Here is a 144179-nt window from a genome sequence, read left to right as displayed (position 1 = left end):
GGTCCCTCACCAAAGGCTCTTACGTAAATTAAGCTGTCATGGGATAAAGGGAAGGTCCTTTCATGGATTGAGAACTGGTTAAAGGACAGGGAACAAAGGGTAGGAATTAATGGTAAATTCTCAGAATGGAGAGGGGTAACTAGTGGTGTTCCCCAAGGGTCAGTCCTAGGACCTATCCTATTCAATTTATTCATAAATGATCTGGAGAAAGGGGTAAACAGTGAGGTGGCAAAGTTTGCAGATGATACTAAACTACTCAAGATAGTTAAGACCAAAGCAGATTGTGAAGAACTTCAAAAAGATCTCACAAAACTAAGTGATTGGGCAACAAAATGGCAAATGAAATTTAATGTGGATAAATGTAAAGTAATGCACATTGGAAAAAATAACCCCAACTATACATACAACATGATGGGGGCTAATTTAGCTACAACGAGTCAGGAAAAAGATCTTGGCGTCATCGTGGATAGTTCTCTAAAGATGTCCACGCAGTGTGCAGAGGCGGTCAAAAAAGCAAACAGGATGTTAGGAATCATTAAAAAGGGGATAGAGAATAAGACTGAGAATATATTATTGCCCTTATATAAATCCATGGTTCGCCCACATCTCGAATACTGTGTACAGATGTGGTCTCCTCACCTCAAAAAAGATATTCTAGCACTAGAAAAGGTTCAGAAAAGAGCAACTAAAATGATTAAGGGTTTAGAGAGGGTCCCATATGAGGAAAGATTAAAGAGGCTAGGACTCTTCAGTTTGGAAAAGAGAAGACTAAGGGGGGACATGATAGAGGTATATAAAATCATGAGTGATGTTGAGAAAGTGGATAAGGAAAAGTTATTTACTTATTCCCATAATACAAGAACTAGGGGTCACCAAAAGAAATTAATAGGCAGCAGGTTTAAAACAAATAAAAGGAAGTTCTTCTTCACGCAGCGCACAGTCAACTTGTGGAACTCCTTACCTGAGGAGGTTGTGAAGGCTAGGACTATAACAATGTTTAAAAGGGGACTGGATAAATTCATGGTGGCTAAGTCCATAAATGGCTATTAGCCAGGATGGGTAAGAATGGTGTCCCTAGCCTCTGTTCGTCAGAGGATGGAGATGGATGGCAGGAGAGAGATCACTTGATCATTGCCTGTTAGGTTCACTCCCTCTGGGGCACCTGGCATTGGCCACTGTCGGTAGACAGATACTGGGCTAGATGGACCTTTGGTCTGACCCAGTACGGCCTTTCTTATGTTCTTATGTTCTTATGTTCTTATGGTGTCTTGACTTGGCCTGAACAGGGCTTGATGATATGGTGGTAAAGATGTCAGCAGGCTCTGTGCTTTGCCTGTTATACTAGTGTTGCCATCATTGGAGCGGTAATGGTGTTAGTGATGGTGAGACATTTTAGGGGGAAAACAGCTGATGTAGACACAGCCCAAGGGGCTGCTTCTTGAAAGTGTCTGCATGATGGAGATTTCAGCTTTGAGTCATTCCAAACCTGCCTCCTTCCCAGGACCAGAGTTACATAGCAAGCAATCGGCTCATGGGAATGACATCTGCAGGCTATGTACTTCCCTGTACGTTGTAATACTGTCCAGGGGACTGATTGATTCTTCCATGGCTAAAAATGTCATGGCCAGGAAATCAACTTGAAAAGAGTCGTAGGGGGCTGAGCTCCATTACTGAGGTGAATCTGGGTGAAGAGGGGGAATTATTGGGTCACAAATCACACATAAGCCCTACCATCCTCCAAACTACACATAATAGGAGAGTGGTAAATGAGCTCCCCATTCTGACAGGGGAATCAGCATCCACAGTGGTGATTAGGGTTATGAGGGTCTCCTATTTCTCTCTCTCTCTCTCTCTCTCTCTAGCAATCAGAGGTAGGAAACCACCACTCTTACTAAGATTAAGGCTAGGAAAACTGCTCTTCTCTGCCCCCCTCTCCTCTACACGACCCCGTTACCCAGCACTTCAGATGATTATTTTTAGTCTTTTATTTTTTGCTGACTGAGCTGTCTGTGCCTCACCTGGCGCTGTGAAAGGAGGCTCCAGCCCTGGGGTTCTGCTAACTCCTGTAGGCTGCACAGTCCAACTATGGGGAAAGCACAAGACCAAGAACAGATATATATGGTACATGGCCAGTAGGAGGGTTCACTCACATGAGCGTCTCAACCCTTGATCGGCTCCACAGCTCCCAAGCATGGAGACTTGACTTCTTTTCTCTTCTTTTTTAGCCTTGCCCGCAGGGCAGACCTTTCCTCTGGACCACTCCAGTAATGTGGAGGCTGATCGCCATGTATCTTGCTTTGCAACCAGTATACTGTATATGACCTTCCTGGGTCCTGCAGAACAAACACCACCTGTATGCTTTCAGCAGGATAGAGCTGAAACATGGTCACTGGTACTCTTTTTGAAAACTGCAGAATAATATGTTAGCTATCTGAGCACAAGGAGAAAAATATGTGCAGATACATATCCTGTTTGTCATTATCTTTAGAAACCACAACGGGATTATTAGTGCACTACGTATAAGGTCCTGGCAAAGTGAATTGTCCCAACATTTTAAAAAATGTACTGTAGCTTTTGAGATGATATGTGGGCTGTTGGGTCTCTGTGGACTTTACAGCAGTTCTATTGAGCACTAACTATTTAAAAGGTGTATAGGGCACAGGTTCATTTTCATCTTAGTATAATACCTCAAGCTGCATTGATTGCATCTCCATTTACAGTGGGCCAAATACTGATCTCATTTATACTAGTGTGGACCTAAAATAACTCCACTGACTTTACTCCATTGACTAGTGTACATGACCAGTATTGGAATCTGGCGTATCCTCACCACACAGGAAGTTGTTTGGTTTTTGTTTGGTGAGGAGGAAATGGACTGTTCTATGGATAGTTACATATTACATCTCACTATAGCCAAATAAGCCACCCAAAAACCTGAACAAGCACGGTGCTTCTTCATCCACATTAAAGCAATATTATGGGGTCCGGTCTCAGGGAGGTGGATTACCTACACCAACAGGAGAACTCCTCCCATCGGCATAGATAGTGTCAACACTGAAGTGCTGCAGCAGTGTAGCAGCTCTGGTGTAGTGCTCTAGACATATTGAGTCCTAAACAGGCTTAAAAAAAGAGGACATCATTGTGAAGGTATCTGTTACCTTCATTTCGTTTCTTTTCTGTGTACCCCTATTGTATTCTTGTGCCCCTAATGTCACCTGTGGGAGCAGAGACCACCACCATTTTACTTTTGACCAGTACCCAGGCTCTCACTGATGTTAGTGGCTACTGACAATAAGAAAATGATAGTGTTCTTCTGGAAAGTAAAAAGAACACTCTATAATTTTCTTTATGCAAAACATCATTTTTTTTCTACAAAACTAACTTGATTTGAAGGGACAGTTTAAAAAAAAATTGGGCAACTTTTTTTTTGGGGGGGGCAATAATCTTTGATAGAAACTTTTTACCACTTTATCCCAGCATCATGATCACATTAACTGCCGTCCTTGTGGATTAATTACTGGCATGATGGAAAGCATATGTGCATAAATGCAGTGTTAGAGCAAACAGTAAATGTGTTTTGGAGCTAAGCTTTACTGTTTTGTACCTTTTTCTTGAACAGGTGCCATCAGAAAGTTTTTGACCTCTTTCTTATCTCCATGCATTAAATAGGAGAAGTAAATACCATTCTCCTTTACAGGATGGCAGAATAAACTATCCATCTCTAAAACCAACACAAGAAACTTATGTGTAGACCCTTGTGTGCTCCTGATTTTTTTTATTACATTCCTGGCATTTCCAAATGAGACCAGAACGTGAACCACGATGACATGAAAATGTCTGGGTTTTAGAGAGAGATCATGGTGCAGGAGGGTATGTTCTCCAGAGAGGAACCGTTTGGCCTGAACTAGAAAATGTATTATTAAACTGTCTGTGCTACTAGGTTGTTTTTCTATGAGGAAAAACATGGCTGTGGTGCATAAGGAAATGATATGAGGGGGAAAAAAACTACAAATCAGAAAACCTATTCTTATGCCATCAGGGTTCAAAATGATAATTGAAAATGACCAGAAAATAACTCACAGAATTGATGAGGGGTTACTTGTTTGGTATAACTGATAAGTGGTGCGCATTGTAATGTATAGATGTGTGTTAGACTGTGCTAAATAACATACAAAAATGCAACTAAAACAGCAGTGCAAAGGATGTGTTCCTCTCTTACAAAATATGATGCGGGGGAGGATTAGGAGGAAAGAGTATAAGGCAGGAGTATGGAAGTGTTCCCTTACACAGGACATAACCCTAGATTGTATGCATATGCCTGGAGGGTATAAAAAATCAAAATCACATGGAATGACCTGCTACAATCATAAGAAATCCTGACATCAGTCCTCTGGGATATCATTAAATTGACTCAGGAAAAGATCAAAGTGGTCTGTATAGTCATTTCAAGGTTCTTGCTGATATCTAGCCAACCCTCCTCTCCCCCCCCCAAAAAAGTCACCACCACCCCAAATTAGGGGGAAGCTGTCAAAAATGACCTTCTGCATCTTGACAGTTAATCCATATTAAAGTTCTTATCTTCATGAAACCTGAAATTTTAGTTACATTATTTATTTTTCTGATAAATGATTATATGGGGTACACAGATTGAGGAGTGTAAACATCTTGGGCCTCATGCAACCCCACTGATTTCAATAGCGTTGGATAGGGTGGATAAGAGGGAAGAATTGAACTCATTGGAATTATTCTGGTGTAAAACTGGTGTAAGCAAGAGGAAAATTATGCCCACAGCATGTGTCTTGTTTGGTATATTTGAAAGTGTAATATGGGCAGAAGTGAAAAGGGAATACTTTTTTCGGTATTCATGCTGACGTTATATTGTCTGACCTCTAGTGGCAGTATAAGGAGGTAAATTATTGAATGATTCTGTTGGATCTGATGTTAGTTTAACTAGTTATCTTTGACTTTCAAGTATATAGAAGAATGTCTAATGTGTATCACATTGAAAAAATGAAGTTAATAAACTAATTAAAAATGGTTTGATTTTTAATCTCATGAGGACGGTTTTAGTTTATGGCCTTATGGATCTAAAGATAAGAGCAGTTGTGCACTAGTGGCCCAGTTCTGTTTTCATTTTCCCCAGTGAAAACAGAGTAATCCTTCTCATTACAATGAAATACCCTGATTCACACTGGCAGAACCGAGGACCAAATTCTATCTTATCTGTACTTCTGTGGCTACCTCACTTTGCAAGAACTGTATTTCAAATACTCAAAACTGTTTTTTTCCCCATAGCCAAGATTCAGTTTGCCAAACTGGATGATATGCATTGATCAGAAAAGAAGAGTTGGTAGCTAAATCAATCTAGGATCTAAAGATCCAAGTTAAAAATGTTGTCAATACTTCACTGGGTATAAAAGTGACCATAACAAAAGAAAAGAGAAGCTATATAACTCTTGCCATTATATCTGAACTGGAGAACAAGAATAATTGGGCAAAATTTTGGCCTTGGTTACCCAGTGAAGTAAAGAGGACATCGCGGTGTAATTGAAGTCAGAATTTGGCCTAAAATGCAATCCTTGTGTTTAGTTGGTGTACATTTTTCAGAAAGAGGAAGGGCGAATTGACTTTAGTGGAAGTTGAGAGCAATCTGCACTTTAGAAGACTGGACCCTTTGAATGTTGTATTTTTAATAGTCACTTCTTGTGGTATATAAAGCTATGTAATTTCAAAGCTGTTGTCTAGGTACTCTCTCTTTATCTAAACAGCAGGGCCCATGCCCATTTTCAGGGCACTCCATGAGAATTAGTTCAAGATGGATGATGATACAGAGTGACTCATACACACTGTGCTCCCTCATGGAGGCTTTATATTTCTTTCTTTCTTTCCTAAGTGTTTTATTCCAAAATGAGCCATTTAGACTGAAAGCTATTTGCTATGGAAAAATAGAACATTCAGTTTCTAGTTCTCACGGAGTAACATAATGGCATGGTATTGGGATTTATTTCCAATACTGCCCGGGAAGTTTAAATATGCCAATAAATTGTTTTCAATAAAATTTTAAAATAAACCATGAAAAACATTCTATGTGAAGAACAAACTAGGAACAAACAAACATTTAGGTTTTGGAAAACGCTGTTTTGACACAACCTGCATTTGGAATTTGAACTACCATACCAGCATTCCTCTGAAAGATTTGTGATTTTGATGTCAGGCTTGCTTTGATTTTGCAGGGTGCTGAAATGGATGAGTAATACATTTGTCTGCTAGTTAGTGCCAGGGAGCTGTCTGCTTCTTTTTGAGCTTGCTGGAAAAGCCCCGGGCCAAATTCTGCCCTTGATAGCTGGAGCAACGCCAGTATTTTCAAAGAAGAAAATTCAGATTAATTTTAATCTTGTAACTTTTAACATTCTGCCCTTTATTGTTCTCCTCAGAAGGCCGCCTGCTTAATTAGGTTTTAAAAGTTCTTAATGACTGTTTTTCCTCTGCAGTACCATGAATGTGGTAGTTCTAGTCTAACAGTTACAGCCAGTCAGCGTGTGCTGCACTAGCAGTAAGCTTACCCAGCCTCACTACTGGCAGCCAGACACTCAAATATGTTCAGAAGTAAACCAAAGCTACAGAAGCAGTATCAGCCCATCTCAATAACACAATCATATTTACCGCTTATATGGCACCCTTTGTCTTAAAAATGCTTTATGAACATTAACAATTAACCTAACGGCGCTAAAAACAATCACATTGGGAAAGCCCAGACTTAGTGTTCAAGACATTCCTTAGCTTTCAGAAGAGGAGACCTGCAAGTCATGATGTGATTTGTTACATTTTATACCAATGTCTAGTTTATTAGGCATTTTATTATCACCGAGGATCCACGTAAGCCCACATGCAGTGCCACACAAAGTATCCCAACAGCCCATTCTGTGGGGGTGGGAGCTAATGTGTGACCTCTTTGCTGGGGTGAATTTTACCTTTGAGTGGTATGCAGTGATACCGATGTGGGTTGAGAGATTGTACGTTGGAGGCAGGGAAGAGGCTGCCTAAATGCTATTGACTGCTAATGTTTTTAAAGCACAGCGGAACTGAAAAGCTATGCTCTTCTGTATTGCACTCAAGAGAGAGGCTGCAACTTGACTCCTAGCTTCAGATATCAGACTAAACAGGAAAGTTGACATTAATTACTGGGCAATGTATGGCTTCTGGGCATGCCTGGTGGGGGTTGGTTTTTTCCAAGGCAGGGTTTCTGTCCTTAGGAGAGGAGGAAATTAAGTTGTGCTGCATCATTGTGCTGCAATATGCACTGGCACAAATATCTGTTGTGTGAGAACCTTCCGCAGCAGCCCAATATTGCTCTAGCACAAGTGTTAAGACTGAATACTGAGAGCTAAAGGAAGATAAGATGGAAAATTCAAGAACTTGGGTGAAAATACTGTTCTATAAACTACTTTGGCTCCCAAAAATACAACTGTAATGAGCAAATATCAATATATATTTTTATAAGCTACATGATAAGAAAATAGCAAATGAGTTTACTTTGTCATGCATAAGAGAAATGTGATGGAGAAAGATCGCATTTCTGAGTGTTGCTGGTGCAGATAAAATGTATGGATGGTGATAAAGAAGCACAGAAAATCTCAAGAAGTGCTGTTGTCTGAGACAAGAAACCTTTCTCGCTTGCATTTCTGAGATTACTTTTCATGTAGCCTAGCTGATTGTAAGCTTTGCTTTATCATCACTGCTGAGCCTCCAGCTGGATGGAATCCTAGAGTTAAAAGCCTGAAACTTCCAGAGAGAGAGTGAGTTTTTGGCTGCAGTTGCTAATGTATAGATCCTTACAGGACAGCTTGCTTCTGGGTAATCTAACTGGAAACTTCTTCAGAGTCTAGTGTTACAGACAGTATTTATCTCTTCCGAACACCTGCAGGGCTCAGATTTTACTTTAGCTATTATGTGCATCATGCTACAAAAGAGAGAGTAGCACAATGGAAAAATCTTTTTCCTTTTCTTCACCTCCCCCAACTGTTTTTTTACTGGAAACTTCAATGAGCAGCACTTTTTTAATTATTATTATTACGAAGGGCTTCTTTGAGATGGAGTTATAAATGAGAAGTAAATGTATATTCACACACACCCTTCATTTTAATATTTACATAGTAAATTTTCAGATAGCTGTTATGATAAAATCAGAATCAGCTCTGCCTGAATGTTTATTTCACAAGTTTGATTTAAATGACAGGTTAACATATTATGTATGTTTGCAGTTCTCTCTGTACAATACTTATCTATTTTTACCCAATTATTGATCACGGATATAATGCTTTTTTTGCTTACACTCTAGAAGTATTTTAATAAAGGTTAGGGCAGTAAGTACTTGATCCAAAAATACAATAAAAACAAACTTTCAGATCAGATGTTCACAGGTTAGAACTCAAAGGGCTGCTTCTACCTCAGATTTGCCTATAAGGCTATCTATATTCCCTCTTACAAGATCATGTGAGAAAACCTCTTATATTAGCATTCAGCAAAAGCCTGGCCACAGTGAGTTTCCTCACCAAGCCAGCCTATCAAAAATACAGTTACATGTTGGGCATTTCCTTTTGTTTTACAGTGACTTACTGATTCTCAGAAATCTGGTTTTTTTTCTTCAGATGATTATTTTTACAGATACCGTCCCTATAATCATCTATCAAGGGATACCCAGTGGGTTGACCATGGCAACATTATTTCTGAGTCACTAATGCCTTTGGTCCTCTGCCACTTGTGAGGTTTTCATCAATAAAGCACAAAAATAATGTATCCATAACCAATTCTTGGGATACTTTGCTCATGCAAAAGAGTTATTAAAAATGCATTTAACCTTTAAGATACTGTTGTTTTATGCATGTAATTAGCTGAGTGTTTAAACCAAAATGTGCAACTTGTGTTCAGTCAACCATTATATGCTCATTAGTCAAGATTTTATAGCATCCTTTACAGAATATTAAAATAAAAGTCTAGTCACTGGTGTTTAGGGGGCAAAACCTACCCTCTTCTCCCCTGCCGTGAAGGGGCTCACACCCAGCAGAGTGGCACAGTTCAGCTGCACAGGAGGGAGGTGGGAAGGAGTTGATGGCCCCTGAGGGTCTCATGCAAGAGTTCCATGCCCCTTGCATGCCACAGGTGTTCCCCACACATTCTCTCTGCATTCCAATATGCTAGGAGAGCCATGTGAGCAGAAGAGTAGTGGGAATGGGGCCAGTGGATCCACAAGTACATGGATCCATCAGGTACTCTCGAACAACATGCAAGTGATGCAATCAACAGAGTAACCCTCAAGCTGCAGTAGCAGCTGTGGAGCATGACTTGGAGGCAGGATTTCCTCCCAAACATCACAGGACTAGAACTCATTGTTTGCCAAAAATCACTTTTTTAAATCAAAAGTTTCATTTAAAAATCCCTAACTAACTTTCCATTAAAAAACTAATTAAGAAACCTGACAGTTTTGCAAACTTTTTTTTACTAGCTATATGCAGGACCTGCTACCAACAGGGAAGGAAAGGAGATTACGTATAATCTCAAGCAATTTATTTTGCTGGTTAGGATAGCATGGTTGTAACAACACTATACAAAAAATGAAGTTTTTTGGCAAGAATATGCAATTGAATAGCTTAAATATTAATGTTGCCCAGTGGCTATTCATGCATATTCTTTCTGTGCATAACATCTACCCATACAGTCATAGCCACAATGTATGTAAGGTAGATACAGAGTTGCCAATTTTGACTATTTGATTATGAGTCTCATCATATTTGGGTTTTTTCTTAAAGCCCCAGCTGCTGGAGTCATGTTAATATGTGAGCATCTCAACTTTCATTTAAAAATAAAAGTAAGTTTCTAACACTTGTGGTTGTAGAAAAAAGCTTGAGAACATGACCCAAATGTACCCTAAAGGTTCAAAGACCAGAAAACAAATAAAAAGAACCCAATATACATGTACAAATTTCATGATTTTGGGGGGCCTGACTCATACTGTAAATAAAATTTGTGTTATCTATATTAGGTAAGAAGCTTTCATCACCTGCTGTGCTACTCAATATTGTCAATGTTTCTGTGACAGGCAACAGCTATAGAACTGCTCTTTTAACCATCTAGGGCCAAATTCTTCTGTCTTACCTCTGTGAGTAGAATCATTGGTCTCACAGGGACTAATCACATATGGTGAGATGGCTTTGGTCCATGATGTATTTAAAGTAACTAGTCAGCCCATTAGTTTCAGCCAGTCTGGTTGCTCTACACACAGTGCAATCAGTGCATTTTCTTCAGCAACTCTGTATTGAATGAGTTGGAACAAAAGCAGGTCAATAAAATGTTTGGTGGAGTATTTATGGTTACCAAGTACTGTAAATGGATGTGTTTAGAAATCTAAAGGATAAGCACTTTTTCTTAAGATAGAAACTGCATTTTACTTGCATTCAGGGTGCTTCTAACTGTCATGTTTTAAAAATCTATCTAGATGTTAGACCTCACTCCCCACCATATTATCTAAACATCAGAAAGGACTGAATAAGGGGTGTCTTATTTATATATTTTATTTGACCTTATAGATTTAAAAAAAAATCAGATAAAAAGCAGACCAGACATATGTTTAGCAGTAGAGAAAACTACTTTTTCACATTTAAACAGGTATTTTTTGCAGTAGTGGTGTTGCTGGATTTTGGCACCTTTTCTTTTTTAAACTTTAAGAATTAATGTGTGTAAACTAGATTTTAAACAAAACATAAAATTAAGCTCTATGATTGCAAGGAAAGCATTATTGGCAGGCAGTAGCCAGGATGGTATTTGCTATCTCTGTGGTCTATAAAGTTTAAAGTTATTAAATTTAAATTTTATAAAGTTTTTAATAACATGTTGAGGAAAGTTTGAGCCAAATTTTCAAAACAGTGCAGGTGGAAGCCTGTGCACAAAAATGTGAACACAACCCTATTCCCACAATTGTGCACATTTCCCACAACTTTGAAGCCATATGCTCAGTGCTTATCTTTAGTGCTTTGTGATTATCCCCATTAGTTTCAGTGGGACTACTCACAGTATGCACATGTGTAAGTTTTTGAAGAATAGGAGCCTAAATCAGCAAATTACTAATAATTTACATTCAGTAGTTGGATTCAGTGGATATCAGTTCACATGTGCATTTACCTAATTGGCAAGCTCATTAAATGCATGCACAGCTGCAGGTGCATATTTGCAAGGTCACTGTTTGACCATTTGACCCAGAAAGTATAGGAATTAAATAAATAAATTAAAATTAAAAAATCCAAACTTGGTTTGCATTACAGTCAGATTGTTGACTACAGGCCCAATCCTATAGATGAGCTGCACAAGATACTACTATTAAAATCAATGGCAGTTTTCTCTGCAGAATCACTGAAGAATCAATCCCTGTGTTAGTGGTTATGTAGAGGTTACATTTTATCTAGGAATTATATTGATTCACATTGCTAATTTGAAGCTATACCTGTATCTATAGAATATATCTGTCACTACTCAAAACTCTGCATTTAGACATGAATAACAGATTCATAAAATTCAGCAGGGCACAAAGCACTAGAGAATATATTGTAGGGATGCACTTCCATTGGCACTGGTATACAGTAGCTAATATGGTCCTTTCAGTTTTAAACTTCTATAATTGAAATGGACTGTGAAGGACATAGAGCTGCTCTGTAACTTATGGATATTGCATTGTGTCTTAGTTATTGGCAGTTCACTGTATGACTATACTGGAGAAACAAAGAGGAAGGCAGACCAATGACTTGGGATAAGACATCCCTCAAAAAACACTTGCAGGATTCTTACAATACAAAGGAAGAACAACTGGTTTGGAAGGGGCTGGCTCAATCGCCCATGGAGTTTATCAAATTGGTTTTGGGCACCAGAGTCCAAGCCCAGGAAACTGAGAAGATAAAAAGCAACTCACTCTGTGGGCCGGAGTTGTTGGGAAGCTGTTCAAGGGAACAGACTGACATATGAAACCCTGGTGGTGGGTCTGAAGAAGCTAAGCCCTCCTAGGTCCCCTTCACAAGCTGGGCCATAGAGACCAGAAGTCACCCCTGTTAAAACCCTGTAAATTTTTGACATGCCCTTTCCTGATTGTCCATCTTGGTGGGCGCACCTGCAACTCTCCATTTTTGTGTGCAACTGCCCAGCTGACCATGTTGATGTCACACTCAGGTCTGGAGTAGACAGATGACATTGGATCTCCTGGGCCTTTAGGGAGAGGAGGTTGTGTAGGCACAGCTACAGACCAACTCTAGAAATGTGGACATTTGTGAGCAGATTGCATGAGGGATGCAGGAGCAGGGGTACGACAGGGACCAGCAGCTGTGCTGCATGAAAGCAAAGGAACTGCCATGGTACTACAAAGAGGTAGATTTATCTGCTTTTCATTCCCTGTAGAGTTAGGCGGGGGGGGGGGAGAGGGGAGAGCAGTTTCTTTATGTACACAGAGCTGTCCCTTGAATCCTCCTGAGAGATCTCAATGAAACTTTCATGGAGGTATTCTGCAAGGGAAGAGAATTCTGAATCTTAACTTTAGCTTTCCAGCGTGACTGTATGGACAATGATATCTCTGTGTTTTTATCTGTAGCTGCTGCCATTGTGGCCTTGACAGGTTCCCGCTCCATACCCGCAGAATGCTTGAGCCAAATGAGGAGAAAGAAGCAGACTCAGGATGACATGGTCAGCAAGTTCCTGCAAACAAGTGCTTTATCAGACCATAAGCAAAGGGCCTGGAGAATGAATAGTGCAAACTATGGAGAAAGGCCCAGAAGCAGGAGCGGGAGATGCACCAGGACATAATGGGGCTTCTCTGGCAGCAAAGACAGATGCTGCAGACTCTTGTGGACCTCCAGATTCAACAGTCTCGGGCTCACCTCTCTTCTCAGTCCGTGAAGAACTAACTCTAGGATATCACCTCCCTAGACCCTCCCTCAAAGCTCCATATGGCATCAGGGGCTGCATCCCTGTCTCTACCACTCCACGCCAGGGGGACATTAAGAACAACCACAGTTTCACATACACTGACATGTGAGAGCCATGGTTGATGCATGTGTAGCTAACATAGACATGAATGTTCCTTCCCCTTCTTTAAGCTCTCTTCCATAAATTGGTTAAGGCTTTAATGTATTAGCTTTTAACTTGCACATTTTTAGGTATTTTTGTTATTCAATAAAACTCTGTTGTTTGGAAAACAATTAATCTTTATTAGTTCCCAACATATGCTGCAGAATGCCTGGCGGTGGTAGTTATTGTATACTGTGATATAGCTCAGAGGATCAGGGACAAACACAGTGTTATAATCATAAATGTACACCAAGCAAGCACCAAACAATTCCTAACAGGCCCCCAAACTGCAGGGCTGGGTAGAGCACGGCACACCACAATGCATTACTGTGGCTCACTGTTAAAGTGCTCTTTCAAAGCCTCCCTGAGGCATACAGCTCTGCATTGAATTCTTTGCTGCTCCACCTCCACCCCGGCAGCAACTTTCCCCCTTTGCTTCACAGATATTATGCAGGACACAGTAGGCAGGGATATTTTTCTCACCGAGATCCAATCTTGTGAGGAAACTACACCAGTGCCCCTTCAATCTACCAAAAGCTCATTCAACTGTTATTCTGCATCTGCATTCTGCATTTGTAGCTGAATCTTTCCTTGGTGCTGTTGAGCTGGCTGATGTATGGCTTCGTGAGCCAGAGGATTAAGGGGCAGGCTGGGTCCCCCCAGGGATCACTATTGACATTTCAACATCGTGAATAGTAATCTGCCAGTCAGGAAAGACGGTCCCTGCTTCTAGCTTTCTGAACAATCCTGTGTTCTTAAAGATGTGAGTGTCATGCACCTTCCTGGACCAGCCAATGCTGATGCTGGTGAAGCATCCCCAGTTATTCATCAGCACTTTGCATAATCATAGAAAAGTAGCCCTTCCTGTTGATGTACTCTGTGGCAAGGTGGTCTGGAGCCGAAATAGGGATAAGCATGCTGTCTATTGCTCCACTGCAGTTCAGGAACCCCATTGCTCAAAATCCATCCATTATGTCCTGCACATTGTTGAGAGTCGAAGACCTGCACAGCAGGAGATGACTAAAGGCTTTGGACACTTGCACGAGAGTGGTTCCCACAATGGATTTTCCACTAATTGGTAGCAATCCAGTGTTGCAAGCTTCCATGATGAGATCACCATTCACTTCTCCACTGTCAGTGCAGCTCTCGTTCTGGTGTCCCTGTGCTGGAGGGCTGGGGAGAGCTCGGAAAACAGCTCCAGGGATGTAGCCTGGCACATCTGAAAGTTCTGTAGCCACCACTCATCATCCCAAGCCTGCATTACAATGGGATCCCACCAGTCAGTGCTCATTTCTTGGGCCCAGAAGCAGTATTTGCAGCTACTCAGTGAAGGCTAACAACAACCTTGTATCGGTTCTTGCTACATCTCACAGCAATTTGTCCTCCAGTAAATCATGATGTTCCCCATGGCTCTTGTGATTCTGTGTGTCCTGTGCTTGCAATGGACATGACACTAGTCCAGAGCTGTGAAGGCTCCATGCTTCTGCCAGAGATGGCGGACAGAGACTATTCCTGTGCGGGTTTGTGGGATTTTCAAAATAGGCATGAAAATTATGGGATAAAGATGGTATTATGGGATGGAGAAAGTAGCATTATGGAACTTTACCCCTGCAATCCCAGTCACCTCTACACAACTCATTTCTGCCCCACTACGCTTTGCCAAAACTTCCCAAAAGATAGTGTGCTGGAAGGTGGCGAATTGCACAGTGGGATACCTTCCCAGGGTGCACCGCATTGTACATCAAAACAAGCACTGTTGGAGAGTATGCGTAGCGCTGATGCAAGGAGTCAAGTACACACATGCACAAGCAATATACTAACTGGGGTGGCTATATGCTAACATAACTTGTGTTAGCAAAAGTTTGTAGTGTAGACATGCTCCTAAGTCCTGGTCTACAGCTAAAACTTAGGTCGATCTAGCTGTGTTCCTTAGCAGTGTCGAAAACTGACACCCCCAAGAGATGTAATTCACTATCGTAAGCGGTAGGTCAATGGAGGAATTCTTCCATAAACCTAACTACCGCCTCTCAAAGGGTAGATTAATTACAGTGACAGAACCCCCCACCTGCATTGCTGGAGCAAATGTCTGTAATATGGTGCTATAGAGGAACAGGTGCAGCGCTGTACTGTCTGTAGTGTAGACATACCCTAAGTTATGGCAGCCTCCTGGGACAGCCAGGAATCTCTCCGCAGTGCTGCTTGCTGTGGCCCTGCCAGCCAGGCCTGCTCCCTTCTGCCCTTATGCCAGGGCTTGTGATGGGGTCCTTGAAAGGCAGTCATCCACAGTGCCTGTGACAGAGAAATCTTACCTGGACCACAAATGGGGCTTTTAGAGCCCCTTGATACCATTCTGAACCTTTTATGCAGCGTAAAGGTCTCAGAGCATGGTGAGAATCTGACCTCAGAAGTATCAGCGTTTATACATCAATCATTTATACTTCTTACAGAAAGAATCTTTATCAAACTGATCTGTTATTTTAAATTAATATAGTCTTTAGTCCCTATTTTCATCATCCTATTACCTTGCATTTTTATTGTGAAATACCAGCATTGGTAAGAGTGGTACTTTTGTGATAGAGAACAAACCAGCTAGAGAATGACTTCCATTAAAAAACAGCTTTAACCCTCTATGTGCTGCTCCGAGAACTATTGGTTGGTGAGAGGTAACCCGCATCCCTAATATCTGATAAAGGTGTGGGGTCACCATCTGCCTGCATTATGTAGATGCAGAGGAAAAAGAGACAAAATAACTTTTCCAATTAATGTGCATGTTTAATGTCTTCTCCCCCTCTTGGACATTCTGGACATCAATGGATGTTTCAGGAACCAAAACCAGCAGGTTGGCTTCCTCTGTGCTCTTAACCCTGTAGTTTTATTTGGATTATAAAGGTTCAGATAAATACTGGGGATGAAATCCTGACTCCATTGAAGTCGATGACAAAATTCCCATTCATTTCAATGAGCCCAATATTTTACTCTCAAACTTCAATCAAACCTGGAGAATCATGCCATTTTCATAAAGAAATCAGTGAGTTTCTGCCACCATCCTACCTCCCCCAAATCCTCAGGACCTCTTATTTACCATTCATTGATTGTCTGTTCAGAAGGTGGGTGCCCATTGTGACATTCTAAACCTTGGGGGAGCATGCTGTAACCCCCATATTTCTCATTTTCATATAATTGTGATCTTACATATAAAGCATGCCTTGTAAGGTATCAGGGGAAAGGTTATGATCTGCTGAAAGTCATTTCTCTATCCATATATGTATATCATTAATGCATATGAAGTTATGAGAATTGTGTAGTATGGTTGTCACTAAAATATGCTGCAAGTTGGGGAAATCAGCCAGATATTAGCTCCCCAGAAGCAACAGCAAGGCAAGTAACCAACGCCCAGGCAGGGTGTCAAACAACCCATCAACAGCCATTGTCCAGCAAGGGAGCTACAATGCAATGACTCACCTGCATGAGGCCACACCAGGGGAATTGCTCAACCTTGCTTGGAAAGACTCAGTAATGCTCCCCTGACTCTGAAGGAGGGCGGGGAGGGCAAAGCCAAGAGAGAGGAAAGGACATGATAAAAGGAAGAGACGTTTGCCATGCTCTTCCTCTCTTTTCCATCTACAGACACCATACCAAGCAACTGAAGCGCTGATCAGAGGGGAGAGCCTGGCTGAAGAGCAACCAGCCAGCCTGTGGTGAGAAGCATCTAAGTTTGTAAGGGCATTGAAAGTGTTAAGATCAGCTTAGAATGCATTTTGCTTTTATTTCATTTGACAAAATCTGACTTATCATCTTTGTAGTTAATAAATTTGTTTATTCTACCTGAAGCAGTGTGTTTGGTTTGAAGTGTGTCTGAGGCTCCCCTTGGGATAACAAGCCTGGTACATATCAATTTCTTTGTTAAACTGACGAACTCATATAAGCTTGCAGCATCCAGCAGGAATAACTGGACACTGCAAGACAGAGGTTCCTAGGGTTGTGTCTGGGGCCGGAGATATTGGCTAGTGTCATTTGCTTGCAAGTAGCTGGGAGCAGCTTACATGCCAGAGGCTGTGCGTGAACAGCCCAGGAGTGGGGGTTCTCACAGCAGAGCAGGGTAAGGTTGGCTCCCAGAGTCAAGGATTGGAGTGGCCTAGCAGATCACCGGTCTAGATAACACCAGAGGGGAATGTCACACCCGTATTTTCTAAAGTTTGGCACCCAAAAATTGAAGCACTCCAAATCACTAGTCACTTTTGAACATCTAAGCCTTTCGCTTTAATGAAAAAAATTAGTAACTGATGATAATGATTTGTCTCCTGATAAGATTTAAACATTTTAGACCCTAGCTACTATATATTAATTTACCTATTGTTTATATACTTTGCATCATATTCTTCAAACCTATTTGTTGTTATTATCTTTGGGAATATTTGTCATTGCTATTTTAATATAATATTTTAGATAAAAATATACTTTGTTCTTCTTTTAAATCAATCATATAATCATTGTCATAGAACGCAGAGTGTGTGCAGCATAAGCAATAACACACAGGGCCAGATCCTTGAGCCCATTAAGGCTGCTTGGCACCTTTCTGGAAGCCAAGAAGAGCAGTTATTGTGGCTTGGACTAAAGAAATGTGTTTTATGCAAGAAATTACATAAATAAGTTTTCTATGGATTCCTAAACCTGTAGAGCCACTGGGGCTCAATTCTACCCCACATTAAAGCCAATGAGATTTTCTCATTGATTTCAATAGGATCAGGATTGGGCTCAGTCAGGAACTATGTTTTGAAAAAATTCATTTAGCCATGTAAATGTGTATGCAGTTGACTGTTAACCAATAGCAAATGAAAGGATTCATTTTATACCTGTATCTGTGTATTTTGAACACCCAGCTTTTTGGAAATGGAACCTTTAATATGTAACTCAACTGAATAAAAATGAATGCAACTATCTTAAACATTTCTGATAGACACCATTAGAAAGTACTTGAGATTGCTTCTTTGTGATTATTACTTGAATGGAATGGTGAGATTGGATTCAAACAACTGGCTTCTGCAATAGTCATGAATTCCCTAGAAATGGCTAGTACGTACCACTTGATGCTTCATCGCCCAGGCCCACTCTCCAAAAGCCTGTATGCCTCTGGTTTGTTTTTCATCTTTTATATTAACAATAATAAATTCAGTACAGGACATTATCTAGGGATGGATGACCAGACAGGATTAATGGTCTTTGGCTCTGCCCTGGGCCATCAACTCTTCCCAGTCAGTCATTAATCCAAAAGAAATGCCCCAGAGCTTGATCATTACTACTTAAATCAATACCAATCTGGTCACAGAGCTGATGAGTTCTAAGCAAGGTGGTTAGAATGTGATAACTGCATAGCTATGGGCAAATCAGATCATTCCATTTTCCAATCCATTTTATGTGTAAAAAGAATCCTTCCAGGTGGTGAAAAGCAATTGGCTTTGTGCCTAACAACTCACCTAGGTGTTTTGGCATTGCATAATAAAACACTACTTGTCATGTCTTGTTGCTTAATTATTGTTATCGGCTTTCAGAATTGCAGGAAACTCGACATACTGCATAATGAGGTTATTATATCTGAAGGCATTATACCACATGTATAGAATACTGTATTGCTTTAAAAAACAAATATATTATTTCACCCGCCTTTTACATTTTTTCTGGAAAAGTCTGTTTACAATAGGGGTTTATTCATTTTGGATTTTAAATTTAAGACATGATAAACTTCACTTACCAAGGAGGAAGTGTGGTCTAGGGGATAGAGAACTGGACTGGGACTCAGGACACCTGTGTGTGTGGGGGGGTGTCTATTCTGGTTCAGACACTGACCTGCTGGGTGACTTTGGGCAAGTCACTTCACCTCCTTGTACCTCTGTTTTCCCCATCCATAAAAAGGGGATAATTATACTTGTCGACTTTGTAAAGCACTCTGAGATTTACTGATGAAATCATACATACCACCTAAAAGCTAGGCAGTATTATTAATGTTGTAGTTCAGCATGCCCAAGAGTTGTGTAGAGAAGAGACTAGAAGATCCTTTAGGGGAGTAAACAGGAGTCCAAAAGGAAACTCATCATCCTTTTTTCTCTTTTATGTTGGGAGAACACAACTTTCAGTTATTTGCTTACTGACATCATTTCCCCTGCTTTCTAAAAATAAGCCACATTAGGAGAATTATATGGATGCTAAGGAAAGAAACTGAACTGAGTGAGATTAGGAGAGAATTGCTTAAGAGGAAAATATACATGTAGGAAACAGAGGTGAAGAAGAAAATAAATGTAGAGATATATGTAGCTCACATGTACCTCTGAATTGATTTTTCTGAACAAGGGTTGCAGAATCAGGACAATAATAATAAACATAAAAATGAATAAGAAGTTACTCCCCTTCTGCAGAAACACTGGTTCTTCAAGATGTGTGTCCCTATGGGTGCTCCACTGCAGGTGTGTTTGTATCCCTGTGCTGCCGATTGGCGAAGTTTGGTAGCCCATGCATGCACTTCCGGCTTCCTCTTACTCTCCCGCCCCCCCGTGCTCTGCCACGAGGCTAATCAGTGTTGCATAGGCAAACCCTCTTCAGTTCATTCTCTGCTGCAGAGTGTATGAGAACCCCAAAGTCGAGGAGAGGAGGGTGAGTCATGGAGCACTGATAGGGAGACACATCTCGAAGAACCATCATTACTGCACTAGGTGAATAATTTCTTCTTCAAATAGTGTCACTATGCATGCTCCACTGTAGGTGACTCCTGAGCAGTATCCCCCACTGGAGGCTGCGGCTTCAGAGTCGAGTCTGTTATAGATGATAGCACTGTGGCACCGAATCTGGCATCTGCAGCAGAGTCCCCCAAGGTGGCATTTTGTTCTGTAATGGTATGTGCAGATGCCCATGTATCTGCTCTGTAGATTTCAGATATAGGGATACCCTTGGAGAAGGCAATGGATAAGGAAACCAATCTCGTAGAATGTGTGTAGATTGTAGATGGGGTGCTAAATTGCAAATCTGATAACAGAGTGTGATGCAGTTCACGACCCATTTAGAGAATCTTTAGGCTGAAATCGCTGTGCCTCTAGACCTGTCCGCAATGGAGAGGAAGTGTCTCAGAGATTTTCTAAAAATTCTTGTCATGTCCAAATAAAAGGTTAAGGCTCTCCTTACGTCGAGCAGATTGTGGATGGCTTCCCTATTATCCTGGTGAGGCTTGGGATAAAAGGTTGGAAGATGAATGAGTTGGTTCACGTGAAATGCGGAAGTCACTTTGGGGGTGAACTTTAGATGTGATCTAAGCATGACTTTGTCAAGGAAGAACACTTAGAAGGGGGATGCGCCATCAGGGCCACTAGCTCCTCGAGCCTTCTTGCCGAGGTAATGGCGATCAGGAATTCCATCTTCATGGAAAGGTGAGTTAAAGAACAAGTAGCTATGGGTTCAAAGGGTGTCTAATCAGCCCTTTTAATACTAGATTGAGATCCTATTATGGGGTAGGAAGCCTGGGTTGGGGAGAGGTTCTCTATGCCTTTGAGAAATGACTTTAGTCAGGTGGGAAAAAATTTTGTATCCTTTTATCTGCTGGAGGAAGGTCGATATTGCTGCTAAGTGTATTTTCTAAGGCTGAAATAATCATCACCAAAGTGACCATCTTGAATTTCTTAGCCTTGACAAATTTGTTGAGCACTTTGAGGTTTAGTATGGGTCTCCAACCTCCCTTTTTCTTGGATATCAAGAAGTAGCGAGAGTAAAAGCCTTTGCCTCTTAGATGTAGGGCCGATTCTATGGCTCCTATGCTGAGGGAGGAGATGGTCTATCTCTGGTCGTAACAGGCTCTTGTGAGAAGGGTCCCTGAAGATGGACAGGGAATGGCATTTTGGGGGAGGTATGGAGGTGAAACGGAGGGAGTAACCATCTTGAATAATCTCCAGTACCCATTTGTCAGAGGTTATCCATTCCCAGGTGCTGCGGAATGGGGTGAGATGGCATCCATAGGGATGAGAGAGGTTTTCCAGCATTGGATGGTATTGAAGAGTGTGATCTGATGGTATCTTGACCAACTCATCAAAACTGTCATTATGAGGTGGATGGCTGCGAGGAAATAGGTTGAGGGCCCAAAGGTTCCGTTTGAAGAACCTGGACTTCTTTCTTTGGGATTCATACAAGCATTGGGATGAATATTGTGACAAGTGGGGCCTGAACAAAGGCTGAGGACTATATTTTCTCTTCTGCCCAGGTATATCAATTCCAAGCTATCGAAGAGTGACCGTGGAGTCTTTCAAAGTGTGGAGGAAAGAAGCTGTCTTTTCTGTGAACAGCTTTGTGCCTTCAAAAGGTAGGTCCTCCACAGTTGTTTGCCTCTCTTTGGGGAAACCACATAAGTGCAACCAAGGGGCTCATCTCATCATGATGGCAGTGGAGATGGAATGTGCCGCTGTATCAGTTCCATTGAGTGCAGACTGGAGTGATGTCTTTGTCACTAGTTGACCTTCATTAATGATGGCTTTGAATTGATCCTTGTGAGAATCTGGGAGCTGCTCAATAAAGGAATTGAGTTTTGAGTAGTTGATGTAATCATATTTTGCCGTTAAGGCTTGATAGTTGGCAATATGGAACTGTAGAATGGCTGAGTATATTTTTCTCCCAAAAAGATTGAGGCGCTTCCAGTCTCGGTCATAGGGGGTGTATTTCAGGTGATGCTGATGGCTTCAAGTTTACTGTGTCCACAATCATTCAATTTGGGGGCGGATAAGAGAAGAGAAATTCCATGTCTTTCGCTGGCATGTAATTTTTTTTATCAGCCCACTTGCATGTTGGCAGCACCGATGCAGGGGTCTGCCATATGAGTTTGGCAGGGTCCAAGAGAGCCTCGTTAATAGGGAGAGGTACTCTGGACAAGGAAGAGGAGTGTAAAATGTCCAATAGTTTAGGTTGTGACTCAGTTACCTCTTGTAATAGTAATTGTAATGCATCTGCCACCCTCTGAGCTAGCTCCTAGAAAAGCTTGAAGTTGTCTGCCAACGACGGTGGAGGGGGCATCACTGTCTCATCTGATGATGAATATGAGAAGTTATTCTAGGAGGTAGCCTCTTGTTCCTCTCTTAACTGTTCAGGGCACTTGGATACCCTTGATGCAGTGGCCAAAGGAGGGTGCCTCATTGGCTCCTGGTAGGCCAAGCTAGAGCTACGGGAGGCACAGTGTCTATGTTCCTGCCAAGTGTCCCAGTAAGGCCATTGAGAGGGTGGGAAGGGTCCCGGAGGTTGGTACCAGGAAGGCTGGGGGTCAGAGGACAGTACGGCTGAGGTCTATACTGGAAATGGATACCATAAGGTGGATGAGAGGAGTGAGGGCACGTTTGATGCCCCTTTAGTTTCCTTCTTTCTCCCACTCCCATACCCAGGCCTCTTTTTCAGGATTGCCCATACAATATGCATGGAATTATCTTCCATACCTGGTTTGCAAAGCTGCCCCACCTTTTTATTCATATCCTTGCTAAACTGTTGCTTCTTCCATGATACCCACCAGTTGAGTCCATAACAACGATCACCACCAACATAAAAAAGGGACTCAGTCATGCCATTTTAGCACAGCCTCATGTAGAGAACAGAACTAGTCAAGTTGCAAAAACTTAGGAGTTTGGTGAGGGCTGTATCCACCACAGCACTCGGCAGTATTCAGTCCACCCTGGCAACAGTAGTCCAACAATGTATTTGACTAACCACCAGCTCTGATATTTTTGTACAAGGATAGCATTCTCCCCCTAAGGTGACATTCAGAAAGGGTATTGCATAAAAGCCATTTAATCCTAAAGTTCTAAGCATCATCATCAGAAGAGAACCCACTCTGTCTGTCACTAGATCATATACAATACATAATCACGTTTCCAAATTTGGAAAAAAAAACTCCTCTCTGTTAGTCATTATCTTTCTGCATATAAAACTGCCTACACAAATGCCTCTTCTAAACTGATTAAGGCAATCCCAAATTCCAGGTTTCCACTATACCCAGCATAAGGTTTCAAAAAATGACAGGCAGACGCGTCAGGACCTTGCTTGCTGGCACCCCTGATGTTTTGAGGGAGATCAGCCTTTGCAAAGGAGAGAAGTTTTTCCTTAAAAGTGTTGATAATCTAGTCAAGGCATTCTGCTGAGATCTTGGGTCTCATGTTCATGAGGTTGGAGATAATATGCAAGGTCTCAAGCACCCATTCTTCACCTAGGTGTGGTGGTGGCAATGGGGGATCCAGTAGTGAGAGAGAGAGAGAAATATTTTAGGACAACTGGAAGAAGTCCCAGGAGAGAAAATGCTGGAGCAGACTGCTAAGCAAACATGATAGTCTGGGAAGGATGTAGTGTGAAAGTACTGGTATCGAAGTGGGACAGAGTCAGTGTATGTCTACACTGCAATAAAGAGGTGTGATTGCAGCTTATGTAGCCATATCTGAGCTAGATCAAAGCTTGCTCCAGTAACAATAGCAATGAAGCCTTGGCAGCATGGGCAGCAGTCACTCAAATACATACTTAGGGACATGTGTGGGGTCGTACTCCGTCAGATAGCTTTTGATCTAGCATGGTCTATGTCTACACGAGCTGCAATCACGCCACCTGACAGCAGTGTAGACATACCCTTAGGGAGAGTTTTCCAGAACCAAATATATCTCACTATCAGGAAATTTTTCCTCATATTCAGCCTAAATGTATCCCTTGTTAAATTTCATTTTGTTGCTCCTAGTTATAATCCCATATACCTCATTATCCTCAGTGTTTATCCCCTTCCAATTCTGGCTGAACGTGGACCAAGAAAAGAGCATGTGCAGATCATCAAACCACCCTCCCGTAGATCTGCGCATTAGGAATGTACATTTTGACTAACAGAAAAGAAAGCTGGTAAGAGTTTAGCAGCTGTGATCATGCTTCAGCAGTACACCAAGACCTGGAGTAAAGAGCAAGGATCTCCAAGGCAGAAAAATGGTGCAGTTTCATTTTTTTGTATAATGCCTCCTGCTTCCTTTGTATTTTATCTCCCTAACTTTCTATTCAAGACACTTCTCAATAGCTTGTAGAGTGGCTGTTGGTTTTACCAACAATCTCATCCACCTATCTATCTCAAGTTATCTAACCACTTTTCCAATACCACACTCTTAAATTAGTTTTGCATTTTGCATAAAAATAGCCCTGGGCAGGTGTTTAATACTCCATGGGTTTCTTACCACAAAATGTGGTTGACTCTAATTGAGCTGCAGGAGAAGGCTGTGCCTAAGCTAGAAGGAGGTGCCTTGAGCAGTGGAATGGGAGATATGGAAAATGAAAAGATAACCGGAAATCAACCAAAAAGAAAAAGTAGTACTCTGCAGTGAATGAAATATTTACATTGATTTCTGTGTTGTTAAAAATTTAATGTGTGATTATAAAAAATAATAATCATGAGATATTTTATGGCCTGTGGATCATAAGGAGACATTCTGGACTTAGCTAATGCTGCTGATACAAGCTAGACAGGATTGGGCTTAGACATACTTCAAGGGGAAACCTCCAAGGAAAACCCAGAGTGCTTATGACACTGATAATCTGAGTAGAGAGTGCTTTTCTCTCTTATTTATTAGTAAACCAATGCCCCGCAATAGTTAAAAGGCACTATGCCCTGTGGAGGTGACTTTTTTTGGATGAGATATGAAAACCTTTACCATTTGTCACTAAAGATTTCATAGCACTTTGTATAAGAGTAGGGGTGCCTTGGCCAAATTCCGATTTGATAATTACATTCTGTTTATTTCAAATTCACTCTGTAATTTTACTTGGATATGTTATACTTCTTAATATCCTTTCCTAAACTGTTGTGCAAAATTGCACTATGCTGTGTTCCAACACACAGATAGTGGCATTTCAAATGGTGGATGGAGTTATTCCTATAGAGAGAGAGTTACTAGAGTAAAGTGATTTGGGATTTTTCAGGAGGAAAGATGCTATACAAATGTGAGATATCACTGAAAGATATCACTTATGCCATATAATTTTAAACATGGTCACCATTACTATTTTAAAAAAATACATATTTCATAATAGCAATAAAGTACTTCAGATTCAGTTATCACAAAGCTTGGGTTCCTCAGACTTTGAAAAACTAAACTTTGAGCTTTTAAAATTGAAATAAATAGGTGACGTATTTATAGCCATGGAACTGTTGCTAAAACAGCCATTGGGCTAACCTTGAAAGCAAATATCTAAGGAGAGGTTGAAGAAGAAATTCAAGCCAGTTTGAGGAAAACAAATTAAATATTTGCAAAAGAACATAAAACTAAATACTTATTTCCTACTTTTTAAAATTTCCCTCAGCTATAATTTTTTATAATGGAAATAACACTTTTTCAAATTACTCTGTAAAATATTGCTGCTATATTTTATTTATTATAAGAAGAAAATAAAGGCCATATTCCATATTTCAGAAATATGGTTAGAGCAGTATAGCATTTCTTCCAGCAATATCATTCAACAATTTAACATTTCAAGTGTCTTACCTAAATCAGTGAAACATTTAGGGACAGATTGTGGCTGACCCTCATGAGAGGGCACAGCTGGGGAGCACACAAGGACTCTCCTCTTCCCCCATTCTGTGCTACCCTTGAATGAGTCCATCATAACTACCGTCTCTGCACTCCCTTGGTGCTCTCTTAGCCTCTTTGCAGTGACCCACAGAGTGATTTGGCTGCACTTATGATCTGGCTGCACCACCCACCCTGAGGCAGAATCTCTCCCCAAACTCCTCACAGCGTAAAGTGGAACTGCATTGTCTCTACTGAGGCCATTGGCTAAATGCTAAACTGTGACCCTCAGTAAGCATATACCCAAATTAACCCAACTTAATGCAAAATATTAATGATAAGAAACTAGTTCTTACCAAAAAAATGATAAAATAGAAAAAATGAAAAGCATCCCTGAATCATCTTTACTTTATGGCACCCCATCAGACTGCACAGACCACTTACAATATCAGGCAGAAGCCAAAGAAAGCCAAACCCAATCCAAGATAATACTACAAATTTATAATGTCCATATTTCCACTAACCCCCAATAAAACAAATCTACAATATCTAAGTGTCTGTAAGAGAAACAGATGGATAATCGCTGGGGCAATCAGAATTGACATTTTCTCCCTAGAAACACATGAAATGGAGTTCAGCACTCTTCATATTTATCTTGTAAGCAAGGAGTCATTTTGTCTCTGGAAAAATATAACAGATCTTATAAAAATGTTTTTTTGTTTAAACAATAAAAGAACTGGATTATAAAACATGGCAATAAGACACTACAAGGTATTTTTGTAGATTATTAAAATATGCCTTGGGCAATGATGACATGACACTTGGAATATTTATTCTCGTATGTTGCAACTTTTTGGTTTTGAAGTTGAATTCTGGTCCTTCACACACAGTCTGAGTAAAAGGCCCTATCTACCTAGCATGAAATGTAGTTGTAGCCATGCTGGTCACAGAATATTAGAGAGACAAGGTGGATGAGGTAATATCTGTAACTGGACAGGTCAAAAAGAGCTCTGTATAAGTTCAAAGGCTTGTCTCTCCCACCAACAGAAGTTGGTCCAATTAAAGATATTACATCACCCGCCTTGTCTCTCTACCTATCTCGGGGCAGGAGTGGAGTTCACTCCCCCTCCCCCAAATCCAGTAGCAGGGCACTGAACACTGTTGTAGTCTGACTGCTACTACAGTTCATGGCCAGTAGTAGTGGCCATGACAGAGTGTGCCCTCCCCTGTGCAGGACAGTGGATCCATTTTACAGACACACCGGCAATGTCCACACTATCCTACCCAAGACCACCAACATAGTTGTGCATTCTGCCAGACAATGCCTGTGTGGCCTCTTCTCATCTGGTCCTTCCCCTATGCAGCAGAACAGTGGCATTGGCATTACATTTTGGGTCCTTTGAGCCTGCCCAGGAGAACACAGGAATTAGCCCTTATATAATGATAGATACATTTTTTAACATAACACATTCACATAACAAGCAGAGTAGTCACTTACAAAGCTGGGGCTCAATCCCGATTCCACGGAAGTCAGTGGGAGCTTCATAATTGGTTTGAATGGGAGCAAAATCAGCTCTCTCTGGATTATAAATCCCCCCCAGACTGGCATAGACCAGGATATAAATTACATATTCTTTCCTAACACTGCAAGATAATGCTTCATCTTGTAGTTTATTGTGAGCAATTAAAAGAAAGCAGAAAACCCATGTAAATCCAATTCATATCCCATATCAACAGTTACATAAATTTCCTCTCTCCAGAGCAGTATCCCTGGAACTCAAAACTGGTGGAACATTGTGTTGATTCAGGCTCTTTTATTATTCATTGTTTAAATCTAAATTTTGAATATTTTGCCTCAAACTTTTGAGATGCCATGGATATCATAACTGCCTATGTTCTTATCAACTATCACCATATTTTTAGTAAAAAGAACAGGAGTACTTGTGGCACCTTAGAGACTAACAAATTTATTAGAGCATAAGCTTTCGTGGGCTACAGCCCACTTCTTCGGATGCATAAGTGGGCTGTAGCCCACGAAAGCTTATGCTCTAATAAATTTGTTAGTCTCTAAGGTGCCACAAGTACTCCTATTCTTTTTGCGGATACAGACTAACACAGCTGCTACTCTGAAACTTGTCATATTTTTAGTGTCATCTTGCTTGGTAAAGAGCATCTAATTTCTAGAGCTGGTCAAAACTGGTCTACTTTGTCATGAAAATTGAAAAAAAATGAATTGTTTTAATTTTTCAATCAAAAAATGTTTTGAATTTTTTGTTTTTGATTAAAATGTTCAGAATGAAATTTGTCAATGTTTTGTATTGAAACTTTTTTCTTTTTTTGTAGGAAAAATCCCTCTTTCTCTTACCTTCATTTAGTGAAAAACATGGTGTGTTTTCCTCCACTTTTGGTCTCGCTTCTTTCCTTATGCTCCCCCATTTTTTCCACTGGGGGAGTGCAAATGGGGAAGAATTGATGTTAGAAAAAGTCAGGGGGAAAAACACTTTTTCTCTCTCACTTCTTATCTCTCCCCCTCATTGGAAAAAATCCACTGTTACTTTGTGTTACTTTCTCTCACTTTGAAACAGAGAGTTAAAAGGTGAGAGAAAGCGTTACTTTAAAAAAGCAAAAGTGTTACATTCTCTCACTTCAATGTTTTTTACATTTCCTCCATTTTTCTAGTGGGAAGGGGGGGATAAAAACTGAGAGAAGGTCGTATTTTCCCATTTCAAAATGGAAAAAATTGAAAATATTTTAAAATGTCTGTTTTTCAAAAAAATAAATAATCAAAGCTGAAATTAATTAATTAAAAATATAAATTTGGATGAAAAATATCTACTAATTTTATTTATTGTTTAATTAAGCATAGAGATGGTCAACCTTTTCTTGAATTGAATCAACTTGCCACAACACTTCCCCATCAGTGCCAGCTATGGGATACTGCCTACAGGCAGGTTTTCCCTGACTATCTCAAAAAAACAAACAAACAAACAAACAAACAAACAAAAAAACCAAAGGGAACCTGTTTCCCAACAGATCATGGAGCCCAGGTCTGATAAGACCTTCATGTCTCCTGACCAATCACCCTATAGCCAGTAGCCACAGTATGACATGTCTATTTCTAATGCTGCTTATAGAGACTGCAGGACTAACACCTGCCAGCATTGCTGCTGTTGTGAGGAAGTTGCCAAGCAGCGGAGCAACATAGAGAAGACTCCATGAAGTCTGGGTTAGGAATTGTGTGGGGATGGAAGAACTGATTTTTTTCTGGGAGGGGGGGAGGAAGGCATATGGAACTGGATTGATGAATTTTTGGAAGTGGGAGAAGTGTATTTTACCCAGGAAATGTCACATGATCTCCAACTAAGGCAGAAAGTGTTGACGGTGCTCCTTGTTAAAATGTTGGCGGCACATTACTGACTTCACCACACACCTACAGGATCTACTTGGCAAGGCTCTATAATTATGGTAAGCGAACCCTCATTTTCTCTCTTCCTGAAAACTTCTGAAAATCCATCTTTTTCATGAAGTACTCAAGTTGTAAATGCTACACAACACATTTCTGTATCATATTGTGTCATACTGTATTGTACTGTGGGCATACCATCCCCTCAGTAAAGAGGGACCACACAAGGCCCTATGAACCATTGCAGTTGCATTGAAGCTCATAAAATGAGACTTCAGTGGTGCAGAGGGCATTGTATTTCCTCTATAACTGGGGTGACATTCAGCCCTGGGCAGAAGGCAATTAGGAGGCCTATACACCATGTAAACTCCATTTAAGGTCTTAAAATAGGACTTCAGTGGTGGATAATAGGTCTTCTGCTCTGCAAAGAGGACTGGAAGGGGTTAAGGTGGCCAGGTAGGCCTATTAACTCCACAGGCTGAACCTGGAGGAAGAGCCAGGGAGCCGGGATTGCAAGCAGGTTTAGCTGTGCAGGAACAGGTGGGGCCTATAAAGCCAGGACACTGGCAACAAACAAGGGCTGCTGCTGGGAAAGGGTAGTCACTCCCTGGGAAGAGGGAGGAGTGTTTGGAGGCTGCGGAGTCATGTAGGCTGCAGCAGTTGTAGGAAGCAGTCCAGGATAGAAGCAGTGAGGGCTGGGAGAGGAAAGTCCAGAACTGCTGGGTGTAGAGTCCCTGGGCTGGAACCCAGAGTAGTGAACGGGCCCGGGTTCCCCTACCAGCCAATGAGGGTGTAGCATAGACCGGCGGGGCAGTGAATAGGAAGACTGTCTGGGTCTCTGTGAGAGTGATGGAGAATAGAAGGACTGTACCCAGAAGGGGGGGGGGGGGGGGGGAAACACTGAGTGACCTAGCTGGAGGGCTGAGTCATGAAGAGGATGCTGTGGTTACTGGGATGAGAGAGGAGCTGCAAACCTGAGAGACAGACAGTGTGATGGCGTGCGACCACGGGAAGGGGTGTCAACCTCAAGAGCTAATCTCAAGAGTGACCAGAAGGAGGCGCCAGACAAGTTGTGAGTCTCCTGTGACATTCACCTTAAGATTGTAAATTAATTATTAAGAGGATTAATAATATCACCAGATCCCCAAGATGAAAATACAGCCTTGTGTGTATCGTTTGAGTTTGTTAATTTGGGTACCAAGCAATTGGGTACCAAGTAAAAAATGGATCAGTAACATGAACTTTAAACATTTTTTCAACAGTTGATATCAGTTACCGTCTTTCTAAATCTGTATGTGTACAGTCTAAATTCATTTAGCTATTTCTTTATCCAAAATAGTATATTTATGTAATTTTGCTGCAGCTAGGAAGCTGAAATATTTTTGAAACACTGAGGGCCATGTGACATTGAGTCAGCTTTACACAGAACATCTTCTCATTTCACCTGACTGAAGATCTGGTGATATGCTTCCACCCTGCAGAATATAAATATGCTTTCAGATTTTATTGTTACTAGTAAGGAAGACAACTTCTTTTCAGGTAAGAAAAGTGTAGGGTACAAGGACAAAGTTTTATTTGTTTTGTAATTCAAAATGCCAACAAACAAGCTTCAGGGCAAGTTATTGTATGAACATCAACCATGTAAACTGTGAATCTGCAACCTTCTCCAAGAGCCATATCCATGAAGCTAGACCTGCATTTGTAACAAGCATGCTATTGGCCCCAATTTTACCTTAGATCTGCCAATTGTATGTGCTTGTGAATATCTAAGGAACGCAAAACATCTATGAGCCAGACTCAGCCCTCAGAGATAGACAAAAATGTATTTTTCTTCCAAATGGTAGCATCTGGCTCTTTGGGTTTTTAATATACCTACCAGCTCCTACCACAATGTTATAAATTGTCACAGTTCATTTTCTGTAATAGTTTATATAGTCTGTGGCAACATAATATAAAACACAAGACTACTGAAGCATATGCCTCAGCAGGCTACCTTAGGTATACTTGTATCATATACATATATTTAGGGTTTTGTTTATTGTGTTTTACTTGGGCATAAGCTTCAGATGCATGAAGAAGTGAGGTTTTTTACCGACGAAAGCCTATGCCCAAATAAATCTGTTAGTCTTTAAGGTGCCACCAGACTCCTTGTTGTTTTTGTGGATACAGACTAACACGGCTACCCCTCTGATACTTTGTTTTGTTTCTTTGTTTTTGTTTTCTTTAAGTAAACCTTATTGCCTAAAATCTCAACAGATAATTTTCCCACAGTTGTTAGTGCCTTCTGTTTAAAAAAAAACAAAAACACCACCACAACAGAAACATAAAGTCACCCATGTAATGCACCTTGTGCAATGGAATGCATTTCATAGCATTAATGCATTTAACCTGTTGTGATTGTGATGTGTGAAAAATCTTTTACCCTTATATTTGGGAATCACTGTCACTCTATTTTGTAAACATTAAGTAAAATACCTTTTAGATGCACCTTCTCAGCTTACGGGCCAAATTCTTGCTGGTAATACACATGTAGTATGCATACCAGAAAACCTGTATGTAGCAGTGGGAGAGAATGTTGGAGGTTGCCTGCCTCTGTTCAGGGTCCTCCCCAAAATTATAGAGACCTCTCAGCATGTCTGTAACTGAAATAGTGTATATGTGGGCATGAGTAAAACAGGGCTTGGCTATGGGGAAGCTAGCATCAACCATATGTATTTGTGTGCCCATATGTATCAACACAGACCAGTGCAACCATGCCATGAAAAACTCTACTCTCAGCAGAAAAGAACTGTAGTCACAACTGGTAGAATATGGTTCATATTAGTGACACTTTTGCAGCATATTTGTGTCCATTAAGACTGTCTATTTTAGGAAAATTGCTATCAATTGTTCTGTACAGTTGTTTTTTCCATGGAGTCTTCTGGGTTTACATGACATGGCTGTCAAAATGCCTGTGCCCAGTCTACAACACAATTTACATGGCTAGAAGCACCAGGGAAACTATACAGATGCAGGAAAATGGCTCAGAAATGTTAGTGTATATGCACTGTTAGAGGTCAGTTTCATCACATTAGCCTGAATTTGGCATGCTCAATGTGTTTATTTGGACGTTTATTCATGTTAGAAACACATGGCTATATGAAATAGTTATAACAAGACAGGCAATATGGTCCATAATGAATAAGCAGGAGACATGGAATTTATTCTTGGTTTTGTCACTGATCTGCTCTGTAACCTTGGGCAAGTCACTTCACTTCTCTGTGCCTCTGTTTTCTCTCCCACCCTTCCTCTGTCTTGCTTACTTGGACTGTAAACTCACCTGGGCAAAGACTGTCTCTATGTTTATACAGTGCCTAGCATAATGGAATCCTGATCTTGGTTGGGGCCTCTAGGCCCTACTCTAATACCAATAAATTATTATTTCTATTATTATTTATAACACCTGAAATACTTGTTTGTTATAGTGACTCCAGAGTGCTGTAAAAATAAAAACATACATTTTGGGAACACAGGAGTTGCGGCACTTCATGGTCCATTCAGCTGAGATTCCTGTGTTTGACAGTAGCCAGTGCCAAATGTTTCAGAGGAAAATGCATTAAACCCTGAATGAAGTAGTAATGGGATAACCTCTACCCGGTTGAGAAGAAGCTTATCCTGTGGGCAGGTTATCTTTATACATTGGAGCATAAGAATTTACATCCCTTCCAAACTTATTGTAATTCTAGGTGTGTTCTCTCACAAGTCACTGGTGGAGCTCTGGCTCAAATTGTTTATCCAGGGACTGAGTTTTTTGTAGTTTATCCAAGGCATCATGGAAGGACCACTTCTCAGGAGTGAATCCTATATCTACAGAGCACGGACTGTGTTAACAAAGGCCTTGTTTCAGAATGTTTGATTATGGTAATTGGTTTTAAAATAAAAAGACTAAAGGGAACATCTGAATTCTCCCTTGTAAAAACACACTACAGTATTCTACAGTAACTTCCCCAAGTTCTGCAGCAGTATTATGGTGCAATGCAGGAGTCTGGACAATTACTACTGTAGATTATGGCAGTACAGTATTTTTTATTATATGGGATATTATCTTTGTGAATGGAGATGGGACCTCAACCAAAATCCTCAGGGCAAGCATCCTCGTTCCAGAAGGTGACCTGTGGCTCTGCACTTCATGACTGGCTCTATTTAAAATAGGCGAAACTGAAAGTTCATGCATGGAGGGGGGTGCATATTTTGTGGCTAGGGTCCCTATGGAGTGGTGACTGGTAGGGGCAAAAGAGGGTGCCCCGTGAAGGTACTGTTCCCATGCAGTTTTGGAGAGGAAAAGCCCTGTGCTACATGTCAGCTGAGGATGGGGGGGAGGAGGGGCAGGTTTGGCCTGAACTTTTCTCCTCCGCTGGCCTCTCTCTGGGGGCCTGTGTGCTGAGGCCGGGGGTGGGGGTTGCACACCAAAGGCAGGGCGGTTTGCTGGGCCCCAGGCCCCCCACACCTTGTTCAGCCTTGGGCATTGTTTGCACACCTCGTCCCTTCTGCTTCCGGAGGCAGCGCCGGGGATGATTTGCTGCAGATGACATCAGCTGTGGATGCTGGAACAGCGGCAGCAGCAACGCGCCGGGATGTGCCGGGTCCCCCCCTCCTCCCCGGGTCCCAGCCCTGCACCGTCTCGGTATAAAAGCGCCGCCGCCTCCCCGCCCGCCCTCACTCGCCTGCTGCCCGCAGCCCGGCACCACTCGGCAGCTCCGCGCCCAGGAGGGAGGCACCGCTGGAGATAATCCTTTCCCTCCCTGCCCCCCACCCCGAGCAGCAGCAAGAGGAGGAGAGGGGCTGGCAGGATGGCGACCGTGGTGGTGGAAGCGGAGCCGGACCCGTCTTGTAGCATCCCCAACCCCGCGTCCCCCTCGCCCAGCCTCTCGCACCGCTTCCTCGACAGCAAATTCTACCTGCTGGTGGTCATCGGCGAGCTCGTGACCGAGGAGCACCTGAGGCGAGCCATCGGCAACATCGAGCGAGGTAAGCTGCCCGGCCCGCCCCCGAGAACAGCCCTGCGGGTGGGGGTGGGAGGCACGGGGACAACCACAGGTTGCACAGAAGTCCTTGCTGTTGTCTCCTCTCCCCCTTTTATCGGCCATAAATGCCCCCGGCTCGGCACCCACCCTTGGCTCCTCACCGCCTGCCACGAGCGGGGCTGCAGCTCGCAGCGTCCGGCGCCAGGAGTCAAGATGTTGCCTTCACTAACCCACAAGGAAAAAAGAATCTGATGCAACCACTCCCTTTGCTCGGAGGGGGAAAATCCTCTGCTCCGAGCTGCAGCGCAGCGCCAACAGTTGGCAACGGGGCTAGCCCAGTCCAACCCAGACAGGCTTCAGCCTCCTCGGCTGGCTGACACGCGCCTTGCAGGGGTCGGGAGGGTAGCCTGGGTTGGAACCGGCGGAGGGATGCAGCTGTGGTTCCTGAAGCGGTTTTGGTGGTTCAGTTTGGCGCATGGGAGGGAGAATTTTCCTCTTAGCTCAAGGAGCGCCCCACCTTGCGTGTCATCATTGCCCTTTTTACCATTTCAGAAGGAAAACTGGGGAAAGCCAAACAGAAATCTCTGCCTGCTGGAGAGGGGGCTTCTTATTTTCTGCCCTTTTCCTTTACCCCCCTCGGACCTACAGCCTCTTAGGTGTCACTGCTCTATCGAGAATGTCCAGACATAAAGGACGGGGGACAAAGACTGCAGGAATCTGATCTTTGTGTTCAAGCCAATGTTAATCTAGTAGTTTAGGTGCAGTATCATGAGACATACATGGCTATTAAATCCATAAAGCAGCAACAGCAGCAGCGATGAAGGAGGAGACTCCTTCTATATCGCATTGGCTTCCCTCACACAAAGATCTGCAGTTGGCTTTTGCTGCACCCACGTAGCCTGAGACACAAGGAAGGAGAAGGTGAACGGGTGAGACAACAGACCTCTCCCTCCACTGCAACTGATCTGGGCCCCCCCCCTCCCCAACTATTTTTGCTTCTCTGTGTCCCCCCCCGCCATTGTTACTGCGCTGTGCTAGTGGTTTTTTCTGCAGAGGTCGTTCCGGTCTTCTGCAGCAGCAGCAATGCCTCCCTCGCTTTCTCTATTCCCCTCTTGGTGCTGCTGGAGTCTGTCTGCCCAGAGATACCGGCTCGTGGGCGTGGTGCAGTCCGCACTGCGGTCCCTATGGCAGCCCATAGCGGACAAAGGGCGTTCACATAGCCAAGAAAAAATACATTTTAAACTGTTATTTTTAAAAAAACAAACAGCATTTCCTCACTGCAAAATAAAATCCAAGGGATTTGGGGAGCTGTAGTTCTGAACAGCAAGGAACCCCTGAGCAGGATCTCAGCTGCTTCTATTGTTTCTAACTTTCAGCAATAAGAATTTTTTTTTGCTTTAGAGAATTTTACAGAAATAGATTTTATAGAAGAAAAACAACAAAGATTTAAGTGATTAAAATTTAAATATCTGAACATTCACTCTCATAATCCTTACATTATCCAGCTACAGGCTGCTGCTATGACTCAGAGTATTTTTGCTATATTTTTTTTAAAAAGTCACAGCTCCATCAAAATATAAGTGAAAATCACGATTTTCTTAATCAATCCTTGATATTGTTTCTAAATAATAGATTTCAGTGAATTGGAAAATGCTATGATTGCACAATATTGATATGCAGTACAAATAAAATCATTACTAGATGCCATAGTTTATTAAGCTACATTACCAATGTTTTTGTAACAAATGTGTTTTGTTTTTTTGGGCTGATGAGGGTAGAGATTTCAGAAAATGTCCATTGTCAGAGAGAGATCTTTAAACAGTGAATTGGTTACCGTTCCTGGTGTATAGGTGTGGTTCAGCAGTCCCAATAGGACTTCAATTGTCTCTTCCTATTGTTGCTTCAAAACCCACCATCTGTTTTACTTCATTATTTTTTTCCAGATTTATTTTTTACTCCTTTCTGATTAAGGATTAGCTAATCACAGCTAACCACCTTTTAAAATTACCTTTTTTATAGTTATAGCTGCCATTGTCTTCTAGTGAAAACTGCTGATGCTGTTGCTCTGCTCTGTAATTTAGAGTGACTTGGTCATTGTATTTTCCTAATTTTACTCAAGTTTTGATTGAGTTAAAGCTGAGTTGGCTGCATTTTTAAATAAAATTATTAATAATTAATAGAGCAAACGGATGTGTCTTCTGCCCTCAAGACGTCTGATGTCATCCTTCCTCAAGAAATCCTCTTCAGGCTCTTGAAGCTTCTGCTGTGTAATTCCTGCTGTACAGTTTCCATTGCTGCCACCTAAACTCACAAAGCATAGCATCTTTTAAAATTTTAGATATTTATAAGCAACCCTGTGGGCTGTCTACTCAAAATGTTGGATTAGAAGTCACCTCTCTCCTGCAGGTGGCAGATGATCTGATTAGGAATTCAACTACTGGAGATATCACTGATCTGATATTCAGCTGCTTTGTTCTGGATTAACACACTGGGGGAGTCTGTAGCTATATATTTATGGAGTAAATATGGGCTTGATGAACCTCTTCTTTTCTGAGGAAAGCTCACTACTATCTGGAAAAAATAGTCCATTCCAAAACCATCCATTCTCAACAAGGCCTTCAAGAGTTCAGCGTCCCTGTTAACTCTTCTTCTTTGCTGTCTTGTCTGGTATGTCTTTTGAGCATCATCATTGAAGATTGTGGATTCTTGTACAGTACTGAAGAGAAACAGAATCAGAGAAGATATTATCTGATAATTTACGTCAGTGGTTTGGTCTTACGCAGCCTGGATGATTGCAGATTTAGTTGCTTTAAATTTTATGAAGAGAGGGTTTCTTGTTTTGAGTTTGCCAACAGTATTTTTAAATTCTGAAATATCTCTTTCTGTATAACTACTTGTTTTGAAATGGCAGTCTTCTAGTGGTCTAGGGTTGCCTTCTGATGTGTCAAAAAATGGCTTCAAGATCTATCCACAGACTAAGGCTTGTGGGTGTGCCCATTCTGCTGTATAATTAGTCCAGGGTCTAGCGGCATCTGTATTCCTAATATCCCGGAAAGAAGTAATGATCCTAGTTCCATTGTACTTCCACTGACTGCATGCATAACAATACATATATTTATCTTTAAATTGTCCATGGTTTATAGTTCGAGATTTATCTCCATCTCACTTAAACCTGATGTTATCACTTTTACTATTTGAAATATGGTGTTTATATCAGAAATGCTGAATCATGTACAGAAAATGCTCTTTAAGATAAAGAAAATAATTACATATAATTTTAAGCTTATTTTCTTGAATCTTCTGTTTTGCACGTTGACAGGCTGAGCGATCTGGCTCTGTTCCAGTATTGTATTGTAGAATCTCAATCTAGGCATAAATCTGCACTCTATACATTTGCATCAAAAGGATGTCCATGTACCGAATGATGGCAGGACAGACACTATGTACCTACAACATCACTGAATCAACATCTGTGTTGCTTAATAGGTCTACCAAATGCCTGTAGTCTATCCCTAAACAACACCATTGCTCATCATTCAGGGTTTGCTATTATAGGTCAATGAGCTGTTGTCTGGAGCTTGCCTGAGTTTAGAACTTGTTTAATCACCATTGTTTAGCTTCATGATCTATGGTCAGTGTACATTTACAAAAAGCATTTCTCTGATGTGCTACTTATCTGGATGATGTTTGATGCTGGGTATAATATCTTTCAGATTATTCTTGATTTGAAGTATTTGACACATGGAAATAATTAAATATGAACACTGTGACTGTGGTGTATTTAATTCCCAAATTCACTCACCAAAAAATGCACTGCATGACCAAGAAGTTTCTAGCAAATGAAGATAGGAAGACTCCTAGAAGAGGGTGACCTCTGGAGCCTACATACAAAGATGTTACAATTCAAGTAGCGAGAGAGTCCCTCTATAGTTCAACTAAGTAATTTAGTTAGGGAATTATTTTAATAAACTATTATGAAATGTATGGAAAATTGTATATTTCTAAAACTTATCTTTTAAAAATTGTTTTAATTGCAGTTAATTAATAAAGTGACATACCCCAATATCAGGCACATTGATAGTCTGGCTGAAAAGTTATCATAAAAACACTTATGAAAAATCATCAAAAGTAGCTACTCTCTATGTGCCTTGTGGACCTGCTGCAGAATGAGCATTCCTATTATGTCATTGGTGGCACAAAGTAGCTATTGGATCAAAATAGCAAGCTAAGAGTTAAATCATCTCCTCCCCTGCAAAATCACATGGAAATGGGAGAAATAAACCTGTATTTCAACAGATTTGAAGCTGCCAAAAGCATTAGATGGATTTTCTCTCTATAGCAAAGGCCTCTGGAGTGGGCAAGGGGCAAGGCCCTTGAAATGCAGATCCTCAAACTTGTATGGGGAATCCAGTCCTCAAACCTATTGATCTCAGGCCAACCATGCAGAGTGCTGAACTGTCTCTGTGACTTCTCTTTCTTTTCATCCCTACCATCCAGTGTGCCTCCCCAAGGAGTCAAGCTAGGACTAGTTTCCCCCCCCCCCCCTTGAGGGAGAAGAAAGTGGGAAATAGTACTGCTAGTTTGAGCATTAACTCCTAAGTCATGTTGGAATTTCCAGAGGAAATGCCAGGGGATGGTACCATATTGAGTGGCTGCCCTCACCCTTACTCTAGCTCCTCCAACTGGGTCCTCCCTCCCCAAATACTGCAGAGCCCCAACTCCACAGTTGCATGACAGGACATGTACAGAAAAGAAAGAAAAGCCAGAGAGACAAGTCAGCTTATGGGAATGGGAAGAGGCAGATACCATTATAAGCTCTGCTGCTTTCCCTCTGCCCATCCACTTGCCATCCAGCTTGGCTAGTTTGTGCTTGTCTAATCACCACACCCCAGCAGAAGAGGATGAACGTTTAAATTTATTTTCAGAGTGGTGTGAGTCTCTGAACCTTATTGGAGAACAACTGCCTACACACTTTTTCACTTTTTAAAAAATAAAGAATTTTTGAGTTGTAGAAAAATACAAAACATTCCAGACCATTTCATTCATTTCATATTTGGGTTTCTCATTCCTGTGATATTTAAACTGGTAACTTTATTCCCCCCTCCCAACTATAATCTTTTAAAAATATTTATTATGGAAACATAAGTTTCAGTGCCTTACATGTGTCAAGAATCTCCCTCTTTAAATAACTGAGAAAAGAAACTGGACAGCAAAGTAGTAGTACTGTTTCCAAGTTAAATTAAATTTAAGAGAGGAGATCAAGTAGTATATTTTATGTTTAAGAGAGACAGAATTTTGACACTTCTTGAACAAAGGGAATAAAGTAACAATTTATATTTTCACTTTAAATGAGATGGCTCATTGCTATCATAACAGCTCTTCATTAAGAGATCTGCCAATTTAATACTTAAAGTATTGGGACTATAATAAATGTAAGCTGATGTCATTTTTTCTCTCATGGGAGCAAACACAATGATCTTGTAATGTGGCTAAAATATTCCCCCGAATCATTTAGTTTTATGCAATTCAGTAGCTAATGATCAGTAAAAACAATGTATTATTATGTTGCAAGTCAGTTTGGGGGCATATAATATCAATAAATATGTCATAATGCTGCAGAATCAACAAGCAATTCTCAGATTGCAGGAGCCACCACTTTTTAGCACCAATGAACTGACTTTCCCTCATTTCTCACTGACCACTGTCTTCAGTGGTGTCGGAATGTTCAGTATCATACAAGATTGAGCTATACAGTGAGTGCAAATGAACAAAATAGCTGTCAAATGTGTGGATATGAGAGAGAGAAAGGATGGGACACAGGCAAGCTTTGGAATGGAGAAATATTTAACTCTGATGAATGAGAATCCAAAATATTCAGTTGAAAACTTTCAAACCACACATGTTAAATATGAATATATATTGTGTTTTGACTTGTAGGAATCCGATCATGGGACACGAATCTGGTTGAATGCAACTTAGACCAAGAACTGAAACTTTTTGTGTCTCGCCATTCAGCTCGGTTTTCTCCTGAAGTTCGAGGTAAGAGTTCTTTTTAGTTTTGACCAGTGTTTGGCATAGCTTTAAAAAAAAAAAAGTAACCCAAAAAACCCCAAACCTCCAAAACAAAAAAACTACTGCATAACTTAGCTTAGTTTTTAGTCTCTGACACAGGATGATTTTCTCTATTTAAAAAAAAAGCTTCAGACATTATATTATTTTGTCAAAATATTCAAATATCTGATGCAATATATTTGATAGTACTTTGTAAGGTAAGCCAACTAAAACCTATGCTTTAGTTATGTTGCATGTTCAACGCTATGTTCAACTTCATTCCATATTGATATTTGGGTGCTACTGAGGTTTAGGCAATACTCATTATTTGAATGAGTGGTTGTTTTCCTTAAGGTAAAGTGACAGATTAACAGCCCTTGAGACTGGAGGTCTTTTATCAGAATAGGACAGCACAATCCCAACAATGTGCCTTGATCCTGAATTGGATGGACTACTTCTAGAGAGGGAGGAGGGGTGGTTCATTCTCTAAAATCGTTCACTCATGGTTCTCTCTGAGAGTAAGTCTGTAACAAAAGGTGGAGGTTTTGTGTCATGGAAATGTGTTCACAAGGAACTGGATTTAGCCTATCAACTCCTGCTGAACAGGTCACCAAAGAGCTATCAAAAGGTAGTAACTTTTGGTCACTACTTACTTGGGCTGAAATTGAACTGATAACTGAAAGATGAAAAACTCTGTAGCCCTGTAACAGTTCTCTGCCCCATCCATTTCCTTACTTATGGTACATTTTGGGAAAGAAAGAGTAAGAAGTTTTTGCTTTCTCATGAAGTTCAGGTATTTCTTGCATCAGAGCAGGCTCTGTTCAGCAAATTACTATCTTGGGGCACTTACTTTAAACAAGGTTATACCCCATCCCTCAGTTAATGAAAAGGGTTTTCAGCTGCCAGAAACCATAGATCCCCTGAGATCTACATAAAACTCAGGGGAATCCAGTAGAAGACATGTGCCTCAGCACCAGTTCCACACAATGGAATATTGTAATTTAAAGATTAATACAATTTTCAGCTGATTCCCCATAGTTGGTTGGGGAGGGGGAGAGGGCCCTGCTCCCCTTTAATCTCAAGTCCACCCCTTCTTCACACAGCACCTCAAACTGTTTTGGAGGGCCTTCTGTGGCATTTGGGCATGATGGAGGGGCACTGCTACAGAAATGATCCCTGGCCACCCCTTTGTTATACAGAAAGGGAGGACTACATATGGATGTGCAGGGGAATGCATGTGACCTGGCTTACTCTGGGATTCATTGTTCAGTCAAGTCAATTTCTTTTCCCCTTACAAGTCAGCTTTTTCTTTCCCCCTATTTTGACTACACTAATGACTACACCTGAACTGCTAATTTTGCAGTATGATAAAGCCCTTCAGAATTGGTATAATTCCTGTTCTGTGAACATGGCTTGTATAGTGTTGTGTCTGAGTGGGTCAGATAGAATTTTCCACTCCCCTGCTTTGAATGGTTGAGGGAACACTTTTCTTTCACTTTCATGGGAACTGTGGACTTTTATGGGAGGCATGAAACCTAAATCTTCTCTTCTGACTTCTCTGAAAGCCTGCTTTTCATATGAGGATTTGTTCCTATAAAATTAATTTTATAGTTTGTTGTGAATCATACAGAATTAACTTCTGTCATTTCATGGGAATCTGATGATTGGTAAGTTTTCTAACTTTTTTTTTTTAAACAAATCTTGAGTTTAGGCATGTGCGCAATCAACCTTAAATGTTAATTAATACTATACAGTCTTCTCAAAGGAATGTAGGTTGTTTTCACTGGTGAAATATTTGGGATGTAAGTGTAACAACTAATGCAGCATAATATTGACTAAATAACATTAAAATTACTGGTCATGAGCATGGTAGGGATGGTTATGAAATGCTGCTACAGCAGATTCCTAGAATCAGTATCACAAATTGTAACAAAGAGATTCTGATGATTCTTGTCTTGCAGTATTCACTCTGTCATCTTGGATAACACACTGGAGCTTTTTCTGTAACTTTGTGCAGTATTAGTTACAACAGCATTTGTCTCTAATAAACAGACTGGTGACCAAATGTGCATAGACTTTGCCAGATTTAGAAAACCAAAATTTTTTGGACTTTTCCCCTTGGCCTGTGAAACAGCAGAACAAATTCAAAAAAATATGAACGTCTAGGTCCTGGTCTTGCCATCGTTGACTTTCATGGAAGCGGGATCAAATCCAAAGTACATATCTTGCAATTTGGTTTAAATTCATTGATCATGAACCAAATTCAGCTGCTTAGTCACACAAGTTTCCCTTTTGTTGCTTTGAGAGTACTTAGATGAGTAAGACTAGCAGGATTTGACCCTGAGGGTGGAACTATACATTACACCTAAATTTAATTTGTAAATGTCTAATTTAAGATTTCAGCTAAAAAATTCTGTGCCTTTATTTTAGCAGAAACATGACCGTGCATTTCTGATTTTCAGCAAGTGCAGTTAAATGGCTTAACTTGGGACATTATTTTTTGATAGGTTTACATGAATTAAAACCAAGCAAATCCTCTGATATCATTTAAATAAAAGAAGTAAGATTATACACTCTATTTTTCAATGGAAAGATTATAAAATCATCTAGGAAATATTCTCTAGGAATTGTATTTTTAGCTGCCTTTTTTGTCTAGACAGCCTGTTTAGTCTCTCATTGTGTAGAATTACAGCTTAATTGTATGTGACTTGAATTCATCACCATCTCTATGACAAACAGTATAAATGTGTATTCTAGCACTGCTCAGTCTTTAAACAATAAGACACAAAAATCTATGTTCAAAGGCATTAAAGAATCTGTCTTAAACCTGAAAAAGTGAGGAAATTCAGAAGTGAAGCTGGCACTCTAGGTCAAATTCTACCCTCAGATGCTTGTATAAGACTCCCATTGACCTCAGTGAGATCCCTCTTCACAGAACTGAGGGCAAAATATTGGTCTCTATCCTCAGTGCCTTGGTACTGAACCCATGTGAGACTCCATTGTGCTTTCCATTTTGTGCCATGAAAAGGAGGCCTTTTTTGGAGCCCTTTTTGCATAAAATGTCAAAGTAACTGATTTCTGTTGACATTTCTGAGCCTGGATTGAAATTAAATTAACATTGATTTCACAACAGAGTTAACATTTTGTGTTAAGTGCAAAACCGACTAAATTTCTCCTCATCTTGAAAAATCCAGGTAGGCACTGTCTTTACTAATGTTTGCGTAGAGCTTAGCACAATGGGGTCCTCCACCTGGTAGAGGCCCTCTAAGTGCTACCACAATATAAATGTGTAACAATAATTTTGTGCAGTACCTGCATGGCTGCACAGTGACAGAGGCAAGAGAAATAAGTTTCCCCACATCTTTCACAGCAATTCAAGGGCTACGCAAAGCAACAATGCAAACAGGGTATGTTACTCCAAAAGAGGGTATGACGGAGGTGGGGTCACACTCATAAGGTGCAAGGAGAGGCACTGAAGAGAATATGCCTCTCCTGAGCATCCTTCCTTTTTACATTTGTATATCTGAGGAATGAGTTAATTTGAGGCCTAATTTTGCTCCCACTGCAGTGCATAACAAAACTCCCATTGATATCAATGGGAGTAGAATTAAGTCTCAACATAGTTTTTTAAATGTTATAAAAGAATAAATTCACTTGCTGGTGTTCTGTATGCTCAGGTACAGCCAGAATAGTACTTATAAAGACAGTATATCATGCCCTCAAAATTGGGGTTTAGAATGGAAATGCTAACTGGCCCTTTCCTATGGCTTATACAGTAGCTGAGTTAGCAGGCTCCTTAATAAAAAAATCTTGCACTGATGTCAGGTCGTGATGAAAAATAAATAGCAAAGCTAATAAAATGGTTGCCAAGACAAGGAACACTACTTAAAATGAATACTCCAGTGCTTACTTCTTTGTTTTCTCCATCATGAACTGATGATAATTTCCATCATATTTTGAAGTAAAGTTCACAAGAAGAAAAAAATCTCTCTCACCCCCACATCCACACACACACATGCAACAATTTGTGTCTCATGCTGAGATGAGGGTGGAAAAGTACTGACTGGTGTTTTATTTTAAAATGGCGCTACTTTTAAACAATTTGTTAGTTCTTTTTAAATTAAAATTTATTTTGCAAGTGCATAATAGGTGAAATTCTTCTTACACAAAGCCAGAGTAAATAGGCTTTGTGTAGGGAATCAGTGTGGGATGAGTGTGATGGAAGATATTCTCCTTCATTCAGTCAGGCCCTCCACAGATGTTCTTCTGCCCCTCTCTGCCTCCTACACAGAGGCTTCCAGCCACTGGATCAGTGTGGATTCTAGGCCTTGTCAAAATAAAATCCATTTTAGCTAAACCAGCAAGGTTTGTGTGTAGACCAGTTCCTATTGTCTCCTTTCCTAGTTTGCCCCAAATGAACATGTCTTTGCCTATTCAGTACCAGGCAGGAGCTCACTGATGTGGAGAGGAAGTGGAGGCCCTGTTGGTGGCTATTTCATCCATATCTCCACCTACATCTTGAGACTTAAACAAGTGAGGAGGGCTTGCCTTGGGCCTTCTGTAGTAGGGTGAATTCTACCCCAAATGCATTGTTTCTGTGATGGAGAAATTATTTGAATAGAGTAGCACATTTAGAAATAGCAAGAATAAAAGGTGATGTATCAGTTTAGTTTGCAGGTTCTCAGTGTGGTGGTTGTGAGTCCCAGTTAACTGACAAACATGTCCAGGGTGGGTTATCACCCTCCCTGCTGGTCCTGTCCTGGCTTTTTAATTCCTTCTTTCTCCTTTGTCTTTGTGGAGAAGTGTGTGCACATACAAAATACGTAGCTATAGAGAGACATGCAACCACATGCATGCCAATTTGAATTCATCTGCTTTATTTTAATTTGTATTACTTTTGTAAGATGTTTGAAGCAGATGTTGCTGCATAGGCATTGTTTGCACCACACTTTTTAAATATAAACTTTCTGCTAAATGCCATCTTGTAATACAACATGGCACAGATGCTTAATCAATAAAGGTCGCTCTCAGAGATGTGCAGCTTTTCTTGTGTTAAAATACACACAACATACCATACACACCTTTTTATTATTAATTATACTTGTTGAGTTGTTGCATATAAACCTTAGTGCCGTCTGACTGAATACTATGTGTAGATTTTTAATTAAAATGACATAAGCACCTTTATTTATCTTGTAATGGAGAATTTGTGCATTGCATTTTAGCCATTATTACTTCTATAGAAATATGTGACTTATGTGAGAAATACTGTACTGACTCTCTTTATGTTAAATAAATCTCCAATACTGAGACCATATCTATGTTAGACAGAAATACAATGGGTCAGATCCTCAGCTAGTGTAAATAGTGTAGCGCCCACTGACTTAATTGGAGCTATGCCAATTTATACCAGTTTAGAATCTGTTCTAATGCATTGTAAGATCAGATCCCCAAAATTACTGATAAAATGTGGTTATCAAGTTGTTTTTTAACTCTACTTTCAGCAAAGTTTATTTTCTTAAAGTTAAAATATCCTGGCCTACATTTGGATCTCATTTACACCAGCATAAACAAGAGTAACTGGGATCATCATCTGGCACCAGGTGTGTCTATACTGCAATATCTGTCTAGTATATTGTGTTCTATGCAGAGAAATGGAGAGCACTGTCAATGTCTAAGCACTGAGCAATGTCTCTAAACACTTAGATACATTCATCTTCAAAACGCAAGTAATCTGGCATGTTAACAAGCTCAGGGCTAGTCTATAAATATGATTCTCAACCTAGTAGAGACTTCTGTACCTTGAATAACTATCTGGGGAGAATCAGATTAGCTTGGTATATATTTGGAGAGTTTAGTTCCAATTGGCTAAAAGATTTGTTTTTGTGCTATAAAGTGGTTGCTACTTGGAAGAAAGAAAATGGAGGCAGAGAGAGCTAGAGTGGAGAATTAAGCTGATTCATGCTGCTGGATCTGTGATTGGTGTTCCCTGTAGGGGTGTTGCTGCTAGCAACTTCACAGTAGAGTCACTGTCTCTCACTACAGAGTAGCGCTGAGGTAGGGGATTGCAGACGGCTTAGACGAAGGTGAAAAAGGATCCCTGAGATGGTGCTCACTCAGGAAAGAAATGCCATGATTTCAGAAAGTATAATTAGCTTTATTTTGTAGTGTACAAAGATTTCCATAGATCAGTAAAGGATTACAAGTAAAATACCTAATATATCTGGCTACAGGAATAGATATGAATTACTTAATCTCTTCCTTTTAGTGGTAATCAAAATTCCAGAAGTGTGCTACTAAGGGATTTTATTTGTTCAGTGAGTCAGTTGTTGCACTGACGTGACAATCATTCTTGAATAACTTGACACTTCTGGTTTTTTTAGGAATGATCTCAAAGACAATTAACATGAATTTACATTACTGCTAAAACACCAGTACATGCTGATATTAAGCTGCTAAAGTGAATCAGCAATAGTACTGAGAAGTTTATTTTTAAATGCCTTGCATCACAAGTAGATAAAATTAGCATGTTATTATAGAACTCTCCAGTTTCCATAGCAAAGGGTCTTGGCTTGTATGTGGAGGGTGGGCAGCAGTGAAGGGTTAGGTGAGCCTTAACTGAGAATTTCCTTTTAGATCAGCGGTTCTCAAACTGTGGGTTGCAACCCCATTTTAATGGGGTCGCCTGGGCTGACTTAGACTTGCTGGGCCCAGGGCTGAAGCCTGAGCCCCACTGTCGGGGGCCAAAGCTGAAGCCAAAGCCCAAGGGCTTTAGCCCTGTGTGGCGGGGCTCAGGTTACAGGTCCCTACCTGGGGCTGAAGCCCTTGGGCTTCGGCTTTGCCCCCGGCACCCCCAGACCTCCACCTGGGGCGGTGGGGCTTGGACAGCCTCAGGCTTCGGCCGCCCCCTCCTGGAGTCGTATAGTAATTTTTGTTGTCAGAAGGGGGTCACGGTGCAATGAAGTTTGAGAACCGCTGTTTTAGATCATTTAAATTCCCAATGTTAATATTTATGTTGGAGGTTTTTGTTGTTGCTTTTGGAGGAGACGTGATCAATCTTAGCTGTGCATTCCCAAGATTTTTGCTGAGGGAATACAGTATTACTCTCCATATTTCTCTTCATTCAGTTGCTTCTTTCTAGACTCTTGGTTGTTTTTGGTTGCCACCTTTATTATGGCTCACATTGATCTTTGTTTCGGTATTCATTTCCAATGTCCTCTAATTATTGGCCTTTGTTCAGTGTTATTAGCACATGATCTTTGTCTGATTTTTTCATGTCTTCCTTTCTGGAATTGTTTTAAGTCTGTAACTAGGCTGACACTGCCATTTGTTATCTGCTTTCTGGTTATCATAGCCAACATGTTATTTAAACGTTGGCTTTTCATGTTCTCTTTCTATGATTTATCTTTTATTTCACTACCTAGACTTTCTCCATCTACTTTCACCTACAATTTATCAACCTTTTGATGAGTAAGTTGCTGGGAAAGACTGAGCTGAATATTAATGGTTTCTGTTCAGTATCTATAATGATAAAGGGCTTGATCCAAAGTCCATTGAAATAAATGGAAAGATTCCCATTGGCTTTAGTGGGCTTTGGATCAGGCCCTAACGGTGCAGAATTATTATAGACCAGTGGTCTCTCCAACCTTTTTATGCACAAGATCACTTTTTGAATTTAAGTGCAACCCAGGATCTACCCCGTCCCGCTCACTCCATCCCTCCCTCCCTCCGTCACTCACTCCCTCCCTCACTTTCACCGGGCTGGGATGGGGTTGGGTTTGGGGAGGGGGGTGTGGGCTCTGGGGAGGGGCTGAGGGGTTTGGAGTGTGGGAGGGGGCTCTGGGCTGAGCCTGGGGTAAGGGGTTGGGGTGCCGGAGGGGGGAGGGGTGCAAGCTCTGGGAGGGAGTTTGGGTGCAGGCTGGGGCAGTGTGTTTGGGTGCAAGAAGGGGTACAGGGTGCGGGCTCTGGGGGTCAGGGTGCGGGAGGGGGTTTGGGGTGTTGGCTCTGGGAAGGGCCTCAGGGCTGTGGTAGAGGCTTGGGGTGCAGGAGGGGGTATGGGGTCCTGGCTCTGGGAGAGGGCTCAGGGCTGTGGATTGGAGTGTGGGCTCCCATCGGGCGGCACTTACCTCAGGTGGCTCCCGGTCAGTGGCGCAGCGGGGCTAAGGCAGGCTCCCTGCCTGCCCTGGCCCCATGCCACTCCCGAAAGTGGCCAGCATGCCACCGCGCTGCTCCAGCTGCACCTCTTCCACCCCCCCCCCGCAGCTCCCATTGGCCACACTCCCCGTTCCCGGCCAATGGGAGCTGCGGGGGCGGTGCTTGCAGGCAGGAGCAGTGTGTGGCGACCCCTGACCCCCGCCAGGGGCCGCGGGGACATGCTGGCTGCTTCCAGGAGTTGCATGAGGCTGGGGCAGGCAGGGAGCGTGCCTTAGCCCCACTGCACCGCCGGACTTTTAGTGGCCGGAGATCATGATCGACTGGCAGAGGCTCCAGGATCGACCAGTCGATCTTGATCTACAGGTTGGTGACCACTGTTATAAACCAAATATTTTCTACTATTTTTAAGGGTAAAATAAGTGCTTGATCTCATGACTACCTGAAAGGAGGGGGGAAAGGAAATTATATTTCCCTATTATTGAAATGAAATGACACTTCGTTTCCAGTGAAAAACCTTCCTATGTATGTACAATAGTATAAAGAGAGCCAAATCTGCTACCATTGTAGTCAATAGGAGTTTTTCCATTGACTTCAATAGGAGCAGGCGCAGAACCTATGTGGCTGTTAACTGTACAGGCAGAACTGGTATAGTTAGTTATGCGCAATGTTGACAACTCTGTCAAATTCATTGAGAGAAATGCAATTTTGGCTGCTGCTGTTTTCAGTCTTGCAATGATGTGAAAAGCTCCAGCCATCATATAATTTTGTGGAGGCAAAATCAGACAGAGCCTCCAGTGCCCTGTAGACTAGAGGAGGATGCACTAAACTGCAGGCCCATCAAGAGACTGTTGTTAATATTTCTGTGCACTTCACAGACCTTATTATGAGCCAAGGTCTCATGTTGCTACCTTAGGGGGTAACTACCATTCACCCATTTCCCTGGTCAGGATTTAGACAATATACATTCAAGTAAAGCTGGGACTAGAACTCAGTTCTGTAAGGGTACATCCACAGCAAAAAACTCTGTGGCTGCAAATCTCAGAGCCTGGGTCAACTGATTTGGGCTCACACTACAGAGCTAAAAATAGCTGTGTAGACATTCCTGCTCTGGCTGGAGCCTGGGCTCTGAAATCCAGGGATCTCATGTCACAACTCATCACTATGCTTTGCACTAGGTCAGGGGTCGGCAACCTTTCAGAAGTGGTGTGCCGAGTCTTCATTTATTCACTCTAATTTAAGGTTTCGCGTGCCAGTAATACATTTTAACGTTTTTAGAAGGTCTCTTTCTAGAAGTCTATAATATATAACTAAACTCTTATTGTATGTAAAGTAAATAAGGTTTTTAAAACGTTTAAGAAGCTTCATTTAAAATTAAATTAAAATGCAGAGCCCCGCGGACCAGTGACCAGGACCTGGGCAGTGTGAGTGCCACTGAAAATCAGCTTGCGTGCCGCCTTCGGCACCCGTGCCATAGGTTGCCTACCCCTGCACTAGGTTGAAAGCTTTTCAGGGCAGTGTGTCATGGGTGGTCTGACCTAATGGTTGGAGTAGGAGTTGGGAGTGAGGCTGGGTTATATACCAGTAGATCAGAGTCTGAGAGATGGCAGAGGGCAAACTGAGAGTCAGGTGTCAGGAGGCAGCAGGATCGGGTTACCGGGAGATCAGAGTCAGGCAATAAGAGCAGGTAGTGCAAGGGAAGGAGCTCTAAACAGGGGAAAGAAACTTCTTGTTCCTGAACTTGGTTAAAATACAAGCAGGGAAACCAATCAGGACCCACAGAATTCCGCCAGTCAGATCCCAGGACAGGAGTCCTCTTTCGGATTTCAGCTTCTAGTTCTGGCAACTTTTAGCAGGTCACTGTGTAACAGGTTGGAACTTACTGGCTCCTGATTTCCCTGTGGACCAAGATTTGAGAGCTGCAGACTCTGAAATATAGACCCTTTCTCTTTCTTACTGTGCTTGAACAGGATCTAGAACAAAGGGGCCCCAATCTTGATTGTATCCTCTAGCAAAGGTTCCTGCAGCAGAGGTTAAAATTGCCTCACTCACTTTAATTTAAGAGTTGCAACAATCTTAATTTTCACATCCATAAGGGGGGGGGTGTTCAAAAAACAGAAGACAGACACAAAACCTCTGATTTAATCTTGTTTTAATTATATTTTTTTTGAGGGGGGGTCTGACTCAAGTAATTTGAACTTTTGGGGTTGGCAGTACTGGTGGTGTGAAAATTTTTGTCCCTGAGTAAAGCCTGACTATACAATATTTGTATAATACTATACCATGCCCCTGCCTGTTACTATCACACCTTTCAATAGCCCCTGATTATAGTAGCTATGCCTCAAGCCCTCCTTTATGCATAGTCAGTGGATCTGTATAGTTCAGTGGTTCTCAAACTTTTGTACTGGTGACCCCTTTCACATAGCAAGCCTCTGAGAGTGACCCCCCCTTATAAATTAAAAACACTTTAAAATATATTTAACACCATTATAAATGCTGGAGGCAAAGTGGGGTTTGGGGTGGTGGCTGACAGCTTGCGACCCCCCCCATGTAATTACCTTGTGACCCCCTCAGGGGTCTCGACCCCCAGTTTGAGAACCCCAGTGGATCCAATGGCTGTATTCCCAGAGCTTCCCTGGTACAATCATAACTCCCCCCTCTGCATTTCAGCAGAGACCACATGGTCTCTGATTCTGGCAACTGCCTCACACCCCACCCACACAGAAGAACCATCTCAGTTTTACTGAATTTTTGGCATTCAGTAGCTTGCAGGATTCACACATTAGGAGCCAGCTGTCTGTTCTTATGCTGTGTAATTTTAGTGATATGTTTCTGACCTGCTAAGTTTAAAAAAAAAAAAAAAGTACTAATTGTCTGTTTTCTCCGTCTTTCTAATGGAGATAATTAGGTTGTACCTGACTAAAACTATGTATTCACTTTTTCAGTTGTTTGAAAGGTACATTAAAGAGAGAGGCTGTGTCCTCAAATGTGTCTGCAGACAGATTTAATACTTGTAGCAATCTACTAATCCAGTGGTGTTACTCGTACTCATTTGTCTTGGTCTACTACATTTTTTTAAGACATCATTACCACTCACCAGCTCAGATTCTGGAAGTTCAAATGGGTTAAAAGATTTTAAATATTCTTCAATACCTAATATGGATTTTGAACAATAAACACATTCTAAAAAAATAGTTTTAATTTTTTATTTGTATTTTTGCTAATGATATTACTGAAGCTGACAATTAAACTAAAAATATTTTCCAGTCACTGTTGTTTAAAACAAAATCTTTAAATATATATTTTTTTGCCATGGGCTCCAAGTCTACCTGCTGTATCTACTGAAAAACCAAATCTCTTATTTAAATGGAACACCAGGAAAAAATAGAGACGTCATTCAAAAACAATCAAAATAGAGCCTGTGTAGTATTCATGTGACCCTTTAAAATTCTTAGTTGTGATTCTTTGATTCCTGTCTCTTTTGAGTTGAATCACAGCATGATCCCTCAATTGCATAAACATTTTGTGACTGCACCATTTGTATCCCCAAAGAATTTCTGGTGGGAATAGTTGCTCTGCACCTAACCATCTCCTCTCTCCATTAAACCCTGTAATTACAACAGGAATTACAATTTGTCTCCAGCTTCAGTGGGATAATGTCATTGCATGTCAAGTAGGGGATTATCATGTGGAAGGAGACCCTGCCGACATTTTCATTTTATGTTAAATAGGAGAATGTGGTTATATTCATCTGTGAGAAGCAATTGTTGCCTTGCTGCAGTGGGGAAAAACCCATTTACTGGCTCTATTAGTAGGAGCATGTGCTCCATAACCCTTTACTGTCAGTTACAGAGGATATGGGACAAAAGCATTTCTCTAAAATCTGTATTTTCATAAACAGTAACATAAATTTGCTCTTCAGTATGCTGAACAATATAGGCAAACATACACTGTAGCAATAGTTGCTTAATGGGGCCTGATTCTGATCTTACACTAATTTTACATTTGTGTAACTCTATTCATGGCTTACACTGGTGTAAACGAGAGCAGAATCTGGCCCACACATTGCTCTTGCAGCAAACCTGAAGGAAAATGTTCTGCAAGTGTTGGCGATTTCTTAATAGATCTCTACAGTTTTCCTATTTGCTATGTTGTACAACATGTTACAAACTTTTAGCTCTGGTCCTTTTATTTGAGTACATTCCTTAGCTTTCATCTTTAGTCCTTCTGATGTCAGAGGAAACTTGTGTGGTACCTATAAAATAACCTGAATCCTCCAATTTTTTTTAGGCCTGCCTGAAACATCTGGTGCTAGAAATTTAATGGTATGGTGGAGGCATTTTCATTTTTAAAATTGAGACTCTTTTGCCTTGATTGATTTTTTTTTTAATAGCAAAAGACAGGGATTACTCTGATTTCTTTCTTCCATGTTAAAAGTGAAAGAAATGGAATGCTATTTCACTATGTGACCGTGTAGTCCAACATTACCCCCTTTCTTTCTCTTTAGTTATGTTGTCTTCTCTTTCCCCTCTCCCTTTTCAAAGTAGAAGGTTATGCTTGAAGGAGACACATTGGAGAATATGATGTACTAATGTTGGTGGGTTTGATACTGCTGTTATGTTTTCAAGAGTACGGTCTGACATGCACTTGTCTAAATTCCACCCATTGTTATTTTTCTCTCCTTATTTTATTCCTCCTTTATTCTTTTTTTATTTCAGAGGAAGGCTAAATGAGATGTCAGTGTCCAGTGGCACCTTGTCAAGCGCTTCCGCCATTGCTGCCACCCATAGAGCTGCACTATTGTTAGCAGTAATGAGAATTTTTTCTAAAAAGACCCCAGTGTACAAAAAGCCATAGTGAAGATTCTTTGGGCTTACATTGATCTTTTGCTGTGTTAATACCATTCTAATACAGCAATTATTGCCTGCCAGTTAGGTGTTAATCCACCTAGAAGGCACCACTTATCCTCTCCCCATCCTTTTCTGCTCTTGATGAGCAGAGAAAGAAAAAGTCAGTTTTGTCTATAATAGTGAAATTTTGAAAAATATTCCCACCATTGCTATCACTGGTTCAGCTCCACCAGTGTTAGCAATTTGGGAGCCCTCATGTAGATGGGTCATTGACTGCTGCCATCATTTTAGGGATGGTGTAATTAGATCTTGCCTGATCAGGTCAGATGGTACAGTGCTTAAAATTCATAGAACTACAATTCATAGAATATCAGGGTTGGAAGGGACCTCAGGAGGTCATCTAGTCCAACCCCCTGCTCAAAGCAGGACCAATCCCCAGAAAGATTTTTGCCCCATATCTCTAAATGGCCCCCTCAAGGATTGAGCTCACAACCCTGGGTTTAGCAGACCACTGCTCAAACCACTGAGTCATGACTGTGGTATGTTTACACTAGAGCTTCCAAAGCTATTAACACTGGTGCTGCTGAACTACTGTAGACAGGCTTTAGGAGGGAAGAGAAAAGAGAAACCCTTGGTTCCCAGTCTTGCTGCATCTATGCTAGTGGAGACTGAGAAGAAGTAAGCCCAATATTGCTGTAGGATTGAAGAGCTGTTTGTTTCCTACAGCTGTCCTGCAATGTGAGTGATTATATGTCCTTCCTGAAGGCATTTACAGATACAAATGGCTTCTGAAACTGCTGGGTCCTTAGTGGCAGTGAGAAGGAGGGTCTCCTTTTCTCTGTAAAGGGTAAGCTCTTCAGAATAGAGATGATTACTTTTTTTGTGTTTGCTCTTCGCCATGTACATTGTGTATGCCATTGAAAACTACTATTGGTAATAAAGCTGCCCTCTTTATAATGAAATCCATGTTAGGGGAAATAAAATTCTTTGCTATAAGAGGGTTATACCGTATTGTATGTCTTACGTATACAGCACGGTATCATACTGCTCCATCAAGTCCCTTCACTATTCCCGTCCTCTTCAGATTCAATCTCCTTAATGTCTGGTCCATTAGTTAGTCCTTACTTTTGCATTTGACCACAAGGAAGTGTTTATGTATATCCTTTATCTGCATTCAAACTCTAGCCTGTTTTCTCTCCATGGCACTACTCCTCCATGTTCCTTTCTTTTTCAGAAGATTTATGTTTTTAAGATGTGGAACAGATGGATCTATCCTTATTAAATCTTAACTTCTACAGTTCTTACTTCTCTTGACATACGTCAGACCTGCCCTCAAGGTCCTCTTTGTCTTTCACCTTTGTCCAACATGAATCTAGAGGTAATCTGCTGGCTGAGGCCTAATAATTTTCCTGCTTAGATCTGTTCAGACACTGCCACTGATTTTGGCTTCACCTCTGCTACTCTAATCATTAGAAGTTAAAATGTCCACTTTACCCTTCCAAGCAACTTTCTTCAGATTTTCTTTCCTCCTGGGCACTCTTGGTCTCTCTCAGTCATTGAACATTCCCTTACGTGCCATCTGTTGATACCCAGGACTCTAATTCTATCTGAGTCTCTTTGAACCCTACCAACTTCTATCACGTCCTGTATCACTTATTCAATCTAGTACATGACTCATCACCTGCAGGGCACTCCTCAGAGCATACTGCATGACCAGGGTCAAATGTGAGTAGCTTTGTTCAGTTGTGATAATTTGTTTTAGTTGCTGACTATGCTGTGCAGACTAGAGATGTTAAATACCCTGTGACAGGGCGCTAAGCAGAAAGCTGCTTAGCCAACCCTCTGTCACTCCAGCTCCAGTTAAGGGAGGTGAATTGGAGCTGGGTAGATCACCTGGGCCTGATTGGGGAAGCTGGAACAGCTGCTGCCTCATCAGGCTGGGGCTGGATAAAAGCCCCAAGGGAAGGAAGCCAGGGGAGGAGCTGGGAAGAGGGGAAGCTGCATGAAGGGGAAGTAGGGAGGAGTAGCAGCTTGTCCCCTCTCTCCTGCTGGTAGACAAGCAGAAAGGGATTGTGTGTATTGTGGTGAAAAGGTGGTGGAAATACTACTTGTAAAATAAAGCACCAGGTGAGCACTGCAACAAAGGACTCTGAGTGACTTTCTCAGCCCAGCAGGGGCAGGAGCCAGGGGGCCCCAGCAGGGACCCCGCTACACACCCCATATGTAACCAAGACTAAGAATAAGATGAAGATAAATTTATTAAACTGCTCAAACCATATGATATTCAGGATCCATCTACCATCATGGTGGGTTTAAATAAATTTGCATTGCTATTGTATTTGTGTCAAAAATAACTGTTTTAAGCTGTTTAGTGTACATATATTCTGCCACCAGTTGGCTATTTGTAGTCATAGCATGAATACATTCCAGGAGATTTGTGGTAATGGTTGCATAGTTAACAAACACATTCACAGTTGGACATTGCTGCTTTAAAGTGTTACAGATTTGTATGCCAAAGGTTTGCACTTCGAATATTAGCCCAAACCTTCCTACGAACCCTTGTGTGTAGTTTGTTGAAATTTATTAATAAAGAAGAAACATAAACAAGAACAAGAGGCTAACAAGCAAGCCTATACAAATTTTCTCACTAGTCTTCAAATATAATTCAGATTACTTTCAAACTCCTATCTTATTCCAGCATTGTTTATATGGTAGCAGTAATTTTAAGGATCATGCATTTACTCCAAATAAAGTCTGCATAGGAAGTCCAACATTTAATTACACATTTGCAACTGTTTTATCTTAAAATTGTTAACAGGAACAACTGAACGAAGACTATTAATTGTCATCCAGCCTATCTTTATTCAGAAATAGTGATTTGGAAAATTATGTTCATTTCTACAAAAACAACGAGGAGTCCGGTGGCACCTTAAAGACTAACAGATTTATTTGGGCCTAAGCTTTTGTGGGTAAAAAACCCACTTCTTCAGATGCATGCCCAAATAAGCCTGTTAATCTTTAAGGTGCCACCAGACTCCTCATTGTTTTTGTGGATACAGACTAACACGGCTACCCCTCTGATACTTGGTTCATTTCTGCTTTTTCACCAGTAGATGGCATTAGCAATTTCTGTATTTGTAACAATACAATAAACATACAGTAACAAATACCAGCTTTAATAATCAATTTTTATAAAGTATGTAGCTTTTAGCACTTAATTTGATATGTATATGTCTGTAAAATATTTTGTACCAACATTTACCTGAACTTTAATTTCATATCCTTTTACTTAGGAATGTTCTGTAGAATCTAAGGGACAAATCCTCCAGTGTAGGAGTGGAGCAGTCCCCAAGTACATTGGTTACAATGTGGGAGAGGCAGGATATAGTTCAGGGGTCGGCAACCTTTCAGAAGTGGTGTGCCGAGTCTTCATTTACTCACTCTAATTTAAGGTTTTGCGTGCCAGTCATACATTGTAACGTTTTTAGAGGGTCTCTTTCTAGAAGTCTATAATATATAACTAAACTATTGTTGTATGTAAAGTTAATAAGGTTTCAAAATGTTTAAGAAGCGTCATTTAAAATTAAATTAAAATGCAGAGCCCCCCGGACCAGTGGCCAGGACCCGGGCAGTGTGAGTGCCACTGAAAATCAGCTCACGTGCCGTCTTTGGCACCTGTGCCATAGGTTGCCTACCCCTGATATAGTTCATAGGTAGACTGTGTACCCCGGCCCCACATGTGCCTTGGAGCACAGGCCAATGGGTGAACTGTGAGCATGATAGAGATATCTGTTGGGTCTGTGATTGCTTGGATACACTGACTGGTCAAAAACTTTGTGTATCGCTACAGCTTCATTAGTGGATGCAGATAGTCTGGATTCAGCTCCCCTGTAACTTCTCCCTGTAGTTCCCCTGCTCACTGCCCATTTACTTGGGTTATGAGTAGGGACCAGGATTTTCAAAAATGTTCAGTATTGTCCTAATTCTGTTCCATTAAAGAGCCAGTGGGAACAGAATAAGGCCAAAGGTGAGTGCTTCTGAAAATCTTTGTGTGTGTGTGTGAATACAGATATCAGAGGGAATACATATTAAAAGTCTTACAAACATTATATTCTCTGTGTTGTAAGAATGCATCTTGAAAGATCTGAACTTTTCCCTGCTGAAGCTATACTATAACAACGTCAAAAAGGCATGAACTGCTGCTTCCTTCTCTCCCTCAGCTGAATTTAGAACACAGCATGAAATTAAAGACCTGAGTCCTAAGCAAGTAGGCTCTGAATCACTTGTTGAGTTTAGTATAATTCAGTTTTTTCCCCCGTCTCAATGTGTGCTGTGCCTTTCTGAAAGAGACAGGAAAATGTCTGAGGCACCAGGGATACAGTACCATGTCACTTACTGAAGAGAATACTACTAGTTTGACTAAGCATTTTTAGAGCATTACAACTAAAATACGTGTGTGTGTGTATAAATCAAATTGTGTCAAAAGTTAAAATATATTTTTAGTGACCACAGTGCACATAAAACGTGCTATATTGATAGGCTTGGAATTTAGTTAGGACACCCTCAAGTCCTAACTACCCACCAAATAGGTAGAAACTGCTATCATGCTATGTTACCTTGCCAAACGGCATCAAGCTTGACTTGGAAGGTCCATTTGTAAGGGTGAAAAGATTATTTATTCTTCATATCCTGCTTCAGTCTCACATTGTCATAACTATAAAGGGAAGGGTAACAGCCCTTCTGTGTACAATACTATAAAATCCCTCCCGGCCAGAGACTCCAAAATCCTTTTACCTGTAAAGGGTTAAGAAGCTCAGGTAACCTGGCTGACACCTGACCCAAAGGACCAATAAGGGGACAAGATACTTTCAAATCTTGGTGGGGGGAAGGCTTTTGTTTGTGCTCTTTGTTTTGGGGGGAGTTCGCTCTTGGGACTAAGAGGGACCAGACATCAATCCATGCTCTCCAAATCTTTCTGAACAAGTCTCTCATATTTCAAACTTGTAAGTACAGCCAGGCAAGGCGTGTTAGTTTTATCTTTGTTTTCTCAACTTGTAAATGTACTTTTTGCTAGAGTGTTTACCTCTGTTTGCTGTAACTTTGAACCTAAGGCTAGAGGGGGTTCCTCTGGGCTCTTTAAGTTTGATTACCCTGTAAAGTTATTTTCCATCCTGATTTTACAGAGATGATTTTACCTTTCTTTCTTTAATTAAAAGCCTTCTTTTTAAGAACCTGATTGATTTTTCCTTGTTTTAAGATCCAAGGTGTTTTGGATCAGTGTTCACCAGGGAATTGGTGGAAGAGTCTCTCAAGGCTACCCAGGGAAGGGACTTAGCACATTGGGAGTGGTGGCAGCGGACCAGATCTAAGCTGGTAGTTAAGCTTAGAAGTTTTCTTGCAGGCCCCCACATCTGTACCCTAACGTTCAGAGTGGGGAAAGAGCCTTGACACACATAATAGACTTTTCTGCTCAGAGGGCCAAGAATGAAGCCAGAGCAGGTGGTTTGTATTGTATGTTCTTAATTAGAACTCAGACTGAGACCACCAACTCTCTCTTTGCATAAGTCATCAACCAGCTGTCAGAAAGTAATGACTATAGGTCTCTACTTGGTTTGAAAAGAAACACCGAGATAAAAGATCTGTATCTTATCATCTGAGTTACTCATTTCCTCAAGATATTAAGGGCGAGCTATTTCTAAGAGGTACGAACTGAGGTCCAGCACACTCAGTGTGCACCTACCCAGATTTGCATGGACAGATCTTTCGATCAGATGCAAAAATCGGCACATGCAAATACCTACCTGTACATTCATTCAACTGATTTGCATGCACAGGTGCAGGCGCATGTACAATTGTGCACGGATGTCTGCTTCTGCTTTAAAATCATGTAGCCAGATGCTTATATTAGTTATATTCATGGAGCCAAATTTTGCTCCCATTTGCACAAATGTAAATTTTGAGTAATTTTACTGACTACAGTGGGATCACTCTGGATTTACACCAATGTAAATAAGAGCAGAACTTGGCCCACTATTGAAGAGTTCCAATTTATAAATCCCATATATGCATAGTTTGGGGATTGGTTTTGGAGATAATTCTATATTTTGTTTGTAACATTATTACATATAAAATATAATGCAGTGATATTGGGTTAAAGGTGCTCTGTTGAACAGAAAGTCCAATATGGTTTCCCCCTTATTTTGGGCTTTGGTAGAGATGGCTATGAATCAGCAGATTTACATTAGATATAAACCTGTGAAGGTGAAATGTTTATGCAAAGCATAATACAAGCATACAGTGCAAGCTGGTGAAATATTGTCTGTCCGCTAACAAACCTTTACTTCACATGAGAGTTAAATGCTTTGAACCACTGCCACGTGTCTCTGAAAATATGTTCGCTTTTTTAATTTCTGGAATGTATTGGCTATACTAAATTCAGAAGTGCTTACAGGATAAAAGTTAAAAAGCTGTGTGGAGATAAAATAAATGACATTTTGATTACCCCTCATATTTTGGTTTAGTTCCTAATGTGACCTTCAGCTCCTGCAGGGGGGAATGGTGGGATTGACTAGTTTATGCCTTTTATCATCTCTGGTGTGCCATCCCCCAGTCAGCATGACTGCTTATCTTCTGGCACAAGGTTAATTATAATACTTTTAAGATGAAGTTGTGGAGGGTAATTTAAATTCCACCTGTATGCATTATGATCTGGTCGAGTTTATTAGTATGCAGACAGAGTTCCAGTGCATATAAAGTGGCATATGACTTCAAGGCATTTTCACACTGTCAGGTCTGTTGTGCCTTACAGGCCTGGCCCACATATTCATATTAGCACAGTTTATTTAGGCAAAGAGAGAGATTGTAATATGAGAGATGAGTATTTTTTAAAATGTCTGTTTAGTTAGATAGGTTTGCGCATTCAAAGATTCCAGGGCCATTGAAGAAACAATTAAATGTTAATTTCAAAAGAATATTAAAAAGAATTAAATTTGACAGACCAAGTAGTCTCTTTAATTCCCAGTATATTTTTGTCATACTATTTTATTTTGATATTTAGGCTTCATTAGAAGCAGTTGTTGGTCTTTCTTTTCAGAGACTACTTATCACTGCTTGTCTCAGAATAAACTAATATAGGATTCAAAATATTTCTGGATAGTAGGCTAAAAGAAAGTGACTAACCTCAAACACAAATATAGAACTATCAAGGAAGAGCTTAGGGTTGTTTAGTTGCATTAGTTATCATAAGATAAGTATCATAGTCTAAGGTGCAAATCCAAATTGTGGAGCCTCCTAGATGCAAAGGCTTCAAAGGAACTATATTTAGGGATCAGTCTTGCAAACACTTACTCATGTGAGTGGCCTTCTGAGAACAGTCACATAGGAGTCAACTCATGTGAATGAGGGTTTGTTATTTGTGATTTTGTGTTTCTTGTCTTTTATTTGTAAGGCAGCTCTATTGTTTAAAATCAGTTCCAGTAGTGGTGTCTGCGGAGGAGCATGTAACCACTGAGGAGCAAACAGGGGCAATGTGCAAGATGTAGTCGCTAGTGAGGATTCACAAAAGACCTGAAATAGAAACATAAACCAATAACCTTACAGAAAATGAAAGACCCATTCATATTAACTGATAATAAGAAATCATATGTGTATGGAAAACAACCAGTTGTCTTTCTCAGTTTTGCAGGACTTGGTTTGATTAGTATTATTACATTAGAGTGACTTTGCTATTTGTTTTTACTATATATTTAATGTGATCGTTTAATAAAATGTACAATAATGTGTCTCTAATAAAATGTAGCCACTTATGAAAAATTTGGAGTGAGACAAAGAAAAGGCTTGGACAATAATCACTAAATTAAATGCTGTACCAAGGAATTTACATATTGATTTGCAAATATGGGTAATTTGACTAACCTAAAATAAAATCTTCCTTTCTACTGAACACCCAGTGCTTAAAGTGAGTTTTGTACCTTTATAAATACATATAGTTATAATCTGTGTATCCAATACTGCTTCTGTTGAAGTCAGTGGGAATTTTGCCATTGATTTCAATGGGAGCAGGCTCAGACCCCATGTTAGTGTTTGCCCCTATTCTGCATGTAAGTACCTTTTTCTTTAACCATGTCTCTGTATGCTCTTTAGAGCTATCATAAACTGTATCATCATCAGTTTGCTAACTTTTTGCAAGAACTTCCCAGTTAATGTAAGTTTAGTCCATTAGAGTGTTTAGTACACCAGCCTTTTAAATATTCTTGCTCTTAAAGAAAAAAATAACCCCACCTACAACAAAAGATATGGGAAATTCCCAGTACAAATCTTGAAAGTCTCACATCAATCTTCTCATTTCTTTGCTGAAAGAAAATACTAAATCCCACAGGATCACAAAGAGGGGAAATTACATTAAATACAGAATGATTTTAATCTTTGGAAAGAGCATAAAAATATCTTGGTGAAATTAGCATGCACCTGTCATTCCTCTATCTTTTGACTGATGGTGATCTTAAAAGCTTGCTGTTCTTTTATTAGCTAGGTTAAATGTCTCACCAGCACTGACACTTTGTCACTCTAATGACGTATACTGGTAATTCATGAATCTGTAATGTGTAATCAGCAAGATTTCTAACTTTCACATCTAAAATAACATTTTCTGCATTTGTGGTCTAATTTCATCTGACATTTTTCCAGTCACATTACAAACTTTCTCCAAGAAGCAACAAAGTATTGCAATCTCCCTTCAGGCACAAGGGATGGTGACTGAAAATATAAACTGTTATAAAGCTGCTTCTAGTTATGCTAATGAAATATTACATCATGTACATCAACCTACTATAGATCTTGGATACTTTGTATTGTTTTAGTAATTTGCTCTATTTGTTATGCATGGAGAATTACTTTGATATCCCACGGAGATCTCTTTGGTATTGAACCAATGGCTACAGTTTTTACTTAACATAGGTCTCTATCATCTGTCAAAATGTTAGAGGGAGGACAGTGAATACATGTGATAGTTGAAGAGGCTGATTAAATTCAACATTGTTACACTCCTTGTTGCAGGAGTACAGGACACAAATGCAGCCAATGGGAAGTACCAATATATTAAACATGTGGCAGTGAATCATACAATTAAAGCAATTCAGCCAACTTGTTTTAGAAGCACTAGTAATACAAAGTATTTTTCCATTATAGAGATGGTATATTTTCATTAAATCATTTAAATCAATTTATTAGAACCCAACATGACACTTAGTACTATGAATCTTAATAATGCCCAAAGGCTAAAATTCAGATTAATGCAGCTCATCTAATTTTAAATAGATTATTTTGTTCATTTTTTTTTTTAATTAAAGCACACAGCTTTGCCTTTATAGATAGCACCTCAAATGCAGCGTACATAATCCTGAAAGAAGTTTGTCTTTCCAGGTACAGCTTCAGGTTTTAAAGTCAGCTAAATATTTTACGTATTTTCCTACAAAAAACCCCACATTTTTCTACTTTGATGAATAACTGCATGTGTCTTTCATTTCAGGTTCTGATAGTTCATGACATGAGAAGTACTTGTCAAATAAAGGACTAGGTCATCTTTTAAGCAAAACCTTTGCCAACACTGGTAGTGAAAAGAAAATAACTTATTAAAATTGTGTTTATTATCTAACTTCTGCACACACACACACAAAAAAAAAAAGGCGGCCCAGCACAACGTTTATTTCTGTGTTGTTAGAAATTTAGTATATAAGAGACTTGCTTTATCCGAAGAGGATATGTGCTAGTGGAACTGCCTGTATGAGCATTCCCTGCTGGATGATTGATAGATCAGTGTTAATACAGCTTCCTTAAAGGGGGCAAATTCCATGCTGTAAGGCAGAGGAGGGAATGAAGTATCAATGACAGCAGCTGTCTGGGGGAGTGGGGGGAAAGTCTGAGAACTATATCAAGGGGAACATAAGTGGTAAATAGACAGGATGGGTTTTCTCACGCTATTAAATCTCTGCTTGTCCCTGAGGGCAATAAAAGAATAAAATGGCAAAGATTTACTGTCATTGAATCATTTACTAATCATATGCTAAAAGAAGATGCTTTACCTGCCTGAAATAATACAGTGTATTAGCACTGTACAAGAATGTACATCTTTCTCTGTATCTTGATTTACTTAGAATGATTTGTCTACTTTACCAATTTCATAATCTCTGAACACTGTGGAAAAATATTAATTTCTTTGGCTACTGGTAACAGAAGTTCTGAAATCTCAGAGACTGCTCCATTTTCTCGTGTTTGTTATTTTGTCTCCAGTAGAATGCCAATAACCAGTCCATTTTTAGGAACAGAGTCTGTAATATGATTTAGGCTGCTTGCAGTATCTGATATTTGTATTCCTAGGGGGGATGTAAGTATGATCAGAGACTTCTTTGACATCCTGATGCATTTGACGTGAATTCTAAGGGATTGTGGCCCAAAGATATCAGAACGTTCATAGCTCACAACTGTTTTCACTGAAGGAGACACAAAGATCATACAACCCAAAGAATACACCCCTATCCTAAAAAATGGCAATCAACCTTTCTCTCCCCGGACTCCCAAATTTTTTGAGGGAGAGTCCTGGCACAATGGCGAACTGAGAGAAGAAACTTGCTTGAAGAATTATTTGTTACAAGAGAGTAGGAACCATTCACCTATCCCTTCTCTAATTCCAGGTAACTATTAAATTAACATAATCCTTACCTCTAGTTCTGAGATATTCCTGCATCCTGCTGCAAGCCATATAGGAGTATTAGGTCAACCCTAGTTTGAGGGAAAGAAGAGCAGGCAATAAGATGCTATGGAGCTGGATCTTCTTCCCTGGGCAGCTGTCCAATACCCATGAAGCTTTTCTTTTTCTTTCTTTCTTTTGCTCCTTCCATCCTGGGGTAGGGAGTGGGGGGTGATTTCTTGGCTATGTCAAGCTGCCATGTAACCAGTGTCTGCAGCTTGACATAGCCAAGAAATCACCCCCCACTCCCTACCCCAGGATGGAAGGAGCAAAAGAAGCTTCCTGTAAACCAGCTCTTTACTGTTGCTTGGAAAACCATAGAATATATTCTGCTGAATCTGGGCCTTCTGAAAAAAGGTTATTATGTCTTAGCAGATTTCCCTTGAGTTGCTTCTATTTCCAATCTAATATAGATTCCCCCCCCCCCCCCGAGGCAATATTTATTAGTAGCTTGCACTAAGACTTAGCCTGGGAAATTGCTTCCTACATTTTTCATGTAATAATTAGTGTAGTGTGTTGTATTTTGCATTTGCTTTTCACACATCTTCTCAGAAAAACATTGTTTAAAGGCGAATTCTTACAGTCTAGACAACCTTTTTAACACGGCTGCTACTCTGAAATTTGTGAAGTAGTTAGCTTTTCAGTGAGGAGATACCTTCACATTGCTGTTCCCAGCCTATTGATGATAATCCAGATTCAAGATAATTTAATTAAAAGCATTGTTTTATTTAAAAAGCAATCTCCTGCCTTTACCAATAATACAGTCACAGTATTGTTCTAACTTTACCAGTAAGCAGGAAGAATACAGAGTAAATCTTGACATGGGCAGATACTTCAGGAATTTAATTGCTTATTTTTACAATGAAGAAATCTGTTAACAAAAGGATAAAATAAGAACCTAAATTTCACAAGTAAAATTAGGAATGTGCATCCAGATGGGAGACTGTTTTACCCATTTTGTGTACAGATGTCTATATGTTTTGTATGCACAATTACCTGTTGCATACATATTTTGATTTAAATGCTGGAATAGGAAAATTTGGCCCATAGTGTTATGAATTGTGTTTTAGTACTTAATTTCCTTTCTATGACTTTAATGGAAACATAGGGTAATCAATGATATTATACTCTCTTTAATAATTGTATACTTCAGAAGAAAAAGTTAACAAAGGTACCATTATTTCACAGGCACCTACTGAGCAGCTCTGTATATAATTCATGCATTATCAAATATACATTGTTAAAAAAGAATTGAGTATTACTGATGGTACAACCCTGTTAATCTGTATTGACCTCATACCAGTCAGACTGTAATGTGGATCCCAGCACAATGCTGATAATATAATAAAAACAAAATTGTTATGGACCTATTCGGGGGAGTCTTATCCTCTCATCTGAAGAAGTGAGGTTCTTACCCACGAAAGCTTATGCTCCCAATACTTCTGTTAGTCTTAAAGGTGCCACAGGACCCTCTGTTGCTTTTTACAGATTCACACTAACACGGCTACCCCTCTGATACTTATCCTCTCATGAAGTTTCCAGGTTTGCCCCTCTTTGTGACAGCCAGGGGTTTAGAAACCCTGAGATCTCTGCAGGTCACTGGGGATCTCCTGGAGACATTGGGCTAACCATTCAGAAGTCCTGTGCTTCTGCACTAGCTCTTGCTCCCTAGGGCTCTGTCTCAGTTCTCTGACAGCTAAGTTCCAATGAATTTTCCCCAAAACTCTCCTTTAAGGGAGTTTCTCCAGTGGAGAGTTTTTTCTGCGTGTCCATTAATATAGTCTCTGGCTACGTTAATTTTATTAAGCACTTTCTGTGGGGTTGTTGAGGGACAAAGCATGGCCCCCTAATCTCAATCCTGGCTTTTCTTCCCTTTCCTTCCATTCACCACATAGTCCACATGGCACAGGAATATCATGCTATGGAGCTGACTGACTCCCTCAACAAAAGAGGGATGAAATCCATATGTGGAGTGTTTTTCCATTCACCGCCTATTTATGCAGGAGTGTTTAAAAAGCCTCCGAGCGAGGCACCACACTTTATGAAAGATGTGGACAAAGTGGAGAGAGCAACAAAAATTATAAAAGGTTTAGAAAACCTGACCAATGAGGCATATTTAGTCTGGTCAAAAGAAGACTGAGTGGGGACCTGATAAGACTTCAAATATGTTAACGGTTGTTATAAAGAAGATGGTGATCAGTTGTTCTCCATGTTCACTGAAAGTAAGTCAGGAAGTAATTGGTTTAATCTGCAGCAAGGGAGATTTAGATTATATATTCAGAAATCCTTTCTAACTATAAGGATAGTTAAATTCTGGAATAGGCTTCCAGGGGAGGCTGTGAAATCCAGATAATTTTTAAGAACAGGTTGGACAAACACCCGTCAGGGATGGTCTATGTTTACTTGGTCCTGCCTAAGCGCAGGGGACTTGATGACCTTCCAGCCCTATATTTCTATGATTCTATTCAAATCCTTTCCCTTCTCCACCCCACAAAATGAATATATGAAATAAGAACAATAAACAAAATATTGGACTACAAGACTCTTGCTGGGCAACACTGCACTCTCATGTGTTCTTGTCTCATCCAATCCCCCTTCCTTTGTATGTTTGTCATCTATTTATATTGTAAAACCATCAACCTAGGGAGCATAGGAATTTCCAAACTAGATGAGACCCTGGTCCATCTAGTCCAGTATCCTGTCTCCAAAGGTGGCTAGTACTAGATACTTCAGCACAAGGTCTATGAAACCCCAGTGAAAGTAGTTGTGGGTAGTGTGCCCCCTATGATAGTTTTATCCTAACAAAGATTGTTTTAGGCAGGGGCTTTCTTTATTTGTAAAGAAACACAGTTTGGGCATTCTGTAAATAACCTACCTAAAAAACGACACCTTATACTTCTATTTTTGCCCTTAAAAACAGTGAAACAGACTTGTAAAAATATTAGTTTAATAAAAGACTGTTCCCAGGCTTTGAATGCTTTTTTCAGAATGGAGCAAATTATTATAACTGAGGTATAAACCACTGAAAATAGAGGTTTATAAAGGAAGTGCTGACAGTGCATTAATGATAGCTGTACTAGCGGTTGCTGCTATAATAAGAGAGACCGTACAGAGGATATAATGTAGTTTTGACAGAAGTACCACAAAGAAACTGATACCGTCTGAAGTCTTGTGAGTAGAAACTTACCCAAGATCCCAAGGGGAAATGTAAAAAAACAAAATTTTGTCAGGAAATTGTATTATGGTTATGTCTGGTGTCTGGTTCTGTGAACTCTGACCAGACTAGATAAGCTTTTGCTGAGCTAGGAATAAAGCTTGCCTTATTTAGGAAAAAAAGATACTTTAATACAAGACCCAGACACATTCTTACATTCCTTCTTCTGCGCTGAATCTGAAAGACTGAACAGGTGCTTGTAGTAGACATAATTATAGATTGAAAAAATTCTGTGCAGCAGTTTAATGTTAAGCACTACCAGCATTCTGTCAGAAATCTGAGATATACCTTCTCGTATGCAAAGACCTAGTATGATAAGCATAGGATAATCATGCAATAAATTAAGGCCTTGATGCAGGAAGACACTTACATATTTTAGTCCATCCTTATTCAGGAAAGCTTGTAAGCATGAGTCTTAACTGTAAGCCTTAAGGTTTAAGTGCTTTCCTGATTCAACTTTTAAAGTCCGGATTTTTAGTCTCTTCTCTTCCTGTGTTCCCCTCAATTTGTAGGTACAACTGATATATTTTAGATGTTTAGATATCTGATCCGGGGGCACTATCACATGGAAGTTAGATACATATATGCCATTACTGCATCTGTAAAGAAACACTGAAGCAAAACAGGAAGCCCAATTGAATGTGGGATTAAAGTGAGATACTAAATATTTAGAAGTGTAATAATGTGATTCATTACTTTGGTATTGGGTAATCACATATCTTGAGTGACTGTGTGGTGGGGCAGTTGCCCCACACAAGGAGGAAGGGTTAAAGCAGGCCAGAGGGAGCTTGCGCAGAACCCTCCAATTAGAGGCGGGCTCACTAAGCGAGCCAATCGGAAAGTGGCTTGTTGCAGCGGTCAATCAGGGCCAACAAGGCCATATATAAAGGGCTGCTCAACAGAGCAGAAGGAAGTCTCTCCCTGGCCTGCTAGGGAGAAGGATGGCTGCTTAGGAGCACCATGGCTGGGCAGGGTAGTAGCGCAGAAGGAGCTTCTGGCTGGCTGCTGCCAGACTGAGGCCCTGGAGGAAGGGCAGATAAGGTGCTAGGGCTGCCCTCACTTGCTCTGAGGGAAGTGGCCAACACAGACTGCAGTTTGTCCCTGGAGCAAGGGACTAGACTGGTGACTGCAGCAGGCCACTGAGGTGAGTGGCTGGACTATAGACTGCGGGTTCCCCCAATAGTGGGGGAGACAGAAGAGCGGAGCACAGCTGGAGGGCTGTGCCCAGAAGAGGATGCCATGGTCCAGGGAGCAACATGGGTCACAGAGTGGTGGAGACAGCAAAGTGGGAGTAATGGCGAGGGAGACACCACCAGAGGAGGGCACCCTGCGGAAGGACTTGAGCTAATTCCAGAATGGCCTGCAGGAAATGCCACAGCAGTGAGTCTCGCACCGCTACAGACTGAAAATAACTGTCTAGCACAGAATATTGCTGGCTTATTCTTCATCGGTTAAAGAAATCAATGCAGATCTTATTTTCTGAAAACTCAGGACACAAGCTGATGTGATGGTCCATAAAAAGCTATCTGAATTAAACACTACAGCAGTTTTGAACAGGTGACTGAAAACTATTTTGTATGGATGAAAAGAGAACTATTTAGAATCTGATACACTTCAGATTGATACTTGTTTGTCCTGTGCCAGTGATGCAGGGCGGATTTGATTTAAATCACTAGTCAGGAAAACTCGATTTAATGATGGATTTCTACATAAAAGAGCATTCTTGTTGGTTGTTATAACCTTAATACATGTTCTTCACAACTCCGAGATAGATGTAGGTTTCATTTTTAAAAGGCACACACTATACATTTTTAAAGTGATTTATTTTGAAAACTTTTCAGATTAGCTTTACAGCTATATCAGAAAATGAAGGATTGTTTGGTTATTTCATTTACCAAAGGTAATTGAAGCAGATATTTATGAAGTCATTGGGAGATGAATAATCTCCAATTCAACAGATTAATCATTAATATTTGGAGGATTTTCTTCCAGGCTGTATTAGGAGGAGAATATCACCAGTCAGACATTTAAATTGTTTTATTTAACTAAAACAACAACGTTATGTATTCAACAACAAACATATAATATTTTAACTAAACAAGCATATGAATTTTTGAATTTAGTTAAACATTCACGTTTTTTAAAATTTGTTTGTTTTTGTTAAAATTGTTTTTAACTAAAATAGTTAAATGTATTTTTAAAAACAAAGCAAAAATTAAATCGACTATGTCAGCCAGGTCAACATGAGAAACTTAAAATATTGGCTTCTGCAGCTAACTCAGTCGTCTTCACCTTCATTTTCCTGTTTGTTCATAATCTGGAAAAGAAAAACAAGCGTTCCTGCTTTTTCAGGTCCCAAACTATTTCTCAATTTGGAATGAATTAGTCCAAAGGAAGAAAATATTCTTTCTACACCGGCAGAAGAAGCTACTGCTGTTAAAAGTGAGATTATCACTTCAACAGTCTCTGAATCCAAGTGCTTAAGTGACTTCCACCAGTGTGACTTTCTTTAAAACATCATCAACAAACATATATTTCTTGAATGGTTTACCCTTAGCTCTGAAGTTTATTATAGTTGGCATTATGGAGGGATGTCATAGCCAACTCCTCTTCTTCAGCAGTTAAGCTTTGACCCTGGTACTGGTACTGAGTATTCAGAATATTTGCAAGAAAATGAGCTGGAGATAGTGCTTGTCCCATTGGTTTTTTTAATGCTTGTAATTTAACTCTGTCATTGCATATTTCTCTTTTTAAGATCTCACTCAGTTCCTTCCAAATTTCAACAGCGTCAGCAATAAAACAGCTATTTCCCTGCATTTTGTTCAAGGCCACAGAAATAGGCTTCATGGTACTTAGCATGTGTTCAATATTTCTCTTAAGCCCAATGTTGAGAACTTTGGCTGTGAGAGTGCCATCTATTTGTTCACGATTTTGTTCACAAACTGTCATCAGATTAGGCCAGTTCTTGATATAGTGCTCAAAACAGTCCACTACTGAGTTCCATCGCATGTCTTGCGGGAGAGTTAGCTTGGTTCCTCCCACTTTTTTCAGAGCAGCTGCTGCAAAGTGGTTGTTACGGAAGTATTTTGCAATTTCAACAACATTAGCCTTTATTTCTGGAACACTGAAGTCTTTGGATAGGAGGTGCATCAAATGAGCACTGCAGCCATATGTTATTAGCTTGGGACTCTCTTCACTGTCTTCTAAATTTCTTCTCATCTTGGATACATTTGCAGCATTGTCTGTGACCAAGCTGCATACTAGACATTTGAATTTTTTTCACAGTTTGTTATAGCTTTTACTGCTACTTCTTGTAAATATTCTGCTGGGTGTGCATTTCCTGATGTATCAATTGTTTCTGTAAGGAAGACATTCCCTTCTTCTGTTGTCACACAAGCACATACAACAGGATCATTGTGGACGTTGCTCCACCCATCAAGACTCAGGTTAACAATTTCACCCTCTAGACCTTTTGCACACTGCTCAATTTCTCTTTCATACACTTTATCCAGCAATTTGCCTGCGACATCTGCTCTGTTGGGTGGACTGTATCCTGGTCTTAATGACTGAATGTTAATGAAGTGTGGGTTCTCAATCATGCGGAAAGGAGAGTTTGTTGCATAAACAAACCGGGCAATTTTTTCATCAATTACCTCTTTTTGTAATCTGCTGGTTCTTATCACAAACTTATCTATGATTGTTTCTGGATGATGGAGATTTTTTTCTTCTTCTTGCTACAGGTGATATACTGTGGCTATGTGACATAAATGATGTGACTGAAACACTATCATTGGCAGATAACTCTGAAACTACAGAAAATGATGGTGATCTTGAAGGTGGATAGTCTTCAGAATCCTGTATGTTGAGGACGGATTCTCCTAAACAAAATAAGTCAATACAGTTATTTAATTATTACCATACTGCTCATTTAGTATTACCCATTGCATTCACTGACACTCAGTACTACTTTAAAGGGGAAATTATAAAAGGAAGATCTGCCTATTTCAGCTATTTATTTTTTATCACAACTGCATCTAAAATGATAGTACCATAGAGTAACAACTATATTTTTTGCTCAAACATGAGAATTTAAGAATAGTCCAGAAGGAAGACAGGCAGTCCTTAAGAAAGAAGTATGAAATAAAAAAGTTTACCAACCTGAAGATCCTGCATGTTCAGACATGTTCCTTTCATCATCTTCAATGCAGCTTCCTCCTGAGAAGGAACACTTCTCATGATGTTGTTTCATTCAGGCAACCAGACCTTGCATTTCTTTGTTGCACTGTTTGCATTTTGCTCGCATGCCTGTCTTACCCACAGGTAGAGGAACTTCATTAAAATATTCCCTTTTACGTTCTGCTGCCATTATAGGTTTTCCTTTCTAGTGAGAGAATGGTATGGTAGATCTCAAATCTATGAAGGCTACACTCAGAAAGACCTCAAGACTTCTGGAATATGCTGCTCAAACAGTTTCACTTTTGTTTCTACTGCCTGTCCCTCCCTTCTCACATTTATCTCCAGTCTTCTTCTCGTTGTCCAGATCTATTCTGCCCCCAACAATCTTCTATTCATTGAACTTTTTGAAACTTTGCACTTTTAGAGAGAGGTAAGGGATTGACTTTGTGTACACAAATTTGCAGAGGGACAATAGGGTTGAGGTCTGTTATTTTTCACCTCTATTTATTTGTTTGTTTAAAAACATTTTTGCTGTTAACTAGCAGGTTATCTCTGGAGATGCAAATCCACAGTTTGAGAACTGCAAAACTAAGCATCTCTGATGGAATCTTCTAGACTGAGCACTGAGTCCCATTGGGTAGATAGAAAGATTAACCTAAATAATCTATACAGAAGCCCCTGAAACCCCATAAGATTGGGTCCCTAATCCATGAACTATTGGAACTCATTTACAAAACTTTTCTTAAACGTTTCATGAATATATTGTCTCATACTTCAGAATTTATAATCCCTATTCCATGATGAGATATCTTTGAGTTATAATGTATCTTAATTAAAACTATCTTTAGATAGGTTTTTTTCCTCAAAAAAATCCGATTGTTTTTGTTTTTGTTAATCATTGATATTTTCCCCCCACCCTGCACTGATGTGATTTTGTTTGTTTGTTCGTATCTTCCAGCAAGGATAGGTGATGAAATCACTTTTCCTTTGTTGAAGGACCCCTCCCCCCACCATGAGTTCTGAATGAATATGGAATGGGAATGGAAATTACTATAGTGACAGAGCACAAATCACTGCTGTGAGACCCAGCAGAAAGTACATTATCTGTGTACATTTATCCTGTTCATGCTGTGAAAAACAGAGTGTGCCCCATCCCATCGCATTGATTAGGGGCTTCATTCCCCATAACCTATGGTTCCCTCCAGAGCCTCATAATGAGAGCCATAAACGAGTTCAGGCCTCTGTAGAAGCCTTGTGCCTCCTCGCTGACTTTAGGGACCCTTTCCTACCCACTCTGTCTCCCAGACAACATGGCTCCAGTGGAATTGCATTGCTAGGGCTTCCTCAGCTGACAGCTGTGTGCACAAGGCATGGTAGAGTATGGAAAGTCAAGGCATCCGGAGATTGCTTTGACTCCTTCATGGATTCCCCGTAGGGTTTGGGGGGTGGGGGGGAAACTATACGCTCCCTTAGATCTCTGACCCATACTGGGACCTCCACAGGTTTGAGTCAGTCTGTGGCAGATGGTACCAAGGAGATGGCTGATCCCACATGCCTCTCTGTAAGTAAATGGAAAATTCCTTACATGGAGGGTCTCCTCTGCTTGCTCATCTCATGGCAACAAGCAGGCCTTAGGCTTTTAAAAATTTTTTCACTAAATGATATTTTATTCAAGCTTCAATTAAAATGGTTTGCTTTTATTTCTACATTCCTTTACAGTTTGTAACTCATACCTTGCAGCACTGGATTAGTGCTTAAGAACCAGATACTAACCATATGGGCAGTGAAACTGACTAATCCCTTTTCAGTGTCCAAACTGAGTGAAATGCAAAAAGTAAATACAGTGCATGAATGATGAAAAATCAACTTAGATTTTTTTAAAAATCAGCTTTAATATTCCAAAGTGGTGTTAGTAACCAACGTAAAGAAATCTTTTATTTAGTTACTTTTTTTAAAAAAATATTCAGGGTAGTCAGCAATGCAAGTTATTTGCTTACATAAGCAGTAACAGAGAGGGTATGAGATATCAAGGTAAGAGAATGCAGCAGAGATGAAGGAGTTATAAGTTACAAGTACATGAACTGTTCATTACAAATATTAGTATGTTTTGAATCACTTCATCCTGTTTGTTCTGTCTCTCCTCAAAGTGATTTTTATCCTGACAGCTACCTTTTAATCAGCAAAATGGTTTTGGTGACTTAAGAAACATGAGACGTGCTTGCCTATGCTATATAAATAATAATGTTTGTGTCAGCATTTGACCTTGTAAAACCTGATCACTCTAATGGAAAGAGAGGTTGCTGTTTCGAACAAAATAATTTGAAATATGCTGTCAGTGGGACACTCCCAATTCTGAAACCCAACAGATTGCTCCCTACTGGGATTGGATGAACCTGTGCTCCATTGCAAGTTCCACAGGAGGCAGTGTTGGGAGAACTGAATATGGGACTGTTGGAGTGGGATTGGATCCCTTTTTACTTCCACTGCATTGACAGGTAATTTTGGAATGTGAGTTTATGCAGAGATTTAACCTGTTGTTATGATCAGCCAGGCAAAAGAAGCCTGTGCCAAGTTTGTTAAATATACATAGAGAAAGGAAAAGTTGAACATGAGGAAATTAAGAATAAAATAAAAATTGACTCTGAAGAAATCCTGTTTTCCTATTTTTGTATTTACAAAAGTTTTTCAATCAAAAATTGCATTTAAAAACTTCCCTTTAGGTACAAGTGCCTTTTTAAGGTGGCAGGGAAAGGAAGAGTCACTTAAATGTTGAATTTTGTGATTTCAGCTCAGCATTCCGTAGTCATTTTTAGATTAACCTTGCAGTTAGAACATGAAAAATGGAGATGAAAAAAGAATAGCTATTTCTGTTTATGATGTTTGTTTCTTTTCATGGACCACTACTTTCAGGACACAGAGACATGGCATTCTGTGGTCCTGGTTCAACCTCTCCTACTGGGGTCAGTATCAGGTTGGTTTGCTCTGATCTCCTACTGCCAGTTCTCTTCCAAACCTGGACAGAGTTGCTAGGATGTTTTGATGCCTCTACAAGAGCAAAGTTATTTACAAAAAAATGAAATAATTTCTAATTATAGAAAAGAATGCATCAAAAAGAATAAATTGTAATAAAATATTAAAGCTAGCACATCTGATGAAAACATGAGAAAACAAAAGAGATTATCTTCTGAAGTTTATTAGAACAGCATTGATATTACTTTGTATTAGCACAGCTACTGTAAGGGCCATATCCTGAACTTACTCAGTTTTTGCCCAGTCTAAATTTCCATTGAAAAGATCGAACTTCTTGATTTGACTCTCTGGTTCCAATTCTGCAGTGATTTAAGTGCACACTTATTTTTAATCACGGGTCATCATTTTATAGAGATTAAAAATAAACACTTTAAAAACTGGATTTTAAAATAACATAACCTTCTAAGTTGCCACTCCCTTAGGACCAAATACACTAAAGGACAAATCTGACTTCAGTAAGACTACTCAAAATGCCTAAAATTTAGCATGTGTGTAAATCTTTGCAGGGACAAGACTAGGTTAGTAAAAATAAATTTTGGATTTGGATCATGTTTATTAGACTTGCAGGCTTCCAAAACTCTACTACTTGTTTTGTTCTTTCTACTGAAATGTTGATTTTTCTTTTTGCTATTGGTATAGATATTAATATTCCAGTAGATGCGGCAGGGAGTCTATAGTGGCATAGCTGATGCAGACGTACTGTCCCAAGTCACACAGTCCACCTTCATTGATCAGAATTAATAAAGAAATGTTATATATAATTTCTTGGGTCCATTGCTGATATGCATGGTAAAGATAGAGGGCTAGGTTCTCATCTGGTGTAAATCCACATTTCCCCACTGATTTCACTGGACCCATCCCAATTTATACCAATTCAGAATCTGGGACCAGAAAGGACTTTCCAAGTAATTTGTAATTAGGGGATAACACTGCATGAGTGAGATACATGTTTTTTCATCCACGTTCACAACATCAGACAAAAAATTAGTCCAGAATCAGTCCATTCTTGGAAGCCATGGAAAAGTCAGGTTGTGTTGTTTGGCATATAGTTTATTTATTGAAAAGATTTCAATTATAATTTTAAAGGAGATTGTTAAACAGCAAGTGATAACTGCCCCTTTCTAGGGATCCAGTCCAACTTCGTTGAAGTCAATGGAAAAACTTCCATTGTGTTTAAAGGGAATTAGATCATACTATGTCTGCATAATTTAATAGGTCTCTTCTATCTCCAGCATCTATGGTAGATGGTAAATGAGAAGTCCACAGCTGATTTGGTATCTCTATATCTAATAATAATATCTTACATTGTAATATTGTTGGTTTTAGTAGTAATACTACAGTAGTGACTAGAGGCCCTAATCAGGTCAGGGTCCCAATGCACTGGGTTCAGCCATATATAAAATACAATAATAGAATATCAGGGTTGGAAGGGACCTCAGGAGGTCATCTAGTCCAACCCTCTGCTCAAAGCAGGACCAATCCCCAACTAAATCATCCCAGCCAGGGTTTTGTCAAGCCTGATCTTAAAAATCTCTAAGGAAGGAGATTCCACTACATCCCTAGGTAACCCATTCCAGTGCTTCTCCACCCTCCTAGTGAAAAAGTTTTTCCTAATATCCAACCTAAACCTCCCCCACTGCAACTTGAGACCATTACTCCTTGTTCTGTCATCTGGTACCACTGAGAACAGTCTAGATCCATCCTCTTTGGGATCCCCCTTTCAGGTAGTTGAAAGCAGCTATCAAATCCCCCCTCATTCTTCTCTTCTGCAGACTAAACAATTCCAGTTCCCTCAGCCTCTCCTCATAAGTCATGTGTTCCAGCCCCCTAACAATTTTTGTTGCCCTCTGCTGGACTCTTTCCATTTTTCCACATCCTTCTTGTAGTGTGGGGCCCAAAACTGGACACACTACTCCAGATGAGGCCTCACCAATGTTGAATAGAGGGGAATGATCACATCCCTCGATCTGCTGGCAATACTCCTACTTATACAGCCCAAAATGCCGTTAGCCTTCTTGGCAACAAGGGCACACTGTTGACTCATATCCAGCTTCTCGTACACTGGAACCTCTAGGTCCTTTTCTACAGAACTGCTGCCTAGCCATTCGGTCCCTAGTCTGTAGCAGTGCATGGTATTCTTCCGTCCTAAGTGCAGGACTCTGCACTTGTCCTTGTTGAACCTCATCAGATTTATTTTGGCCCAATCCTCTAATTTGTCTAGGTCCCTCTGTACCGTCCAGTGTATCTACCACTCCTTCCAGTTTAGTGTCATCAGCAAACTTGCTGAGGGTGCAGTCCATGCCATCCTCCAGATCATTAATGAAGATATTGAACAAAACCAGCCCCAGGATCGACCCTTGGGTCACTCCGCTTGATACCGGCTGCCAACTAGACATGGAGCCATTGATCATTACCCGTTGAGCCCGACGATCTAGCCAGCTTTCTATCCACCTTATAGTCCAATCTCTGCTCAAAAGAGCTTTTAGATTGAAATACAAAGATAGGGATTGCCTTATTCACTACTTGAAATTCAGCTGTAGAGTGTAATGTTGCATCATTATTAATGGTGCACTGCAACACTACACTGCAAGTTAGCACAGGAAGTGAAGAATATCTTATCCAATTGAAACTTCAAAGGAAATTTAGGTAGGCATAATGTAACTACCCAGATTGGAATTTGGTCAGGACACTGAGATTAACAACCCTACTTTTGTGGAAAAGTGCCATGGGATCTTTCATGATCAGGATTTTGGTCTTGTGTCCCATGGAAGATATGGCATCTGTATTTACTCTTTGCTCCTTTATTTCAGATTTGACATGAGTAGTTGGTCGTGGTAAAGATGGTATAGCACTTACCCATCCTGACAAGTATAAAACAGCACTGTAACCTACGGACTTTCCGCTCTTAGGCTTCCGGCTCCCCAACAGTCACCTTTCTTGGGGGGAGACGTGCATCTCTCTCCCACCCGCTTGGAGTATTTCCAGGCTGCACAGTTCCCTGCCTACACCGAGATCCCTAGCATGTCAGACTGCCTCAGCAGGCCTGGTTTACTCTCTCCTCAGAGGCTACAGTGTAATTGCCCACACGTACAAGTTACCCCACAGCTTTTTCTAAGCAAGCTTATTTATATTTATTCTTAAGGTAAAAAGATGACGGAGAAAACATTAAAACAATAACAGAACCTGCACACGTTCTAATAAGCTTATGACAGATCACCCCAACTCCAGCAAGGACTTGTGAACAGTCCTTCAAACCCTATGCAGGGCTTTTTTTCTGTGATTACAAATTCATAACTCTTTTTTTTCTTTTTCCCCATAACAAGAACCCCCATGAATAGGTCAAGTCTGTCCAACCCTTCCCAGGAAGAATTGGACAAAAGATCCATTTGATGGATCAGAAAGCAGGCCCTGAGTCAGTTTAAACTCAGACTATTTATTCAAAAGCCCTTTCTCTGTCTGCTGGTCTCTAGAGAATCTAGTTTGAGCCAGTATATATGCAGGCCTCCCCAGGTGGTAGCAAGAGGTGTTACATATGTGCCAGGAGGTTTTACAATCTAAGTAAATTTGCTTTAACACCTCCCTTAATTCTTGCAGGGCAGTGATTTCCCTCCCACATGGAATTACATATAATCCCTGGCCCACAATGATGCATAAATTTAATACAGTAAAATCTCCTAAAGATATTGCAGGAAATTGCCATATCTGTCACTGCATATCTTTAAAACCATGTTGTCATAATGAAGTAATGACACTGGGTGGTTGTATTCCAAGAATAATTCTATAGAATGTTGTTTATGTAGTTTTACAGGGATGTTGTAGTTTACTGTACAACTTTGCTCCATCAGCATGTTTTTTTGCTAAAGTGTGAACTAATAATGTTGACTAGAATTGTGTCAATCATACATTAAACTAGTTTCCAGTGCATGTTTCCTTATTCATCAAAATTCAGGGTCAATACGGGAGAGAAATTACCTATGAGAGTGAGGTAGAAATAAGTAGGGGGCTTTTGAGAAACAAATCATGCTCATATCTAATAAATTCTATATTGTACAGCGTTCCAAGTTACAATACTTTTATAGAGGGCAGGAGTGATAGTTTAAAGACAGACTTATTGGGCCTCAGTCTCTTCTCCATTGCACTGGTTTTATGATTGTGTAACTCCATTTAACTCTATGGAGCTATATCAGCATGAAGCGGGGACAACAGAGTAGAGAATCAGGCCCTTTATTAATTACAGAAAGCCTTTTTGGACACTCCTACATGTTCTTGGTTCTGCTGGGTAGTTTATTCAGAGTTAAGCATTGTCTAGTCCTGACCAGACTGGCCATTATCATGGCTCTTGACAAGTTGTCCACATTTTGATACTTTTCCACAATACTGTAGCTGCTGAGCTCTGATAAATGAAAAGCTTCTGTTTTCTATGCAAATCTTCAATCTATTTTGTAGTTCATTGCTTCCACTGATTTTATTTGAAATGCAAATATCAGTAAAACACTAGGTCAACAGCTGCAGCTGTGGAAAGTGGAGAGCGCCGTCCAGGGCTCCAATGTAAATGTAGCACACCATCCAGGCTGCCCTCAGGCTTTGTCGGGGATAAGGCAAACAAGAACTCCAGTGACTATGGAAGGGAGTTTGTAGTTATTGAAAGGAAGCTGAAAGGAAGACTTGTATTTGGTCACTAAAAACAGAGATATTAGAACTGGCTGAAATTTTTCTATCTAAATGTTTTTGATAGAAAATGGACATTTTAATTTAAAAATGTCACTTTTTATATCAAAAATTTTCAGGTTTTTGTAGAATAACATCACATCTGGGGGTTTGTCATAAAAACCCAGAAAAAAATCTAATTTTTTTGACAAAAATAAAATATTCATTTTCATTGAAATTTTTAATGGCAAAATCTCATTTCCTAATCAGCTCTAAGATAAATAATTACAAGTGAAATTCATGTAACCTGCACAAAACCTGATTAAATTGATTTTGCATGAGGGACAGTATTCTCCCCTCCTCCAAACTCGGACAGAGGGTCTGAGAACCTGCACAGGTGGGATATGGCTACTGCTATAGCTTATAGGTAGTAATAACAGCTGTGGCCCATTATGCATAAGTAGCCCCATGTGGGATTTGTGACCAGTGGATCCTCTGGCTACCCAGATGTCACTCAGGCAGCCTGCTAATAATCTCCTGTTTGTTCCTGTGCAAAGCTACAGGATGCTCCTGCAAGACATCTCAATTCCTTGTTTATATGGGGCTGTTGGTGTGTGTTTCTTGTCCCAAATAAATTACAATATAATTAGACAAAATATAAGTGAGGGGTTGCGGAAAGGATGCAAACTCCAGGAACCTATTAGCATGAAAATCATTAGATAAAACTTTCTACAGTCATTGGTACAAAGCAAACAGGATTTCACTGTGTAATATAAAGGACATTCCTTAGCTCAACAGTAGAGGAATGTAGAGGAAAGACCATGGGCCAAATCCTTAGAGGGACTGAGTACTTGCCATTTTCATTTAAGTCAAAGGGCAGGGCCACACAGAGGTTTTTGAGGGCCCAGGGCAAAATCTGAAACTGAGCTCTTCTCCCCCAGTATTCGAAAAAAATTACCCCCAAGGGGGAGAGGTAGGAGTATGTAGGTGTGGTTGTGGGCGGACCAGGGGGAGTTGGGCAGCAATTTGCATTGCACCCACATTGTGTCCCGTGGGCTGGGCCCGACTCCCTACTCCAGGCACAGCGACCTGGCACGCAGGATCACACTGTTACTCAGGTTTGGCCCAGCCACAGATTCAGGGCCAAATTTCAGTGAGTGGCGTTGCAACCCGGCGTGCCGAATCACAGTGCCACTTGGTTTTTGGGCCCACTCAAATGTGTGGCCCAGGGCAAATTGGAATTACAGGAGGCCAGCACCTCCATGGATTTGGCCTCATAAATGCAAGTAGACATTAAGAAGATTAAAATTTAGATAGGCTAGTACTCATCTGTCAGAATGAGTGTGTCTAATATTCTTCTGTCTTAAGCACTCAGTTCACAATAATAGGTGCTGTATAAGAACACAAATAGGAAAGAATAGAACCACAAATAAACAGTGCCTACAAAGTGCCAGAATTAGGACTCTGTTATGCATTTTGGATTTATAAATTGAAGGAATAAAACCATGAAAATGCACTTTAATTAGGCTTACATAATTGAAGGATACATTTGATTTCACATAATATGTGATGCTGAGATAGACATAGAATATTGTTCCTGGAAGATTAAAGTGTCGGTCAGGAGAGAGCTATTTAGTTTTTGGGTATGCAAATGAATTTAGACAGGTGGTGTAGGGACTGTGTCTGACAACAATGGGATTAGCTGTGCTCAGGTGATAGGAGTTGGAAGGGAAAGTACAGGCTGAATAATGTTTGTATAAATTAATCAAATTCGCGAAAACTCAGAACCAAACCATCAGCTCCTCAGATGTGCTAATTTATGCAAGAAGTTGGGTGGGAAAAATCTCTGTTCTCCTAGAGTTTGCATACAACTATATTAATTTAATTAAAACTTGAAATTAAGCCTTAATGATTGATTTTATACTCTAGAACATATTCTTCCCTCAAATACAATCTGCATGCACATCTAAAATGAATATTGAACATGAGCTGTGTGTCTTCTTTTATATCTGAGGGTAGAATTGGGCCCTTAATATTTGTAAGGACTCCCTTGCCTATGTCTGAATGTTACTAAGTGCTGGTGTGTGCTGTATGCATAATACCAAGTATTGCAAACTGCAAATGTGTGGTTTTTGGTATCCCCAAACAGTTCTCATTTTATGATATTCAATGAAGACTGACAGGGACATTTTATAAATACATTAGAGCAAAAACAAACCATCGGGGCTTTATAATATATTATTTATAGACTATAAAGCCAAACGCTTTAACATGAGGGAACAGCAAAGAAGTGTTTGTGATTGTATACCAAAATAAAGTATTGACTAAAAGCAAATCACGTGAGATTTTAAATGCACTATTTACTGTTAGAGATGGGCCAATAAAGTTGGGTTTTAGTTTTGTAAAAGCAAAACCAGGGGTGATCCAGATATCATTTTATCCAAACCTCAGAGTTCAGGGATAAGAACATGAATATAAGGTTCTAGTTTTACCCCATAAATACATGTGTACTCTTCCATAGGCTTCTTTGTGATGACTAAAGACTATTCAATCTCTTGTTCTGTGGCGTGACAGAGAGCAAACATTTCCCTTTATTTGTAACTGTGCAGTAGCATTCTTTAAGACACTCAAGTATATAAGCTATAGTAGACTCTAGTATCCATATTGGAGGATATTTGAGTCCTAATATTGGAATCTGCCTCTATTTCTGATGACTGAAAAACATTTGTGGGGCCTGGGTAAATTACGCATGGTGTTGCTGAGGCTCTAGGGATAGGAATGCCTCATGTCAATCAGCAGTGACTCCTTGGCTTTTTCAGGACTCTGATGGATCCATATCAAGCTCCTTTCTGACAAAGGACAGCTGTCATGGCATGTGGCTTTGAGAGTGGGGAAAATAACAAAGGGGAAAACTGACAGAAATCCTGGAGACTCCATGAAGGTTTTAGGGGCCCTCCAATTTTGGATGTAGTGAGAGGAAACGGAGCATATTTGTATAACTTTAAAATATCCATCTTTATTTTTCTCTTAGCTATATGTCAAGAACAAAGTACCTTCTATATTTAGATTATATCATATAATCTACTGTACACTACAAACCTGGGTCTAGATCCTTGGGGGGGTGTTCAGTTTTTATTCAGACAAACTCTCATTAAAACCCATGGGAATTTGCCCAGTGAGAAAGGATTTTAAAAAAATGAGTAAGAGCCCTTAGGATTTAATCCACTCTGAGGGCTTGTGTGGTGAAAAATGATATAACCAACAAAACCTTTGTAATAACCTGATATCTATTTTTACAAGCATTCAGAAAACAGTCAAAGAGCTATTTCTATGGCAGACCTTGGCAGTTCTGTTTTACATGGGGAAGTTAAGCACTTCTCAGGATTAAATGTTTCTTTTTTCACTCTAAATTGAACTTTGTGTGGTAATGAGAAGTTTGGGAATAAAGAGGATTCTGTGTCACTGTGGGCTATAAATTGAAAGGGTTATTTTAGATACAGGTTGGAAGTCAGAAGCGCTACTGTTACCATGAAGTTGTCTCCAGAAATGATCTTAAAAGGAAAAAATATATACTTAATGAGGAGTGTGCATATCCTTAGAAGAATGGACTCTTCTTATTTATTCTGAGGTAGGGCTACTCCATTGCTTGCAGCTTGTTCAGAATGCAGTGGCATCACAGGCGCCGGCTTCTTCCTTGTCCCAGGGATGCTCAATCCACTCTCTGCCCTATGCCCTGCCCCTACTCCACCCCTTCCCCCAAGGCTCCACCTCCACCCCACCCCACCTCTTCCTACCCAGTATCCCCTCCTCCACTGAGCATGCCCCCCCATCTCAGCTCCTCCGCCTCCCCTTCCAGCGCCTCCTGCAGACCATGGAATATCTGATCACGGTGGGCGGGAGGTGCTGGGAGAGGAATTGATCTGCGGGGCTGCAGACGGGTGGGAGGCACTGGGGGGGAGAGGGAGAGGAGCTGGCTGCCAGTGGGTGATAAGCACCCATTAATTTTTTTCCATGGGTGCTTCAGCCCTGGAGCACCCAGGGAGTTGACGCCTATGAGTGACATGATAACTCAGTAGTTTCCATTCATGCTCACCTGCATTCTTTACATTGGCAGCCTATAGAGATGCAGATTAATTTTAAATTGGCACTGCAGGTTTTAAAGCCCTTAACTATCTTGGCCGTGGTAACATTTGAGTCCTTACCCATAAAAACAGAAAACAGGAGATCTGAGCTCTGACAAAAACCCACTCTTAAGGGAGAAGATGATTTTTCCTTGGTAGGCCTTATGGTCCTACAACACCTTAAAATCTTTCTAATTTTGTTCCTTGCCTATGCTACATAACACCTGGAAACTTTTCCACCAAGGTTTTTCACTAATCACTCTTGTCCCTATATTTATTACTTTATTTTCCCTTCCAATCTCTTCCTTTTGATATATTGTCTATATTACCATTAGACATGTCAGTTATTTTATTTGTTTGTTATTTAACATAGTGAGGTTCTTTGTTTTTATTGCTGTATTTGCTTTGTGTTGTTGTGCAAGCCTCCCTTTGACCCTGTTGTCTTATCTTCATTCCTGAGTAGCGAGTAAAAACAATGCAAAAAGATGGGCATTTAACTTCATATTAGGGTATAGACAAAACACTAAAGCTATTTAGCTACATAAGAACAGCCATACTGGGTCAGACCAAAGGTCCATCTAGGCCTATATCCTGTCTTCTGACAGTGGCCAATGCCAGGTGCTCCAGAGGGAATGAACAGAACAGGTAATCATCAAGAGGGGGCAAAAGACATATCTGGCTTCAAGACTAAGCTTGATAAGTTTATGGAGGGGATGGTATGATGGGATAGCCTAATTTTGGCAATTAATTGATCTTTGATTATTAGCAGGTAAATATGCCCAATGGTCTGTGATGGGATGTTAGATGGGGTGGGATCTGAGTTACTACAGAGAATTCTTTCCTGGGTGCTGGCTGGTGAGTCTTGCCCACATGCTCAGGGTTTAACTGATCGCCATATTTGGGGTCGGGAAGGAATTTTCCTCCAGGGCAGATTGGCAGAGGCCCTGGAGGTTTTTCGCCTTCCTCTGCAGCGTGGGGCACGGGTCACTTGCTGGAGGATTCTCTCCACCTTGAGGTCTTTACACCACAATTTGAGGACTTCAGTAACTCAGGCATAGGTTAGGGGTTTGTTACAGGAGTGGGTGGATGAGATTATGTGGCCTGTGTTGTGCAGGAGGTCAGACTAGATGATCATAATGGTCCCTTCTGACCTTAAAGTCTATGAGTCTATGAGTCTAAGTGATCTATCCCTTGTCACCCATTCCCAGCTTCTGGCAAATAGATGCTAGGGACACCTTACCCGCCCATCCTGGCTATTAGCCATTGATGGACTTATCCTCCATGAATTTATCTAGTTCTTTTTTGAACCCTGTTATAGTCTTGGCCTTCATAACATCCTCTGGCAAGGAGTTCCACAGGTTGACTGTGCGTTATATGAAAAAATACTTCCTTTTGTTTGTTGTAAACCTGCTGCCTATTAATTTCATTTCGTGGCCCTAGTTCTTGTGTTATGAGAAGGAGTAAATAACACTTATTAACTTTCTTCACACCAGTCATGATTTTATAGACCTCTATTATATCCCCCCTTAGTCGTCTCTTTTCCAAGCTGAAAAGTCCCAGTCTTATTAATCTCTCCTCATATGGCAGCCGTTCCATACCCCAATCATTGTTGTTGCCGTTTTCTGAACCTATTCCAAGTCCAATATATTTTTTGAGATGGGGCGACCACATCTGTATTCAAGATGAGAGCATACCATGGATTTATATAGAGGCAATATATTTTCTGTCTTATTATCTATCCCTTTCTTAATGATTCCCAACATTCTGTGTGCTTTTTTTGGCTGCCGCTGCACATTGAGTGGATGTTTTCAGAGAACTATCCACAATGACTCCAAGAACTCTTTCTTGAGTGGTAACAGCTAATTTAGACCCCCATGATTTTATATGTATAGTTGGGATTATGTTTTCCAATGTGCATTACTTTGCATTTATCAACACTGAATTTCACCTGCCATTTTGTTGCCCAGTCACCCAGTTTTGAGAGATCCTTTTGTAGCTCTTCGCAGACTTAATTATCTTGAAAAAAGAACAGGAGTACTTGTGGCACCTTAGAGACTAACAAGGTGCCACAAGTACTCCTGTTCTTTTTGCGGATACAGACTAACACGGCTGCTACTCTGAAACCTTAATTATCTTGAGTAGTTTTGTATCATCTGCAAATCTTGCCACCTCACTGTTTACCCCTTTTTCCAGATTATTTATTTATTTATTTTATTTATTTTCATCTCAGAATTCTGAGATGAAAATGGCCGCTAACCATAAGGCTTCTGGAAATCTGCAGGCAATGTTGACAATTTCTCTAGGACCCCCATTCTGCCACCCGAGAGTCTGTGTAAATTTTTGGAAAATCTACAAGATTTTTTTAAAGCAAGTTAGCTCTAACCACACACGAAAGCACGAGCGATTTGTTTAGTAAATTATTTTCACTCTTTATTGAGTAGTTTTAACAAAGCTCTCCTTATTCTGTCTTTTGCCATCTTCCCCCATCTCCATCTATTTGAGATTTCCCTCTCTTGAGAACTTATTCCCCTGAGATCTTTTCTTTATTTCTTCCTATCACCTATCATCCAGAGATCTTCTAATCCCCCTGGATCTTCTTTCTTCTGTTCTCCTAGTCCCTTATTGTTTTTATCAAGGAAGCCTCAGAGTGTGGATTATTTCACTAGAGTAATCCCTGAGGACACAATCGAGAGCCTTTCAGACCTGAGGGCTCCACGACATGATTTCCAGGAGAAGGCAATTCACAAAGCACAGAGACACAGAGAAGGCAAATAGTCTGTTTGATGGGAGAAGCCACAAGTATGGAGGGGAGATTATGGTTACGGGGTAACTAGCCTCAAAGGGACAGTTTGGATGAAAAAAGGAGAAAAAAAAAAGCACCTAATCTAAACAGAACCTCTGAATCTTTTGAGGTTCACTCCTCAATAATAGTACCCCAGAGCTATCAGTACAGAGAAAGTGTATCATCTTAACAACTCATTATAAAATTTACAGCTGCAAATTATATACAGTACGTTCTTTAAAGAAAATCAGAATGTTGTATATTCCTTTTTGCTGCAGATTGTTCTATTTTGGCACATTATCCATATTTCCCTCTGTATATTTCAACATGTTAGTGCTCTTAAAAAATTCTGCCAACACAACCCTATCATTTAAATTTAAGCAAATTTACAAGTGCATATTCTACAGTAATTCTCTGTAAAGTCTCATCTCATAACTCATTGCTTTAGGCTACTAATGAAGGCATTAAAAATCAGTCTCTGTTGCCAAATATAATTGAAAAAAGGAAATCTATAAAAAGGAAAATTGATTACCTCTCCTCTCCTGTGTTCCACATTGGCAGACTTCAGAGATTCTTGCGGTTCACCCACTATAAGTGACACCAATTCACATATTTCATAATGGATGGGAGGCAAATTCTGGTTCCCCTCCACATCTTGGCAGGGAACCTGTTCCAGTCCTCACTTGTTCCCCACCTCCCTTCTCCCAAAGACTCCAGTTTCCCTGCTCTCTTACCCACTCAGTGCATGAGCCGGTGCCGCCAGGAATCAAGTTCTCATCAGACTCCTCTGCTATACTGAAATAGACTCCCCCTGCACCAGGTCACAACACTATTTGGCTCAGCCGCCCCTCCATTTGAACACAGAAATCCAGCTGGAGGGGCGGCCGGGCCAAATTTCAGTGACACTGCAACCACTTGCACCCAGTCAGGCATGCACTGAAATTTAACCCAGCCACCCCTCTGTCTGTATGAAGGGGCAGCTTGGTCAATTTCAATGGCATTGTGACTATGTAGCTGGAGTGATGCTCTGGACCACTCTGGCACCAGCTGTATGGGTCGACTGCTTAAAGGCAATTGGGCCATGTCCCCCTACCAGCTCCCCGGCCTATGGAATGTTAAGCAAGTGCATAAACCTTGGGGGTGGGTGCATTTGCCTCCCTCCACCCCTGTATTCCCACAAGTTGGTGCTGTTTCCCACCATACTTTAGTTTGATTGAACAACCGCTCAGCACCATTGCTGGATGTAAACCTGGGAAAACTAGGGGGGCCTGCCCCTTTTTCCTCCACTATTAAACTGGGGGAATTCCAGAATGTCTTTGATTTTTTAATTTGAAAGAACTTCCAGGTGATATACATGAATGCCTGAGCATTAGTGTTATCTGTGCTCATCTAGAAATAGTCTCATATTATACACCTTGCTTTGTAAATCTACATCATGGTAATATTGCAGCAGTAATACAGCAGACCACAGATCCTTTATGTAATGAAAGGAGTCTCCCCATTGTGATTTCCTATATGTTCTTTACCTACTTTGAAATATTAGTTGAAACATCTATATCAATATACCAGACATATAGCTTTACTGTATTGGCCAAATTCTGTTTTCCTTTATGCCCTTTTGAATCCAGAGTAACTCCACTGGTTTAAATTGAGTTACTTTTGGATTTATACCAGTATAAGGGGCAAAATAAGAGCTCTATTAAGTGATGATGAGCAATGACCCATCTGCTTGGTTTAGAGTAGGAAGGTGTAGAAATCATCTACAGCATAGTCAAAAGGTTCTTTTTGTTCACAGTGCTCTTCTTGTACAATGATACCTGCTTAAAGAAGCCATTCAATTGGCTGACTTAAACAGGTCTCTTAACTGAGGTGGTCATCTATTGAAGATGGAGCAGAATTGTAATCAAGGGGCGAGATCATCAGCTGGTGTAAAACTGAGTGGTTCCACTGACTTCAGTGGAGCTATGCTGAGGATCTGTCCCAATATCTTTGAGAATATTATGGGGCCTCCTGTAAAGACAAGGCTGGCTAATGTGGGGGGGGGGGGGGGGGGGAAGTGTCTCTTATGTAGTTTTCATTCTCATTGTATCCTTTACAAGTTTCTGTATTTTCTGGAATGGCTATGTATTGATGATACAGTATTTAAAGCAAGTCTATGCAGCAATTTTATTTTGGAGGGATATTAGTTGGGGTTGGTGATTATAGAAACTTAAAACATTCAGTCTTTGTAATGGTTCCACTGAAAAACATCACAGCATAACATGTTTTAAAATAATTTGTTTCTAAATCCATGATTTCCATAATGTTGACTTGTTAAAAGGATCTTTATAGTTTAAATGCTTTAAAATATAATCCATTGTTTAATTATAAATATTCAGACAAAGTGAATATATGTTGTACTCAGTGGGGGAGAAAGTGCTACAGAATCGAAACATAGTTGCTCACAGATTAATCTCCCAGACTGGAACTCGTCTGCATATGTATACATGTATTTGTAGAAGGGGTTTTCCAGTTGTAGGGAACCAGGTGGTGATGTATGGTTGATTTAAGGAACAAACACACATTTTGCTGACTGCCATAAATGCTGTTAGTGTGTAATGAGATTAACTCCCCATAGTTCTTGCAATATCTTTAAGGTTTGTCCAAAAGCAGCTCAGGACAGACCACCACATCTTAAACAATAAAGGAGTCTAATCTTTCATTGTTGCATGCACATAACTTTTGTTGGCATTCATGGGACTTAAGCAGACATTTAGAGAGAATAGACCCTAAAATTGGAAATCTTTGGTGTACCATGATTACAATTTCACAGAGGACTAGACCTGGATTGTATTACAGTTCCCATTGAGTAGTAATACATATTCTAAGAGACTTGTATTTTTGAGGCAGAAGGAATGTTTAGCAGTTTTTATATTACAGCTAAGGCTTGGGAAAAGGCAGCCATGATATCAGTTGCAACAAACAAAATCTGAAGTAGAATCATACTTAACTAAATGCTTGTTCCTGCTTGTGATATGCTATTCGAACAGACCTTTGCATTTTTAAAAAATGTTAGTTTTAATAAATACTGAAAACTTCTTCAGGTCACTTTTGGTTTTCTCTGCACATTAGGAATATTTATCTGGTTGAAAATTCAGCAACTCTCAATAGTAGGGTTACCATACGTCCGGTTTTTCCCGGACATGTCCGGCTTTTTGGCAATCAAACCCCCGTCCGGGGGGAATTGCCAAAAAGCCGAACATGTCCGGGAAAAATACCGGCCGGGCACTTCCTCTCCCGCGGCTGCTCTGCTCCTCCCCTGACTCAGACTTCGGCTCTGTTTAAGAGCCAAACTGCCCGAGCCAGCGCTACCGGCTTCGGGCAGCCCCCGTGCCTCCAGACCCCGAGCAGCCGGCCGGGCACTTCCCTTCCCGGGCTCCAGCTGCTCTGCTCCGGCGGCGCAGGGTCCGGAGGCATGGGGGCTGCCCCCAGCCGGTAGCGCTGGCTCGGGCAGCTTGGCTCTTAAACAGAGCCGAAGTCTGAGTCCGGGGAGGAGCAGAGCAGCTGGAGCCGGGGAGGAGAAGTGCCCGGCCGGCGGCTGGGGTCCGGAGGCATAGGGGCTGCCCGAAGCCCGAGCGCTACCGGATTCATGGTTTGCTGGGCAGCCTCCAGACCCTGCGCCCCCGGCTGGGCGCTTCCCCTCCCGGGCTCCAGCTGCGCTGGGGAAGCGCCGGCCGGGGGCGCAGGGTCTGGAGGCTGCCCGGCAAACCGTGAAGCCGGTAGCGCTCGGGCAGCCCTTTTCGCGTGGCTGGGAGGGAGGAGGGGGAGTTAGGGCAGGGACTTTGGGGAAGGGGCGGAGTTGGGGCGGGGCCGGTGGTGGGGAAAGGGGCGGGGCCAGGGCCCGTGGAGTGTCCTCTTTTTTTATTTTTTAAATATGGTAACCCTATCAATAGTCGAGGTTTTCTTGAATCTTATATGCAAGATTGCCGAATTTTTCTGGGCACAAAAGCAATTAAATTTGATGGTCATAATAGGACGGCTACCATCACCCTCCTTTGATGTGGGGAGGGGGAAAGAAAATATATCAAGGTAAACATAAAGCTTTTGGAAGCAGCATCAGCCTCCCTTTTTGGTTGCAGTAGGTGCTGCTTCTTGCTGCCTTCCCTCTCACTGAGGTTGCCTGTTGTTGTGTCGTCAGCAGGAGGCACAACTTCTTCCTAGAAACAGGTTAGAGCAGGGGTGGGAAAACTATGGCCGCGAGCCACGTCTGGCCTGTCAGGCCTTTTAATCCGGCACTTGAGCTCCCACCAGAGAGCGGGGTCAGGGGCTTGCCCTGCTCCAGCTTGGGTGCGGGGTCAGGGGCTTGCTGTGCGGCTCCCGGAAGCAGTGGCATGTCCCCCCTCCAGCTCCTATGTGTAGGGGCAGGCAGGGGTCTCTCTGCATGCTGCCCCTGCCCCAACTGCCGCCCCCTGCAGCTCCCATTGGCCGGGAACTGCCTGAGGACAGGGCAGCGCGCAGAGCCGCGCCTCCGCATAGGAGCCATATGGGGGCATGCCACTGCTTCTGGGAGCTGCAGGGGTGGCGCCAGCAGATGGGGCAGTGCGCAGAGCTGCCTGGCTGTGCCTCCACATAGGAGCCGGAGGAGGGACATGCCGCTGCTTCCGGGAGCTGCTTGAGGGGTAAGCGCTGAACCTGCACCCCTAAGCCCCCTCCATGCCCCAACCCTCTGCCCCAGCCCTGATTCCCCTTCTGCCCTCCGAACCCCTTGGTACCATCCCAGAACACCCTCCTGCACCCCAAACCCCTCATCCCCAGCCCCACCCCAGAGCCCACACCCCCAGCCAGAGCCCACACACACACCGCACCCCAGCCCAGAGCCCCCTCCCACACCCTGAGCTCATTTCTGGTTGCACCCCAACCTCGAATTTTGTGAGCATTCATGGCCCGCCATACAATTTTTATATCCAGATGTGGGTATAAAAGTTTGCCCACACCTGGGTTAGAGGGTGAGAAAATTAGATGATGATTACCAAAATGTGTTAACATTAAAGTAGATCTTTTTGGGGTAAAACCACTTTTTTTTTTAGGGGGGGGGGAATGCCAGCAATTCAGACCTATATTCCACACTCAAGAGTCTGACCGATTTTGTCAAAGCAAGGGGCAGCTTTTGCTTTTACCTCCTGTCTTGCTGTCCCTGTGCTCCCACCCCCAACCGTAGTTTACATCTGTTATTCCTTCTGGGTGGGTTTAGCACTTTCACATGCCAATGTCTTCAAAGCTAAAGTGCATTCAGTTTGTGACATCACATTACTGTTCTGGAGGTGTGGAGAGGCATCTTGCATGCCTGCACAGGTTGCACATTCTCAGAACTGTCTGTAATCCCATGTTCTCACTCTGTACAGTTCTGGTTCCTGTTGTGTTGCTTTGCATATAGTTGTATAAAAATTGCAATCGGGACTCTTGGGTGGTATATTTAAGGAGATACTCTCACAGAATATCTCTTGGAGGCACATTACTGTTAATAGCAGATACTTTATAGGCAATTCTGTCTGACTCATTAGCTGAGTAGAGAGCAAGGGCGCCGGAGCCATCCCAAAAGTGGGGGGGCCAGGGGCCCCCACCCCCTGAGGCTTTGCCCCGACCAAGCTGGAAGCTGGAGCAAGGGGGGAAGGGGCGAAAGCAGCCCCCTGCCCCTGTCCCCGGGCTCCTGCCCAGGGCAAGTGGAGGGACCCATGCTCCCCATGCGGCTCTCCCTGATCCGGATCAGAGCTGCAGCCCGGCCATGATAAGCATAGCACACACAGACCCACAACTGGCCCGAGCAGCCACAGGGCAGATGGACAGTTCGCAGCTCCCCACAGCTGCCTGCGGCAAGGCTCTTACCATGGCCACACTGTGGCTCTGAGGGCCCTCTCCACCCTGCCCGGAGCCAGGTCGGGGAGAGCCACATGGGCAGCTGTGGGGAGCCAGCACGGAGTCACGGCAGACTCTCCACCTGCCCTGGACCAGAGGGGGAGGCCCCCTCCTGCATTGCAGCCAGGTGGAGAGTCTGCACAGCTCCCTGGCCGGGCTCCACGCTGGCCCGGCTGCGGGGTGGGACCTTGGGGAGAAGAAGAGGGGAAGGGGACGGGGTCTGCCCTTGTGAAAAGTGGGAGGGCCATGGCCCCCCGGGCCTCCCAGTTCCAGCACCACTGGTAAAGAGTAAAGTGTTTGGACATCATGCATTGCAAAACCCTTGTGTCATTCCAAGACCAGCTGTGGAGACAGTAGCCAAAGGATGCAGTCAGAGTGTTCCTGTGAGCAACGGGCTTAGTCACAGGGGTTGGTGCTGATGAAACATTACATGGATGTGTTTATGAGAGAGATCTGTGAATCTGATTAAAAAACCAACCTTCACTTATTGATAATTTTTAATTCTGTGCCTCTGTTAGGTTATATCAGATGATTCAGATTGTATCAAGTGTTTGCACTGGCACCATGTGGAAAATAATAGCTAATCCTCTAGTTTGAACAGAATAATTATTAAAGTTTGGATATTTTCAGGTGGGAGAGTTTGAAGGTAAAATTCTGCCCTCGCTGAAGTCAGTGGCAAAACTCCCATTGACGTCAGTGGAGCCAAAATTTTATTGCAGGTGTTTTACGGTGGTCAGATACTTTTCCAAGTGTCATTAGAATGATTTACGTAGGAATACCCAGTTTCTGGGGACTTGTTTGGGTTTCCATTTGGTTCTCTGCATAGCAGCAGAATCCTAAAAGGATAAGAATAGGCACCTAGAAGCAGGTAGGTTGTTAGATACTTTTGGCCTGACATGACAGTCAGGGGACAGAGAGCAGGGGGGGTTGATGGGGCTGGAGTCCCGGGGGGGCCATCAGGGGGTGAGAAGTGGGGGGGGGCAGATAGGGGGCAGGGGCCGGGCCACGCCTGGCTGTTTGGGGAGGCACAGCCTTCCCTAACCGGCCCTCCATACAATTTCTGAAACCCGATGCGGACCACAGGCCAAAAAGTTTGCCCGCCCCTGATCTAGCAGCTGCACCTTCTGATTCCTTCCTTTTAAAATGTTTGCAGCTCCCTAGGTAATTTATTTATAGTATGTATCTTTATTGTTAGTATGGGCACTTTTTCATATTACATTGACCATTTTGGACAAAGACACCTTCTCAGCAGAGACTCCAATATTCAATAAAGAATCATAGAGCAAAGATGCTTCCGGGCTTTCAGCTGGGTTTCCTCCCTTTTACAGCAAGCTTTCTGCCTTTGGGTACAGCAGACAAGGTGGATGAGGTAATATTTTTTTATTGGACCAACTTCTGTTGGTGAGAAAGGCAAGCTTTCAAGCTTACACAGAGCTCTTCTTTAGGGTACAGAAGTCACTTTGATGTCTCAAGTTAGCAAAGGTTTTGCTACTAGCGTATGACAGTGACTTCTATAAGTTAAGAAATTGATTATTAACACTGTTTATCTTAATATTTTTCACTGAGTGTTTATATAAAGCAAAATGTAAGCCCTGGGCAACAGCTTCTGTAGAATTGGGAAGCTGGCTGGTTGCCAGGGAAAAAAATTAAGCCCAATTCTTATTAAAGGCTTACAAACAGAGCATCTTGTTAGGTTTTATAGTGCTCATGAAGGCTCAAGGGGGCGTTCCACAACTGGTAAATTGGAAGGTAATGATCACATACAGTAGGCAGAGTGAGGAGTTCCTAAAAGGTTTATAAAGAAGTAAAAGCAAATGCTCAAAAATGTTTACAATACAAATCCTATAATTACATTTTGATTATGAAACAAAGCTAAAGCTAAAGCTCTGATGGTACTTGAAAAGAAAAGAAAATATATGTGCATGCAATAGGGTTAAAGAAGTGCTGTGGCAAACAAATAATCAGGATGTGATTTTAAAGGATTTGGGTTTTTTTTTATTGTGTGTAATGAATTTTACAGTGGAGATTAAGTGGATAGGTTACAAAGATCCTAAGGAAGAATCTTTGTTGACTGGCAGACTAAATAAAAACTCAACTATAAATTATTTTATATACTATAAAGTTAACAGCTAAGCTGGAACCCAAGTCCAGTTGCAATATAGTTCACAGGAGATGCCAGCAAATCTTCTGTTATTCATTATTCATTGGCTGTCAGAGGATATTCTCTGTTTTAATTGAGAGGAAGGAGAGACAGTCCATATAAACTGGAGCACTTTAATATTGGAATAAACCAGAGTCCATATAAAAGAATAGCAGTTTAAAGGGAAAGTGTATTTTTTGTTTACACCAAACTATATATGTATGTAACTCCCTGGAGACTTTCCATGGAGATGGCCGATGATCATATAACTACATTCCCATTTGCAGCATTGATTCCAGAATAGGAACTGCCTTCAAAGACTTCTAATTGTAGCTCTGGGTTTGGCTCCAATTGCCATAGTGATGAGAGCCCAGCTCGTTAGAAATGTTACTGTAGACTAGAATTTGTGAAATAATCAAAATCTAGACACTTCCCCTGATGGAAAGTGAAGTAAAAGGCTGAAGTTAAAATCAGCCAGAGATGTCTGTGAAGACCAGATATCTCAAACAGGTTTCCTAGAGTATTCTCTGCTGTCTCCAGTCTGAGTAATGCTGTAAGCAAAGACCTCAGGGAAAAGTCTAGACAGACATAAAGCCTGAAGCAAGAGAAGCAAGACCTTTATCAGGCCAGAGGCCTGGTCTTGTCTTCCTCAGAAGTTCTTGTTCCTCATCAGACACAAGATCTTGATGCAAAAGCAGAGAGACCCTTTTTGAGATACAAGGACTAGGTCCTGTTCTCAGAAGTGCCTGGGTCTCATTACAACCAAGAGCAAGGAAGCAGTCACTGAGTCTTGCAGCATATGCACATATCTCAGTGCACCTGATCTTTTTTCTAGCACCCCGAGGTCCCTTCCAGCCCAACATTTCTGTGAGGTAGTATATTTTTCAGACTGATAGCAAACACAGAGATCACTCAGAGACTGGGAGAATTGAAGAGTCCGTCAACCCTCAGATGAAATTTTCAAAACTCCATTGTTCTCCTGAAGAATTTATTGCTTCACAACAGGTTCAAAAATTCAATTTTAAAAAATGATTAGGCCAAATTTTTCTCTGTTACATTAGTTTAAATCTGGAGTAACTCCACTGAAATCAGTGCAATTACTCCAGATCTACTCCTGTGTTTGGTGTAACTGAGCAATCTTTGGCCCAGCAGTATTTTTGTACTCAATCATCTTGCTTGTTTTTCCTCCATTGTGTGTGGTTTCTTCTCCCCTTCTACCCTTTCCTCTTACAAAAGGGTTGTTCTCATCCTTCCTTTCAATTCAGTGTTTTATTCCCACTCCAGGCATTCTTGTGTTGCTTGCTTACTCCTGATGTTACTATGCTGTGTTCTGTTTTCAGTGTATTGTGCTGGTAGTTATAGCGAAGTTCAGTGAAATCCTACATTCTGAAGCATTGGCACACAGTGGTGCAGAGGAAAGTACTCTGACAAATGTCACTTCGTTGACAGTCCGCACAGTGGGAGCAGAGCACTGCACCACAGCTGGAGAGAGCAACACAAGAAGATAAATTGGAAAGTATAGCATCCCACAAGATCAAAGCCTCTGAAGCTGACTCACCCTGGGCAGCTCCCTAGCATTAGAAGACCCTAAACCCTGAGTTAATGGAATCTGTGAACTAATGTCTGCCTTCTGAGCTGTGAACCGTCACTGAGAGTTACAATAACAATGTTAAAAAAGAGAGAGAAATAATAATGTAAAATTAGCGGAGACTTTTACAAGTATATTAAGGGTCTTGAGCAATACTGTAGATTAAATTCCATTTAAGGAGAAAGGTAATACTGGCATTTCCTATTTAGCTTTCATTTCAACAGTTAAGATATTTTACAGTCAGAGGGCCTGATCTAAAGCCTACTGAAGTCAGTGGAAATACTTCTGTTGACTTCAATGGGCTTTGGATCAGGCTCAGAATTATTTAATTATGATCCCAGCTATCACATGCTGTGATAAAAGAATGGCCCTCATGCTTCTTTTCCATGTAAAACCACCCTTGAAATAAGCCCCAAGCATTTTTTCCCCCGAGATTGAATTTGCTGAGCATCTTCATACAACCCACTAATAGTTTCCTTGCACCACTGAACATGTATTGGCTGCCTAGTATAATAGGAGAATGCTTAAGCTACAAACCACTCCTGCTAACTATGGCATCAGATTCTTTTTTTAAAATACTGGAGCTTCAAGTGTTGCATTTGTAGGTAATGATCCTGAAATGAGGCCCATAGAAATATTGAGCAAAGAGTTACCTATTTTTGCAGAATATGTTGTTTAGCTTTTCAGTGATTAGACCAATTTGAACTGTGAAAGAGATCTTTCATTTCTTGAATAATTACATGAGGTTAAAATATCAGATTATCTGAACAATTATAGAGGAGATTTCACTTGGAATTAGACTGCAACACTCATTATTTTAATTTCTGGGTCATAAATGTGTTCAGGTACTAAAAGAAGAAATGTACTTTTTTTGTCCTAGACAAGAGAGCATTTGACATTGCCATGTTACCTTTCCTTTCTCTGGTTGGTATTATTCCCAGTAAAGTTCCAGGCCTGGGACTTCAGTAACCTTCAGGATTGATGAGTCAGCTCCACATCATTGCAGTCTTTCATCACACCACATGGTAGCCGCCAATTATGTGGGTAATAGGGCAATCTGCTGTGTAACTGAAAACCAACACTCCAAATTCACATTCACTTCTGCAGAAAAATCATAGTGTTAGAATGTTAGAGCTGTAGTATTCGGTGGAAATACTGAATACAGTTTCCCTGCCCTTGCCATTTTCTAGGTATTTAAAATTAGGGGGATAGGGTTGGGGAAAGATTATTATGAGAACATGAAAGAATGATTGCATCCTTATAATGAAAGTTTGCTCATACAGTAAGATGAATTGACTGCAATAACCTCCTATGAGCATGATGCTTATAAAATGGAGGATTACAAAGCTTGATGACTATTTTAAAATGAAACACATACCTTTCTGTCTATAAGAAGTTGATGAAAGATAAAGAGAGGATGAGATGGATTAGATTTGCTCCTGCTCTTGCAGTTTATGCAAAATATTAAATATTTAGCTGGTATTTATGCATAGGACAAAAATTCAGTGGGAGCACGGTGAGGGTCTTGGTTTCTGTTTTCTGCTGCCATTTTATTTAGAGTTTTAATATATTGAATAGTTAGGATATGTTTTAAAATGATGTATGTGTGTATAGTCAGGCACTCTGATACATGGAATAAAAGAATTGCAGTTATCTTGCCACTGACTGAGCAGTGGACAGTAGCCAAAAAAGGTGACTTAGTAAGTGAATCTAAAAAGAAGTATCATTCATTGTTAATAGATTTTTAAATAGTCAACATTTTTTGATGCAAGGGATAGAGAATAAGACCGAGAATATCTTATTGCCCTTTATAAATCCATGGTATGCCCACATCTTGAGTACTGTGTACAGATGTGGTCTCCTCATCTCAAAAAAGATATACTGGCATTAGAAAAGGTTCAGAGAAGGGTAACTAAAATGATTAGGGGTTTGGAATGGGTCCCATATGAGGAGAGATTAAAGAGGCTAGGACTTTTCAGCTTAGAAAAGAGGAGACTAAAGGGGGATATGATAGAGGTATATAAAATCATGAGTTGTGTGGAGAAAGTGAATAAGGAAAAGTTATTTACAGTGGAGTCACATCTTACGCGGGGGTTAGGTTCTAAAGTCAGCGCGTAAGGCGAAAATCCCTTAAATCGCCCATAAAGTACAGTATACTGTACATGGTTTTGTGTATACAACCCAGTACAGTAATATGTATAATGTATGCAGTAATGTACAGTATATAATAAAGAGTACATATGCAAAATATAATTTTACAGTACTGTATTTTTAATTACAGGGGGTCGTCAGGGCTTGATGTCGATCCAGGAGATGGAAGCTTGGGTGACAGAGAGCGAGTCGTAGACAAAGTGCTTGGCTCTGGTTCAGCTCGAGAAGTTGATTGCGTAGATTCATCTGCTGCCGGTTGTTTTTCTTTGAAAAACATGGTGATCGGCAACTGTCGCTGTTGTCTCTTGAGCTGCTCAAACATTTCTTGATACGGTCTCAAATCGTCCGTAATACTACGTGTGATTTTGAGGCTTTGTTCCATAGAGGGATCATATTCAGAAATTAAATCATTCAAGAGTTTCGCTGCTTGGAACACTTCAGCAAATTTATGAAGATTCTAACTTGCTGGCTCAAGTGTGGGGGCCTGCATGAGGACTTCTAAGCTTAACTACCAGCTTAGTTCTGATCCGCTGCCACCATTCCCTTCCCTGGGAAGCTTTTAGAAACTTCTCACCAATTCCCTGGTGAATACAGATCCAAACTCCTTGGATCTTAAACAAGGAGAAATTGACCCTTCCCCCCTCCTTCCTTTCACCAACTCCTGGTGAATACAGATCCAAACCCCCTTGGATCTTAAAACAAGGAGAATTTGACCCTTCCCCCCCCTCCTTCCTTTCACCAACTCCTGGTGAATACAGATCCAAACCCCCTTGGACCTTAAAACAAGGAGAAATCAATCAGGTTTTTATATGCATCCGAAGAAGTGGGTTGTAGCCCACAAAAGCTTATGCTCTAATAAATTTGTTAGTCTCTAAGGTGCCACAAGTACTCCTGTTCTTCTAACTTTTCGTTAGTCAATGTTTCTCTATGGCTCTCAATTAATTCTTCAATTTCTTCCTCAAGGATGTTGATGAAGCCATCACCACCCACTTGCCTGGCCACCTGAACAATGTGTTTCACTTCTTTGTCAATGGTCAGGAAACCCTTAAAATCATTCACACATTCTTTCCATAGGTTTCGCCAACATGCATTAACTGTTTCAGGCTTGATTGCATCCATTGCCTGTTTAATGTAAGTGATGCAATCGGCAATATTGAAGGACTTCCAACACTCCATCACATTAAGATTGGGATCAGCATCCTTAGCGCTACATATCCGTGAGAACGTAAGCCTCGTGTACGTGGCCTTGAAACAGCGAATCACGCCTTGGTCGAGAGGTTGGAGGATGGAGGTGGTATTGGGGGGGAGAAAGACTACTTCGACGTCGTTATGTGCAAACCAGAGTGCCGCAGGGTGGCCAGGAGCATTGTCTACGATCAGCAACACTTTAAAGTCAAGTCCTTTCTCTTTGAGGTACCGCTTGACCTCTGGAATGAAACACTTGTGGAACCAATCCAGAAATAATGCTGCCGTCACCCTGCAGGAGATTGCCAGAACACAGGCAGGAGATTTTTGTTCTTGCCTTTTAGGGCACGGTGATTTGCAGCCCTGTAGAGCAAGCCCATCTTTATTAAATGCCCAGCTGCATTGCCACAAAACAACACAGTCACATGGTCTTTAGCTGCTTTGAAGCCAGGGGCTTGTTTTTCTGACTTCGAAATGTAAGTGTGGTTGGGCATTTTTTTCCAGAAGTGCCCAGTCTCATCAGCATTAAAAACTTGTTCCGGAAGATAGCCCTTTTCTTCTATGATTTTCTTTAATTGTTCAGGGTAGGCTTTTGTTGCCTCTTCATTGGCAGATGCAGCTTCACCAGTAGTCTGCACATTTTTGAGGTTGAAGCGGTTCCTAAAACTGTTAAGCCAACCTTGGCTGGCTTTGAATTCCTTCTCATCAGAAGGCTGTCCCTCTTCGGCAAGAGGTTTGAACATCGCGTAGAGGCTAAGAGCCTTTTCTCGCAACGTGTTGCCATCGATAGGCATACGTTTGCGGTTCATGTCTTCCAGCCATAAGTTTAATGCCTTTTCAGTCTTCACTAAAGTCTTATCACGCACCTGTCCCGTCACCTTAGCATTTATTGGAGCACTTGATGCCACGGCTTGACAAATTTCTCTCTCTCGAATCTTGATGGCATGGATGCTAGATTCGTTGTAGCCATATTAACGCGCCACGTTGGAGACCGACATACCGTCTCTCAATAAGTCCAACACAGCCAGTTTTTCCTCCAGCGTTGGAACAGATTGCTGTTTCTTCGGCTGAGCACCAGATGAAGTAGTTGGCTTGCATTTAGGGGCCATGTTGTATGAAAAATACGTATCTTTAAACACTAGAATCACACTCAGCGCGGTGAGATGCTCACACTATGAGGCGCAGGCGGGAACTGAGACCGACTGAGGGAACAGCAGATTCACGTCTCTCATCTCATGCTCACTCCGGGGCATACGCTCATTGCGTGGAATGGTGGGTGGAATCGCCTGCACTATTTACAGGTATCTTGTTGTTTTTCTTTTTTTTGCCGAGCGCGTATAGTTAAATGCGCGTATGATGCGACTCACCTGTACTTGTTCCCATAATATAAGAACTAAGGGCCACCAAATTACATTAATGGGCAGCAGGTTTAAAACAAATAAAAGGAAGTTCTTCTTCACACAGCGCACAGTCAACCTGTGGAACTCCTTGCCTGAGGAGGTTGGGAAGGCTAGGACTATAACAGGGTTTAAAAGAGAACTAGATAAATTCATGGTGGTTAAGTCCATTAATGGCTATTAGCCAGGATGGGTAAGGAATGGTGTCCCTAGCCTCTGTTTGTTAGAGGGTGGAGATGGGTGGCAGGAGAGAGATCTCCTGTTACCTGTTAGGTTCACTCCCTCTGGGACACCTGGCATTGGTCACTGTCGGTAGACAGAATACTGGACTGGATGGACCTTTGGTCTGACCTAGTATGGCCATTCTTATGTTCTTATGTTCTTATTGTGATGCTTCCATCAGATATACTTAACTTGTGGCTATGACACTGGACTTGGACTCAGGATTCTGTAGCCGGCTGTGTCAGAGATGTCCTGTGTGACCATGGACAAGACATTTTCTAGCTCAGTGCCTCAGTTTCCCAGCTATATAATATGGGGATAATCATACTTCCACACCTGAGATTCTAAAGATAAATTCATTAACATATGTGAGTTGCTCAGATAATATATTGGCAAGTACAGTACTATTAAAATACAGTACTACTAGTCTACAAAAACAAGATGTAAGGACATCTTGTTCCTTTTTAGGTAATCGACCACATACCTTTGAATGTTTTAAAGGAAAATCCAGAAAGAGACTTGTTTATATGGACCATAGACCTGCCATTTGTTACCATGAAACTGTTAGAAAAGAGCTTGCAGTACACATAGAGAGCCAATAATGGTTAAGATGCTTTTTAAGGATTAGGTGTCCACTTCTTATAGACTCCACCTAGCTTTCTTGCCTTCTCCCCTCCATGCTCTCACATTCCTTCAACAGGCACTCACACTCCCTCTCCTACGGACAGCCATGTATCCTCCCTTTTTTTTCTGCCCAGATATGCTGGCTCTCTCTCTTTTTCCCCATCCCTCTACTTACATGATCTTGCTGCTGCTTATATTGGGGTGGGCTCCTAATGCTGCGCTGACTTATTACACTGCCACTGTTGCAACTTGCTGCTCGCAGTTGGCAGCTGGTGGGCCTAGCTCTGCTAGTGCGGACTCTTTTCTTTGCTAGCCACTTCACCATTCAATTTGCCACACTACCTAACAGTGGAATATGGGGCATCTGGGATCATGCCATATGGCTGTGGCATGAATGGTAAATGGCCCAATCAATAAAGGAACAGCTGGCTGAAGAAGAGGTGGCACACTTGGACCCAGCAAAAAGACAGTTGTGACGTGACAGCAACCGGGAGAGAGCAGTGGCTAGCTAAACAGAGGGGAAACAGGGTTGCCAGGTGGTTGGCCACTTCCCAGTTTCACTACAACCAGCTGGGACATTGGGACTGTCCCTCATAATTGGGAAAAACTCAGTGAAAAGGGACAGCTGGTTACCCTGGTATGCATATGTAATCAGTTTGAATTTTGAATCCCTACTTACACTAGAAATCCAGAAACTAAGGAAGGCTCTGAGGCTTAGCCAGTAACCCACTCAGTAACAGCTTTGCCTTTGAATTCTTCCTTAAAACACTTCAACATTCTCTACTAGAATTATTGATTTTTTTTTTTTAAGAGATTGCAAGCCCCTGGTGGCAGGGACGTTGTCTTTTAAACTCTCTCTAAAGCAGAATATATTTTAATGCTAGATAGACAATAACTTGCAGTTGAATAAATAAATAGATCAGTGCCTGATGACTGAAAATACTTTTTCCTTAAGCTGTGTCAAGAGTAAATTTATTTATCAGCAGAGTTAGGATTCCCACTCTTTGGAAAAGCAACATTTGTTGTATTTTGTTGTTGATCTTCATCTGTATATCTTTGTATTGGTTTTAAACTGCCACGCATCACCATAGTATCTGTAAAATTGAAAGCAAAGTCTCTAGTATACTTCATGGAGATTCTGGCACTTCTCCATTTTGGGAATAAAATCTCTGCTTGGGGTAGGGTTTGTGTTTTTTATTTATTTTATTTTTGATTTTATTTACTTTTTGTTATTTTTGTTTTTTCTTTTTAGGTTGATTTGTTTCAGATTTTTGTCTGCGGGGGGGAAGTTTTAGGTTTTTAAATTTCTTTATTTCTTTGGTTGGGTTTTTTTTGGCCTGAAGGGGTATCAGTGTTGTGAATGTCATTCTTATGGTGGAAAAACCTTAAAACTGAAACTGAAATTTATGAAAACGTATGAGAAAAAGCTGTTTTTGAAGGTCAGAAATGCCTGTTGTGGGGGAGAATTTGCCCCCGACAGTAGCTAATGAGGTGAAAGGTCAAAAGTTTGCCTGTACTTGATATATGGCAGTAGTTTGACAGCAAGTTAAATGTCACATAAAATTGGCAAATGATGCAGCAAATCAATATTTAGTGATAAAACAGTTGGTACAATTAGTTTGTTAATCAACAGTGTATGTGCAAACAACTTGATTTAGTGCATTCAATTTACTTCAAAAGATTTCACTGGGAATTTGTTAAAGTGGTGTAAAAAACCCCCAAAGTATTCAAGTAGTAGTGTGGTAATTATAGCAATCCACAGCATAGCTCATTTTATAAGGCAGAAAATGTTATAGTTTAAATTTTGAGGCAGAAGATATCAATTCAATTTATGAAGAATTAGCAACAAATTGGTCAACTTGTTTTCTCTCACTGCTATTCAAGGGATTCAGATAGAGGCCTGGAAACTTGGATCATGTGCAGTAAGTTTGTATGTTAGGGTGAACCATGCAGTTGCGGTTCAATCTGCATCAAAATCTTTGCTTTAATCCTCTATTTTCAGGGCATTATTACATGCAAGTGCAAGTCCAAATGAAATCTGCCTGATGAGGTGTCAGCTCAATGGTTAAAAGAAAATCAGTTTGTCTGGTTGTTAAAAATCATTTTAAAAAACTACAACACACTGCAGGGTATTACTGCTGAGGGATTTTTAGTTGACAAATTAGTCATAAGGGGAAGGACCTGAACCTCTAGCCAGTCACAAAACTGAGGCTGAACCATATGAAATTTTATTGCGTCCTCCATTTTGGGTGGGAGAGGGAGCTTTTAGAGAGACTATTTTGAGGGAGAATGAGTGCATCACAGTAATTAAGTTCAGAATAATAACATAGTCCACAGTTCCAAACAGAGAAACCCATCAAACTGCAGGGCAGACTAACCCAAGATATTTAAAAGACAAAGACCTAACATACTTTTTCTTAGAGTTATACTGTAGCAACTGTGTACATATCAAAGTGGTTTAAATGATGGCAGGGAAACAACACTTTGCAGTCAAATAACACTTTGCAGTCAATTTCAATCTTCCACATTTTTGTTGCTGTCACAGTTCTCAGTAATACTTGCAGAGCTGACTTTTGTTCAAAGCTGTCTTGTCAACTCAACATCCCAGTAAATATATATTTTGTTTTCATACAGAAGCCATATAAAGTAAAGTACTGCCACTCAGCTATTCAGATTTATTCCCATTGAAGAAAATTATTTTTTCCATCCATCGCTTAAGATTTGGGGAAACCATTGGCTCAAATTCAGCCCTGGAGGAAGTGGATGCATCTTTCCTTATTTAAATGGAGTTATGCATACCAGGGCTAAACTTAGCTTCATTTTCTCTTGTTCTTGTAATTCTGTTTCCTTTCTTTGAAATTTCTGAAGACTCCTTTCCTTTTCACTATTCCCCAATCCCCAAAAGTTAAATTTTAGTATCACTGGAAGAGAGCACCCTTTGTCTGCCTCTGTGGGAGGGATTCTGTACTGCCCCTCAATGCAAATAATGTTATCATCACAATCATCACCACCCACTAGAATATTTTAAACTAATTTTTCCATCAAGTCTGCAGATCCTTTTCTCTCATTGCCAGATGGTCTGTCCCAAATTCTTAGGTACCCTGTTCTTGCTTGGGTCTCAACATAAAACCCAATGTATTTGGTTTTTTTTTTAAACTTACCTATTTCCTCAGTTATTCTACCATTTTTTTAAACCTCAGTCTTTATATGCACCAGCTTGTGTTCCAGTTGGGCAATTTGGTTCTCCACTGCTGTCAGTCTTGCTGAAACATTTTTCATTCAGATTCTAATGAGGTTACTGATCAGTGTACAAAATCCAGTTTTTCTCTCATGGACTCTCTAAGTACTCTCAGTGAGCTGTATTGCTGGTGGTAATGATGCAGTTTGGGTCACTAGAGGCCTGAAGTACTGTGTTCAGACCCTGGGGATGAGAGGGAAGGAGTGCTTCATGTCACTAACAAATGATTTCTCCAGCTAATTAAGGATCTGCTGTAAAGAGGATCTTGATCCTTTCTTCTTCAGCTGGAGGCGTTGTAGCTGTGGCGGGGGGCCTCAAGGATGCTGGCGCAGAGGATTTTGGACTGTGTCACAATGTTAGCATTACTTGATGGTGTGTGTTGTTTGGTTTTTGTGTTAAAAACACCAGAACAAATGCATTCTTTTACTCACTAAAAAATTCACTATTGGAAGATGAGCCTTCCAGAACTCATATTGTCTGCCTTGTGGATAATGGAAAGCAACTGTGTTAACCTAACACTGAGGTTTAAATGTCCTTTTGAGGGTCTCAATTTGAGATCCCCAACATCCAAAGAAGGTGGAAGAGCAAAAAGGTTCTATTTTCTGTTTGCTGTATTAGGGACAATAGTTTGGAGCTATCCAAGGCCCACGCCCCTGAAGATTTAGATATTTTTTAATGACTAAATAAAGATTCAAATTGGAAAAAAAAACCCACCATCAACCTTGGGGTTATGTTGCACTGTTGTTTTTAGGCCAAAATCCTCATTCTTTTCAAAGGGATCTCTTGCTTGGATCCTTGGAATCCGTCCTCCTCACCTAAGGGTAGGGTAAAGCAAATTTTGCTGCAAGGATTCATGAGCTGGTTTCTAATGTAATGGTTGACATGCCCTGATATAGTCTCTTCTGCCAACTTTGTAGCTCAAATGTCCTAACTGATGTCTTTAACAGCTGAGATATTTTGGGTAGACTTCAGAATATTTATTATTTCAATTTTTGTTAAGGGAGTAGTTTGTCCTTTGGAATTTAACTGTAAAGGAGGGTCTGTGTGTCCACTGCCTGGCCCCTTTATGTACTTATTTACATGTGTGAAATGCTGTCACCTGTGTAAGTGTGTGTATGTGTAATCTTGATTTAATAACATTTAAAACCATCATGCACTCACTCTGAGCAGGTGAAAATGACTATACATGGTACAAGGCAGTAGAGAATCAAGCCCCTAATATGTGAATACATGTGTAATATCCATAAATAGGGCTTTTGTTTGTTCACAGTAACACTGAAAATATGTAGGGCCTTTTCCTTTGCTTGCATCCAAAGAAACTGAAAAGGGATTTACTGATTGCTGTTCCTCAAACATAGCATCATTCTGTTGGGGTGCATTGTTTTTCCCTGAAGTATTATTTTTATCCATAAAAAAATTCTTCTGGGGGTTGGAGTGGGACCCTTGAAATTAGTATGATTTGTGTTTTACTTTTTTCCTTAGTGTCTACAGCAATCCAGGAATGTTTCCGCAAGACAAAGGCTTGTAGAGAGCTATGTGTATCAAAGCTAATTTACAAGTACATAGAGGATTTTGAGAGTCTCTAGCTGCTGACAGTTTACTTTCTGTTCACTAGCAGTGTGGAAAAAAATCATTAGAGAGCTTTGCTCACTCTGTCATCTGTTAACCCTATGTTGTGTAATGATGTCGGTAACATTTTATTCATGCCTTTGAAAAAGAAAAGAAACTTCAAAATTTTTCTGAATGAGAAATAGTTGTTTAAAAACTGCCAGGCAAAGACTGACTATTAAATGTTAGCTCATGTGTTGAACACTCCTTGTTTGCAAATGGATTGCATTCTCTCTCATCCCCTCTAGCCATATTTATCACAGGCTGTTTTTTATTACAATTGTTTCTCCAGAGAATTCCACAGATGCCGCTTTTTAAAATTTCATTTGCGTAAGAAAGAGAATTGATTTACATTGTGCAGCCAAACATTGGTATTAATGATTGATGGGGTTAAGAGCTGATGGTAACATCTCTGCTGACTTGCTTGTTGGCAAAAGCATGCATTCCTGATGGCTTAGTATTATGCAGCAAAGCTGGGTAATGATAAATACAGCAATAATTAGGCTCATAGCAGTGCCTCCTTACCTACACTTGCCTTTCATTTATAATTTTTATACGCAAATTTTATAAAATTAATTGTGATATAGCCACCCATAGAATAGGGACAATACGAATGCTAGCAGTTAAAGGGTTTCCATGCTGCCTAACTGACATGGTCAGCCCTGACCTGGAGAGGTCAGTTCAGTGAGAGGGTACTTCAGTCAATTCTTTAACAAGCGCGACTACCTAACAATGCACCAGTAGTTGTAGTGGACCAAATCCTTCTCTCAGTTATACCAGTATAACTGAGATCAAGATTTGATCCAGTGGGTTTAATGATGTGGTTGCATGACCAGAACTGGACTGATCCCAACTTAATTCATACACAGAGCAACTGTCACATGGTAATTACTTCTGATCACTATTGACTTGGTCCAGAATCAAACCAGCACCATATATGTGCAAGATTCTATATAATGATCTATATATACTTTAACCAAATCTTTTATCTAATAAATTCAAAGATGATCCAAGACATAAAATATTTCTTCCAACACGATCAGTCTTACTTTCCTAATTTCTTTAAATAGAACATGAATCCATCTTCATCCATGGTGTCCAGTGACTAGAAGTAGGTAAAATGGCCAGTGTTTCCTCGCACTCACTCTGTGCAGGTGTAAATGATGTTTTCTTCCTCTCTTCTGACACTTTGGAAACAGGGGTAACTGTTCTATAAAATTAGTGGCCATTTGTTCTAAAAATCTAGTTGAGCTAATTTTTAAAAAATTAAACATTCAGAGTGGGCCACGTTCTCTTACATATATTGTTGTTCACTTGGTGGCCTGGGATCTGTACCATGAAGTCGGTTTCCAGCCTGACAAATGCCCATACTGCTTCTGCTCCTCTGCTGTCAATGATATCAATAGAGGAGCCCCTGCAAGATTTTAATGGCTTTTCTTCCTTCCTTCTAAACAAACATTATGAAAATTCTTGGCAAACCAGCAGCAGCCCTCTTTAAGTCTGCACTGCTCTTTGAAAGTTTACATAGAAGCATATTAGCAGCTGTAAGAGCAGTTATGATAGGGAGAAAGCTTTTTGGAGTTTTACATGAACTGAAAGTTGGGAAAACCTTGTCAAGGATAATCCCATGACTGCAAAAAACTGGTTCATTTTTATATGCAGGTTTTTTTTTTCAGTCAACATCTTGGGCTGTAGGAATCCCCATAGCTTTTCATCAGTTTGAGGGCATTATGAAAAGAAAAAGCAGATGGTTTTTGTTTGCACAGGTACATCTAGTATAACCATGTAGGTCGGGACTCGTCCTGAGTTGTTGCAAAAACATCACTGAAAGCATTTTCCAAAAGTAGTAATAGCATTTAAAGAGAAACAGCTGCAGTGTTTTATAAAATTAGTGGCTATTTGCTCTAAAAATCTAGTTGAGCTAATTTTTTTTAAATGTTTTAAAATCGTGTGGGGCTGAAGGCATATAGACACTTGGCCCTCAACCTCGTGTACCTCACACCATATCCAAATCAGACATATTTTAGGTGTACCCACACCTCGATCCCATAATGTACAGTTGTATGAAATTTAACCAATAGGAGATGAGTTACTGCCTCATGTAGCTCTCAGTATGTATATACAGTTGTTGTCGTTGTTTATATAGCATAGAGATTAAACATTTGTAGTGTGCTGACAGTCATCAGTGTTGATCAGCATTCTTTTAATTTACTTAGATACAAATCCAGATTGCAATTACAGAAGTGTAAACTGGGGCAGCTTCACTGAAGTCAGAATTTGATTCTTTGTGTTAAACTGGAATTGTGCATCCTTACATATACTTTGGCATGGAACAGAATTTTCATTCATTGCCACCAAATTATCATATAGGAAATCTTTGCAGTAAGTGAAGGACGACCGGTTTTTTGTTCTCCTCTCAACACTAAAGGCCATATTCTATAGACTGCCTAATCTCTTCACTGAGGAAGCCAGCAGAATCCTTGACATATTAGATTTTAGAGGGCCCTCTAAACTTTAGAGTCTAAAGCTTCTGTGGTAAAGGAATTAGATGGAGGTTTTATTGAAGTTAGGCCTAAATATGTGTTTCAGTTGGGGAGATACAGGTGAATGTATGAAAATCAAGTTACAGATTGGAATGCTAACCCTAAAACTTGCTGTCAAGGAGTGATGCCTGCCCCTCCCCCACTCACCAGTACATACTTTCATGCTCTCTTTCAAGTAACATAAATAGAAAAAAATAGCTGGCGCAATTACTGAGTTTCTTTAAGCTATCTGTATTTGTGACGGGATCCCCGGGTACACCCTGGAACTGGGATACTGTTGTGCCTCCTTAACTTTCCAGCCTGGGCTATCTCTCACGGTGCTTTGCTAGTGACAGGCAGCAAACCTCTCCAGGTGCTGCTCTCACTCAGCACAACAGCATGTGGAGCCACACATCCAGCTAGATTGCAAGGATGCTACCTGAGCCACTCACAAATCACACACAGAAGGGCACCAGCAAATCTCCCAAGCCCCTTGCCTTGCATCCAAGAACTGAGCCATCTTGCCCTGGTCAGAAGCCTGACCAGGGTAAGTTCATTGCCCAGTCCACCCCTCGATGTGGAGAGGAGACACACGAACCTTTGTAAACTCAGCTGAGATTTCCCAAGCACTTCAAGCAAAACACACTGTTTTAGGTAAAATCTGAAACAGATTTATTAACTACAGAAACGATAGATTTTAAGTTATTATAGTTCTAGGCACAAAAGGTCAAAGAAAATAAAATGTAATTGCCAGTCTAAATCTTAAACCTTATTAGACTAGGTATTTGGATCAAGCAGTTTTCTCGCCCCACCAGATGTTACAGTTCTTAACACACAGGCTTCCCCTTTAAGCCTGGGACCAGTTTCCTCAGTTCAAGTCTTTGTCTTCTCAGCGTTAGCGTAGGTAGGAGAAGAGAGAGGCCAAAGCATGATGCCACTGTCCCCTATTTTATATCTTCATTCCATGTGCCTGGAAGATACTAACCTAGTGGGCTTTGCTGAGGCTACATCTACACTACAGGGGGGGGTCGATTTAAGATACGCAAATTCAGCTACGCTATTCGCGTAGCTGAATTCGACGTATCGCAGCCGACTTACCCCGCTGTGAGGACGGCGGCAAAATCGACCTCCGCGGCTTCCCGTCGACGGCTCTTACTCCCACCTTCGCTGGTGGAGTAAGAGCGTCGATTCGGGGATCGATTGTCGCGTCCTGACGGGACGCGATAAATCGATCCCCGAGAGGTCGATTTCTACCCGCCGATTCAGGCGGGTAGTGTAGACCAGGCCTAAGTCACAGGATTGAGCAATCCCCCGGTGTGGTCTTGTGCAACTGAGTCATAAAGTTGAGCAGTCCCCATTGTATGGTGCTTGCGCAACTGTCATTGAATTGTTAATCCCTTGTTTACTGTTCTCCTGCTGGTCAATGGCTGGTGATGATCGTTCTACGCCCACCAGGGTGTTGGTCACCTCCTTTGTTGTTGTCACTGGAGAATTAGCATTGGGCGACTTCCAAACTCACAACATACTTCACTAACAACCATACAGCAAAGCCTCATAACGTCATACACACTAACAATATACATATTTGGACAGAACAGTGGGTTTCAGCAGATCAGTATCTTTCACATGATATCTTACATGGCATGCTTTGTATGAAATATATCATAATTATATGACACGGGTGAATATGGGGTTTCCAGGATGCTGCTTCGAGGTACTTCCCCACAGTATTATTAGCCAAAAATCTTTAAATACAATCTCTCCTCTTAAATTATACTACCCATTTTGTATTTCTTTCCTTTTTTATTAGTTCTGTCCTCTTTTCATTGTGTGTCTTCACCTCCCCAGGATTTTGTATGTTTATTTTTTCCCTCCACAGCTTTTATTTCTGACACACATAGACTTTCTCTTTTCTCCTCTTTGTTTTTGGTTTTCTCTTTCCTCCTCTTTGCTTCAGTCTTCCATTGTAGTGGTCTGACGGGTTTCTCCTTTTATTACCCTTGTTCTAAAAATGATATTTCACAATCTGCCTCCCTCTGGCAGAGCTTCCTCCAGAGACTGTTGATACTACTCCATGAGTCAACCTAAAAGGGCTACCAGAAAGCAACACAGGCACATACTTTTTCTCTCAGGGGCTGAATGCACTGCCTCTGCAACACTCCTCACTTGCTGGCACAGAGAATGGAAGATCAAGCTCAGCCCTTAATTCTCCTGGTCTGCCACTAGCCTGATGCTTGAGTGTCTGTCCTCCATTTGTATGCTTCATCCCTCTTCCATCAGCTGGTTGTATATTTCTGTTCACCTTTCTCTCATTCCTGTTTGTGCCTGTCTCATCCTCATTTCCATGTCTTTCCTCCCCAATGGGCAGTTTACTCTGGGCTCCTTGCACATTCCTTTAAGCCATAATGAATTAATTAAATTGACACCAAGATGCTGCTTGCAAGAGACAGTTATTCTGGTTGTTGGACTAATTGCCAGTCAGGGTTTCTGGATGGCATTCCCTTCACAATAAGGCTGCTAATTAATCTTGCTGCAGTTCTCACAGAAAAAATGCTGATAAGCATATCACCAATTAACATAAGAAAGAAAATGTCAAGAGCCCTGTTGTGTTTTAGGGAACCCACTCCCAGGGAGATGAATATCACTATTAAATACGGAGACAGACTAACTACTAACTATGAAAGCCAATGTGCCATGACACAGCACCAAAACCACACAGACTTTATTCATTTAGGAACCTGCATATTGAATGTCTGTTCACTCTTATTTAATAACATTGACCGTTAGAAATTCTGTCTACAACCGAAAGATCAAGTAATATGGGACAGGAACATTGCAAGGATCCTGCATGTTTGATAAATAATTTCTCCCAGAAAATTATTCATAGAGTGTTCTTATTCATAGAGTGTATAGGTGAAGTAGCTTAAAAAACACATTAAAGACATGGGGACAGGTCCTCAGCTGGCCCGTAAAAGCTGGCCCACGATCCCCACTCAGAAGACCTTATAATTTAATTCAGACAGACCAACAGGTACACCAAGGAACAATTCAATCACAAAGGGAAGTTGGAAGAGACGGGTAGGTGCTACTGCCAGTTGGTGAAGACCTTCAGCAGTGGATCTGGCCCATCCAGAGGAACATTGGTGGCATCTCTGGATGCATGTAGGTGACACTGCCAGTGCCCTTGCTCTGGGTGCCGTGAGAGATGGCCCACTGGAGGACATGTGCTTAGGTGAAATAAGTGTTGGTTTTAACTTACGAAGCTTTATGGTTCTTTTTTCCTCTCCTGTGCTTACAGGTCAGAAAATCCTTCACCACAGAAGTGATGTCTTAGAAACAGTAGTCCTGATTAACCCTTCAGATGAAGCAGTTAGTACTGAGGTAAGTCAGCTGGAAATGTCTTATTGGATGTGTCATAAAAGCACCATAAGTGAATAAGAGGAAAGGGTATTCTGACTCTAGATAAATGAACATGTGGGAGTGAATGTCAGTAAAAGTGTCAGCCTTCTCTGATCTCTTCCTCTTGTTTCCCTTTCCCATAATAGGATTTTAAAGAACATACAACAGGAATACTCATATCTCCTTTCTCAGGGTTACATTTCCAATAACCCTCTAAAATCTGTTTTTGATCAAGTGGAGGCAACTGCGATGAGAGCTCTTGTGTTGCTGCTCCCGCACCCCTCCCTGGCTTGGTTCTGTATGTCTATTTTAAACTTGATATAAACCAGGTCCTCTGAGACCGTTTTAGATCTTTGAGAAGGATTATCATGTATATAACATCTTTCCTCCAATAAATCACATGCCGTGATCAACAGAGTTGGAGGCTATCACAGAACAAAAAATCTCCAAGTCCTGCATACTCTTTAGAAGAGGGTCAAAGCACCAGCCATGTATCTCAAGACCCCTCTTAGAGAGAGAGGCAAAGCAGCATTCCATCCAGGAAGGTGTGGCAGATAAAAATAGGGATACTTATGCAGTTAACAAATAATTTTCAGTGTATATATGGATGATCCCCTCTGAACATATTAGAAGTATAAAACCTTCAAATGGGTATTTTGTTGCCAGGGATGTAGTTTTAATTGCTGTACACTACCAAAGAAGAGATTCTTACTAACATTATGTAACATTAAACACACATAACTAAAAGGAGGATATGCTAATCAAAATGTTTAAACCTTTAAATGTCAAGTAAGTCATCTTTATTACAATTTCTCTTATTTCCTCTGCTGCTATAGAATCTCTTAAATTGCAGCACATTTATTTAACGAGAAAAGAGAGAGTCAGTTCAAGTGGCAGCTCTTAGGTTCTGCTGTTAAAGTCTGATCCCCTTTCTTCTTATAAAGGAAGAAAAACATCATGGGGGGGGGGGTCAAGAAAGAATGGCAAAAGGTAGGAAAATGCAGCTTCTGTCTCTGAGGCTGGCAGTTCAAATGATGGAAGACCATAGGAAAAGCAGTTGGCATGCAGGCCAGTTAGTAACTCCTGCACCCTGGCTTTACTGCCCTGGCTCTGGAAAATGTTTGGGTAGGTTACTCTTAATTTCCTCTAACCAGTCTGTGGGAGGTAAAGGTTTTGTTGTTGTTGTTGTTGTTGTTTGTTTTTTCCTGAGATTTGGCTGTTCTTCAATGCTTTCATTCTGCCAAACTGGTAACAGCCAAAAGTTACAAGGTTAATTTTATCTTGGCTAGCTAAGCCAGACTCTCATTGGGCAAAAGTCAAAATGAGAATTAAGAAAGTGGAAGAAGGAAAAAAGTGGGAGTAGAAATAGCCATCTCACCCCACCATATGGCAATCAGGAACATTAAGTTCATATCGCAGGAGTAGCTCAGGACACAGCCAGGGAGGGGATGATGTCATTTGGTTCCATCTCCTTGTCTAGTCAGGATGGAATATCTGTCAGAGTGGGAAAGAAGAAGGCTCATGGTGTGATTGTAAATCCTTGGGACCTGCCCTGTGGTAATGATGACTGTATTAGTGATGCAGGTTTATGCACTGAGCAGGATGCTGCCTAAAAATCCTACCATGTTCAGTAAGCTGCAAGTACTCCCTAGGAAAGAAGTGTCCAAAACAGGCAATATTCTTGTCCCATCAAAACTGCCAAAACAAAATAAATTTCCTATAGTCTGTATATGGACAGTTTCTCTCATTTTAAGAAGATTCTGCTCTGTTGCTATAACAATGTTATAACTTTACCACATCTGGAAAACTTCTGATTAGCTATTTCTTTGGGCCAGACAAACTCATTAAACACCATATATTTGACTTAATTCTGGGCTTTCTTTCAACAACATGTGACATTCTGATACTTTTCATCTACTTTGAACAATTATAGGGCTTCAACCAAGGCTAGGGTTGAACACAACATATCTCGGTCCATTTTATACTACCTTATTACAATTTATTTTAAAAGTAATGGTCTTATATCAATGCACAGAATTCTGATAGTCCCCCATTAGGCCATCATTATACTCTTTTTATCTTTGTCTCTTCATTTTTTCCGTGCATGCTATGTATTATGTTCTAAAAACTGCAAGTATTTTTTGTTTTCTTTCTGTCATAGTTCTTTATCTCTGTAGAAACTCTTTAATTATCAGTTAATAAACAAAATTGAGGGGAATTATATGACAGTCATGTATCGGTGGTTCATGAGACAGGAAGTAATTTTCTGGCTGAAAAAGCTGGTGGTTTTATACATAAGCTGGCTGACTGCCCAGAACTGCTCCTGCAAAGAGAAAAAAAAATTAAAGAAGGAAGCCAGTTCTTTAATGGATTTTAATACAACTAAAACAGATGAGACTTGAGCGACATACATCAGCCAGCTGGGTGCACTTATCAATGTTCTCTTCTGAAACAGAAATCCTTGACCCACCAAGGATATTGTTGGATTTTATCATCCAGCACAATTAGTGACAAGCCCATATTAGGCCTGCTTTTAATTACGGGGTCCTTCTGCTGTTCAAACTTCGGGGCCATTTCTTTAATAAGATCAAAACGGAAGTCTTCCTGATCCATACTCTTCAGTGGCCCCTTTCAACTCATTCTAAAAACAGAGTTGTTGAACAGAGATTTAGGTCAATACTGCATCTTTCCTGGCATGAGACAGAATAATTTAGGGCAATTGATCACTTAACAATCAATATATAAAGTTATAAAACTGGCTTGCTGGGAGTGCTGAGAAATGCTGTTTTGTGGCTTAGAAATATTTTGCAAAAAATGTATTCAAGAACACAGTTCTTTACACAAAACTCAGTTGGATTCCAGTCATATTTAGCCAGCAGACATCCCTCTAGCTCTACAATCTTTACTTTGATAAAAGGCTGTCAAGTATTACAAGCAGTGACAGAGCAGTAGTAAAACTTGGGAATTATCAGATGTAGTGAAGGCTGTTTTGAAAGTGAAAATAATCTGTAAAGGTAAAGAGTGTATATGTGTGTGTGTGTGTATATGTGTATATATATATATATATATATATATATACATAGAGAGAGAGAGAGAGTTTTAATATTCAGTATCTACTTTAAAACTTCAAAAACTTGTTCTACCAGTAGTAATCTCTTTGAACCAACAGGCATCCATATAATTTGCTAATGTCTATTCAGAATAATATACTGTGCCAGCACAGTGCAAGTTCCAGTGTCCATTTTTTCTGACTGTGAGCATCACACAGATTGTGTACCTGACTATTTCCTATTGGTTAAAGTTAGGAATGGGTGAATATTGGGGCGCATAAGCGTTCATGAATTTGGCAGATTATTTTTAGTTCACAAAACTAGTCCAAGTTTGTACAGTTTTTCATTAAATTTATACCTGTTTTTTTCTTCATGATAAATTTAGTTGTCAGTAAAGTTTTTCTAGCTAAAGAGCAGGTAGTGCTATGCATTGGGGAAAGAAGAACATTGCTCCCAAAAAAATGGTAGGCGGATACAAATGTTTGACCTGTTACAGTGTAGAGGTCATGTTGGGCCAAAATTGTCCGTGATATAACTCCATTGACATCCAGAAGCGGTACACCAGGAATACATTTGGTCCATTGTAACTTTTTTTTATTTTAATTTTTCACTGTCCTTTGCTCCTTTTTCAGTCTCTTCAGTTTTATTTGTTCATTGTACCTGTTCTCCACTCATTTTTATCCCCTTCCCTTTAATTTTTCCTTTACTGTTTTTTCTTTCTGCTTCTTTTTTAAGTGAGATAAGTTAGGTATTCTGTGTAACTCTCCCTGAGTGTCAATGGAATTACATTAGGGATGACTTTAGCACAACATGTTCTGTACACTATAACAGGTCAACCATTTGTCTGCCTACCTTTTTTGGGAGGAATCTTTCATTGGACTATCTTCTGTTAGTGGAAGAGACAAGCCTTCAAGCTTTCCCAGACCTGAAGAAGAGCTTTGTGTAAATGTTAAAGCCTGTGTCTCTCACCAACAGAAGTTGCTCCAATAAAAGATATTACCTCACCTACCTTGTCTCTCTAATATTCTGGTACCAACACAGATACAACAACATCTTTTTTAAGTGTCCTTTATAAATAGAGTATGTGATGGGTTTGGTCACAGAGATCCCCTTGGGACTGTCCCCTAATGTGCTGGAATGACCTCTGAGCTCATGTTTCCTGCCAGCTTGGGACTTCCAGAACCCTGTCTTGTTGAGCCAGACACACTAGCCTGCTGCAACACAGACCCAGGGTCTGGTCCACGCCCCCCAAAGCTACATCTTAACTGAAAACAGCTCAGCAGGTTACCTGTCTCCAGCACCCAGACTCCCAGTTCCCAATGGGATCCAAACCTCAAATAAATCCATTTTACTCTGTATAAAGGTTATACAGGATAAATTCATAAATTGTCCGCCCTCTATAACACTGATAGAAAGACATGCACAGTTGTTTGCTCCCCAAGCTATTAATCACTTACTCTGGGTTTATTAATAAACAAAGGTGATTTTATTAAGTATACAAAGTAAGATGTAAGTGGTTTCAAGTAATAACAGACAGAACAAAGTAAGTCACCAAGCAAAATAAAGCAAAAACACACAAGTCTAAGCCTAATACATTAAGAAACTGATTACAGGTAATATCTCACCCTCAGAGATGTTCCAATAAGCTTCTTTCACAGACTAGACTCCTTCCTAGTCTGGGCCCAATCCTTTCCCCTGGTACAGTCCTTGTTAGTTCCAGCAGACATCTCAGGTGGTAAGCAGGGGTTTTCTCATGACTGGCAACCCTGTTTGTCCTGCTCCACCCCCTTTTATAGCTTTGGCACAAGGCGGGAATCTTTTGTCTGTCCTTCCCCCCCCCCCCCATATCAATGGAAAAGTACAAGGATTAAGATGGATTCCAGTATCATGTGATATAATCACATGTCATGGTAAGACCCCTAGTCCATTCTTCCTGGGTTGGCCCATACGTAAACAGGAAGGTTTGCAGGTAAATAAACCATTTACAACCAATTGTCCTAGTCAATGGGAGCCATCAAGATTCTAAACCACCATTAATGGCCCATACTTTGCATAATTTCAGTAGGACCTCAGAGTTATACTTCATATTTCTAGCTTCAGATACAAGAATGATACATGCATACAAATAGGAGGAATATATTCAGTGGTTTATAACCTTTGTTATGATACTTTACAAGAGACCTTTTGCATAAAGCATATTCCAGTTACATCATATTCACACTCATACGCATATTTCCATAAAACATATGGAGTGGAATGTTACAGAGTAGAAACCCAGTAATAGGTGGGTGGGTTTGAAATTAGGCAAAGCAGGGTTTGGACCGAAGAGGAAGGTTGGAAATGTGGTAGCTGCATTTAATTTTTGTGCTTTTGTTCTTTACCTTAGGTGCGCTTAATGATCACAGATGCTGCAAGACACAAGCTTCTTGTACTAACTGGCCAGTGCTTTGAAAACACAGGAGAGCTCATTCTCCAATCAGGATCTTTCTCGTTCCAGAACTTCATTGAGATCTTCACTGACCAAGAGGTTTGTCCTTAACAAAAAAATTTTCATAATGTTTTAGTATGATGACATATTTTTCGATGCATTGAAGATGGCCACCTTGATATACTTGAAACTAGCATTGATGCCTCAGTGTTGGTGTCCTTTGGCCCTCTGTACACAATTTTCTTCAAAATGTCTAATTCATTACTTTAGTTTTGATTTAACAACAAAATTAAATTTTAATTTGGCAAATTGCAATAATAACTTTACGAAATAAAAAAACAGGGAGCCTTTTAACAAATGGAAGGTAAAATTCCCATGTCTAAAATGTAAAGCTTATTTATTCAGTATACTTTTACAAGGCTTTTACTTTTACAATTAAGTTTGACACCTTGTTTACATCAGTTCTTGCCTGATAGCAACTACCTGGTAGATAACATGAAATAAGACACACAGCAATCTGTAGGATTAACAACTGATATGTTCAACACATATCTGTTTATTTTTGCTGCATAGGGAAGGACAGGGTTCATAATATCTGAAACCAATGTGACATCTAAAAATTAGCATCATGTACAAGTGTGTGACAAGATATAAGCCACAATGTACTGCGTCCCTGTCTGATTAATAAAACAATGTGATCTTAAAAATGCATACAAAATTAGGGACAAATCCTACCCTTACTTGTAGAAAACCAAACTGTGGGAAGGGGAATGGAGTAGTTAGTAATCTATTTTCAGTTGGGTAAATAAGTCATTCCTTTCAGGTGGGGAAATCTGTTGCTTAATCCAATTCAGAAATCCAGATCTTTCCACAGGCAATGCCTGCCATATGATTTTCAACTTCTCCCTTACCAGATCACTGTAGACATCCAATTCCAGTGTCCTAACAGCAGCTCTTCACAATTTGAAATCATCATTATACATTAGCTGCCCCACGTATCTGATTCATTCTCCCTCTGAGCAACCACACTGATGCATTTTAACAAATCTATCGCTGTGTGAACAGACAGTGTTTTAAAAAACAGATATCTTTCCTTGGTATCAACTGTCACCTTGGATCTAAAAAGATAATAGGAAGTTACACCTTTGCAACATCTTCTGAGAGAGTGGGGTTGCATGAGAGTAGTTGTGAACAGAATTTGGTCCAACATCTCTCAACAGAGACTGTGGGCCAAATTCTGCTTTCATGGGCACCAGTGCAACTCCACTGAAGTTCATAGGTTTTGTGGTGGGTTAGATCACAGAAACCCCCTTGGGAGCTGTCAACTGATGTGCCAAGACTACTTCTGCCCCTGCTTTCCTGCCCTGTCAGCTTAGGACTTCAGTGCCCTGCCTGGTTTGAGCCAGACTCGCTAGCCTGCTGCAAACCCAGACTCAGGTCTGAACCACGTCCCCTAACAGCTGTAGGCTTGACTGAAAGCAGCTTACAGAAATGTTCTCATCTTTAACACTCAGATGCCCAACTCCCAGTGGGATCTAAACCCCAAATAAATTCTTTTTACCCTGTATAAAGCTTATACAGGGTAAACTCATAAATTGTTCGCCCTCTATAACACTGATAGAGAGATATGCACAGCTATTTGCCCCCCCCCCCAGATATTAATACATACCCTGAGTTAATTAATAAGTAAAAAGTGATTTTATTAAATACAGAAAGTAGGATTTAAGTGTTTCCAAGTAGTAACAGACAGAACAAAGTGAATTACCAAGTGAAATAAAATAAAACACCAAATCTAAGCCTAATACAGTAATACAACTGAGTACAGATAAAATCTCACCCTAAGAGATTTTCAATAAGTTTCTTTCATAGACTGGATGCCTTCCTAGTCTGGGCACAGTCCTTTCCCCTAGTACAGCCCTTGTTCCAGCTCAGGTGGTAGCTAGGGGATTTCTCATGATGGCTCTCCACTTTTCTCTGTTCCACCCACTTATATATCTTTTGCATAAGGTGGAAATCCTTTGTCCCTCTGGGTCCCCCCCTTCCCCCCCCATGGAAAAGTACCAGGTTAAAGATGGATTCCAGTTCAGGTGACATGATCACATGTCACTGTAAGACTTCATTACCCACTTGCCAGCACACACGTATACAGAAAAACTTAGAGGTAAAACAGAGCCATCTGCAGTCAATTGTCCTGGTTAATGGGAGTCATCAAGATTCCAAACAACCATTATTGGCCCACACTTTGCATAATTACAATAGGCCCTCAAAGTTATATTTCATATTTCTAGTTTCAGATACAAGAGTGGTACATTTATACAAATAGAATAATTACACTCAGTAGATTATAAGCTTTGTAATGATACCTTACCAGAGACCTTTTGCATGAAGCATATTCCAGTTACATTAGCATATTTTTATAAAATCATATAAAGTGCAACGTCACAGGTATGCATTAGCGTAACTGAGAGGAGAGTGCTGAAAACATACCAATGACATTAAAAAGTGGGAGAAACTGCCTATGGTCTTCATTACCAAAGCTGAAATTCTGAAAGGAATAGAGTCTCCAGACTCTATACACCATACGCATGTTTCTTTTAAAGTTCTCAGCCTAATTTTTTCACAATTTATTTAGTGTGGCTAAAAGAACCCAAGAGTTTCCCACGAGATAGTTTAAAAGGTCTTGGTAAAATGACAGACTAGGTCTATCTGATCTTCTGTTTTACTGTGTAACCTACCATTTGAGAGACATGGTCAGATGGATTCCTAACATGTAAAGCACTTACTGGTACAATCCACTAAAGCTGTCAAGTAAGGAGGGTCAAACATTGCCCTTCTTTTATTCCCAAACTACTTTCTTTTCAAACTCACCTGTCCCTCTCAAAAGGAACCCTGCTGTTGACTCATCATAGGCTGATCTTAAGAACATAAGACGGCCATACTTGGTCAGACCAAAGATCCATCTAGCCCAGTATCCTGTCTTCCGACAGTGGTCAGTGCCAGGTGCACCAGAGGGAATGAACAGAACAGGTAATCATCAAGTGATCCATCCCCTGTTGCCCATTCCCAGCTTCTGGCAAACAGAGGCTAGGGACACCATTCCTGCCCATCCTGGCTAATAGCCACTGATGGACCTATCCTCCATGAATTTATCTAGTTATTTTTTGAACCCTGTTATAGTCTTGGCCTTCACAACATCCTCTGGCAAAAAGTTTCCTCTGGCCAACTTTCTTCTTTGAAACAACTTACCCTGATGAGTAGGAAAAGAAACTTCAGAAGAAACTTTTGGGAGCAATAGAATATTAAAATATTATTGGATCTTCAGAGGATGATTTCATTATGCCAGTGGTGCCCAAACGTTTCTTGTTGCACCCCATCTCCTTACCAGTAATGGAAACTTCCATGCCCACCTTCATAACTTCACAGTTGGCCAGCAGAGGAGTTTGGGCTGAATGTGGAGGTGGAGGCAGAACTGGGGATGGGGGAAGAGCTGGGGCTTGAAGTGGAGCTGGCCTGGGGGCAGAGAGGGAATAAGGGCAGAGCTGGGCTGTGGGTGGAGCAGGGGGCAGAGCGAGGCTGGGAGTGGGGCCAGGAGCAGAGATGGGGACTGGGAGCAGAGCCATGGCTGTGGCTGGGAGCAGGGCTGGAGCACAGCCCGGGGCCAGAGTGGAGCTGGGGACATAGCAGTGCTGGGGGCTGGCCTGAACACCGCCGTGCCTCCCCAAATGTTTCTTCACACCCCTCTAGGGGGCATGTCCTACAGTTTGGGGACCAGTGCATTATACCATTTCAAACGTAGATCTAGTCTCCTAGATTCATGTACCCAATTTAACCTTAAAATCAGCTCTTCCATCAAAGCCATTTTTCAGTGTATTCCTGAACTTGCTACTCCATGCTGAAGGGATTTGTGTCTAAAACTGCTGCTCACCCACTTTTTCACTGATCAGTCCAACCAGTGGCTTAACGTGATCACACACCTATCCCTCTCATCAATGTAAAACAAAAGCTTGAATGACTATTACCTTCCAGGCTGCAGACCATCAACATCACTAATTCAGTGACCACTCACCCACCTTCTTCCCATACAATCTCTGATCTTGCCTGAAAATTGTCCCTACATGGGAAACCATCATCTGCACCCAAATCAGAGGCACTGAATTATCATTATCCCTCCATCAAACTTTGTCTCACTGATCTGAATGAAGAGCACTTCATGCCACTTTATCTTCCCATAATAATGTGTGTTTTATAGACTGAAACTTACCCCTGAGCAGAGGTCCAGCACAAGGAATTAGGCACCATCTGTATCCCACTCAGATGTGCTTAATTTTACTGCTGCAGTTTGCCTGTCCTCGCCTCCTCTCTCTCCACTCTTCTCCTTCCAGCCTTTCTCTGTGATTGCCATTAATATGGCTCTCCCATTTTCCTCCTCTTACTCTTTCCTCTCTTTCCTCCCTCCCTTTTTTGTCCTGTCTTTGCTCTCTTCCAAACAAAGCTATGTCTGATGTTTGGATAAGATTTATTTATACTCTTATATAAGTTGGTTTATATACTCAGTAAGGATGACATGTGAACATAAAACAGCTGTTCTGAGATTTTATTCCTTTCCTGCTTTTACTAGATACCCATACACATTGGGTAGATTATTTTTGTATGGCTAACATCCACCATCTCATTCTGTGTCTCTGTTGAATTTTACTTTCAGTAAATTCTGAAAATAAATTCCATAACAACAAAAATAGGAGAGCAAGACACAAATCTTCAGAGTTCCACTGAAATGAAACGTCTCCTAGACACACAACATTAATTATTATAGTACTCTCCATTCCTCTTGGTAATCCAGTTTATGGTCCAAAATTTTCAGTTTATTCAGCTCTAGTCTAGTCTAAATCATCTTTATAAAAGTCTTTCTTTTAGATGTAAATTACAATTGACTATCCCTGAAAAGTATTTTGTAATAGTTTGCAAGATGGTGAATATGCTTCAATTACATTTGCAGTGTTATTGTAGCCATGTTGGTCCCAGGATATGAGAGAGACAAGATGGGTGAGGTAATATCTTTTATTGGACCAATTTATGTTGGTGGAAGAGACGAGCTTTCGAGCTCAACAGAGAAGAAGAACTCTCTGGAAATCGAGAGCTTGTCTCTTGTACCAACATAAACTGGTCCAATAAAAGACATTATCTCACCGATCATGTCTCTCTCACAAATTACATTGACATTTGGTCTCCATATTCATATTTGACTGAATTATTAAAAAAGATGCTTGAACAGTTTTGTAATATCTTTGTCATGAGTGAGTTGAAGTCTCCTGCATATACTTTATTTACAATAAAACAAATAGAAACTGTGTATGCAGTGGGGATTACCCCATGACTGGGATTTAAATCTGGAGGCCCCACTGTGTATGTAAAAACCATTCTTGATGGTAGGGGGCAACTGTAATTCTGTCAGGTTCATGTAACTTATTGATCCTAGTGGGCAGGATTTTGTGAACTGCCAATGCAGAATACTAAGTACAAAGTTATTCAGGAGTTCTGAATCCCCCTTCTCTTCTGGTTACAGAGACAGTAGTGGGTGCAGTAACATTTTATTGCTGTTCTCCCAACAGGCCCCCAATGGCGGCAAAGGAGAGACTTGCAGCACCAGGTCACCATTTAGCTGGCCTTTCCAGCCACAATTTGTTTTGGCTCACAAACAGAATATCTTGTGGTGTCTTTTAATAAATTATTAGTCACTATCAGATCCTAGTCTGGGAAAACCATTATCCACTTTCAAGATATAAGTTTTCTGTCTTTGCTAGATATGAGACTTTTGGAAGCCAAGGGAAACATTTGATGCCAGATTCTGTCTTCGGATGCACATATGCAACTACCGTTGACAGCCTTGGGAGTTTTCATGTGTATCCAAGGGTAGAATTTGGCCCTGGTGTGTTTATTTCCATGCCAGTCCCCAGGACTCATTCAGTTTGGAGACATTTCATAGCTGTGCTGATTTCTGAACTCTGAGAGCAAACTGAAAAGTGGAAATTTGTCAGTGAAGGGTTGAAATATTATGTGCTTTTATTTTCTGTTTACTAATCTGAGACCACCAAACATATGTCTTTAATTCAGACTAGAACAGAATAATAGCTTTTAGTAGTGAACACAGGACTTTTTGTTCATAGAAGCCTTCAGTTCAATGTCTATTTTGTGTCTCAGAATGTTATTCAACACTGGAGAAATCAGTGGAGTTATTCAGGATTTAAACTGGCAAAAGAACTCAGAATGTGGTCCATGATTTTTTAAATCAAAATGTTGTCAAAAGGATGTTTAGCCACAACACTCAGCTGTGGTTCTCTCTTTTGCTCTGGGTTTACATATATAAATTGATATTTAATGAATTATCTGTTATACAGAGATTAATTACTAAACATATGGTGTTAATACAACTGCCATTTAATAGCCTTTTAAATATCTAATTATATATAAATGCTATGGAGTCCATTGTTCCATTCAAAATGTGTATATTTGCAAAATTGCACACTAAGAATATGCAGATCTGCCTCTTTAATTCCCATATTTCAGAAACCTAATGATCTTACAAACATTTTGTTCTCAACTCCTTTTTTAACTTTGAAGCAGTAAATCAGTTCCCAGAGGTGCTGGAACTGGTGGTGCTGCCACACCCACTGGCTTGAAGTGGTTTTCATTATATACAGGGTTTACAGTTTGGTTCAGTGGCTCTCCGCACCCCCACTATACAACTTTTTCTAGCACTTGTCAGCTCCTCTTCTTGTCAAGAGCTGGCCAGCAGTTAAACTAGTTCTGGCGTGATGCCTGCTTTTTTTGGCGCCAGACCATTCAAAAGGCATTAAAATAATGAAAGAATTGTGGAATACAGCCCCATGTTGGGAATAATGCGGAGGCATCCTGCTCCAGCAAGAGCTCCAGGAAGTATTGTGGTTCAGATGCCTCCTGGAGCTTCTGTGGATGCTGCTATATCACGACCCATAAAGAAGGTATAATGTGTGCTCCCCTAGGTGGGGCGCCAGCTCTACTGGCTGGTTAAGAGAAGTGGAGAAGTTCACAGTTCATTTGCATTGAGTAGCACTATTAGCAGCATCAGCACCATGGAATCCTCACATTATGCTCTGAGCATAAGGATCCCATTGTACCCAGCCTCTCTGTGGAGGATGCAAGAGGTGCCTTCAGCACCTAAGAAGGGGCCAGGCACAGTCTGGTCCTTTGTATTTAAAAACAGTACAGCAATAATCTGATAGTAACAGATTCCTTTAGCACCTAGAATTGGCTACTGTCATGTGGGGAAAAAATAAAAAGGAATGTTGTATCTTTAGTGTGAAGCTTGTACTGTAACCCAAGGACAGTCTTGCTATGTTATATTTTTATATGACATTTCTATTATAAAATATAAATTTACACCTACCTTTTGTCTTTTTTGTTTTACAATGCTAGATTGGTGAATTATTGAGTACTACACACCCTGCCAACAAAGCCAGTTTAACTCTGTTTTGCCCTGAGGAAGGGGATTGGAAAAATTCAAACCTTGACAGACATAACCTTCAAGACTTCATCAACATTAAGCTCAACTCAGCATCCATATTGCCTGAAATGGAAGGACTTTCTGAATTCACAGAGTATCTGTCAGAGTCAGTAGAAGTGCCATCACCCTTTGACATTTTGGAACCGCCAACATCTGGAGGTTTCTTGAAACTCTCAAAACCCTGCTGTTATATTTTCCCAGGTGGAAGAGGGGACTCTGCATTGTTTGCAGTGAACGGATTCAATATGCTTATTAATGGGGGATCTGAAAGAAAATCTTGCTTCTGGAAACTTATCCGACATTTAGACAGAGTGGATTCCATTCTGCTCACCCACATTGGGGATGATAATCTACCAGGAATCAATAGCATGCTTCAACGAAAGATAGCTGAGTTAGAAGAGGAACAGTCACAAGGTTCTACTACCAACAGTGACTGGATGAAAAATCTGATCTCACCTGATTTAGGAGTTGTATTCCTCAATGTTCCTGAAAATCTGAAAAACCCTGATCCTAATTTTAGGGTAAAAAGAAGCATAGAAGAAGCTTGTTTCACTCTCCAGTATTTAAATAAGTTGTCTATGAAACCAGAACCTCTCTTTAGAAGCATAGGAAATACCATTGACCCTATCATTTTATTTCAAAAAATGGGAGTAGGCAAACTTGAAATGTATGTGCTCAATCCAGTCAAAAACAGCAAAGAGATGCAGTATTTTATGCAGCAGTGGACTAGTACAAGTAAAGATAAAGCTGAATTATTGCTGCCAAATGGTCAGGAAGTAGATATTCCAGTATCCTATTTGACCTCAGTCTCATCACTGATTGTATGGCATCCAGCAAATCCTGCAGAAAAAATAATCAGAGTTTTGTTTCCAGGAAACAGTACCCAGTATAACATACTAGAAGGACTGGAAAAACTCAAACATTTAGATTTCCTTAAACAACCAATGGTTACACAGAAAGACCTTACTGGTAACATACCTAGCCCAGCAGTGAAACAAGCAAAGCTGAAACAGCGAGCGGACAGCAAGGAAAGTCTCAAACCTGCCACAAAGACACTATCAACCAAGACTGTCAGAAAAGAATCTAAAGAAGAAGCATCTGAACCAGCAAAGCCTAGTCCTCCAGAAAAGCCTCAGAAAGTAGAAAGCAAGGAAAAGACTACAGTAAAAAAGGAAAAACCAGCAAAAGCAGAGACAAAATCTTCAGTAACAGAAAAAGATATGACCGCTAAGGAGGAGCAGCTAGTGAAATCCGAAATTGCTGAAAAACAAGCAGCAGATGTCAAACCAAAAGTTGCAAAGGAGAAGCATGTGAAAAAGGAAACGAAAGTAAAATCTGAAGAAAAGAGAGAGGAAAAAGAAAAACCAAAGAAAGAGGTTTCTAAGAAAGAGGAGAAAACACCTACCAAGAAAGAGGAAAAACCTAAAAAGGAAGAAATCAAGAAAGAAGCGAAAAAGGAAGTGAAAAAGGAAGAGAGAAAAGAGTCTAAAAAAGAATTAAAAAAAGAAACTCCCCAAAAGGAAGCGAAAAAGGAAGCTAAAAAAGAAGAGAAAAAGGAAATTAAAAAGGAAGAAAAAGAATCCAAAAAAGACACCAAAAAGCTTCCAAAAGAAACAAAGAAAACACTTGCTCCTTCAACTGAAGCCCGAAAGCCTGTGACAAAACCTAAAGCACAAAAGAAAGAGGAATCTGTTAAAAAGGAAGCTGGGCCTGTTGGAAAATCAAAGGAAAAAGGCAAAATTAAGACAGTAAAGAAAGAGAGCAAGGTCAATGAAACACAAGCTGCTGTGGCTGCAGTGGGAGCGGTTGCCGCAGCAGCAGCAGCTGCTGGAGTAGTAGCTAATGGAAAAGAGCTTGAAGCTGAGAGATCCCTTATGTCTTCACCAGAGGATTTAACAAAAGACTTTGAAGAATTAAAGGCTGAAGAAGTAGAAATAGTAAAGGAAACAAAGCCTCAGGTAGGGTTAATAGAAGGTGAAGGGAAACTAGCTGACTCAGAACAAAAGGAAGCACATGAAATCCAGAAAGAAAAAGTAGATTCTGAAGGACCTGCTGACTCTCCTGATGAAGGCATAACGACCACTGAAGCTGAGGGTGAATGTGAACAGACACCTGAAGAGCTGGAGCCTGTAGAAAAGCACAGGGTTGATGACAATGAAAAATTTGAAGATGAAGGAACTGGTTTTGAGGAATCATCTGAAGCAGGTGATTATGAAGAAAAGGCAGAGACTGAGGAGGCTGAGGAACAAGATGAAGATGAGGAAGAAAAAGCAACACTGGGCATCACAAAACGGGATATTGGCATGGCAAGAGAAATGGGAGAGACTGAAGCTGATAAACATGCTAAAACTAAAGATAAATATGTTGAAAAGGCAGAATCTGAGGCAGGGGATGAGCGAGCTGAAGAAGATATGGAAGAGACAGTTGAAAAGGCAGAAACTGAAGAAGAAGCTGAGGAGGAAGACAAAATGGAGGATGTCAGAGATGAAGAAGCGGAAACTGAAAAAGTTGAAGCTGAAGAAGATTATGTTATGGCTGTGGTAGACAAAGCTGCAGAGGCTGGTGAAGTTGAAGATAAATATGGCTTACTCATAATCACACCAACTAAACACTCTGAACCTCAGTCCCCAGCTGTTGAACCAGCATCTTCTATTCATGATGAGACTTTACCTGGGGGTTCAGAAAGTGAAGCAACTGTTTCTGATGAAGAAAATAGAGAAGACCAACATGAGGAATTCACTGCTACTTCAGGTTATACTCAGTCTACCATTGAAATTTCTAGTGAGCCAACACCAATGGATGAAATGTCAACTCCTCGGGATATCATGAGTGATGAAACGAACAACGAAGAAAGTGAATCACCTTCTCAAGAATTTGTAAACATTACTAAGTATGAGACATCACTGTATTCTCAAGAATATACTAGACCTAAACTCTCTCCACTTCATGATGCTTTCAATGGTTTATCTGAAGGATCAAAAACAGATGCCACAGAAGGTAAAGATTATAATGCTTCAGCTTCTACTCTCTCACCCCCTTCTTCATTAGAGGAAGACAGAGTCTGCAAATCTTCCTTTCAAGAAATGTACCATCAAAGAGAAAATGAAATCAAAAGTACTGTTAAATTACAAATCAAAGATACCTTTTCACAGGCATTTGATGAAAAGTATAGCTCAGCTAAGAGTCCAGTTCAGAGTCCATCACCTCCGTCACCAGTTGCTAAAACACCACTAAGTGAACGTAGTGTGAACTTTTCCCTGACTCCCAATGAGATTAAGGCATCAATTGAACCTGTAGTGCTCACTGCATTGCCTGACGAACATCCAGAAGTTATTGAAGAGCACTGTGTCAGCCCTGATGATAAAACATTAGAAGTGGCGTCTCCTGCACAATCTGTTGCTGGTAGTGCAGGCCACACACCTTATTATCAGTCTCCCACTGATGAAAAGACCAGCCGACTTCCTTCTGAACTCATTGAAAAGGCAGCAGAGGCTCCGGTTAGTTTTGAATTTAGTGATGCCAAAGATGAGACTGCAAAACCCAGAATAAGCCCTATGGATGAGCCTGTGCCAGACTCAGAATCGCCTATTGAAAAAGTTCTCTCTCCTTTACGAAGTCCACCTTTGATAGGTTCAGAGTCTTCATATGATACATTTTTGACTGCCGATGTAAAGTCAACTGCCAGACCGACTGAGAGTCATTTTGAGGAGAAAAGTGAAAAAGAAGAGTCCCCTGTTCAGATAAGCCCAGTTTCTGAAGTCACCTCTGTGGATCTTTTCCAAGGACAGCAAGATGAAAAAAGTATGGCATTTATGCCAGCTAAAGGTTTTGGTCTAGAAAAGAATATGGAGGATATTGAAGCTACCAGTTCTCAGTCTCCACTGGTTTTGGATGAAAGGAAGCTAGCAGGAGATGTCTCTCCTACACAAATAGATGTTAGCCAGTTTGGATCCTTTAAAGAAGACACCAAAATGTCAATATCTGAAGGTACAGTCTCTGACAAATCTGCAACTCCTGTTGATGACGTTGTAGCAGAAGACACATATTCACATATAGAAGGAGTTGCTTCTGTCTCCACAGCCTCTGTTGCTACTAGTTCATTTCCAGAGCCAACTACGGATGATGTTTCTCCTTCTTTACATGCTGAGGTTGGATCACCACATTCTACAGAAGTTGATGATTCTCTTTCTGTATCTGTTGTACAAACACCAACAATTTTTCAGGAAACAGAAATGTCTCCATCTAAAGAAGAATGTCCGAGACCCATGTCAATTTCTCCACCAGATTTTTCACCTAAAACTGCAAAATCAAGAACACCAGTGCAAGACCACAGATCTCCTGAGCGGTCAGCTATGTCAGTAGAATTCAGTCAGGAGTCCCCTGAGCAGTCTTTGGCAATGGACTTTAGTAGACAATCTCCAGAACATCCCACAGTAGGCACTAGCGTACACCATATATCTGAAAATGGACCAACTGAAGTAGATTATAGCCCTTCAGAGATACAGGAACCTACTTTTTCACATAAGATATCACCTGTGGAGCAGACATGTTATACTCAAGAAAAGGATCTTTCAGAGATTATTTCAGTATCTCAGATTGAAGCTTCACCCTCAACTTCATCAGAACATACACCTTCACAGATAGCTTCTCCACTGCAAGAGGAAACACTCTCAGGTGTCATGCCACCCAGAGATATGCCGCTGCATTCTTCATTTACCTCAGAAAAGATGCAGAGCCTAGGAGAAAAGCTTTCACCAAAGTCTGATTTATCTCCTTTAACTACAAGAGAATCCTCTCCTTTATACTCTCCTAGTTTTTCAGATTCACCTCCTGCGATCAAAGAAACAACTGCTGCTTGTCACTCACCATCACTATCACTTCATGTGTCCTCAGATAAAATATTTGGTTACCATACCTCAGTAACACATGACACAATACAAGACTCTCTAACAAAACATAGTCCAGAGCCTTTAGCCTCCACAGAAAAAGATGAAGCTGAAAAAATCACAAGGTCAGCTGAGGCCATTAGTTACTCCTATGAGACAACTGGGAAAACCACCAAGTCACCTGAAGCTCTTAGTTATTCCTATGAGACAACTGGGAAAATCACTAGATCACCAGAGGCCATTAGTTATTCCTATGAGACAACTGGGAAAATCACTAGATCACCAGAGGCTGTTAGTTATTCCTATGAGACAACTGGGGAAACCACCAAGTTCCCTGAAGCTCCTAGTTATTCCTATGGGGCAGCAGAGAAAACCACTAGATCACCAGATGCCATTAGTTACTCCTATGAGACAACAGAAAAAACCATCAGGTCACCTGAAGCCATGGATTATTTTTATGAGAGAACTGGAAAAACCACCAGGTCACCTGAGGCTAGTAGTTACTCCTATGAGCCAACAGAGAAAACCACCAGGTCACCTGAAGCCATGGATTATTCCTGTGAGAGAACTGGGAAAACCACCAGGTCACCTGAAGTCATAGAATACTCCTATGAACCAACAGAGAAAACCACCAGGACACCTGAAGCTGTGGAATACTCCTATGAGAGAACTGGGAAAACCACCAGGTCACCTGAGGCTGTAAGTTACTCCTATGAGCCAACAGAGAAAACCACCAGGTCACCTGAAGCCATGGATTACTCCTTTGAAACAACTGGGAAATCAACGAGATCACCTGAGGTTATTGGTTTTGCCTATGAGACACCTGGGAAAACCACGAGGTCACCTGAGGCTGTTAGTTACTCCTATAAGACAGACGTACATTTTGCTGCAGAAAAATCATCTCTAGCAGAAACCCGTCAAGATGTCGATTTATGCCTTGTGTCTTCCTGTGAATACAAGCATCCCAAAACTGAACTTTCACCCTCGTTTATCAACCCGAATCCCCTGGAGTGGTTTGCAAGTGAAGAACAGTCTCAAGAACAAGAAAAGCCATTAACCCAGTCTGGAGGAGCCCAGCCACCTTCAGGAGGAAAACAGCAAGCACGCCAGTGTGATGAAACTCCTCCCACCTCAGTAAGCGAGTCTGCTCCGTCTCAGACTGATTCAGATGTTCCCCCAGAGACTGAAGAATGCCCTTCTATTACTGCAGACGCTAACATTGACTCAGAAGATGAATCTGAAACCATTCCAACTGATAAAACAATTACATACAAACATATTGACCCTCCACCAGTCCCAATGCAAGACCGCAGTCCTTCACCCCGGCACCCAGATGTCTCAATGGTAGACCCAGAAGCTTTGCCTGTTGATCAGAACTTAGGCAAACCTTTGAAGAAAGATCTGAAAGAAAAGACAAAAACTAAAAAGCAGGGTACTAAGACCAAGTCTTCCTCACCTGCCAAAAAAAGTGATGGTAAATCAAAGCAGGTGGCTTCACCAAAGCCAGGTGGCTTAAAGGAATCTTTAGACAAAGTTTCCAGAACAGCTTCTCCAAAGAAGAAAGAGTCTGTGGAGAAAGCAGCAAAAAATATCTCTATTCCAGAAGTAAAATCTTCCCGTGTTGAGGAAAAAGATAAGGAGGCCAAGAATGCAACAAATTCCACAACATCAAAGTCTGCAAAGACTGCAACTTCAGGTAAGGAAAGATCAGGACCTGTGTATATCAGGAAAAGATGTGGGGCCAGACTCTCAGCTGGTATAGTTGAACTATCTTGATATTTCATCAGTTGATAATCTGGCCTGTGAGGTGTGCCTGAGGAAAATCCATGTTTATTAAAAATCTATAGTATAAGGTTTCACATTTAAATTAATTAAATTAACTGAATCAACTCTTTAATCTGGAAAAAGCTAATAATGATTTAGGTGTGTTAATTGATATCAAACAATTAGAGAGGCAATGTATGAAATATAGAGTGCAATTATTATTTGTCCAATTTGTTAGCCAGCTGGCTAAGCTGAAAATTGCTATATGAAAAGTTAAATGAATAGTAAGCAACTATTTTCTTCATTATAAACATAATTTAAACATAAAATTGTAAAGTGAACAAGCCCGTTAATTGGTTTGAGTTGTGTGAGTGTAATAGGAAATTAGATGTGCTTTACTGTTCCAGTGCATTATTCCTTATTAAGTATTCAGAAGGCTGGTAGTTATCTAAGCATGCACTTCCATGAAGTCTGGCTACAATCTGATGGTGGTGGTTTTAAGGGTATGTCTACACTACAGGATTAATTCGAATTTATATAATTCGAATTTAGGAAACCGATTTTGTAAATTCGAATGTATTCGGCCACACTAGGCACCATTAATTCGGTGGTGTGCGTCCAAGCTACCATAGTAGCATCGATTTCCAGAGCGTTGCATTGTGGGTAGCTTTTACATAGCTATCCCATAGTTCCCGCAGTCTCCACCCCCCTTGGAATTCTGGGTTGAGACCCCAGTGCATGATGGGGCAAAAAACATTGTCGCAGGTAGTTCTGGGTACAGCCTCCCCCTCCCTCACTGAAAGCAACGGCAGACAACCATTTCGCGCCTTTTTTCCTGAGTGAACTCTGCAGACTCCATTCTGCATCAAGCATGGATCCCGTTGTGCTCCAGAACGCAGTCTTGAACATTATAAACACCTCGCGCTTTCTCGTGGAGTTTATGCTTACACAGGACCAGAAAAAAGAGGCGAGGAGGAGGAGAAGGCGGCGATTGCAGCGCAGCGACCAGCGTGATGAGGACATGGACACGGACACAGAATTCTCTGAGACCGCGGGCCCCGGTGCTTTGGAGATTATGATGTTAATGGGCCAGGTTATAGGCTTTGAACGCCGATTCTGGGCCCGGGAAACAAGCACAGACTGGTGGGACCGCATAGTGTTGCAGGTGTGGGACGATTCCCAGTGGCTGAGAAACTTTCGCATGCGTAAGGGCACTTTCATGGAACTTTGTGACTTGCTTTCCCCTGCCCTGAAGCGCCAGAATACCAAGATGAGAGCAGCCCTCACAGTTGAGAAGCGAGTGGCGATAGCCCTGTGGAAGCTTGCAACGCCAGACAGCTACCGGTCAGTCGGGAATCAATTTGGAGTGGGCAAATCTACTGTGGGGGCTGCTGTGATGCAAGTAGCCAAAGCAATCACGGAGGTGCTGCTACGAAAGGTAGTGACTCTGGGAAATGTGCAGGTCATAGTGGATGGCTTTGCTGCAATGGGATTCCCTAACTGTGGTGGGGCAATAGATGGAACCCATATTCCTATCTTGGCACCGGAGCACCAGGGTACCCAGTACATAAACCGCAAGGGGTACTTCTCAATGGTGCTGCAAGCACTTGTGGATCACAAGGGACGTTTCACCAACATCCATGTGGGCTGGCCGGGAAGGGTTCATGACGCTCGCGTCTTCAGGAACACCAATCTGTTTAAACGGCTGCAGCAAGGGACTTACTTTCCGGACCAGAAAATAACCGTGGGGGATGTTGAAATGCCAATTGTTATTCTTGGGGACCCAGCCTACCCCTTAATGCCATGGCTCATGAAGCCATACACAGGCAGCCTGGACAGGAGTCAGGAGTTGTTCAACTACAGGCTGAGCAAGTGCAGAATGGTGGTAGAATGTGCATTTGGCCGTTTAAAAGGTCGCTGGCGATCCTTATTGACTCGCTCAGACCTCAGCCAAACCAATATCCCCATTGTTATTACTGCTTGCTGTGTGCTTCACAATCTCTGTGAGAGCAAGGGGGAGACCTTTATGGCAGGGTGGGAGGCTGAGGCAAATCGCCTGGCTGCTGATTACTCGCAGCCAGACACCAGGGCGATTAGAAGAGCACACGATGAAGCGCTGCGCATTAGGGAAGCTTTGAAAACCAGTTTCATGACTGGCCAGGCTACAGTGTGAAATTTATGTTTGTTTATCCTTCCTGAAAACCCGCCCCCTTTATTGACTCATTCTCTGTAAGGAACCCACCCTCCCCCTTCCCCCAGCTTGCTTTCAAAGGAAATAAAGTCACCATTGTTTAAAAATCATTTATTCTTTATGAATTGATTATAAAAAGAGGGAGAGAACCTGAGTGGGGTTTGGGAGGAGGATCAGCGGGAAGGAAAAGCCCAGTAAAAAAAGGTTAAGAAAATGGCAGCCTTTTGCTTGGGCTGTCCACTGGGGTGGAATGGGAGGGTGTACGGAGCCTCCCCCCCCGTGTTCTTACACATCTGGGTGTGGAGGCTATGGCAAATGGTGAGGAGGTAGGGGGGTTATACAGGGGCTGTAGCGGCACAGAACCTGAGTGGGGTTTGGGAGGAGGATCTGCGGGAAGGAAAAGCCCAGTAAAAAAAGGTTAAAAAAATGGCAGCCTTTTGCTTGGGCTGTCCACTGGGGTGGAATGGGAGGGTGTACGGAGCCTCCCCCCCCGTGTTCTTACACGTCTGGGTGTGGAGGCTATGGGACATGGTGAGGAGGTAGGGGGGTTATACAGGGGCTGTAGCGGCACTCTGTTCTCCAGCAGCCGTTCCTGAAGCTCCACCAGACGCCGGAGCATGTCTGTTTGCTCACGCAGCAGCCCCAGCGTTGCTTCCCGACTCCTCTGATCTTCCTGCCGCCACCTCTCATCTCGAGCGTCTCTCCTCTCCTCACGTTGGTCCCTTCTGTCCTCACGGTCACTGGCTTCTTTCCTATACTTGCAAACCGTCTCCTTCCACTCATTCAGATGAGCTCTTTCATTCCTGGTGGATTGCATGATTTCGGAAAACATCTCTTCTCTCGTTTTTTTTTTACGACGCCTTATCTGGGATAGCCTTCGGGAAGGAGGAGGGAGGCTTGAAACATTTGCACCTGCTGGAGGGAGTGAAAAAAGGAGAGAATTTTTTTAAAAGATACATTTTTCAGAACAATGCTTATACTCTTTCACGGTGTATACTATTCACATTACATAGCACATGTGATTTCTGTGCAAGGTCGCATTTTGCCTCTTAATATTGAGTGCCTGTGGCTTTGCTGCTAGAGATCACAGACGCAGGTCGGGGCAACAGAATTCACCTTGCATGCTGCCATGGTAAGCCACTGTCTTTAGGCTTCTGCGCCCTGCTTTCCCACATACCAAGCAAAGCCCGTTGTGCTGCAGTTTTCCTGTTAGCTTGTTTTCTGCTGCTGAAGGTTAACACCCCCCCCCCCATCCAATTCTCTGGGATGAGTGCTTTATCCCTCCCCCCACCGCGTGGCTGGTATCAGGGAAGATCCCTGCAGGAACCAAACTAACACCCCCCCCCCCACCCGCCATGAATTCTCTGGGATGAGTGCTTTATCCCTCCCCCCACCGCGTGGCTGGTATCAGGGAAGATCCCTGCAGGAACCAAACTAACACCCCCCCCCCCCCACCCGCCATGAATTCTCTGGGATGAGTGCTTTATCCCTCCCCCCACCGCGTGGCTGGTATCAGGGAAGATCCCTGCAGGAACCAAACTAACACCCCCCCCCCCCCCACCCGCCATGAATTCTCTGGGATGAGTGCTTTATCCCTCCCCCCACCGCGTGGCTGGTATCAGGGAAGATCCCTGCTAGCAAAACGCGAAAAGCTCTGGGCCAATCCTCCCCCCCCCCCTTGCACTTGGCTAAATGCAGGGAAGGATTTCTTTTCAGCCACAGGCAAACAGCCCAGTAGGAACGGCCACCTCAGTCCCCTTAATTAAATTCCCTTATTTCAACCAGGTTACCCTAAGCGATATCACTCTCCTGAGGATTACACAGCAAGATAAAGAACGGATGTTGCTTGAATGCCAGCAAACACCGGGACCATATGCTGCCAGGCTCTGTCAGGCAATGATACCAGATTACTTGCTACTAGCATGGCGTGGTCAAGTGTCCTACCATGGAGGACGGAATAAGGCTGCACTGCCCAGAAACCTTGTGGCAAGGCTTTTGGAGTACCTCCAGGAGAGCTTCATGGAGATGTCCCTGGAGGATTTCCGCTCCATCCCCAGACATGTTAACAGACTTTTCCAGTAGCTGTACTGGCTGCGAATGCATCCCAAGTGCTCAGGGCAAATTAATCATTAAAAATGCTTGCTTTTAAACCATGTTTTATATTTTAAAAGGTAAACTCACCTGAGGTCCCTTCCATGGGGTCATGGTCTTGGGTGCTGGCTTGGGAGGCTTGGGAGGGTACTTCAGTCAGGGTGAGAAACAGTTCCTGGCTGTTGGGGAGAACGGAGAGCTGGGTGCTCTCTGCCAGCTCGTCCTCCTCCTCCTCCTCTTCCCCTTCCGCGGAATCATCAGGTGTCCCTGATGAGATTATCCCCAGCTCGGAATCCACAGTCAGAGGTGGGGTAGTGGTGGCGGCCCCCCCTAGAAATGCATTTAGCTCAGCGTAGAAGCGGCATGTCCGCGGCTCTGACCCGGAGCGACCGTTTGCCTCCTTTGCTTTTTGATAGGCTTGTCTGAGCTCCTTGACTTTCACGCGGCACTGATCTGTGTCCCTATTGTGGCCTCTCTCCATCATGCCCTTGGAAATTTTTTCATAAGTTTTGGCATTTCGTCTTTTCGAACGCAGTTCAGCTAGCACTGAATCCTCTCCCCATATAGAGATCAAATCCAGTACCTCCTGTACGGTCCATGCTGGTGCTCTTTTTCGATTATCAGCCTGCATGGTTACCTGTGCTGATGAGCTCTCTGTGGTCACCTGTGCTCTCCACGCTGTGCAAACAGGAAATGAAATTCAAATGTTCCCGGGGCTTTTCCTGTCCACCTGGCCAGTGCATGCGAGTTCAGATTGCTGGCCAGAGCGGTCACAATGGTGCACTGTGGGATAGCTCCTGGAGGCCAATAACATCGAATTGCGGCCACACTAACGCTAATTCGAATTGACAAATTCGATTTTGGCGCTACTCCGCTCGTCGGGGTGGAGTACAGAAATCGAATTAAAGGGCCCTTTAATTCGAATTAAATGGCTTCGTTGTGTGGACGGTTCCAGAGTTAATTCGAATTAAAGCCACTAAATCCGAATTAAAGGTGTAGTGTAGACCAGGCCTAAACATAGGGAGATCATTTCCTACAGACGTTCCTGTGCATTCAAAGAAGCTGTAAGTCCCATTTACAGGGTAGATAGTTGAAAAGGCACAGTTCCCCTGCAGGCTTACCCTGAGGGCTTGTTGAACTCAAGGATAATCTGTAATACAATGTACTCTATCCTGCAGCTAGGAACCTGTAGAATCTGATATAAAATACTGTGGTTTTCAGTTGACGGTACAAAAATTATGGTTAAAATGGAAATCTCTCTGCATAGATATAGATAAAATTTAAAAATTCAGATATTGACCAATTTGTTGTATGTGGGATTTGATATGTTTTGTTTTATGGGTTAAGTAATTTTTTTCCTGGCTTGATCATGAATCCACGCTTAACTTTATATTACTTGATTACATTAAAAAAACAAATCTTGAGTGGCTTATTATTATCACAACAGAAACAGAACATATTTCTACTAGACTATGTATTTCATCTCATATAGAGAAATTGCACCTTTTGAGCAAAATCTGTGCTATCTCAGGTGGAGAGAGGAGGGATAGAAAACCTTCTCCTTCCCGAGTTCACCTGTGCAGAAGCTGCAGGACGAGGATATGTCCCTAGCAAACCGGCACTCCTCCATCTCTAGCCTTCCTATGCATATGCTGCTCCACTATCCCTGGCCTCCCAATGCAGATGAATAGTTGGTACATTCTTTTTTGAGCTGCAGTAAGATGAAGTCCATAGCACACTTCATTCCCCACTGAACTTCTGCCTGGTGTCAAGTATGTTCTGAGAACAAAATAAATCTACAGTGCATGTTGTAGTGCTGGAACAGAAACTAGATTTTTTTTTATGACATAAGATTATGAAATATGCAACTGTTACTGGAATATTGTGTCCAGTTCTGATGTCTGCACTTCAAGAAGGATGCTGAAAAATTGGAGTGGGTTCAGAGAAGAGGCATGAGTGATTAAAGAATTTGAAAACATGCTTTATATTGAAAGACTCAAGGGGCTCAATCTGCTCATTTTAACAAAGAGATGGTTAAGGGGTGACTTCATCACAGGCTATGAGCACCTACATGGGGAACAGAAATTTGATAACAGAAAGCTCTTTAGTCTAGCAGACAAAGGTGTGACAAGATCCAATGGCTGTAAGTTGATGCTAGACAAATTTAGACTAGAAATAAGGTACAATTTTGTAACAGTGAGGATAATTGGCCTGGATTCTCCCTTACTGGAAATTTTTAAATCAAGTTTGGATGCTCTTCTAAAAATTATGCTCTAGTTCCAATGACAGCTATTGGACTTGAAGCAGAAATTAATTCAGGGAAATACTATGGCCTGTGTTCAGTAGGAGGTCTGGCTAGATGTTCACAGTGGGCCTCTCTGGCCTTAAAAATCACTTAGTACTTTAACTGCACTCTTTGTAACACACTGAGATTAAAAGAATGGATTTTGTTATTGATCAAGTTATGATTCTCAGCTCATGCCATTATCCTGTGCATGATAATAGCAGTGTCTTTTATAATATTTTTGTTGGAATGTCAAGAATTTACACCTTTTTTCAATTAAAAACCTCTTTTTTGGGACATGTGCATCCTAAGACCTGGTAGCAAAATGAAGCTTTCCCCAAACTTGTTAATATAGGGCCAGATTTTCAAATTTAGGCATACTTAATTGCATCTACCTAACCTATGTGCATAAACATTCAGTTGGGTAGCACAGATTAGATGTTTGCACGTGCATATACATGTAACTGGCCCCATCTACACGAGAGCTGATTTTTGAGTATCTACACCTCCATCAAATCTTTGTGTACATAAATTGTTGGGTGCTCAAATGTATGGGCACAACTGTACATGCTGTCTTTGAAAATTAATTCTATATTTTATTTTGCATACTATTGCAGGAATTTAGAAAGATTACTTTTGACGTATATATGTGTTCACTCCTTTCATAAGTCAGGAGAATATAGGGTTGGGCTGAGTTAGAATAAAGAAATGAAAACTAGAGGAAAATCTGTGCAGTTTCCTTTCCTCCACTCTCCATATAAAATAGTCTTTGAGAGGAGATGCTGTCCCTCATACTAACAATCCTCTCCAGTAGGCAACCCTCGGTCTTAAGTGACTACTTCAAAATGTCCCTGTGAGGTTTCTAGTACAAAGTAGTTCAGTGTTTTTAAAGACTATCTTTACTGTACAACTGATATTTTTTTCTGGTTCCCTTGGGTGTTCTCTTCAGAAGGTTTTAGTGTGCTCCAAGTTCCTCCCTCCCTTTCTTCTACCTTTGCGTCTATATAGTAGGCTCCAGCAAGATACCCCTAGGATATCAACAGTTATCTCCCATCCTTGTCATAATGATGCCTCAAGAGTCCCAAGACAGGTTCCAAACCTGCATACCATAACTGAGTGCCAAATGCTGTTTCCTTTCACACTCAGATAGTCCCGTTGAAGTAAATGGGACAGTTTGCATGAGTAAAGCAAGCAGAATTGGCCTTGAGTTACAACACTGAAGTCTTGAAAAGAAAAAGTGTCAGAGAGTTGTGTTATCAGGCATGCAAGAGAATTCCAAAGTCTAGAAAAAATAATCTCATTAATTGAATGGTAATTCAGTAATCACAGTGACTGGATAATTCTTGAATACTTAATAATGATCATTCTTGAATACAGTTCAAATGATTGCCCATACCTGTAATGAATTTTTGTTCTATCAGATAGCTAGTTAAGTTTATTCTGTTCTTTTTCTCCCAATAAAACATATATATGGGATATAACCAAATTAGATCATGCCATTAGATATAATAGGATAACAACATAAGGGCATCAGAGTGCACTGGAATACAGCAATGGCTGTGTGACGCAGGTACTAACTCTAATCCTCTCAAAAAAGAATGTCACCTTTAATGGTATAATGGTAGCTAATAAATGTGTGTTTCCACCCATAAGTGACAAGCTTTTATGCTTATTTTAAAAGGATCTGGAAATAGCAAACCAGCAAAATCCACAGCTGTGCCTCCAGGACCTCCAGTGTACTTGGACCTGGTATATATTCCCAACCACAGTAATAGCAAGAATGTCGATGTAGAGTTTTTCAAGAGGGTGAGGTCATCCTACTACGTGGTGAGTGGGAATGATCCTGCAGCTGAAGAACCAAGCAGGGCTGTTCTGGACTCCCTGCTGGAGGGCAAGGCTCAGTGGGGAAGTAACATGCAGGTAGGCGCTCTAACAATATTTCTGTTTGTGAATTAAAATCATTATGAAAAGCAACCACAGGAAGCAAGAGAAGCTACTAAGCTATGGCTGTTGTTTAGAAGAGTGTACTTTTGTGTACTATAGATGAACTCTCCCTCATTTCTCTTTTAATAAGAGTGACATATGTGAGGATCAGGTTTTGGAATCCTCCTAGCCTAGAGGCATGATGAAAGGTAGCCAAGCCCAAGTGATCTTCGCAACAAGAGCAGGCTCAAGGGATTTGGCCAATTTGAGCACCTAAATGTGGATCTAGGTTCTTTAACATAGACACCCAAGTTTTTAAAAATGAAGAAATACCATGGTAATATTAGATATTCAAAAATCAAATGTGACATGCTGTGTGTATATGCAAGCACAGCAGCAGATTTTTCAAGGTATATAATGGAACAAGGCTTGCATTAGTATCTGATCCATAAAAACAGTGTGCTAACTCAATTAATTAAAATCCATTTGATACCTAATATTATGTTATATTCTGTGGTATCTTCAGGTGTCCTTTGTGCAGAGTAGAATATAATTTATTCATCTTCAGCTTTGGTATTTTCCATTTAGCAGCAGCATGGTGACATGTGTAATACGGTAGAACCTCAGAGTTACGAACACCAGCGTTACGAAATGAACAGTCAACCACACACCTCATTTGGAACTGGAAATATGCAATCAGGCTGCAGCGCGCGCGCACACACACACACACACAAGAAAACACAGTACAGTACTGTGTTAAATGTAAACTACAAAAAAAAATGGGAAAACATTTTTCTTTTGCATAGTAAAGTTTCAAAGCTGTATTAAGTCAACAGTCTGTGTCTTTGTAACTCTGAGTTTCTACTGTATAAAAGGTGTTTGAAGAGCCATTTCAATGATGCAAGAATTCCCCTAAAGACTAACAAACAAACTGTCCTCTCTTGTAAAATTTTCCACAATAGCTGGTGTAATAAACGTTCAGTTACAATGTTAATAACATTCTTATTTACAGTAAGCCTAAATAGGTTATGTATTTATAACAATTCCTTGTAATTGAGTAGAACAGTTTAGATAAAAGCAGTTTTATTTTTCTTTGTCCAGTTAATTTGATATCCAGATTCCTTTCCATAATTATTATTTCTAGTGTGGCTGATATGGTCATATCCAGTTCTTTCTTTCTTTCTTTCTTTCTTTCTTTCTTTCTTTCTTTCTTTCTTTCTTTCTTTCAATATTGGCTCATTTTCTGAGTGCCAAATCTGTGTCACCAAAATAAATATCAGAGAGGACAGGGACCTTTTTGTGCTCTTCATGTGGGGAAAAACGTTGAGGAATAGTGGTCATACATTTGGCAGCTCAAATGAATAAAAATATTAAACACAGTTTTATTAAAATGTTGCCTCCAGTGCCATCCTGTTAAACTTCTCCTTTCCTACAGAAAAGGAGAGTCTTTCCAGCTTTTTTATAAAACAGGAACTCAACATTATTTAATGGAATTTACTCAGCATATCAGGAGATCCGTGAAGAGAAGGATAAATTTTAAGGAACAAGATTGTACTCATTGGAATTATTATTAATATTAGTCATGTTTATTGCAGTATTTCCTAAGGGCCAACCAAAATAGGGCCCCATTGTGCTAGGCGCTGTACAAATACTGAGTAGTAGATGCTCCCTACCCCAAAGAGCTTACAATGTAAATAGAGAAGATAGACACTGGATGAGGGAAGAGGTTTAACATACAAACAGCGGGAACAATGTGATGGCAAAAAAAATCATGTTAGTTTATTAGTTCCATGGGTACTAACGGTTTTGTTTGTTTAGTTTTTTAGGGTGGGTTTACTTAGAAGGGGATCAGCTAAATGGAAAGCAAAGGGAAGGGGAGGGGGCAGAGCAGGGGAGAAGAGGGGTAGGTATGGAGTGAAGCTGAGGGGGAAGACTGTGAAGGAGAGATCTGGAGCAAACAGCACAAGGCAGAGAAAGTACAGTCAAAACTGTAGAAAGTTCTCGGAATGGCCAAATGCCCAAAGGTCCCTCCTTTGGCTGCTTCCGTCCCTACTAGCTGGAGTCTCTGGCTGGCTCCACTCTGCAGTTTTCTCCCAAGGTCACATGGGGAGTTGGGGGACAGAAGGGGAGTTACTACCTGATCCTAGTGCCCCCTTAGTAAGGGTGTCTCCCCTACATAGTTCTGGGTCCTGCCGAGCACTGGAGAGAGGGATGTCTTTGGCTGGTCCCCATTTGACACCCATCCTATCCCAATGCAGCAGTCTCTGCTTTGGCTGCTTCTGCCCTGCCCCTGCTTGCTGGAGTCAGTGGCTGCCTGACTGCACTCTACAGTTTTTTCCCAAGTAGTCTAGTATAGGAACAGTTACATTCAGGCCTGGTCTACACTAACCCCCCCAATTCGAACTAAGGTACGCAACTTCAGCTACGTGAATAACGTAGCTGAAGTCGACGTACCTTAGTTCGAACTTACCGCGGTCCAGACGCGGCAGGCAGGCTCCCCCGTCGACTCCGTGTACTCCTCGCGCCGAGCAGGATTACCGGAGTCGACGATGAGCACTTCTGGGTTCGATTTATCGCGTCCAGACAAGACGCGATAAATCGAACCCAGAAGTTCGATTGCCTGCCGCCGAACCAGCGCGTAAGTATAGACAAGCCCTTAGAAATATCTGTATTAAACTTGTGTTGCTTTTTCTGTCTTTTTCCAGGAGTTATTTGTTGTATATACAAAAGCTTTAGAAATTTGTTATTGTACAGTATTACTGTATGTGTACAAATTGTGATGTAGAAAATATTTTTAAAAGTGTCTCATAATAATAATAATAATAATAATTTCAAAATGCCCTAATTGTACTCCTTGCAAGATCTGGACCTAAGTGTTCTTAGCTATTGAAGCTGTGAATGCTGCCTGAATTTATGTAGCAAACATGTAATTCTAGGGCACCTCATTTGCCTTTCAGACATGATAAATAAAACACTAAACATGCTGCCTTAGTCCCAAAGGTCCCTCTGCAGTCTACAGAATTGTAGTGTGATGGCTGTCATTTTGGCCAACACATGGGGTTTGAAGTTAGGGACCTTCTGAGGTAAAAGCAGGAGCTGCTACAGTTTGAGTTAAAAGCACAAAGGTTCTGTGACTGGGACTGTAGCTACTCATATCCTCTGTGGATCAGCACAGAAGGGGACATGAAACACGCTTACCGGTGGGTTACAGCAGCACTGTAAGTGCAATCTTCTGTTAGTTTTTTCATTTAGAGACCATTCATTTAGCTTCCATGCAACACAATACCTTGCAGACTCAAGCTTTTCTTTTGGTAAATTATTTCTTTGCCGTTATTATATCCTGCCTATTTTCTTGCTTAAAATATCCATTTGCTTCCAAAAAGAAAATCTACTTGTTGACTACGACTTTAGCATGAAGACTCTGTTCTCACATCAGTTGTTTTTTCTGTCCATTCCTAAAGAGTTTTCCTATTCCATATTGTAGGTGACCTTAATCCCAACCCATGATTCAGAAGTGATGAGGGAATGGTACCAAGAGACCCATGAGAAACAGCAGGACCTCAACATCATGGTTTTGGCAAGCAGCAGCACTGTTGTTATGCAAGATGAATCTTTCCCTGCATGCAAGATTGAACTGTAGAAACAAGGCCATACACCACAACATTAAACTTTATTTCCAGAAATTCTTCAGTTTGAAAATACCTTTTCTAAAAATTCAACCCATCTAATTCAACTGCTGAACTATATACCTGCCAAATGCTATACTGTGTCACGGTGATGCAAGTCACTAATATTTTTCAGTCTTTGCTGATTGCTAAGGGAAATAACGGTATTCCCAAAGTAGGGTTCAGATTACTGCAAAATTACAGATCCTGGTTCATCTCCGCTGAACATTTGGAAACCATGCACTAGCAAACCCAACTGACTTCTGCCAGGTAGAGGCATTTGCCCTCGAAAGAAACACAAAGAGAGAGAGAGAGAGAAATAGAGAGAGGGGTAGGAGGAGAAAGTATAAATAATTGGGTCTGCATTAGTCTCACGGCAATAGATGTATTGCTTACTGCAGTCTGCTTATGCTCTCACATGAAAAGAAAGTTTAAAATTTGTATCAGTCTGAGTTATAGGATAGGGGGCCTTAGTTTACAAAATTATGTGAACTAATAATAAAAGGAAACTGAATGTGGCTTTGAAGGGACATAAGATCTAAACACTCATTAGCCATTAACTAATTTGAACTCTGCATA

The 144179-nt window shown here is 41.1% G+C and overlaps 1 protein-coding gene across 1 annotated transcript; it reads left to right on the top strand.

Annotated features, from left to right (window-relative positions):
* The first annotated feature begins 33872 nt into the window (after positions 1-33872).
* MAP1B (microtubule associated protein 1B) lies at positions 33873-143575 on the top strand. The gene is made up of 8 exons (XM_065406378.1): positions 33873-34050; positions 39984-40085; positions 111678-111760; positions 117215-117355; positions 124709-129807; positions 129961-131378; positions 139694-139932; positions 143420-143575. Exons 1-8 carry the CDS (start codon positions 33873-33875, stop codon positions 143573-143575), a joined length of 7416 nt encoding a protein of 2471 aa, XP_065262450.1.
* The last annotated feature ends 604 nt before the right edge of the window (positions 143576-144179 follow it).

Source organism: Emys orbicularis, chromosome 6, assembly GCF_028017835.1.
Source record: "Emys orbicularis isolate rEmyOrb1 chromosome 6, rEmyOrb1.hap1, whole genome shotgun sequence".
NCBI classification, from domain to species: Eukaryota; Metazoa; Chordata; order Testudines; family Emydidae; genus Emys; species Emys orbicularis.
The sequence above is the reverse complement of the archived record's forward strand: the minus strand, read 5'-3'. Positions and strand labels throughout refer to the sequence as shown.

What these genes read in the sequence shown, in the direction of transcription:
- MAP1B (XM_065406378.1), top strand. Translation starts at nt 33,873, where the DNA reads ATGGCGACCGTGGTGGTGGAAGCGGAGCCGGACCCGTCTTGTAGCATC. An exon ending in CATCGGCAACATCGAGCGAG is followed by an intron (nt 34,051 to 39,983) that starts GTAAGCTGCCCG and finishes TTTGACTTGTAG; the next exon opens with GAATCCGATCATGGGACACG. An exon ending in GTTTTCTCCTGAAGTTCGAG is followed by an intron (nt 40,086 to 111,677) that starts GTAAGAGTTCTT and finishes CTGTGCTTACAG; the next exon opens with GTCAGAAAATCCTTCACCAC.